At 51.6% G+C, this 116,544-nt stretch overlaps 2 protein-coding genes and 1 long non-coding RNA gene across 4 annotated transcripts; 1 reads left to right on the forward strand and 2 right to left on the reverse strand.

Annotated features, from left to right (window-relative positions):
* The first annotated feature begins 37,928 nt into the window (after positions 1-37,928).
* On the forward strand, positions 37,929-81,069 carry LRRC75A (leucine rich repeat containing 75A). Its single transcript, XM_082705779.1, has 4 exons — positions 37,929-38,327; positions 66,059-66,187; positions 76,155-76,270; positions 79,154-81,069. The coding sequence occupies exons 1-4, from the start codon at positions 38,076-38,078 to the stop codon at positions 79,692-79,694; spliced, it is 1,038 nt and encodes a 345-aa protein (XP_082561905.1). The 5' UTR covers positions 37,929-38,075; the 3' UTR covers positions 79,695-81,069.
* LOC309851046 lies at positions 81,057-83,665 on the reverse strand. 2 transcript variants are annotated; one of them, XR_014304594.1, is made up of 5 exons: positions 83,178-83,665; positions 82,894-82,945; positions 82,317-82,414; positions 81,743-81,836; positions 81,057-81,510 (listed from the first exon to the last, which is right to left on the reverse strand). It is a non-coding gene; the product is annotated as an uncharacterized lncRNA (long non-coding RNA). The 2 variants fall into 2 exon arrangements; XR_014304595.1 differs by having other exon boundaries at positions 83,155-83,466.
* Positions 83,666-84,998: 1,333 nt separating this feature from the next.
* Positions 84,999-103,179, reverse strand: TRPV2 (transient receptor potential cation channel subfamily V member 2). Its single transcript, XM_082705754.1, has 15 exons — positions 102,452-103,179; positions 100,635-100,937; positions 99,035-99,168; positions 97,400-97,693; positions 96,142-96,440; positions 93,368-93,541; positions 92,827-92,982; positions 92,106-92,198; positions 91,170-91,240; positions 90,646-90,811; positions 89,497-89,563; positions 89,049-89,389; positions 87,793-87,920; positions 86,843-86,922; positions 84,999-85,199 (listed from the first exon to the last, which is right to left on the reverse strand). Exons 2-15 carry the CDS (start codon positions 100,832-100,834, stop codon positions 85,105-85,107), a joined length of 2,298 nt encoding a protein of 765 aa, XP_082561880.1. The 5' UTR covers positions 100,835-100,937; positions 102,452-103,179; the 3' UTR covers positions 84,999-85,104.
* Between the last annotated feature and the right edge of the window lie 13,365 nt (positions 103,180-116,544).

Consider the following 116,544-nt stretch of genomic DNA (forward strand, 5'->3'; position numbering starts at 1 on the left):
CACCTGTAGTTACAGTCCAACTGGTTTTACTTTTCATGTATTCTAGAAATGTTCCATCTCTTCTAGATCCGCACCGCCCCGACCTCATTTCAGGCCTTTAATCCGCTCTTACTCAGATTATTTCATAACCAGGTAAGTGTTCACCCTGCCCCAATCTCACCCCTCTCAATGCATCTTCCACACTTCCTGACGTCACGTGAAAACATTTAAGGCCACCACACGGCACTACAGGTAAAGTAGAGCGTTTGATTGTCGCCACTTGCTTGAAACCCTACAGTATCCTCTCACTGTCAACCAGCAGTGGGTCTCTAAGCTGCAACTGGAATGAGCTGGGAGCTTTTAAAATTACCACCTCAAAGGATACCGATTTCTTTACGTGGGATGGAGACTGGCTGTCAGTGTTTCAGTGCCCCAGGTGACTCCAGCGTTCCCAAGTGCAGCAAGGGCAGAAGCGGGAAGCTATCACAGAGATTCAGAGGACAAACGGTGGTTGTGGCAGCAGAGGTGGTGAGAAGTGACCCAACATGATCTATTTTGAAGGTGAGTCTCTAGGACTCGCTAAGGATCTGGATTTGGACGAACAGGGGCACAAGGCTGGCTCAGCTGGTAGAGCAGGCAGCTCTCGATCGCAGAGTTGAGTTTGAACCCCACGTTGGGGAAAGAGGTTGCTTTAAAAAAATAAATAAACATTAAAGACTTTCAGAAGAGTGACCATCTTTCCTACTAAAGAACATGCTCCTAAGAAGGGAGACACTATATTGTACTCACTTGTGTATCTCCTCTACCAAACACAGCACCTGGCACACAGTTTGATTAGGGCAACCCTGCAGGAACTTTTGCACAATAATGAAGATTCTGTTCTCAGAAAGAAAAACATGTTTTGCTTGTCCAGAGCTGTCAAGGGTCTGGGGTTTTTACAAGATGATAAGCTACGCTCTCGTTATGTTATAGATGGGGAAGATAGGAGAGTCCTCGGTTACAGACAGCTTCGTTACTCATGGCAGAAGCAGCCAGACTTCACTGACTTGCACCGAATAACAACTAAGACCTCGCAGTCTCTGCGTACCCAGCAGGAATATGTAGGGATGCTCAGAGCCCCTGGCCTACCGCTTCTCCCAATATTGTCCTTTCCAGTGTAGCAGACTGGAAATCTCCCAAGAATATGGGGGCTTTTACGGCTTCTATGTAGAGAAGACAGAAAACCCAAATGAAGTTGCCTGTCCCAAGCTTACAGAGTAGATCTTTCCCTGAAAACAAAAAATCTTGGGTCATTCCAAATCAGGTCTATACCCAGAGTTGAAAACTAATCATCTCACTCACACGGATTAAAAAGTACACCTGGGGGACGCCTAGGTGGCTCAGTTGGTTAAGCGGCTGCCTTCGGCTCGGGTCATGATCCCAGCGGGTCATGATCCTTGCTCGGCAGGGAGCCTGCTTCTCCCTCTGCCTCTGCCTGCCTCTCTGTCTGCCTGTGCTCGCTCGCTCTCTCTCCATCTCTGACAAATAAAATCTAAAAAAACAAAAAAACTACACCTGGGACACTATTCTCACTCATTGAAGTACAATATATTCAAATGGCTGGGGAAAATAAGAGTATTTTCTAATACACGAAATTCAAATTTCAGCGTTAATGTTTTATTAGAACACAACCATATTCACTTAAGTACTCCCTTTGGCGGCTTGCTTTCTACAACCGCAGAGTTACAGACACCGCAAAGCCTAAAATATTTACCGCCCCTTTAGAGAACGAGCTAGCCAAAGATGTACCTACACAGTGGGGCAGGGGGTTCGGTCCACTGGCTAAGCCCAACACCAGGCAAAGTAATAAAAGGAGCAACGCTCACTGGGCGTGTGGGAGGGAAGTGAGTGTCGGGAAGCAACGGTCAGTTAGCGCTCCGAAGCGTGAAAGGAGAGGGCAACGGAGGCACAACGCCAGGTTAGGAACTAGGCTTCTATGTAGAGTCCGGGTTAGGAACTAGGGCAGCACCCTAGCTGGGAAGCAGCAAGCGGCCAGCGGGGAGAGCGCTGGGCGAGCAACGGTGCCCTCTGCCGGCCACGCCGCGCCGCTGCGCCTGTGCCCCGCCGTCCTAAATCCGTGCAGGCACCCGGCAGAGGGTTACCTGTGCGGGTCCAAGACGGGGGGGGGGGGGGGTCTTCCCTTTCCGGAGTCGCCAGTATTCGTGCACCCCTTCTCCAGTCTTGTTTACGGGAACGTGGGTTCTAGCTCGCGCTTGGTTCCCAACCACCGCGGAACTCGGGCATTCCTCTCCTCGAACCGCGCTCGAGCACTCAAACAAGACCGCGGGGAGCGTCGCTTCTCGGAAGTGAGTCCTCTTTGAAACTCCGTATTCCTCCCCGGCGTCCAGCTTCCTCAACGGGCCTCAAGGGGCTGCAAGTCCACCCGGTGCGGCTGGGTGGGTCCTCCTCGCCCGCCCCCGGGGACGGCCCGCCGTCCGAGGGAAAAGTGATAGTCAAAGGACCAAGCTCCCCTCTTCCGGGAGGGGGTCAGACCTAAAACTCGTTCCAAACGGCCTTCGGCGCAAGCGATGCTCTTCCCTGAGCTAAGCCTCGGGAGCCCAGAGAGGATCCAAGGACAAGCCCGCCGCCCGGCTTCAAAGGGACTCTGGGGCACTGGGCGGGGCTAGACACGCCAGCGTTCCTGGGAAGTGTGGTCCGCAGCCTCCGCGGCGCATGCGCACCTCCCCGTCATAGTGGCTCCGCTCCTGCCTATCTGAGCGCACCTGAGCGCCCTCTCCTGGAGAGGAGGAGAAGCGGCAGCGGGAGCCGAGGTCGGGAGCTGCGTGCTGGGAAGGTATCCGCCAGTCCGTTCAAGGGCACACCAGACCGCCTCCAAGTGAGCTGCTTTAGGAAGCTGAGCTTTCAGGGACAGAGGGACTTTTGGCGCGGTTTTTTCAAGTATCTCCGTTGGCTGCCGTTATAGCAGCTACCATCATCTCCCTCCAAGAATGCCGCTGCCCTCTCACTGGTCTCCCCGTGAACCCTCGTTCTTGTCCACCAGCTTCCACTGTCACCCTATCCCTTCCGATCTATAGGCTGCACAAGTCCACCGCCGACACAGTCACCCCCGTCACGCGGAAGCACATTTCAGCATCATATTATCGATCTATGAACACTTCACTTTGCATTTCTAAAGAGGGCTCTTTTTTAAACACAGCGACGGATCTGTATTGCCTTAAAAAAGAAATAAGTCCTGGGCGCCTGGGTGGCTCAGTGGGTTAAGCCTCTGCCTTCGGCTCAGGTCATGATCACAGGGTCCTGGGATCAAGTCCCACTAAAGGCTCTCCACTTGGTGGGGAGCCTGCTTCCTCCTCTCTCTCTCTCTCTGCCTACTTGTGATCTCTGTCAAATAAATAAATAAAATTGATGAGGGAGCAGGAGGCTGGCTGAGGACAAAGCAAAAGCTGGCGCCTTGCACCCCCTCTTCACCTGCTCCCCTTCATATGTGTAGCATTCCTCAGGCACCCCTGACTGCCATAAAACGATAAATAGTTAACTTGCAGGGATCGCAATCCTGCAGAACAGGAATCTCCCTTGCTCTACAGATGTCCTAGAGACCTAAACAGGGAGGTTACTTTATCAATAGCACAAATTTCCAGAGGCAAATAACTCTTGGTTCCTGAAGCCCTAATGTCTCCCTCCCACCATAAACTGGAGGAGACTGCGGTAGAAGGGAATGTAAATGGTAGCCAGATCATAATGCCCCACCAAGAATCTCCCAACTATCTTGATGTTAGTGCCTGACCTAAAGACGACATTGATCAAGCCATAAGGGCAAGGACTCCCCCACCCCAGCACCTTGTAGACCCTCCCTAACATGTGAGAACTCTGTTGAAATCTCCCATCCCTTCACCACCTCCCCCCAACCGTGGGGTATATAACATGCCTACCCTCACAACCCGGGGCAGCAGCTCTTCCTGCCCACGGGTCCTGTCCCCGTGCTTTAATAAACCACCATTTTGCCCCAACGACGCCTTAAGAATTCTTTCTTTAGTCGTCGGCTCCGAACCTCCTCACCCCACCGAACCTGACTTAGGTTCTGGGACTTCATCAAAATCTTTAAAGAAAAAAAAAAAAAAAAAAAAAGTAAGTCCTGGGGCTCACAGGTAGAGAATAGGACTCTTGATCTGGCCCTAAGTCCAAGCCCCACCTTGGTCCTAGAGCCTACTATGAATAAATAGGAAGTCCTAATATTATCAAGTGAATTGTTGAGATTTTCCCCTCTGATGTAAATTCCTTTGGTTTTTCACAGTTTGAGTCAGGACCCAAGTAAGTTCTACACTTTGAACTTAATTGGTATGTCGGTTAAGTCGCTTTTTCAATCTATAAATCCCCCTGACGTTTCTCTTCTATTTCTTTCAATATATTTCTCCGAGAAACCGGCTCTTTTGTCCTGTAAAGTTGCCTACAATCCTGATTTTGCTTGTTAACTGGGTAGATATTTTAATGTTCTGCTTTCATGTATTTCCAAAAAAAAAAAAAAAAAAATGCTAACAGGAGGCTTGATACCATTCAAGTTCAAATTTTTTTTTTTCCACAAAAATACTTCACAGAGGATTTGTGTTCTGTCAGAAAGCACAGATGTCTGGATTTTTCTTCTGATGTAAGCACCCATTGGTCATTGATGAGGGAGCAGGAGGCTGGCTGAGGACAAAGCAAAAGCTGGCGCCTTGCACCCCCCCTCCACCCGCTCCCCTCCATATGTGTAGCATTGCTCAGGCACCCCTGACTGCCATAAAATGATAAATGGTTAACTTGCTGAGATCACAGTCCTGCAAGGCAGGAGTCTCCCTTGGTTTGCAAATGTCCTTGAGATTTACAAACAAAGAAGTTACCTTCTCAATAGCCCAATTTCCAAAGACACAGAACTCAGTTCCTCAAGCCCTAATGTCACCCTCCCCTCCATAAAAAAAAAACGAAGGAGGCGGAGGTAGAAGGAAAAGTAAATAAAGTTAAATTTCTTCTAAACCTAAATCTCATTAACAAGGATGCTTGATAGCAGGAATGTAACATTCCACCAGGAGACTCCCAATTGTCTTTACTTGATAGTAACCAGACCTTCAATATCCTGATAGTATTCTTTGCCCTGATAGCCCTTCTGAACACCCCTTTGTCCTCACCTACCCAACTCCTGTGTATATAAACAGCCACTCCTCACAACCCGGGGCAGCAGCTCTTCCTGCCCATGGGTCCTGTCCCCGTGCTTTAATAAACCACCATTTTGCACCAAAGATGTCTTAAGAATTCTTTCTTTAGTCGTCAGCTCCGAACCTCACCCCACCGAACCTGACTTAGGTTCTGGGACTTCATCAGTCATCATTACCCAGATCCATTAATTCATTAGGAGTTGCACAACAGTAATATTCTATAATCTGTCATTTCTTCATGTATACATTGGATTATCCCTATAAAAGGAAACTTTCCATCAACTATTGGGCTGCTTTGGGGGATGGTTCATTCCCTAGGATACCGCCAAAGAGACCAATGAGGTTTTTGATTATTTAGTTGTTTGCTTGCTAAGTGTCACTGAGTTCATGCATTTAAACTATTTAATGTGTTTCAAATTTATTACAGTGAGTGTGGTCATTGATGTTCAAATTGTCCCACCTTGGACCTTTATAGGCTGTCCCCATAAAGTCTTTATAGCTGGATTCCTGAACACTTTAACATAACTGGTTACCTTTGATACTTGTTTGTTTTCTGAAATTATACCAGGTTCATCTTGCACACTTCCTGTTCCAAACCTGGATTTAACCATTTTTCAAGAAGCCCTGCTTCCTTTTAGTGGGAGCTGGTATTTAGAGAGCACAATCTGGGTACTAGGGAGTGTCAGCTCCTCCCAAAAAGCCAACCATTTAAAAAGTTTTTTATTTACTCTTCCATTTTTTAATATAAGGAAATGTGTGCATATATATTTATATTCCCCCCACCCTTTTCCCAACAAACTGTAACATACTATATATACATGTCTTACCACTTCTTCCACATAAAACTGGGTGCCTCATTCGGTTAAGTGTCCAACTGAGACAGATACACAGACAAATATCTCCTCCTGATCACAGAGGTAGTTCTTCCTTCTTTCTACATTTCCATATACTCCATCGTTTGGAGGTACTATAATGCATTTAACTAGTCATTTAATGATAGACATTTGGTTTGTTTCTAAAAGGGGGCAAGCAGGGAGAGAAAAAGAAACAAATCTGGTGAGATAAGTAGAAAACAAATAGCAAGAAGGTAGATTGAAACCCATACATATCTATAATTACATCAATATATAAATGGAATGGGGCGCCTGGGTGGCTCAGTGGGTTAAAGCCTCTGCCTTCGGCTCAGGTCGTGATCCCAGGATTCTGGGATGGAGCCCTTAATCGGGCTCTCTGCTCAGCGGGGAGCCTGCTTCCCTTCCTCTCTCTCTCTCTCTGCCTGCCTCTCTGCCTGCTTATGATCTCTGTCTGTCAAATAAATAAATAAATAAAATCTTTAAAATATATATATATATATATATATGTATAAACTCAGTTGGTAGAGCATGAAACTCTTGATCTTGCGGGGTGAGGGGGTCTTGAGTTCGAGCCCCACACTGGGCAGAGTTCACTTCATAAAAAATGAATTAAATAAAATTAAAAATACAGACACAAAAAAGTAGAAAATAAAAGTACAGAAAAAGATATACCATGCAAACACTAATCAAAAGAAAGTTGATGTCACTGTATTAATATCAGACAAAAAAGATTTTAAGGCAGGAAGTACTACTAGGAATGATGAGTGACACTTCTTACTGATATAAGGGTTAATTTGCCAGAAAGATACAAAAATTTGGAATTTGAAATGAGGTTAACATAACCTCAAGATACATAAAGCAAAAACTTAAAACTCAAAAGAGAAACAAATTCTCAATCATAATGTGTCATAACATATGCCTCTAAGGAGCTAGTAAAATAAGCAGATAAAAAAATCACTAATAAGGGGCGCCTGGGTGGCTCAGTGGATTAAGCCGCTGCCTTCGGCTCGGGTCATGATCTCAGGGTTCTGGGATCGAGCTCTCTGCTCGGCAGGGAGCTTGCTTCCCTCTCTCTCTCTCTCTGGCTGCCTCTCTGTCTACTTGTGATTTCTCTCTGTCAAATAAATAAATCTTAAAAAAAAAATCACTAATAATATAGGCAATTTAAGAATATGATTATATTACTCCTACAATTGCATAATTTGCAGTTTCATTTTGAAGGACCCCAGGTCAGAACTATAGTATAGCCTATAAGTTTTAACATTCTTTTTATAACCAGCTTATGCTAACTAAGAAACTGTGGCCAGCTGACCATAAGATAAGGGAGTCAGCAAGCAGCATAACAGGATAACGAATAGCAAAAAATCTGTTTAACCCAGCTGTTTCTGGCTTCTGTATAATAATGCTTCTAATGCTTTGCTAAGAAATGAAAAATTGCTTAAACCCTCGTTCTCTGTATAATCAAATAAAGTTATACCCTTCCCCTGTTAAGAATTTCCCCTACTACTAAGTAAAATTGATAAGGGTCGCCTCCCGTACCAAGGCCGGAGACGTAGGGTTCAGCACGTACGCTAGCTGGAGACGTACGCTAGCTGGAGACGTGCGGTTCAGCACGTATACAGATAAAGGTTAGAAACGTGCAATCCAACACGTACCCTCTACTGTACACTACCTGAACGGTGACTGGCCAGAATGTATGGTTGGTTTTAAAGGATTGGCTACCTGTGTTAAATTTTTTTACCAAGTATAGGACATTCTGGGAAAACGTCTCTGATAACTTTAAAAAGTCAAAGCCAGGGTACATGGGCGGCTCAGTGGGTTAAAGCCTCTGCCTTCAGCTCAGGTCATGATCCCAGGGTCCTGGGATCAAGCCCCATATCGGGCTCTCTGCTCAGTGGGGAGTCTGCTTCCTCCTCTCTCTCTCTGCCTGCCTCTCTGCCTACTTGTGATCTCTGTCAAATAAATAAATAAAATCTTAAAAAAAAAAAAAAAGTCAAAGCCATAAAAACCAGCAGCGTTGAAAAGGAGTGGCTATGTTCAAGTCTCTGACACCGAGGGGGTGAGAGTTGACGGCTCAAAGGACGGCTGCTGGCAAATTGTAAAAGAGAACAGGGAATACGGTTAATTTGATTGTTGATCTGGAAACTGGATTTAGCCTCATTTCCAAGGTTTGTGCCTACCACTTCCCCAGGACAGGTCCGGCCCTAGAGTGGAGCATCTGAACACTTCTTATGGTGGGCTTCCCTCTCCTGTCCTCAGCGCCCTGGTGACAGGTCTGTCCACAGTGTCATTGCTCTGGCTGGCCTCTTGGCCAGAGGCAACAATACAAAGTTGAATACAAATGGTGTCTGTGGTATATTGGGAGATAATTAGAAATATCTGGGCTTCATTCCCAGCTCCTGGCCAGAGCTCCTAAAATCCTTGTAATTTCCTAAGAGTTAAGAGCCATAGTCACATCCTTTGTTACAATATTTGCACTCTATGAGTTATAAAGGTGAAAAGAAGGTCTTTCGTTATTCATAATAACCCCAGGGTTTATGTTAATGAGGTGATTTTTGGAAAGCCCCTAAGGAGGCTGCTGGTGGCCTGAAGAACCAATCATGTGATGAGAGGGTTGGAATTTTCAGCTTTACCCCCAGACTTCTGGCCGACGAGAAGGGCACCGGGCACAGGGAGTTGACTTAATCACCAATGGCTGATGACTCAGTCAGTCCGTGAGGCCTCCGTAAAAACCCTGCACAACACAACAGGGGTTCAGAGATCTCCAACACTGAGTTGCTGGGAGGACGGCATGCCCAGAGAGGACACGGAAGCTCTGCGCCCTATCTCCATATGTTGCCCCATGCATCGATGTCTTCCATTTGGTTGCTCCTGAGTTGCGTTCGTCATAATAAACCAGTAAATGGGGGCACCTGGGTGGCTCATTGGGTTAAAGCCTCTGCCTTCGGCTCAGGTCATGACCTCAGGGTCCTGGGATCAAGCATGCATCGGGTTCTCTGCTTGGCGGGGAACCTGCTTTCCCCTCTCTCTCTGCCTGCCTCTCTACCTACTTGTGATCGCTGCCTGTCGAATAAATAAAATCTTAAAAAATAAAAAATAAAATAAAATAAACCAGTAAACATCAGGAAAGTTTTCCCTGAGTTTCCGTGAGCTGTTCTAGCAAATTACCAAATCCTACGATTGTAATGAATGTGGAAAATACTTGTCTTCGTATTTTATTCAACATCAGAAAATCTGCTCTGCAGAAAAATCTTTTCAGTGCAAAATATGCATAAATCTTTCAAGCAAAATACACACCTTATTCAACGTCACAAGATTCAAACAAGCAAGGATCCTTCTGAATATAAAGGATAAGAAAATGCTTTCAGGGGCGCCTGGGTGGCTCAGTGGGTTACGCCGCTGCCTTCGGCTCAGGTCATGATCTCAGGGTCCTGGGATCGAGTCCCGCATTGGGCTCTCTGCTCAGCAGGGAGCCTGCTTCCTCCTCTCTCTCTCTGCCTGCCTCTCTGCCTACTTGTGGTCTCTCTCTGTCAAATAAATAAATAAAATCTTAAAAAAAAAAAAAAAGAAAATGCTTTCAGCCAAAGTTCATTTCTCATGCGTTATCAGACAAAACTTACTGGGATGTATGATCCTAAAACAAGTGTAAGAATTGTGGGAATGGGGGTACCTGGCTGGCTCGGTCAGTTCAGTTGACTCTTGATGTCAGCTCAGGCTGTGATCTCTCGGTCAGGCTAGGTGCTCAGTGGGGAATCTGCTTGGGATTCTCTCTCTCCTTCTCCCTCTGGCCCTCCCCCTGCTCTCTCGCAAATGAATAAAATCTTAAAAAAATAAAAAAAAGAAAGAAATGAGGGAATGCCTCAGCCCTAGCCCTAAGTTGTCCCTTACACAGAGAATTTATATGGAGAGAGGCTATCTTTGTGCTAAATATGAGGGAGTTCTACAAGATCATCTCTTGAATGGACAAAGAAAGTGTGGTGTGTATATCTACAATGGAATATTATGCAGCCTTCAAAAAAATATTGGAACGACGTGGATGGAACTAGAGGGTATATTTGCTAAGCAAAATAAGTCAATCAGAGAAAGACAATTATCATATGACCTCACTCATATGAGGAATTCGAGAAACAACACAGAGGATCATAGGGGAAGGAAGGGATAAAAATGAAACAAGACAAAACCAGAGAGGGAGACAAACCGTAAGAGACTCTTAATCTCAGGAAACAAACTGAGGGTTGCTGGAGGGGTTGGGGGGAGGGAGGGATGAGGTCACCGAGTGATGGACATCAGGGAGGGTATGTGCTGTGGTGAGCACTATGAATTCTGTAAGACTGACAAATCACAGACCTGTACCCCTGAAACAAATAATGCCTTATATGTTAATTTAAAAGAACAAAAAGATAATCTCTTACTTTCCATCAGAGAATCCAAACTGAAATGCCAATCGAGTATTACCCCCACCTTAAAAGACCACCAGAGACGTGAGTCAAAGCCAATTAGCAAGGGTCGTTTATTGCAGGTTCGAACCTGGACCTCTGCGCCGCTCGTTGCCGATAACGCGGAGAGGTCCAGAGCTGGGTTGGTGCAGGGTTTTTTTGTTTGTTTGTTTTGTTTTTTTACAGACAGAGATCACAAGTAGGCAGAGAGGCAGGCCGAGAGAGAGAGGGGAGGAAGCAGGCTCCTGTTTCCGCCGAACAGAAAGCCCGATGTGGGGCTCGATCCCAGAACCCTGGGACCATGACCCGAGCCGAAGGCAGAGGCCCCAACCCACTGAGCCACCCAGGCGCCCCGGTGCAGGGTTTTTATAGACAGGTACAAACAAGTTTCGGGTGGGGCTGAGCTGATTGGTTGACAGTTTGAACAGGCATACTTGGCGTCAGTGAATTGGGTCAGGGGACCCCGCGCAAAAGCAAACAAAGCAATCTTACAGAAGCAGAACTGGCCGGTTAGCCCACGCATGCGAAAAAAGCACTATCGGGATATTGAAGGCCTGGTTACTATCAAGTAAAGACAATTGGGAGTCTCCTGGTGGAATATTACATTCCTGCTATCAAGTATCCTTGTTAATGAGATTTAGGTTTAGAAGAAATTTAACTTTATTTACTTTTCCTTCCGCCTCCTTCGGTTTTTCATGGAGGGGAGGGTGACATTAGGGCTATTGGTAAGGTAACTTCTTTGTTGTAAATCTCAAGGACATTTGCAAACCAAGGGAGACTCCTGCCTTGCAGGACTGTGATCTCTGCAAGTTAACTATTTATCATTTTATGGCAGTCAGGGGTGCCTGAGGAATGCTACACATATGGAGGGGAGCGGGTGAAGGGGGGGTGCAAGGCGCCAGCTTTTGCTTTGTCCTCAGCCAGCCTCCTGCTCCTTCACAAACCAGGGGAAAGCCCTGAATACCATGAATGTAGGACATCCCTCCATGTTTACAAAATCCCATTTGAACATTAGGGAATTTACCGGGGGGGGGGGGGACCTTCTGAAAGCATCACATGGGAAACCACTTCACGTAGAGCACTGAATTTATTCTATGTTCGCATGCTCACGCTGGAGAGACACCTTATAAATGTCGTAACTATGAAAAGCCCTAATCATAGCTCTTCCCTTACTGCCATCAGAGGAGTCCTGTTTCGGGAGGACAAGCCTGCAGACGTCCTGAATGTAGGACAGTTGTCAAGGCTGACATCTCAGTAAAGACCAGATGGGAGAGGGTCCAGCCAGTGCAGAAACAGTATGGAGACCACCAGAAATTAAAAATAGGAAGACCGTAGGACCCAGTAATTGCACTTCTGGGGGTTTATGAAAGAAAATGAAAATACTAAAGAGCTAAACACACCCCTACGTGTCTTGTGGCATTATTTACAACAGCCAAGATAGGGAAGCCTCTGAGTGTCCACCCATGGTGGAGTGGGTACAGCTCCGGGGTGGCTCAGCTGGCTCAGCGTCTGATTCCCCAGTTCAGCTCAGGTGGTGATCTCAGGGATCCAGCCCTTGGTCAGCAGGGAGCCTGCTTGCTCTTCTCTCTCCCTCCCTCTGCCCCTCCTCCACCCTGCCCCTACTTGCAAACATGTGGTCTCTCTCTCTCAAACAAAGAAAGGATAAAATCTTTCTAAAAAGCAGAGGAGTGGGGACATTTGGGTGGTTCAGGCTAAAGCGTTTGCCTTTGGTTCAGGTAATGATCTTAGCGCGCTGGAATCGAGCCCCACGTAGGGCTCCCTGCTCAGCGAGGAGCCTGCTTCTCCCTCTCTGTCTGCTGCTCCCCCTGCTTGTGCTTTCTCTGTCAAATAAATAAATAAAATCTTAAAAAAAAAAAAGTAAGAGTAAGTCTTGGGGATGAAAAGCACAGCATAGGGAGCGGACTTAGCAGTGTTGTAATAGGACCGGCGGCAACTGTCCAATCACTGCGTTGTACACCTGAAACTAACATAACATTCCATCAAAGAATCACACTAGAAAAAGATCTCACCAACGTCAAAACTGGCAGGAAATCTTTTTTTTTTTTTTTTAAGATTTTATTTATTTATTTGACAGAGGGTGAGAGATCACAAGTAGGCAGAGAAACAGGCAGAGAGAGAGGAGGAAGCAGGCTCCCCGCTGACCAGAGAGCCGGATGCGGGTCTCGATCCCAGGACCCTGAGATCATGACCTGAGCTCAAGGCAGAGGCTTTAACCCACTGAGCCACTCAGGCGCTCCCCGCAGGAAATCTTTTGACCAAAGCACACACCTTCCTAAACAATCAGAAATGCATAGTAAAGAAAAATCTTTCGGGTTTCCCCCACCCCCCAACTCCCAGCTGCCACCCTCTCCAGCACCTCCAGCAAACGACAGAGGAACCCACCGCCAGGACCGCACACCAGCCGTGAGCTCCACCCACCCACTCCACTCTGTTGATAGCTGCCTCCCTCGTCCTTCTCAGCTGCCCCTACGCTTACCATAGATTTTTGTCTCCAGAAATAATATTTGGAGAGCAGTGCCAAAAAGAGAGGCATTCCATCCATGTCTCCGATTTTTACTAATATTTGACCGTGTATCTGACACTGACGTGCTAGGACCAGATTGCTCTGACCCCTTGTGGGGTCCTTTCCCTGAACTGCATTTGGCATCATCCCCTCTGTAAGCATCCAGGCAGGCAAGAAGCCGCCCACGTTGGAAATGACTTTCGTTTTTTCCTGAAACGATGTTTTTCTGTGTGTTGTTTACGGGTGTCTTCTTTAGGACTCCCCAGAGAGACATTTCTGGTAAGCTCAAGCCAGGAAAAGCTTGTCCTCCTAAGCAGCTGGTCTGTTTCTAACTCAGAGACACCAGGCATCTTGTAACTGCCAACTCAACAAACACTCAAGTAAACACAATCTTTTGAAGAAAAGAACCGGAATATGTGATTTTCATGTTACTGCCAATTATTTCATCAAATAAATGGGCTACAACTTATCTTGGAATAAAATTGTGCTCTTGCTGATCGTGGAACCTTCCAGAGACTTGAAATGCTGTGGAGAAAATTGTTTGGTTTCAGCGTTTCCATTCACAAGAGGTATTTATGCTTCCAAGTCGATGAGGAGGATTTATTTTTAGGAAATTTCCCCTCCTACTTTTCCTTTTCTAACCTACTCATATGATTTCAAGGATTTTTGCTTTTAGTAGTTAATTGATAAGAAACTGAAGGTGAAGAGAGGTAAAATAATAATTTGGAAATTCTGCTTGTGGTAAGACAGAGCAATTTCTCAGGTAAAGAAAGAGAATAAATCTCTGGGGGCACCTGGGTGGCTCAGTCATTTAAGGGTCTGCTTTCAGCTCTATTCATGATCTCAGGATCCTCAGATGGAGTCCCCAGTCTGGCTGCTTCCTCAGCGTGAAGCTTGTTTCCTCCTCTCCCTCTGCCACTCCCCCTACTTGTGCTCTCTCTCTGTCAAATAAACAAATAAAAATCTTTAGGGAAAAAAAAAAAAGCCTCCAGCCAAGATTCATATATCACCGCATATCTGAAGACTGATATCCATTGTTTACCATCATATAATATATGGTGGAAGGAACTTTTACAATAGCATTGAGGGGACCTGGCTGGCTTACTCAGTGGACCATGCAACACTTGATCTCAGGACTGTGATTTTGAGCCCCACATTGAGTGTAGAGATTACTTTCATTTTTAGTTTTATTTTTTTAAAGATTTTATTTATTTATTTGACAGAGAGAGAGCATAAGCAGGGGGAGGTGCAGTCAGAGGGAGAAGCAGGCTTCCCGCTGAGCAGGGAGCCCTACTTGGGGCTCGATCCCAGGACCGTAAAATCACGACCTGAGCCAAAGACAGATGCTCAACTGGCTGAGTCACCCAGGTGTAGAGATTTCCTAAAAATAAAATCTTTAGGGGTGCCTGGGGGTTCAGTCGGTTAAATGGTTAAGCATCCAACTCCTGATTTCTGCTCAGGTCAATATCTCAGGGTTGAGGGATTGAGCCCAGAGTAGGATTTCACACTCAGTGGGGAGTCAGCTTGAGATTGTTTCTCTCCGCTCCTTCCCCAGCTCACACTCACTCAAATAAATAACTAAATCTTTTAAAAATAAATAAATAAATAAATAAATAAAATGGCATCAAATGTGAGAAACTCCAAGGTTTTCCTCCTCTGTTTTATAACACACTATCATGAAAATCCAAACTTTCTATAAAATCAGAAACATATTTGCGGGTGCCTGGGTGGCTCAGTGGATTAAAGCCTCTGCATTCGGCTCGGGTCATAATCCCAGGGTCCTGGGATCCAGGCCCGCATGGGGCTCTCTGCTCAGAGGGGAGCCTGCGTCCTCCTCTCTCTCTGCCTGCCTCTCTGCCTGCTTGTGATCTCTGTCAAATAAACAAATAAAAAATCTTAAAAAAAAAAAAAAAAGAGGGCGCCTGGGTGGCTCAGTGGGTTAAGCCGCTGCCTTCGGCTCAGGTCATGATCTCAGGGTCCTGGGATCGAGTCCCGCGTCGGGCTCTCTGCTCAGCGGAGAGCCTGCTTCCCTCTCTCTCTCTCTGCCTGCCTCTCCATCTACTTGTGATTTCTCTCTGACAAATAAATAAAATCTTTAAAAAAAAAAAAAAAAAAAAAAGAAATGGGGGCACCTGGGTGGCTCAGTGGGTTGAGCTGCTGCCTTCGGCTCAGGTCATGATCCCAGGGTCCTGGGATCGAGCCCGCATCGGGCTCTCTGCTCGGCAGGGAGCCTGCTTCCTCCTCTCTCTCTGCCTGCCTCTCTGCTGGCTTGTGATCTCTCTCTGTCAAATAAATAAATAAAATCTTAAAAAAAAAAAAAAAAGAAATGTATTTGCTAAAACTAAACTTATAATATTGCTTAATGACCTTAGACTTAACAATAACTTTTAGTGCAAAGAAGTGTATACACAGGGGAGCTTGGGTGGCTCAGGTCATGATATCAGGGTCCTGGGATTGAGCCCCATATCGGGCTCTCTTCTCTGCAGTGAGCCTGCTTCCTCCTCTCTCTTTCTGTCTGCCTCTCTGCCTACTTGTGATCTCCGTCTCTCAAATAAATAATTTTTAAATCTCTCAAATAAATAATTTTTAAATCTTTAAAAAAAAAGTCTATAATTACTTTTTTATTCTAGTGTCTGAAACTCCAAATTATATCATATACATTATTCATGAAACCATCTTTTAGGGTGTATTCAACGAAAACATTAAGCGAGAGATTAATTTACAATTAATCAATTACAACCAGTTACAGATTTCTTAGTTCCTGTCCACTCTTGCTGCTTCCCTTGACTAGCCTTTAAAAAGAAAAAAAAAAAAAAAAAAAACTTAAAAAGGAGGAGGAGGAGGGACGTCTGGGTGGCTCAGTCAGTTAAGCTGCTGCCTTCAACTCCCATCATGATCCCAAGGTCCTGGAATCGAGTCCCATGTCAGGCTCCTTGCTGGGGGGGGGGGGGGAGCCTGCTTCTCTCTCTGCCTCTGCCTGCCACTCTGCCTGCTTGTGTGCTCTCTCTCTCTCTCTGACAAATAAAGACGTAAATAAAATCTTAAAAGAAAAGCAGGATGTAGGACATCCTTGTAAGAAAAAAAAAAAAGAGAGAAGGAGGAAGAGGAAGGGGTGGGGAAATTAGTGGAAAATTCTGGAATTGGGTAACATTTCAATATTTTAAATACAGTCAGTTCTTCTATAATGTTTGTTTTGAAAGCACAGATTTGTTCCACCACGGTTGCTATAAAGAGAAACAATTTGAACAAAGGACAAACTTTGATTGTGTGTAATTTCATCCATAAAAAAAGGAATGAATGCAGAAAACCTCACCCCACACAACCAAGCCCTGTTGGGGAAACACCAAAGCACATGCACACGTCTGGAACACTGCCTGCTCATCCATGCGTGATGGGACAACTGTCCGTCCAAGTTCAGATCACCCTCTTTCCACTACTTCACCAAAAATCAAAAGCTGCGTGCACCTTGGATGCCCACTTCCACAAGCAAACTTCTTAAGGTAAAGAGCACCATTTATTGTAATATTTACGTGTTTCCTAATCATCAAACACATGTAACGCGGTGCCACTATTGTTATTGGATTCCGAGCCATCTTTCTATATGTCACCAACCAAGTTTCAGAGTGCAGTCTCCCAACCCACCCTAGCGCGTGCGATGTTTTGGGAACTCACGTCAATGTTACAGCAAAACTCTTGTTACAGATGGCGCTAATAAAGCGTGTGGAATTTTAAAGAAACTTAGTCCTCTGGATTCAACCTTTTGTGAGGTTGGAATGCAGACAAACACGTGAATAGAGGGGCGCCTGAGCGGCTCAGTTGGTTAAGCGGCTGCCTTCAGCTCGGGTCCTGATCCAACCCCGCATCAGACTCCCTGCTCAGCAGAGAGCCTGCTTCTCTCTCTCTCTCTCTCTCCCTCTGCCTGCTGCTCTGCTTGTGCTCTCTATCTCTCTGTCAAATAAATAAATAAAACCTTTTTTTTAAAAAAGTGAATAGAATTAAACTTCTATGACATCATAAAGCTAAAGGTTTTACTCTGTCTTAGAGACGTATTTTCACAATAGGATTCGCACATGCCCATCACAGGAGAACAAACGACCTGAAAGTGTAGCTCCTGACTGTCCCACGCCCCCTGCAGCTTCCACTTGTTCCCGGAAATAGAATTCATTGTCCGGAGTCTTGCACTGCACACTGCGCTAGAGGAAGAGAAACCAAAGAAGACCGGGATAAGAGGGCATCTTCCAACTGAATGCAATGTTCATACGCGGCCAGCAAATGCACTGCCAGCACGAGTCCAATGTTTAGAGAAGTGGTCTTATGACTTCTTTGAGCAGACATTTCTGTTAGTAAAAATAACTTCTGAGTTGTTTTCAATATGTATTATATTTAGGTTCTTTTACATGATACATTCATGCACTCACACCTGCTTCTAGCCTTTGCCTCTCAGGAGGAATCTAGAACATACACAATGCTCCTCCCTCCGGGTCTCCTGATACAGGAGGGAGAGCCCCCAAACAGGAAGGACCTGGAAGTTAAGCTTATTTTTCCACACATATATTTGGAGGGTTTTCTCTCACTGAGATGAATTTCAGAAATTTCGTAGGTTACTCTAGATATACTGTTGAAGAAACAAGTTTAGGGAAAGACCAACAAAGCTTGATAATGTGTAGATGTTTTAAAAAGGGGGTAAAAAAGTGGCGGTTAAGCCGTGTGTTCAGACCCACACAGATGAATCTGATGGGGGCGCCTGGGTGGCTTGTCGGTTAAGCGTCTGACTCTTGGTTTCGGCTCAGGTCATGATCTCGGGGTTGTGAGATCGAGCCTTGCAGTCTGGCTCCTCACTGGGCATGGAGTCTGCTTGAGATTCTCTCTTCCCGTCTCGCTCTGCCCCTCCCCCTGCTCACACTCTTAAAAAAAATAAATAAGTCTTAAAATAAAAAAAGAGATGGGGGCACCTGGGTGGCTCAGTGGGTTAAAGCCTCTGCCTTCGGTTTGGATCATGATCCCAGGGTCCTGGGATCGAGCCCCGCATCGGGCTCCTTGCTCAGCAGGGAGCCTGCTTCTCTCTCTGCCTCTGCCTGCCGTTCTGCCTACTTGTGATCTCTGTCTATCAAATAAATAAAATCTTTTTTTTTTTTAATATTTTATTTATTTATTTGTCAGAGAGAGAGAACACAAGTAGGCAGAGCGGCAGGCAGAGGCAGAGAGAGAAGCAGGCTCCCTGCTGAGCAAGGAGCCCGATGTGGGACTCGATCCCAGGACCCTGGTATCATGACCTGAGCCGAAGGCAGCGGCTTAACCAACTGAGCCACCCTGGCGTCCCTAAATAAATAAGATCTTTTAAAAAAGAGAGAGAGATGAATCTGATCAAAGATGTCAGAAATCTCCCAAGTGCATTTATCGTGTATCTGCGTTTTCGTGAGGTCTTCTGCAGGTCTTGGTTTGTCCAGGAAACTGGCACGAATCCGGGGGAAACTGTTCTGTAGAAAGGCTGGTGGTCCTAAGCTCTGAGAGAGTCTTAAGCCCTGAGAAACTCCCACGAAGAAATGAGCAAGGCTGCTCACCCTGAACTTGCAATGGCCCAACCAACGGATAAATAGTGATCGGAAGAGGGAGTCCTCGACAGGGATTGTAAACATCCAGATAATGGGAGCATTATCCCAAATTCACCACTCTTCTTTGTCTGCCAAGTGTCAAGTTTACCCCATACGTAAATTTCTAAAATTTCAATGACTATTTTTCTTTCCACGATTTGAAGACTCCCGCGTATTTCTTTTTACCATCACCTGCTCCTACTTCCTTTCTGATTACTTTTTTTTAAGTAATCTCTACTTACTTAGATTACTTCTAAGTAATCTCTACATCCAACCTGGGGGCTTGAATCCACAACTCCAAGATCAAGAGTCACATGCTCCACTGACTGAGCCAGCCAGGCAAACCCGATCACTTTTTAAATAATTTCCGGCTCTTTTTCAAAACAGAAGTTATTCCTCTTTGTATCTCTCTGAGCATGCCACATATATTTGTTTGGAAGTATTTATCAGTCTGTTCCAGAATGTGATTTGGAGTGGATTCACATTCCAATTTTTTATTTTCTTGGGAAGTTTTTGTTTTTATTTCTCTCTCTCATTCTCTCTCTCTCTCTCATTCTGCGCTCCCGTCTCCATGCACCCAGTGGTCTTGCAGAAGCTTCCATCTGCCCCCTGGCCAAGCCATCATCTTACCATGACATCACGGTCTTAAGAGTCGTGCAGAATCCGGGAACGTGCCAACGGGCGACTTGGCTGGGAAGCTTGTCTCCCGCGTCCTACATCCTCGGTCTCACAGCTTAGGAAATGCCACCTCCCCGGGTGGCCGTCAGCCATAGTTCTTTCTTCCCAACTTCCTATCATGACCTACTCTGTCCCTTACTTCCAACCGTGAGCCCAGTGTGGAACACTTTTAGTTCTCTTCATCCCACAGGATTCAAACCCCCAGTCATCCCCACTGACTTCCGACCGGAACACAGCAAACCAGGGCTGCTTTTTGCGCTCAGCTTTACATTTCTGCTCTTGGAGTAGTTCGTCTCTCTCCGGCTTGATCTTTTCCATCTTCAAGCATTCAGCGTGTCTTTGAGTTTATCTGGGTATTTGGGGTTTTCTGTTTCAACCGTTTATGTGACCCTGCTGTATGTTTGGAGCAGAGAAAGTGCCTCAAAGCACAGGTCTCTGTCTTCTCCCCAGCCTTTCTTCTCTGCTCTGGGTTTTCACATCTAGTGGTGACTGCGCAGGGAGGGGTGGTTTTGGCTCCTCCTCTGGGTCCTGTGGATGCAGTGATATGTCCAGGTGTGAGCTGATAACCCACCAATTACCAGGTGGTTTAATGAGCTGCCAGATCTTTGACGAGATAGACAGGTAAGGCTTCTCACAGGTAGATTATTTCTGAATGACTGATTAGATTATGAACCGACTCTCTCTTTCATGCCTGGAACCACCAAGAGATCTCAGATAACACAATCGGAACAATCTCAACCAGATTTTTATTTATTTATTTTTAAAGATTTTATTTTTTTATCTGACACAGAGAGATCACAAGTAGGCAGAAAGGCAGGCGGGGGGTTGGGGGGGTGGGGGGGCGCGGAGCAGACTCCCTGCTGAGCAGAAAGCCTGACACAGGGCTCAATCCCAGGGCCCTGAGATCATGGCAGAGGCTTAACCCACTGAGCCACTCAGGCACCCCATCTCAACTAGATATACATGATCTCCCATATTAAGTCCTTACTTCAGAGGAATGCATGGCAACCAAGTTGTTTTTGAGTGATCTTGTAATCACCAAACTCGATTATGAGTTTATTAGGTCATCCTGTCCTAGGGCACAGAACACCGAGACACATGACAGCCTCACTGCAGAAAATCCAGGCCTCTGAAGGACTGGGGTAAAGCCAGTCACACATCGCTAGCCTTGATGACTACCTACAAATGGGATGTCTCTTCTTTAGGAAGTTCCTTTTCCACCAACCCAAGTCAAGGCCTTCAACCACCAGAGCGAGGGAGCCGACTGCCCTCCTGGAGAAAAGCAGACAGGGGACAGGACTCAGAAGCATGGGTTTGGGGATCTAAGTGTCTGAGTCACAATCCCAACTCGGCCAGTGATTGGCTTTATGAAACAGGGCAATTGCTTTCATTTTTCTCATTTCCTGATAAAGGAATAGTAACTGTTCTCCCTCCTCGAATTACCATGAGCATCCAGTGAAAGCCTGCGGGCAATATATTAATAAACACAGATTTACCGTATGATCCAGCAACTCCACATCTAGGTCCACCCCCCAAAAAACCAAAAGCAGAGACTTGAATGGTATTTGTACACTTATGTTCGTAATAGCCAAAAGCTGGAAGCAATCCAGGTGTCCCTCAATGTCTGAATGGATAGACAAAATGTGGTATACACACACACTGCAGTATCATTTAGCCTTCATTCAAAAGGAAGGAAATTCTTACACATGCTACAACACAGATGAGCCTCGGCGACATTATGCTCAGTGAAAGAAGCCATGCACAAGGAGACAGTAGGACCACTTACATGAGGTACCTAGAACACGGATCTGTCAGATTCAGAGAGACAAGCAGCAGAAAGGTGATTGTCAGAAGCCGAGAGGGGAGAGGAATGGGGAGGGAGCTTGGGTTTTACAAGACAACAAGAGTCCTGGAGGTGGTTGGTGACGAAGATGGTGAATTTTACATTATGTGTATTTTACCACAATTTAAAAAAAAAGAAAAAAAGAAAAGCCACATGACAGAAATTTCTGTTAAGATTTTTTTTTTTTTAATTTGGCACAGAGAGAGAGAGAACACAAGTAAGCAGAGAGCTAGGCAGAGAGAGAGGAGGAAGCAGACTCCCTGCTGAGCAGAGAGCCCGATGCGGGTCTCGATCCCAGGACCCTGAGACCATGACCTGAGCTGAAGGCAGAGGCCCAACCCACTGAGCCACCCAGGTGCCCCAGAAATTTGTTTTTTTCTCTGTTGGCCCAACCCACTGAGCCACCCAGGTGCCCCAGAAATTTCTGTTTTTTTCTCTGTTCAATAAATTCGTATTGAACAAACAGTCTCCACATCCTTCGTTAGGCACTATGGCTCCCCCAAACAGCTAGTTAGACACTGGCCCTCGCCTCAGAGGAGGGGCGAGTCAGACATCTAAACAACGTGTGACATAAAGTGCAAACAGATTCTGAGTGACAAAGGCCTATCGGTGACGTGAGGGGCACAGGGGAGGGAGTGGCCAGTTCTTCTTGGGTGGCCACAGTAAAAGTCAGGAAGGCATTCTAGAAAGTGTAACATGAGACCTGAATCCTGAAACCCCGAAAAAACAGCCATCAAGCTTTGGGGGTTCGGGAGCAAGACATCTGAGCAATGCTAGGGGCCTGACATGTCCTGTTGCATTCATGGCCTTGCACTGGGCTCTGCTGGTTCTAGGTGGTGGACGAGGTCTGCACCAGCAGCCAGAGAGGGCTCAGAAAGGAGCCACAGAGGGCTTCTGGGCCTGGGGAGGTGTTTGGACACTCACTTGCAGGCCGTGGGAAGTGACTGAGAGGTGCTGAGCAGGGGACTGACTTCATCACGCTGGAATAAACACAATCACGGGGCAACAGGAGATCAGTGATGCTATTGGTTCACTGTCATTTCCAGACTACCTAGCAACTGGTAAATAGTCAAAAGTCTAGTGTTTTCAGACCTGCCCAGAAAGAAGGATACACATGGGTCTGTGAATCTTCAAATGCTAATTCAGACCCAAACTGCTCATAATCGGAAGGAGTACTTAGCTATTTGCACACAAATCTGTCTCACGAAACCTGTTACTCTGTGCCCCTCCAGCATCACAGAACATTTCTCTATTCCTTTTTCTCGCCGTGTTTCAAATTGAGGTTTATTGATTATGATTGATTTACTATTATTGATTATTATTGATTGATTTTTTTTTTAAGATTTTATTTATCAGAGAGAGAGGGAGAGAGAGTGAGCACAGGCAAACAGAGGGGCAGGCAGAGGCAGAGGGAGAAGCAGACTCCCTGCCGAGCAAGGAGCCTGATATGGGACTCGATCCCAGGACTCTGGGATCATGACCTGAGCCGAAGGCAGCCGCTTAACCAACTGAGCCACCCAGGCGTCCCTGATTGATTGATTGTTGATTATGACCTTGTATCCCATCTTTTTTTTTTTTTTAAGATTTTCTTTATTTATTTGACAGACAGAGATCACAAGTAGGCAGAGAGGCAGGCAGAGAGAGAGGAGGAAGCAGGCTCCCTGCAGAGCAGAGAGCCCGATGCAGGGCTCGATCCCATGACTCTGGGACCGTGACCCGAGCCAAAGGCAGAGACTTTAACCCACTGAGCCACCCAGGTGCCCCAGGTGCCCCACTTTAGTCTCATCTTAATTAAGTAGCTTTAAAATTAAAAAGATGTAACCATCTTCGCTTTGGGTTCAAGCAACTTGCACGCTGCCAGTGAACCAGGAAATGAATACTTCATATTCCCAGCTACACACAAACCTACAGTTCATTGTCCAGCACTACTGCCCAAACCCTGAAGCTCTTCCCAAAGATCCCTAGGGAATGAGAAAGAATACCCATCTGCTGTAGCCAGAAAAGCTGTTTCCCAAGAAGTCAGAACATCACTGTTGGGTTTCTAGAAGATAAAGCAAACTACTGGCATCCTTAATCCTTTGCTGGATGGTAGTACTTCCTGTTTTTACCAGGTTACAAGGAATTCTCACCAGTTTTTCCGGGACAATCCATTTCCTAAAAACAAATATCCTTCTTAGGCATCTCCTTCTTGTTTCCACGTCCGTGCAGAGGAAGAACTTGCCGGATGCTTACACACATTGTCTCATATTAGGCAAGATATCAAAACAAAAACAAAAACATAAACAATCCTTTTTGCTCACAGAAATTTCAGAAAATTTGCACCAAATAACCCAGAAAGCGTGTTCTTGCAAGCAAGCTGGTATGGTTTTGGAGATTTGTACTCAGTGAAAAGACTTAATGTATGTGCTGCTCTGCTGTGACAAGCACCTACTGGATTCACATCCGGGGCCTGGAGAGTCTGAGGGCTGGGATTTGTATCTCCCACTTTTCCTGCAACTTCAAGTCAGCACCTCAGTAAAGCTGTCTGTCAATTTTGTGAGCAAAAACTAGCAGCAATTCTATATGAGTTTTCCAAGTGACAAAGTGTGGGCAGGTTATTTCGTTGCATCGCGTCCCTGGACAGAAGATTCTGACACTTGTTCTCGTTGTCTAGAATGGTTCTCAACTGGGGGTGATTTTGTCCCCCAGAGGCATTTGGCAATGTCTGGAGACATTTCTGATATCATGACAGGGCTGGGAGGAGTGGGGGAAGAGGTGCTACGGCATCAGATGGGGAGAGGCCAGAGATGCTGCTAATCATCCTACAATGCACAGGGCAGCCTCCCTCCCACCCCCAAAGACCTATCCAGTCTAAAAGGTCAAAAGTAAAAAAAAATAAAAATAAAAAATAAAAATAAAAGGTCAAAAGTGTCAAAATTAGGAAATTTTGGTCCAGAATTAGAAATCGAACACTGGAGTACCTAGCATTTAGTCCTCCCAGAATGTCAAACTTTTCTGCCCACCAAAATCCTTCTCTCTTTTTGTAGTCATGGGGAGGGGGGGTATAACAAAGTGCAAGGTTAGACTACACTTCCCAGCCTCCTTTGTAGTTGTTTGACCATGTGACTAGTTCTCAACAATAGAATGTGACCTGCGGAGACAGCAAGCTAAAGTCTCCCAAGAATTGTCTTTCCCCTGCTGTTGGCAAAGCACAGACGAGCACTAGGCTATGTTAGAACCACATACTGGATCCTGGGTCCCTGAACCGCCACACGGGAGAGGCCCACCCATCAACTAGAGCACATGCTGCAGTTTGTTATATGAATGAGAAATAAACGATTCTTATGTTTGACCCAATACGTATCTTGGGGTCTTTTTGTCATGGTTGCTTAGCTCGGCCTCCCCTTAGCCAACCTGGAAAATTCCACCCATCTCTAAAGTTTTACTTTTTAAGTCATCTCTAACCCCAACATGGGGCTTGAACTCACAACCCGGAGATGAAGAGTTGCATGCTCCACTGACTGAGCCAGCCAGGTGCCTCTTATCCATCTTTAAAAAGCAGTTCAGGGGCACCTGGGTGGCTCAGTGGGTTAAACCTCTGCCTTCGGCCTAGGTCATGATCCCAGGGTCCTGGGATCAAGCCCCGAATTGGGCTCTCTGCTCAGTGGGGAGCCTGCTTCCCTCTCTCTCTGCCGGCCTCTCTGCCTACTTGTGATCTCTGTCTGTCAAATGAGTAAATAAAATCTTTTTTTTTTTTTAAGATTTTATTTATTTATTTGACAGACAGAAATCACAAGTAGGCAGAGAGGCAGACAGAGAGAGGGGGAAAGCAGACTCACTGCTGAGCAGAGAGCCCGACGCGGGGCTCGATCCCAGAACCTGGAGATCACGACCTGAGCCGAAGGCAGAGGCTTTAACCCACTGAGCCACCCAGGTGCCCCAAATCTTTTTTTTTTTTTAAGATTTTTAATTTATTTAACAGAGAGAGAGAGCTCACAAGCAGGCAGAGAGACAGGCGAGGGTGGGTGGCTCAGTTGGTTAAGTATCTGCCTTCAGTCCAGGTCATGATCTCTGGGTCCTGGGATCAAACCCCACTTTGGGCTCCCTGCTCAGCAAGGAGTTTGCTTCTCCCTTACCCTCCTTACCCTCCCCTGTGCTGCTTCTCTTCTCTCTCTCAAATAATATCTTCTAAAAAATTAAATTAAATTGGGGTGCCTGGGTGGCCTCTGCCTTCGGCTCAGGTCATGATCTCAGGGTCTTGGGATCGAGACCCGCATCCGGCTCTCTGCTCAGTGGGGAGCCGCTTCCCCCCACCCCCACTGCCTGCCGCTCTGCCTACTTGTGATCTCTGTCAAGTAAATAAAAACATCTTTAATAAATAAATAAACAAATAAATAAAAATAAATTATTAAATTTAATTAGAAATAAATAAAAACCAGTTCATTGGAACACACCTTCAGGCCCCTCTTCCTGATTTGTGACTCACTGCACCCCACCCTGTGTTTACCTCCATCAGAGGCCCTACAACAGTTTATTTCATGTATGTAATCACAAGTCTGTCCACCCTGCCAGACTATAAATTCCACGACACAGGGGTGCGTGGGTGGCTTAGTCAGTTAAATGGCTGCCTTCCGCTCTGGTCATGATCTTGGGGATTGAACCCCACCTCAGGCTCCCTGCTCAGTGGGGAATTTATTTCTCTCTCTGCCTCTCCCCTGTTCATGCTCGCTCTCTCAAATAAATAAAATAAAATCTTAAAAAAAATAAAATAAATTCCATGACACATAGTAGGCTCTCAATATATGTCCCAAGAATATTATACACACACGAGCTCTGTGAAAGGGGCACCTTGTTGTTTGGTACACTGCTGGATCTTCAGAGCCTAAAACAATGCCTGCTACATAAGTTATTCAACAGACATTTGTTGAATCTCTGAGTGAATACAAATAAAAATATACACAAAAATTGTATATCATACACACACATTCTAGAGATCGACTTTCCAGGAGGCTACGAACCCATGGAATTTTTCTGCAAAGCGAGCCCAAGCAGACATCACTTCTCCTTCCCTCAATGGCCAGACACCAACCCAGCAACGTCAACTGCCTCCTGGGCCTCCCGATGACTCACTGGAGAGCTTTCTTGGGGAGGAGTGGGAGGAGATGACGGTTGACAAAAATAACCACAAACACTTGAAGCATCATCAAGCCTCTGTCTGTGGGATGAACAACAGGGCCGATCTCAAGGTCTCTCTCAGGCAGGGCAAAGCAGTACCCATCCTTCCAGCGCAAGTGGTTATCAAACGCTCACGTGGTCAGAGTCAGACGGACCTGGGGTCAATGAAATTAAATCGCCCTGACTCCTAAGCAGTCAGCCACCAGCGTTATATTGATCTTCTTTGTAAATTGTGAAGGAAACACAATTTAATAATCTAGGCTGCGATTATTAAACATCATGAAGTCAAGAATTCCCTCTGTGGGGCACCTGGGTGGCTCAGTGGGTTAAGCCACTGCCTTCGGTTCAGGTCATGATCTCAGGTTCCTGGGATCAGGTCCCACATTGGGCTCTCTCTGCTCAGCAGGGAGCCTGCTTCCTCCTCTCTCTCTCTGCCTGCCTCTCTGCCTACTTGTAATCTCTCTCTGTCAAATAAATAAATAAAATCTTTTAAAAATTAAAAAAAAAAAGAATTCCCTCTGTGTCTTTTTAAATTTTTACAAAGGGCTTTCCCATACGCGATCTCATCTGAGGATCCCATCAACCAGGAGAGAAGGGCAATTTTACAGATGAAGAAAAAGACTCAGAGAGGACCCATGACTTACACGGAGCGTAATTCTCAAAGTGGTTCAAAGATCAACAGCATCAGCATCACCTGGGGACTTGTCAGGCAGGTACCAAAGCCCCGAGAGGTTAAACCACCTACTGGAGGTCACACAGCTGGTAAGTGGTTGAGCAGGAAGCTACAACCAGGTCAGCTTGATTCAAGCCCCGGCTCGTAACCCTGAAGCCCTCACCATCTGCACCACTCTGGCAGGCTGGGACAGGGCTCCATGACAAGTCACAGGGGTCTCTCCCCACAGCCCAAGCTGCTGGAAAGAATTCCAGGTTGGGGGTTAATAGCCTAGGATCTGCTAGTCTCCAACTGGCTGGGGAGTTTCCAGAGCAGTCGTGCCACTGCCCTTGGCCTCTGACATCACTGAGAGTCAAGGCACTTTATGGATGGGGAAGTGCTTTGGAAAATCATAACATATATCAGAAAGAAGTGAAGTGCTGTTTGGATTTTTAAGACTGGTGCACAGAGCATGCCTGTATCTCCCAGCACCTCAGAACTTGGGACTGGCTCCACGCTTGTGGCTCACAGAGGGTCTGGGGTGGTGGAGGTCTTGCTTCTGTTGTGTCTCCTCAAACACCCACAGGTGCCCCACAGAGAGGGCAAGGAAACATCTAAAAAACAAAGAGCGATCACAGGCAGAACCACGGTCTCCCAAAGACATCCACACCGTTTCCCAGAACGGCTGAATGTTACCTTTTAGGACAGGAGACCCTGCAGATAGGATTAAGATAAGGATCTTGAGGGGCGCCTGGGTGGCTCAATGGGTTAAAGCCTCTGCCTTTGGCCCAGGTCATGATCCCAGGGTCCTAGGATAGAGCCCCGCATCAGGCTCTCTGCTCAGCAGGGAGCCTGCTTCCTCCTCTCTCTCTGTTGCTCTGCCAACACCTTGATTTTTACCCAGGAAGATCCACATCTGACGTCTGACCTCCAGAAATGGAACTTAGTAAAATCATGTTCTTTTAGGCCACCAAGTTTGAGGTAATTTGTTATAGCAACAACAGGAAAAGAATACAACCCAACAGAAAATGGACAAAACACACGAACAGGCATTTAACAGAAAAGGAAAGGCATGGGCCGGCAAACCAAGGAAGAGATAGTCAACAACATGTCCTGCCTCGCGCTTCCATAACAAGTTGCCATGGGCTGGGTGGCTCAGAACAGACATTCCCATTCCAAAAAGGGGAAAGAGGAAAAAGGGATAGGGTGACAGGTCCTAAGCAAGTCCAAAACCTAGTCTATAGTATTTTGTGATGTCAGCCTAAGCAGACTAGGACACCAAGTTACTAAGGAGATGCAAATTAAGGCCCCAGAGAGATTCCGTTTTAATTGCCAAGGTAATTGCAAAAAAATGAATATGCCTATCAATAACCAGTGTGGGAGAGAAGATACCGATCAGGGAAGGGATCGCTCCTATGGTGCCTGGGGCAGGGCAGCACTTTGGTGGGAAACAATCCAGCATTAATCCTAAAGCTAAGCAGTTGCACTCACAGACTTACACAAGGTGTATGACAAGAGAAGGGTAGCACAGTGGAGAAATAATCAAGGGATGCTCACAAACCGACACCATCAAAACGGATGACAGACAGTGATGGGCCACAACAGGGGTGACACTTACCAATGTAATATTAAGTGAAAACAGTAGCTCTGAAAAAAATTACACAGGGCAACATCCCGTTTGAGAACATTAAAGAGAAATGAGAAACAGACAGCTCTCTAGGAACACCTGTGAATGCAGCAGGACTCCCCACAGGATGTGGGAATAGAAGGCATGCGAGAAACAAGGTTGGGTATGAGCTGAAAAAGTGGGAATCCGGACAATAGAGATATCTGAGTTCATGACACTAGTCTCCCTCGTTTTTCTATGTCTGACATGGCCCATTATACAAAGAAAGTTTAAACTAATATAAAGAGGAAAGCAGGGAATGATAAACGGGGTATCAGGAGTTGGGACCAAGGGCTGGAAGCGAACCCGAGGACGGAATGGTTGGCTTGGCTTCCCTCTGTTTTGGGTTCCCAGGCACTGATTACGTAACTAACTAAAAAGCTAAATTAAAGCAAACCGTGCATGCAGCAATGAAGAAATAATTAAAGAAGTAGAAGGGGAAACACATGAGGTCAGCTTTGCACACAGTGCCCAGCCGCACTTGGTGGATGCGTCCCTCTGGTGTCCTGTTGGCACAAACGCACCTGGAACTCACGGAGACCGGGCCCCTTGCCTCCTCCTCCTCGTCAGAGGCCATTTCTTTCACTTGCATTCCTGACCAGCCCAGAGCATCCTTTCTGTAAAAGGCCTGGGCAAGGTGTCCCAGGGCTTCGAGGCTCCTGAGAAGAGCTGGTGGGATGTCTGGGGTCTCACAGAAGCGCTTTGCTTGTACCGGCGGAATGTCAGACTAACACGTAGGGGTTCACATTCCTCCCCGGCCCGTGTCATCATCGGGGACCCTAACGCAGTTAGCTGATCACCGAAAAAAGGCACCAGGTGTCTGGAGAGCTGCTGAGAGAGAAGCACCCCACCACGAAGGAGGGGCTTCCTTGGAAAGAAAGTGAACGGAGAGACCGATCTCCTTCAGCGCATGCGTGTTCCCGCGCATGTGCGTGCATGCGTGCGTGAGTGTGCGCATGCGTCCTTGCACGCACGCTTCCGGGTTCACACAGCCCGGGTTCTTTCAGGGGATGCCCCGAATTCCTCAGAGTCCAGAAATGGTTAGGTCCCCTTTGCAACCTTAATGAGACCTCAGGAGAGAAAAATGGACTTCCTTCCTGCCCATGCTCCAGCTCTTGCAGCTCTTCTCAAAGTGTGGTCCCCAGACACACAACTGACGGGCAGCTTCCGTATCCCTGGGAATTCATTTAAAATGCCACTGGCTCCAATTTACTGAATCAGAGACTCTGGGGGCGGCGCTCGGGGATCTGTGTTTTAACAAGCCCCCCAGGACTCTCCCATGGAGCCTCAAGGTTGAGAATCAACGGTTGATTTATCCCATCCCTAGACTCCTGGCATCATCTGCTTGAATTCTGGATCTTCAGTTACTATCAAGGACGGGCTCGCCAAATTCTTAATTTTTCCTAAACTTCACCTTCTCTTTAAAAAGGGGTATCACGCCATCTAACGCCAGTCAGAATGGCTAAAATTAACAAGTCAGGAAACGACAGATGCTGGCGAGGATGCGGAGAAAGGGGAACCCTCCTACACTGTTGGTGGGAATGCAAGCTGGTGAAGCCGCTCTGGAAAACAGCATGGAGGTTCCTCAAAAAGTTGAAAATAGAGCTACCCTACGACCCAGCAATTGTACTACTGGGTATTTACCCTAAAGATACAAATGTAGTGGTCCGAAGGGGCACCTGCACCTGAATGTTGACAGCAGCAATGTCCACAATAGCCAGACTATGGAAAGAACCTAGGTGTCCATCAACAGATGAATGGATAGGGACACCTGGGTGGCTCAGTGGGACTAGGTGATAAAAATGAGTTATCTTGGAGGGGGACCTGGGTGGCTCAGTGGGTTATGGTCATGATCCCAGGTCAGGTCATGATTCCAGAGTCCTGGGATCGAGCCCCACATCGGGCTCTCTGCTCAGCAGGGATCCTGCTTCCCCCTCTCTCTCTGCCTGCCTCTCTGCCTACTTGTGATCTCTGTCAAATAAACAAAATCTTTAAGAAAAGAAAACAAACAGATGAATGGATAAAGAAGATGGGATATATATATATATATGTATATGTATATATACATATATACACACACACAATGGAATACTGTGCAGCCATCAAAAGAAATGAAACCTTGCCATTTGCAACGATGTGGATGGAACTGGAGGGTATTATGCTGACCAAATAAGTCAATCAGAGAAAGACAATTATCATATGATCTCCCTGATAGGAAGAATTTGAGAAGCAAAGTGGAGGGTTTGGGGGGGTAGGGAAGGAAAAAATGAAACACGATGGGATCAGGAGGGAGACAACTATAAGAGACTCTTAATCTCACAAAACAAACAGGGTTGCCAGGGGGAGGGGGTAAGGAGAGCATAGTTGGGTTATGGACATTGGGGAAGGTATGTGCTATGGTGAGTGCTGTGAAATGTGTAAGCCTGATGATTCACAGACCTGTACCCCTGGGGCTAATAATACATTATATGTTAATTTAAAAAAAATTTTTTTAAAAGCAAATCAGGGCGCCTGGATGGCTCAGTGGGTTAAGCCACTGCCTTCGGCTCAGGTCATGATCTCAGGGTCCTGGGATCGAGTCCCGCATCAGGTTCCCTGCTCAGCGGGGAGCCTGCTTCCCTCTCTCTCTCTCTGCCTGCCTCTCTGTCTACTGTGATCTTTCTCTGTCAAATAAATAAATATAATCTTTAAAAAAAAAAAAGTACTGGGGTGCCTGAGTGGCTCAGTGGGTTAAGCCTCTGCCTTCAGCTTGGGTCATGGTCTCAGGGTCCTGGGATCAAGCCCGCACCGGACTCTCTGCTCAGCAGGGAGCCTGCTTCCCCCCCCCCCCCCGCCTGCCTCTCTACCTACTTGTGAACTCTCTCTCTGTGTCAAATAAATAAATAAAATCTTTTTAAAAAAGTATTTACTGTTCGGTCGATGTGTTAGATATTTTGATTTCAACATTTATATAACCCAAGTGATTTTCAAATTCCACGGGCATCTTCTACTTCAAGTTCTTACAACATGAGCAGAAACTGAAATGAATGTTCAAAGGGAAATCATGATGTGAATTCCTTAATTCCAGGTCTGAAGATAAGAAAAGGCCAGTGCTTCCCTTGTTACAAAAATTACTTGCTCATTGGGCATCTGGGTGGCTCAGTGGGTTAAAGGTCTGACTCTTGATTTCCACTCAGGTCATGATTTCAGGGTCCTGACATCCAGCCCCGAATTAGGTTCCAGGCTGGACATGAAGCCTGGTTCAGATGCTCTCCCTGTGCCCCTCCCTACCACACACACACACCCATCCCCATATGCATGTGCTCACTCTCTCTCTCTAAAAATAAATATATACATACATAAAAATAAGAAACAAAAAGTACTGGCTTAAAAGAGAATGACCAAGGGGTGCCTAGGTGGCTCAGTTGGTTATGAGTCTGCCTTTGGCTCTGGTCATGATCCTGGGGTCCTGGGATCGAGTCCCACGTCGGACTCCTTGCTCAGTGGAGTCTGCTGCTTCTCCCTCTGCCTGCAGCTCCCTCTGCTTGTGCTCTGCCTAGCTCAAATAAATAAATAAATAAATACAATCTTTTAAAAATAAAATAAAAGTGAATGACCAAAAAGATAAATTCCATGATCTTCTCCTAATAAAGTGATCTATCTCCCTTCAAAGAAACAACAACAAATAACAGTGCCATTCACAAGTTTCTTGAAAGAACAAGCTCCTCAATTCCCTGCAAACTGATTTCCTGAGGCTCATCAGTAGCTTCCGTGTCAACAAATCCCACCTGCATTTTAGTGCACTTTGTGGTTCATTCAATCATTTTCTTGCTTATCTGCCATGTACAGACTTCCTGATGCCAGGCTAACACACTGGAGGCGGCCACGTGTGATTTTTTTTCATTTGACAAGTATTTTCTGAGCTCCTCTAATGTGCCAGGCACTGAGCTCTGTAGTCTGGTGAACAACCTCCCCTTAGGGTGCTTTTTTTTTTTTTTTTTAATTTTTTAGTTTTTTTTTTAAATTTATTTGACAGACAGAGATCACAGGTAGACAGAGGCGGCAGAGAAAGAGGAAGGAAAGCAGGCTCCCTGCTGAGCAGAGAGCCCGATGCGGGGCTCGATCCCAGAACCCTGGGATCATGACCCAAGCCGAAAGCAGAGGCTTTAACCCACTGAGCCACCCAGGCGCCCCCCTTAGGGTGCTTTTAGGTCATTACAGCAACATCGGGCTCAAGCAGTGGGACTTGAAGAACATGAAAGATGGACACCTAACTTTAGGTGGTGGGAGGCAAGAGAAACTCAGAAGCTATCCCTGAGGAAGTGACACCTAAGTTTAGTCTAAAGGAAAGACCAACAAGGGTATGAAGAAGGATGTTCCAGGCAGAACAACACAGACCAATGAACAGTAGAAACATGGTACAAGATAGGCTATGGTATTCTCAAGGAATTAGACCCATACAGAGGGGGACATGAGACACATTCAAACTGGATGACTAGGCATCTGTTAAGGAGGTGAAAACGTCCCAGGAAGACTGTGCTGTATGAGCAAGGTGCAAAACATATGCCATGCTGGGAGAGGGGTGAGTAATACGGAATGATGGCTTCATGAAGCGTAGAGCATGAGGACAGTGTAGCACCTGGCGGACATGAATGTCATGGTTAGCAGTTTGGACTGAAAGTGATAGGAACTACGGAGGAGGGGAGAGAGGGAGGATGAGCGAGAGACAGAGTTAGTTTCCTTTTATAGTGACGGCTCCAACTGCCGCATGGAAGACACGTTAGAAAGAGCAACACTGGAGGTGGGGAGACAAGTTAGAAAGAAGACTATTGCGATCCACCGACTGGGGTGACAAATGGCAGTTCCTCAACAAGTCAGTTAAACAGCTAGATCAAGAATATAAAGCAGGGCGCCTGGGTGGCTCAGTGGGTTAAGCCGCTGCCTTTCGGCTCAGGTCATGATCTCAGGGTCCTCGGATCGAGGCCCGCATCGGGCTTTCTGCTCAGCAGGGAGCCTGCTTCCTCCTCTCTCTCTGCCTGCTTGTGATCTCTCTCTCTTAAATAAATAAAATCTTAAAAAAAAAAAAAAAGAATATAAAGCAACAAATGGGGCACCTGGGTGGCACAGTGGGTTAAAGCCTCTGCTTTCGGCTCAGGTCATGATCCCGGGGTCCTGGGATCGAGTCCCACATCGGGCTCTCTGCTCAGCAGGGAGCCTGCTTCCCCTTCTCTCTCTCTGCCTGCCTCTCTGCCTACTTGTGATCTCTCTCTGTCAAATAAATAATTAAAATCTTAAAAAAAAAAAAAAAAGAATATAAAGCAACATTAACAACACAGGCTTCCAAGTCAGACAGACCTAAGTGTGGATCCCAGTCACTATCTGTGAGCAAGTCACAGCTTTCTGAGATTCTGTTGCCTCCCCTGGGAAATCAGGATGACAATAAAACAGACCTCGCCATTGTCGAAAGGGAGACATAATATGATAGACACAAGCACCCAGTGAATGTGCATAAATGAGAGCCACCGTCCTTGGCATCATTAACTGGACATGGTTGACCTGATGCAGATCCTGAGAGAGACCAGAGACCACAGTGACTCCAGTGTCTCTGGCTGGCCACACTAATAGACAGCAGAGAGTGGAGTAGGCAGGTGGGGAAGAAGGCCTGGGAGAGGATACCCTAGTTTGTTGAGTATGAAGTGCCCATAGTTGAAAGACCTAGTCCTCCAGCGGTCTTTCATACTCCACATCTTGCTGTGTGCGCCAAGGCAGCAGGATTCTGACCACTTTGGACCCCGGCCACTTCTCAGTGTTGTCTTTGTAGCAAGCACCCTTGAGAGATGAGATGGTGTCTCCCTCTAGGCTTGCTTACTCCTCCCTATGGGAGCGATGGGTTCCCAGGCTTGGTGTCCCCCTGTGATGCGAACCCAGTACTTGTAGAGCATCCATCTAAGCCCATCGTGCTGCCGCCATGGGACTCAGAGGCAAAGGGGATCATTGGAAATATGCCACAGCTCATGTCGTGTGCTGTGTGTGCCTGAGTAATAAGGTCCTGTGTCTCTGATCCCAGAGTTTCCTGTCTTCTGCCAGCATCAGAGAATCAGTGACAGGTGAGCTTACTAGCTTCTGAGCTGGAAAGAGAAACTTGGAGCCTTCAGTGTGTGCATGGCAGGTAAAGCCATGAGCAGAAACAACATCACCTGGGGAGGGGTCAGGGTCTCACACTAGGAGACACCAAAAGGGAAAGGATGAGGGTAAGAAAAGGAACTCCCAGAGGACCTTCAGAAAGAAACTTAGAGGGGAGTAATGCCTTATAAGCCAAGGGAGTGTAGTTTCAAAGTAGGCAACAGGAAGAGATGCTGCTTAAAAGTCAAATAAGAGGAAGACTGGGGGCTCCAGGGTGGCTCAGCTGGTTAAGTGTCTGACTCTTACTGTTGGCTCAGGTCATGATCTTGGGGTCATGGGATCAAGCCCTGCGATGGGCTCCAAACTAGGCAAGGAGTCTGTTTTAAGATTCTCTCCTCCGGCTGCCTGGGTGGCTCAGTTGGTTGGGCACCTGCCTTCAGCTTGGGTCATGATCCCCAGTAGGTCTCCCTGCTCAGTGGGGAGTCCGCTTCTACCACTTCCTCTGCCCCTCCCCCCAACCTGTTCTCCTTCTTGATCTCAAAGAAAGAAATAGAATCTTACCCCCCCCAAAAAAAAAGAAAGATTCTCTCCCTCCCTCTCCCCCTTCCCCCACTCATGCTCTCTCTCTCTCTCTCTCAAATAAAGAAACGTAATTAAAAAAAAGATTTTCTCGGGGCGCCTGGGTGGCTCAGTGGGTTAAGCCGCTGTCTTCTGCTCAGGGTCCTGGGATCGAGTCCCGCATCGGTCTCTCTGCTCAGCAGGGAGCCTGCTTCCCTCTCTCTGTCTCTCTCTCTGCCTGCCTCTCTGCCTACTGTCAAATAAATAAATAAAATCTTTAAAAAAAAAAAAAAAGATTTTCTCTCTCCCTTTGCCCTTCCCCCCGTGGCACATCTCTCTCTCTCAAAAAAAAGTGCCCACTGAACTTAGCAACAAGGTCACTGGCAGAAAGATTTCAGTGACATACTGTGGCTAGAGTGGGCGAAGAGTAAATTAGGTAAACATCTTAAATAAATATGTATCCGGAAAAACTTAGCTGAAAAGGAAAGAGAAAGGTGGGGCATTGGTGACTGGAGGGGATGGGGGAGGGGAAGAGCAAGGGGCACCTGGGTGGCTCAGCCCATTAAGCATCTGCCTTCAGCTCAGGTCATGATCCCAGGGTCCTGGGATAGAGCCCCACATTCAGATTCCCTGCTCAGCGGGGAGTCTGCTTCTCCCTCTCCCTCTACACCAACCCTGCTCGTGCTCTCTCTCTCAAATAAATAAAATCCTTTCAGTTTTTTTAAATTAATAGCAAGGAGAAGAAAGATGGAACCAGGTCTCGGAAGAAGAGGAAGAGGGTGACTTCCAGACCCCAGGTGAGGGACTGGCCAAGACCCTCCTCCGCTGACATGGCATTTGCCTCAACCACACACCCTCAAGCAGGCCAACCGGGCAGCTCAGGCGGTGGTCTGCCTCCAGATGAGTGGACTGTCCGTGGACTGTCCAGGGTCCCTAGGAAGGGGCCTGGTCATCAAGTGTCCCTGGTGTCCCCCTCGCCTGGCACTCCAGCATGCATGCACGTGTTTCCCAGCCTGGGCTCTTTGGAGATGCCCCCAGGAACTGCTGGAACCCCAGGAACATCTCCCCTGGAGATGTGTCTTCTACACACAAAGCATCCAGGCAAGTTGGGAAGGTGTTGCTCCCAGGCTTGTGATGCCGGCTTCCGGGAAAACTGATTGCTCTGGGCCAGCAGGATGGGCATTTGGGAGCGGGGCATCAGAAGGAAAGTGAAGCCTGCTCTTGGAGATCGGGTGACTCATCCTCCAGGTCCCAGGAAGCCCCAGGGATGCTCACAGAGGGAAAAAAACTGTCTTTTGCGGCACACCTGCACTCTCTTTGGAGTTTCTGCACCCCCTCACTGGACTCTCCCAATTCTTGATACAGCCTTCTCACCTCGACAGGGCAGAGGAAGGAGCTGAGGGCTTGTGCGATGCTCTGCTCTCAGTGTGTGTGGGCTCCAGCTACCTATGACTTCCGTCCCTGTGGCTCACACCGCCCTCTCCATGAAAGCAGCCACCAGTGCCTGGGTCAGGGCCAAGCGCGCACCAGTCTCCTGCACCCCCCAGATGACACCAGGGCAGTGACCACCGCCTCCCAGCATGCTCTGTGCCCTGTGCCAGGGAGCGTCCCCAAGTGCCTTAGCTTTCTCTCTGGCAGGGCGCTGGCTGGCTTCTCAAGCACCATCAGACCTCAGGGGGTCTGATCCCTTCTGGGTCAGGCCTGGCACAAGCAGGGGGCCAGCAGAACTCTGCAGTGGGGCCTCCCTCCGGGCACGCCTCTCCTTTTATGCAGAGGATGACCGCGAAGAACTTTCTGCAGAGGTGTGAGAGGAAGAACAAGAGGAGAGAGCAGTTCCTGACATCCTGATGGTCCAGACCCTTTAAGAGACTGCTGGAAGCACCAGACGGACTCTCTCCATGAAAGAGCACGCACGCAACACACAACCTTGCATGTAGTTTCTGGCTTTGAACACCTCCAACCACAGCCACCAGCACCCAGCCCTTCTCCTGACCTCCGGGGCAGGTGAGGTATCAAAGGAGCGAAAAGCAGAATCAGCCCAAAGGCTGGCTAAAAATGCAGATTCCCAGGCCCTGCCTCGGAGATTCTCATGTAGGGGGTCTGGGGCCAGACCCAGAAGCCTACGTTTTGAACCAGCACCTCAGATGACTTGCGCGCCAGTGCGCAGCGGAACCCACTTTGAAAAAACCGACTTTGGGGCTGAGACCCAACCCCCAAGCTGCAAAGTTTCCCCATCTCGTCGGGCGCACCGGCCGCCTCCTCTCCCTTCCCCTCCCGCCGGCCTCACCCTCGCGCGCGGTAGTGGAAGCATCGGGGAAACCTGGCGGGGACCCAGAGCGAGGGCCCCCGGGGCCTGCTCGCTCCAGTCGCCAGCCCACCACTGCCCCCGGGAGGCGCAGCGCGGCGGCCGGCAGGGGGCGCGGCGCCGCGGACGACGCCGGAGGGGCCCCGGAGGCCCCAGCCCGGAGCTGAGCGTTGGGAGGGAGAAGGGCGGGAGTGCAGGGACGGAGGAGGGCGGCGCGCGGCGGCGCGGAGCCGGGCGCGGGCGCCGGCGCAGGGGCGGGGGCGGGAGCTGGAGCCTGAGCCGGGGGCGGGGCGGGCCGGGGCGGGGCCGGCCGGCGGGCGAGCGGGCGGGCAGCGAGCGCCCGGGGAGCGCGCCCGGGGAGCGCGAAGGGAGGAGCGAGGGGAGCGCGGGCAGCCGCTCGCCCCCGCCCCCGCGCCGCCCGCGCGCAACAGTTCCCCCAAAGTTGCCGCGCGGGAGGCGGGCGCGCCCGGGCGGCCGAGGGGCGGGCAGCGGGTGGGGGACGCGGCGTCGCGGCCGGGCGCGGGCAGGGCCGGCGGGCCGCGGCGGCATGGGCACCCGGCAGACCAAGGGCAGCCTGGCCGAGAGAGCCAGCCCCGGCGCGGCGCCCGGACCCCGCCGCGAACGGCCCGACTTCTGGGCGTCGCTGCTGCTGCGCGCCGGGGACAAGGCGGGGCGCGCGGGCGCCGGCGCGGGGCTGCCCCCTTACCACCGGCGCGTCGGCATGGTCCAGGAGCTGCTGCGGATGGTGCGCCAGGGCCGGCGGGAGGAGGCGGGGACGCTGCTGCAGCACCTGCGCCAGGTGAGCGCGGGGAGGGGGGCGGGGGGCGCGCCGGCACCGGGAGCGCCCCGCCCCTTGCCGAGCAGGCCCGGAGCGCCGAGGGCACCGCCCAGGGCCCCCTCTCGCGGGGATGCCGCGCGTCTGGAGCAGGTGCCTCGGCGCTCCCGCTGAATTTGAGGCCTCGGGGCGGGGCAGAGAAAGGCTGGCCTGGTGAGGCCCGGTTGAAGGGGACCTGTTGGAATAATGTACCCCTTTCTCTCGTCCATGGGCAGAGAGGGAGGCAAGTCCCAGGGATGGTCGGAGGGAGCAGATGCGGGGAGGGATGCCTCGTCTGGGTGCCAGGGCGCTTTTCTTCCTCTCTATCCGCGCTGACTGTCACCAAGGGTCCTTAAGGAATGCGCAGTCGTCAGTTTCCCCAGGGAGAGTCCAAGGACACAGCCCTGGGACTGGTGAAGTGCCAGTCCCGAGGTCATTTGCCCAACCGGGGAGGCATACTGCGTAGCCGTCGAGATGGGAGACAGCTTTTATCTCCCCTGGCTTACTTCGACAGGTGCTCAGCCAGAAGCCTCTGTTGAACAGTGGAGAGAAGGGAGGGGGGAGCTGGCTTGGTTTCCTTTGTGAGTACCGGGCTGCAGGAACCTGAGGCACTCCGCCTTCAGCCTGTTCCTGTCCCTGTTCCGTTGGCTAGGGACTGACTGCCGATCTGGGCAGTCCCCTTTGCTACGGGGCTGCCCTGGGCAGATGCTGGCATCCCCATCCCTGGCTTGTTTTCCTCCTTCACTTTCCTTTGAGGGAGGGGGGCCCCTGGTCCATGGATTTTGTTGAGAGGCAGGAGGGTGCATCTCCTGCATCACCAAACAAGTGGCCCAGCTTTTGGGGGGGGGGTGACTGAATCCAGCCCCCATATTCCTCCTCGATTCACCCCAGCAATGGTGGAGTCCACTGCAGACCCGGGAGGGGGGACCTCAGGTGACCTTTCTGAAGTTTCTCTATCACTAATGAAAGAGGCTGTAGGAGCGCTGCCTTCCTTGTAGGCGCTTCCAAAATCTAATCAGACACACATCCCTCCCGGGTTTTGTAGCACCCTTCCCCCTTACCCCCTCCACAGACACACACCTTCTGTATCTGGTGCACTGTTACCGTGGAGTGTGTTCCCAAGGTGTGTGCTGTGTAGGGAGAAGGAAGCAGGGGCTTGGGGACTTGGGAAGACACGGGGCTACTCCTCTTGCCTTCGCTTTTCCAAACAACATCCAGCATGGTGCCTGAGATGCCTCTGGATCACTAGGTTTCTTCTCTGAATTGAATCATTAAAGAAAGATGACATTATGCAGGACATAACTTCAGCAGGCGTGTATTTCTCTGTCTTTTGAAAATGGGAAACCAGCGGATGGCTTCTCCGGAAACTCTGTTGCTTTCAGACAGAATGATGGATTTTCCAGACCATCCTGTCCCATGGAGTACAGACAGTCAGAAGGTTCTACTACTGATCATGTGCTTTTCCCCCAGCACTGGGGTGGGTGCTTCAGGGGGTACAGAGGAGCAGAGAGGGCTGACAGGTAGGGGTCAAGACAAACCCCACTTCAAGGGTAAAAGAACAAAGTCGAGCCAGCGTTCTACAGGGCCATTTGCATAGGGCCCACAGGCATTGGGCTCCTCTAGTCCCTCTGAAACTGAGAGTGATTCCACATCCAGAGGCTGAACCACTCCCTGGTTTTTGGAGAGTAGGTGAGTTCCTGTGGCCTTACGGGGTCCTTGAGACAGGGAACATTTCCTGGGAATTGTTGGTCTTGTCTGTGGCCTGACACCCTTCTTAGTGGCAGGACTGGGAGGGCTGATGGGGGGCAAGATGGGGTTAATCAGACTTGCCCCTTTTCTGAGAAAGGAGCAGGATAACTTGCCTTCCTGCTCCTATGTCAGGCTCCCTTAGCCTCTGGCTTGTGGCTGAGGTCTGGGGTCTGTCCGGAATCAGTGATGGGCCTCCCCCAGGGGCATGGAGAGCTACCCTATTGCCAAGAACATACAGATCAGAGCTCCTCCCAGAGATGGTCATGGCCCCTGAGCAGTGTGAGAGGGGAGCCCCCGGGGTCCAAATGGCTATGAGAGGCACACACAGGCCATGTTCTAGGACCCTGAGGCTCTTCAGAGGAATGTCACACTGGATCTGTGCAAGAAGTGGCTTTTTCTCCCAAATTGTGTTTCCTTTCCAGTTTGCTCTTCTAGTCTGGAGGTGGTGATGTTCAGAAAGGGAATGAGCAGCCACTGAGAGACAGGAAGACATCCCGGGCCTCACCAGGGGTTGGCTCAGCCCCTCATGGCAAGTGTAGATGAACGGGAACAGGTAGGGACCCAACAGCAGCCAGGTCGGTCATAGCCCTGCGTTGCTTTTCTGCACAGTGCTTTCTCTTGTGTTTGAAAGCGTGTGTTTGGCTGCTGGGCTTGGGAAGGCCATAGCTCTAGGGCTAGAGGAGACTTGGGATCTTAGATCCCTGTGCTTCTCAGCTTTAAGTCCTTTAAAGTCCTTTAAGTCCATTTGGAGCCCTAAATGAGCTATGGACATTCAGACCATGCACCAGCATGTGTGTACAATCTTGCAAGAATTGCAAAGGGCTCGCAGACCCCACGTTCAAGATGTGCTCTGGTCTGGTACCACGCTTCTCCCTCTATGTGACTTGCTACAGGCTTGGGAATGGAAGCAGGGACCTCGGGACCTTGTGTGGCAGTTTGTGGCGGCTGCTGTTGTCACTCGCTTCCGAGTGCCCCCCACCTTCGCCTCTGAGGTCTGGAGGGTGGTTTCCCTGATTGGAGACTCTCGGATTAGTCTGTGCTCATCACTTGCTGGAAAGGTATCAGGAGGCTTTACCTAGTGCTAACTGAGCTGCGGCCAGGGGTTCAGGCAGAATGCCAGGAAGCCATCCCTCCTTCTGCAGGAGCTGTGTAATTGTGAGAAGAGTTGGGGCCCAAGGCAGCTTGCCTTCCAGTCCTTAGTCAGCTATGACCTTGGACCCAGCAGATAACCTCCTGAGTTCTGTTTCCTGATTTCCCAAAGAATGCTGGGGGACTGAGCAGAGCAGATGGTACCAAGAATGTGCAGTGGAGTTAGCTCTACAAATACAGATACATTCTCATGGCCATGATAAGAAACAAGAGACCCCGCCCCTCTTCGGGGCCGGCCAGGCTACAGGCAGGGTCTTGGCATCCTCTCTCAGGCCAGGGCCAGGGAGTTTCTGGATCTAGTCGACCTGGCTGGGGCTCCATCTGGATCAAAAGTTCAGGGCACATTCAGAAATAGTCTGTCTCAGGGAACGCATGGGGGCCAAAGGAGCCAGCTGTGGGTAGAGGAAGCCATTTCTTTCCCTATCCCTGGGCTTCATTCCTGTGGGCCTGACCCTTCCCCCAGATGCTTCTCCCTAAGCCTTGGGCTCAGGCCTGCCAGCTTTAAGGAGCCCTGGGAAAGAAGTGCCTTCAGGCATGGAGACAGGGCAAATACCAGGCTATGTGGGGGATGGGCTGCCCCCTCTTCAGCCCAGCAGCCTTTCTGAGGCACACAGATAGCAGACTAGGTTGTTGGCTAGCTTCGTGGGATGCTAGAATAAGAGCTCAGTCTCCCCAGGATACACCAGGCTGAAATGGCCCACCACCTCTTGTGCACCTGCCTCCCTGCTTCCCAGAAGGAGGGTCTGATTATGTCAGTTTACTGCCATTCAGTATGGCACAGCCTTGCTGGGCAGAGCTCTTCCAGGGTTGGTCTGTCCAGTCCCACCCAGTGACATGGCTTGGGCCTGGAACCCTGGTTCAGTCTGCTGGTTTCACTCTCTACCTGGGGGAATGAGCCACATCAGCTACTGCAAAAAAAAAAAAAAAAAAGAACCCCCACCAGGGCCTAGGATGACTTGCTTCCCAGGGGTACTGAATAGTGGACAAGCACTTAGAAGCTCCGGAGGGACCTGGACATTGGATGGGTGTTTCTTTCTTAAAGTCAGAAAGATGAACAGAATGGCCTTGAAGGTCGCCTTTTTCCTCTGACACCCCACCTAAGAAAATCTCTTTCAGTGAGCCGCTTGGAAGGCCACCAGACACCAAACAGGGAGGGCCCTCGCACCCTTGGCCTTGACCTGATTCTTCCCTGACCTGCAACGCCTTTCCCCGTTTCCAGTGAATGCCCCTTGCCTCTCCGAGGCAGCTTCCGTGTCAGCCCTTGGCTCTGAGAGTCACTTGCCCTTTAGGTCCCACGGCACTGGGGAGCAGTTAATCTTCTGCATAGAGTTTTTCACCTGACATAGATTTTGTTGGTCAGACCAAGTTACATGCTTCCCGAGTGTGGAGACCCCACCATCACCGTTGTCCCTGGCATGGTATTGAGCAGGCCTGTGACATTCTTTCATCAGTCTGTGCAGCGTGAAGCTATGCATCGCCACCCCCTCCCCCCATCACCGTGTGTTCTGGAAAATCTCTCGAATCCCCAGCCACAGCTGGACATCTGCAGGCTTATCCACTAGGCGCATCCGTATGGTCACGAGATCCCACACGTTTGCCTTCCGTGTGGCTGGATGTCCGGGAGCGGTGCCGTGTCCTCGGGGCCTGGCTGTTCCTGACAGCCTGCCAGGTGGTGGTGTTCTTGGAGAGAGGAGCGGCCCGGTGCCCAGGCCTCCGTGGGCGCCGCAGGGATCCCATCCACAGGTGCAGTCCGGAGCCTCTGCTGAGGTTTTGTGGGAGGGGAGCCGAGCCGGCAGGGAGAGCCCGGCCTCCCTGTTCCTGATCAGCTGCTTGTGCTGAATCATGTTCCGTTTGTCCACAAAAGAGAAACCTTCCTTTTTAAAATCCACTGCTCTCCGACTGGGCCGGGCGCGGGCATTTCCAGTTTATAAAGATGCAGAAGGAATCCGGGACGGGCTCTGCTGGTTTACCAGCCCGGAGACGCGGCAGCCTCGGTCTGGCCAGCCACCACGGCACGGCGAGGAGCTGGGCAAGAAAGCTCCTCCTTTCTGGAACAAGTGCCTGTCTCCTCAGAGATAACCAGCCTCTGCTTTGCTCTTTGTCTTCAGGGCTCCCAAAATACCCTGGGGTCCGTCCACGGACTCCCCTCCTTGGGGCACGGTGCCCCACCCCCACCCTGCTTCCCCGATGCCGTTTCACCTCCCTGCGCTGTTTCCTGGGGCAGATCCCATAGATCCCTTACTGGGCATGGTGGGGTTTCAAGAAATCCTCATGGAATGGATTTTAAACTTCTTTTCAGGCACACTCCCCTGCAGGCCGCTGCCCCTGGAACTCTCTCAGGAGCCAGCGTGGTCTGGCTCAGACTTCTGGAGTGTTTCCACTCCAAGCATGGGGCCAGTTATCCTTCCAGCAGCCCACAGAGCTGACCGTGCCACTGCCCCCCCTCCTATTCCCAAGCTGCCAGCAGCTCCTCTGTCCCCACCACGCACTCCTCCTGTATCTGAGGGCCACCTTGCAAAAGAGTCACCAGGGTGATGAGGGTCTTTCTCTGGCTTCCCCACCAGGATACGCAAGAGGTGGGTTCATCGACTGAGGAGATCCCCTCCTTCACGTGGGGATCTCCGCCAGCCATCTGCCCCCTCTTTCCCTCCAAGAGCAGCGCTGTGGGGGGCCCCGTGAGAAAAATGACACACACTGCCATGTGCTGCGTGCCCCCGCCCTGGCTGGCTGTACCAGAGCCTCATTCATTAGGAGAAACTGAAGGGGTGGGAGAGGAGCCCAGCTGTCCAAAATAGACAGTCACGGTGTCTTGGGCTCACTGTCACTAGAAGAGCTGGCTGTCTTGATGAGAACGGTGACCTTGGCACAGGGCGCAGGGGCTGGGGGGGGGGCTCCTTACCATGCCTGTTCTACTCCCCACCCCGCCCACCAGCCCTGAGCAGTGCCCACGTGGCTCTCCGGGAGCATTTCCCAGCTCTTTTTTTTTTTTTTTTTTTTAACTTTTATTAGTTCCAACTCCTGGCTGCTGTCGCCATATGGAGTTCTGCTGACGGCTGCTGCTCAAAGCAATGTGGCATTTTGATGTTTCTAACTTTATCTTAAGCAGCATAGACGCCAGAGTCCCGCTGGGAGAGGGTGAGGAGGTGTGTCAGAGCACAGAGCCTGCAGAGGTGGCCTCACGTGGGGTCTGGGGTCAGTGCCCACCTCCAGGCTGTCCCCTGCCCCGGCTCAGACCTCTGCATCCATCCCTCACTTCGGTTTCTCTTTGTGCTCGTGCATTTCTCTCCGTGTCCTCAGGGCAGAGAAGCAGGCTCTTTGCCTCGTGTTCGCAAGCCCGCCCTGGTCAGCTTCCTTCTGCAGCACACCCCCAGCCTCCACGGCCGGAGGCCAGAAGGGGCTGGTGGGGGTCGGGATAGGGGACCTGCTCATTCCAGTCATCCACTGGGTGCTCCGGTCCCTTGAGCCAGAGGTCAGGCAGTTGGAGACGCCCCTCCTATGTGCATGTTGCTTTCTAGTCCATAAAGCATTTTCCCCATGTTTATTTTGCTCCTTGAATAGTCTTGGCAGGTTGGAAGGATATTGCTTACAGTAAAGAAAAAAAAAAAGCCTTTTTTTTTTTAATATTATGAAAGCACTGAATAATCATTGTAGCAAAAGATGAAAAGGCAGATGAGCAAAAAAGAAGACCGCGGGAATTAATTCATCTCTTCTACAATCGCATGCCTGTGCCTCCAGACCCTGCACAGGAGAGGCAGCAGACAACCAAACCGCAGGCATGATGTTTCCTCATAGCACTTGGAGGGGTAATGAGGACCAATGAAGACCCAAGAGGCAGAACCTAGGGCAGTCACTTTAGCGTGGCCCAGAGGAAGGGCTCTGTGGGGGATGGGGGGGGCACCTTCACTTGCAACCAGGAGCCCTCCTTTCTGGTCCCAGCTCAGATCTTACCTGCCCAGCTCCTTCCTTTCTTTGGACTGAACACCCCCACCCACAGAAGGAAGAGGTGTTTGGGGAGGTCTGTCTGCCACCACTCAGGTTCTGCCAGGTTCCTGCGGTTTCCGAAGGACCCACTCATTCCCGTCTGTGGTCACTTTATTTCTTCCAGGCCCAGAGCCAGGTGAACATTCACGCCCCGAGGTCACTCCCTTGTCCCCAACCCAGGACACAGGGAGGGGCTTCTAGAGGGAAACAAACCCCTGGGGCTTTGGGGTCAACCTGACACCCCCACCCCCCACCCCTGCCCTGCCACACTGGCCACCCCAGAGGCCAGCCTGTCATGCATGCAACAGTCCTAGCTGACCCAGCCCTCCTTTGACAGAGGAGAGTAGTCACACAGCATGGGGGGCAGAGGCCAGAAGGGGGGACCTGCAGACCTTCACGTAGCCGGGCAGCAGTCTGTGAGTGAAGACCAGTTTGACAGGGGCCTATGTTGTCCAGTGTTGTGCTGTAAGCCCAGGGTGTCACAAAGGAGAGCAAGGCCAGTCCCCAGGCCTGGCCACACCCTGCTGGGACCTGCTGCCTGTGGGACTCATTCAGGCTTCCCCTCCCCCGCCACCTCCTCTGCCCCAGGAGACTGCTTGGGCCCCCCTCACATTGGCCTCTCCTCCCTCCCTCCAGTAGGCCCCTTCCTTGGTGCCTCTCTGCCGCCCCCAGAGACCCAGACTCCCAGCCCAGGCAGAGCTGGGGGGCCTTGTCCTCGGGGCAGGACCCCTGCCCAGCACCTTCTGCAACCTGGGCGCACTAGTTGGTCTCACCCAGCAGACCCTCCCTTCTGAGCATTGACGGGGTGCATGGTCCCCGGACGAAGTGGGAAAAGTTGGGTCAGCCACGGTGCTCGTTTTTTAGAGGAATCAGAGGAGCCTTGGTCCGGGGATGGTGGCAAGTGAGAGTAGAGCTGGCTATAGCCAGTCAGAGGCTCACTCTGCCGTTGACTCTGGCCACAGATGGAGGGAGGCTGGGCTGGGCAGAGAGCCAAGGAGTGGCTGCAGGGAATGGCAGTGGGGATACCCAGAGGGGTAGGCACACAGCACGCAATGGCCGCTGTGCAAAGTCCTTGCTCCCACAGGGCTCCTAAGTAGACGCCAGCACCGAGCCTGGAAGCAGCAGAGAGTCCACCCTCCCCATCTACCCATTTCCCAGTTGGGGCTTTGCTTCACCTGCCCTGAGCGAACCCTCCCAGCAGCCCTGGTGCTTAGGTCTGTCCCCCCACACACACACCCCATGCCCTCAGCCTAGGTTCCCCAAGAGCACACCGGGGAGCTCCAGGTCTCCCGGGTCTCTGGGTCTCTCTGCACCCCTCCAGACACCCCACCTCCCCAGGAAGGGCCGTCCAGGGAGGCTTGCAGGACACCGCCGTCCCACTGAGGGCCACCAGGCAAGGGCTAGGACCCCCAGGGAAGCCCTCCCCACTCAGGCGTACCACCCAGCTGCAGGGAGCCCGGATGCAGAGCCTGGGAAAACAGCTGTCTGTGAGCAACCCCCTCCCCCTGCCTCCATCGCCCTGCTGCTCCTAGTTCCGTCCATGCTGTCACCGCTTCCTGGCGAGGCCGGCTCAGGCCCCGCAGAGAGGTAGGAGCCGGGCAGGATTCCCTCCCACGGCACTGGCGACTGACAGAGACCCAGAAAGTCTCTCAGACAGGGAGACCCCACCCTGGGCATCACTCTGGATGTCTGGCCCGGCACACCTGGCAGGGCCACTCCCTCCTCCGCCGTGCCCACCATGGGGAGGGTGGTCTGTGGTCAGCTAGGTGGCCCCAGAGAAAGAACGTGTCTTTGTGATTTTCGCTCCTGGTAAATGGTCAGCCTGGAACTGTCCACCCCACTGTCCTGGAGGCCTGTGCCCATAGCTCAGGTACAGGGCCAGGGCCCGCATCCCTCTGCTGAACACCAGACTGCCTTGCCCCGCCCAGCCCGGTCCTGTCCTTTCTGACAGTGTCACCAGCCACTAACCACCTAACTCTGCTCTCCTCCCCACCCTCAGACCCCGCTCAGGCCTGCCACCCTGAGAGCTGTCCTTCTTTGCACCTGCCAGGACCCAGGTGTTGAAGATTGAAACTCCAGGACCCTAGAGTAAACGCAGCATGACTCTGGTGTGTTTGCCGAGATTGTTTTATAATCTCTTACTTAGGGCTCCTGATGGGCTTCCTGTGGGACTGTCACTTTCTTCCCGGGTAGGTAAGAGAGTGAGAGAAAGCAGAAGCTCCAGAGAAAGAAGTGAGGGAGCGGCACCGGGAGCTTCACCCTGGCCTTCTGATGGGCCAAATTGACCATCTTGCCTATTGTGGTCCCATTGGCTCACTCCTGGCTGTGATCCTGGGTCCCAGCCACTAGAGAACAGGAAGGGCTGGGGTTTGAATGTCCTTAGAGAACCAAAGGACTTGGATCTGTCCCTTGGTTCCTCCGCAGAGGAATTGGACAGAGAGAAGGGGGTTCCTGTGGTTCCTCTGTTCCCTGGCAGCCTTGGGAAACCAAGGACTTGGTGTGGAGGCCATTCAGTGAATCCAGGTGACCCAAGGATGCCTCATCATCTTGGCTTCTTTCAGTGAGCTGTAGGGCGTCTCCTTGCCCATACAGTTCCTTTGTAAGAGATAGAGGACACCCCCTGGTCGACAGAGCCAGAGTCAGATTTTGGTGAGTTCAGTTCCACACAGACGCCTTTGTGCAGTACACTCCCTGCACAGTTGTACTTGGCAGCCTTGGCAAAAGGGAACAAAATTTCAGACTTTATCAGCTGAGGCCAGTCAGGAGCCTCCTCCCTTGCCCACTCATCTCCTCAAAACCGCCTTCCCAAATCACCTAAGGCAAGGAGTGGTAATGTGTCAGCCACCACGTGATTTCTGACTCTGAGCCAGATGCTCGGTCTCTTCTTCCTAAATTGGAGAGTTAGAGCAGTTGGGCATCTTCTGTAAGGTTCTGGCTCAGCACTCCTGCCTCTCAAAGGGGGTCAGACAAAATCAAAAGCATCCCGAGCGGGTCTGGAGCCAGACCCAGTCAGGAGCACCAACAGAGAAGCAGGAGAACTGTGGTGTCCTTCCTGGCTGGGCTCCCATGGGCTGCGGCCCCTCCTGTGTCCCCGGAATCCAGGAATTTCCCTCCAGTTTCCCAGACTATTTCCATTCCCGCCTCCACTAGTTCTAGGGGAAATAAGGTCTGGATGCTTCCTATCCCCTGTAAATACCCTCCACATCTCCCCATGAAATAATTCCATCCGATGTAGTTTTCCTAGATGTGCCGGTGTTTGGAACTTTTTATTATTCTCAGCTGCAGACTTGTATTTTCCACTTCCTTCTGGAGTTGTGGAGTTTTGTGGTGGAAACACTTTGAGGCAAGATCCTTGCCTTGGGGTTTTCCAGACTGCTGGTGGCCCAGAGACCCTCAGGAGTGTGGAGGGCTACAGTTCTTGGATATAGAAACTGGACACAAAAGAGGTTATGGGACACCTGAGTGGCTCAGTCAGTTAAGCGTCTGCCTTGGGCTCAGGTCACTGTCCTGAAATCCTCAGATCTTGGGATCACCCGCATCAGGGTCCCTGCTTCCCTCTGCCCCTCCCCCTGCTCATGCTCTCTCTGACAAATAAATAAATAAAATCTTAAAAGAAAAAAAGATTTTATTTATTTATTTGTCAGAAATCACAAGTAGGCAGAGAGTCAGGCAGGGGGCGGGGGGAAGCAGGCTTCCCGCTGAGCAGAGAGCCCGACGCGGGACTGGATTCCAGGACCCTGAGATCATGACCTGAGCCAAAGGCAGCAGCCCGACCCACTGAGCCACCCAGGCGCCCCATAAATAAAATCTTTTTTTAAAAAAAATGGTTCCAAGATTCCTATTCCAAGAATTCCCATCTCTCCAGAATTCACCTGCTGGTAGAGAATCCATCACGCTGAGCGAGAAGAACAGACATGTTTCTCGTATATGACGCATCTCAAAGAGAGGCTGGTGCATGAGCAAGGACCCAGAACAGAAGCAGGCACTCTGGAGGGGAGGAGGAGAGGGTTGCCTGGGTGGCTCAGTCAGTTAAGCGTCTGCCTTCAGCTCAGGTTGTGATCCCAGGGTCCTGGGATTGATTCCGCAGGAGCTCCCTGCTTAGCGGGGAGTCTGCTTCTCCCTCTCTTCCCTGCTCATGCTCTTTCTCTCTCTCAAATAAATAAAATCTTTTAAAAAGTGAAATAAAATAAAAAATAAGAGGCCAGCTAGGAAGCCGAGAGGAGCAAGGGCGGTGGGTTGGGCACAATCCTCCCAGGAGCCCTGCATGGGCCACGCTCTGGAGGGAGGAGGGCCACCAAGGGAATTCCTGTGGGCCGAATGCAGGGATGCCGGGATGGAAAGAGAGGCCCGGTCCCTCCTTGCTGGAGAGCTCCAAGCCTTCGCTGGGCCAGCGGCTCTGGCCCTCCCACCCCTACCCACACCCCTGCCTCTCATGGTCCCAGGAAGCTGTGGACAGACTCAATGGCCTCCCAGAAACCAGGCCAAGGCCCCCTTTCCTTTGCAGCCTCTGAGTCCCTCAGACGGATTCCTTCTTGCTGCGGCTGGTTGTGGCCCTGTTCCTTGCGTCCACAGGGAGAACGAGGTCCTGAGGTGCAGGGCCTGAGGATGGGGAAGATTCTAGCAGGCTGGGGGCCCTCAGAGAGCACAGCTGGACTCCCTCCCCAGGCCAGCATCTGCCCTCTCCTCTGCCAGGAGAATGACATGAGGCTCCTTAGTGACAGGTCATCGAAGTCACTGATTCTGCATGGAAGGTTCTCGGGGGACCTGGCTGATCGTGTAGGTGCAGATGAGGCCTCACACTGGACCCTGGGCCCTGGGGGATCTCCTCCTCCTCCCCTTTCTACACCACTTCCTGCTCAGAGCTGGGAATGAGCTGGATTCAGGCTGGATCCCTTCTCCAGCGTGACTCATCTCTGCTCCCCCTGATTCTTGGAGGCTTTGCCTGGGCCTTGGCTCTGACCTAGAGATTTAAAGTGGTAAAGACCATCAGTTGGTTGTGATGGTTCCTTTTCTGTCAGCGTGGCTGGGCCATGGTACCCAGCGTTGGTGAAACACCAGTCTAGATGTCACTGCTAATGGATTTTTAGATGAGATTAACATTGAGGTCAGTAGACTTTGAGTAAGGCAGGTGGTCCTCCGCAATGTGGGTGGGCCTTGTCCAATCAGTTGAAGACCTTGAAAGACAAGGTGGGAAGGAATTCTGCCTCCAGATTGCCTTCAGACTCAAGACAGCGACACCAGCTGTTTCCTGGGTCCTCAGTGGGCCAGCCTACCCTATAGACTTCAGATTTGCCAGATCCCACAATCACAGGAAGCAATTCCTTATCTCTTTCTCCTTATCTCTCTCTTACACATGTACACACACACACCCTACTGGTTCTGTTTCTCTGGAAAATCCTGACTAATACCCTTGTTTTCTATGGGTTGGTGGCTAAAGAGAAGGAGTTAGAAACCTCGGGGGACTCTAGGGCCCTCCCGTCCCTGCTACTCGCTCACTATATGAGAAAACCCTCCAGTCCTCAGCTTCTCACTCTGAGAAATGGGCTGTTTCTGTGAAGTATGTCCTACTTGGAAAGCAGGATGGTAGGAGCCAGAAAGAGGGTCTGAGTCGTTCCTCCATCCACCTCTTTGTCATTACCTACAGTTCCTTTGACAATGGACCAGAACCTTCATCTAAAACACAGACAAAATTTACCACAGAGAGGGACAAAAGCATTCACCAGAAAGCATAAACAACTCACACAGACTGTTTCCCAAGCAGAGAGATCAGGAGGCCGCTGGGACTGATGAGAAAGTGCTGAGAATTCTGGAATGTAGAAAAGCCAGGGGCCCTCGGGGACCCTCTGGCCCCAGGCTTCCTGCAGAATCCCAGCCCCACAAGATGTGGGGAAGTGGGGAGGGGCTCAGAAACGAAGTTTGGGAATTAGTGCAAATACCGCCCCCCTTTCAGAGAGTCATAAAGCACAGTAGCACACACGTCCTTGGACAGGAGAAAGGAAATGGTTATTTGTTGAATTCCTGGTGTTCCAAACCTCTGGGGGCCAAGGCCCCCTTCCGCTCTCTCCTATTTTCTGCTCACTTTTCAAGAAGAATGAGCTGGTGCAATCCTCATTTGTAGGTGAGCTTGGTACCTGGGCGAGGGGATGACTTGCCCGGAACCATAGTGACTTAGGGTCTAACCCAGGACAGGGATCTGGGGTGTCTCCTTTCCCACCCTGAGAAGAATCTAGATGGCGATTTGACCAGACGGGGGGGCAGACCAAACCCTCCCCAGGCCTGCTACACTTCCCATCTGACTATATTTTTCTAAAGAAAAATTACCTTTTCTTTGTGGCGGGGAGAGATCATATTTATTTAGAGAGAGTGTATGTGAGCTGGGGGACAGACAGAGGGACAGAGAGAGAGGGAAGCCGACTCCCCGCTGAGCACTGAGTTTGATCTCACGACCCCAAGATCATGACCTGAGCTGAAACCAAGAGTCAGATGCTTAACCCACTGAGCCCCCCAGGAGCCCCCAGAAAAAGTATCCTTTTGATATTTATGTGTTGCTACTGCTGTTGCTTGGATTTTAATTAAATTACACTTGGTCACAGCCGGGCATCTGTTTCCAGGGTCTGTTTCATGCTAAGAGTGTCATTTTGAAAGACTTCAAAGTTCAAACGCAAACAACACACATCCGCAAAGGCCCTTGCCAGGCAAAGGGACCGCCCAGCCCATGCACCCTGGTGGGGAGGGCATGGGTCAAGGTTGAGGAGGGCTAGCTGGCCAGGATTCAGGACTTCAAAACCCTGCAGGGGCCAAGTGGCCTGCCCAGGAGGAATAGGAAAGTCACCAGCCACCCCTGGAGAGACCAGAGAACCCCACTCCTGGCCCCTCATCCCTCAGCCAGGCAGGCACATTGGGCATGGAGGGTACATGCTCACACACACACACCACGTACATACCACACACATATAAGCACACACAGACACACATAAATCTGTAAATGTATACACACATTCTACATGCATGTACATCTACACTCATATGCATATATACAAACATACACACAGACTACTTGTGGGTGCTTGGGTTTCTCAATTACTATATATATATATATATGATTTTATTTGACAGATATCACAAGTAGGCAGAAAGGCAGGCAGAGAGAGAGGGGTGGGGGAAGCAGGCTCCCTGCCGAGCAGAGAGCCCGATGTGGGGCTCAATCCCAGGACTCTGGGATCATGACCAGGGCTGAAGGCAGAGGCTTTAACCCACTGAGCCACTTAGGCACCCCTACTACATAGTATTTTGACGTGGTAATCTTAAAGCCTACCACTTCACTATGATTTTATGTTAACTTACAAATACCATTATTCTGGGGCACCTGGGTGGCTCAGTGGGTTAAAGCTTCTGTCTTCGGCTCAGGTCATGGTCCCAGGGTCCTCGGATCGAGCCCCGCATCAGGCTCTCTGCTCGGCAGGGAGCCTGCTTTCCTCCCTCTCTCTCTGCCTGGCTCTCTGCCTACTTGTGATCTCTGTCAAATAAATAAAATCTTTTAGAAAATAAAAAACAAACACCCATTATTCTGCTGATAAATCTAGTAGATTTAAACCATTGCATTTAAGGGTGGGGGCTTAGAACTTCAATAACTAAATCTATGTAGATCTATCTTAATGATGTTACTGATTTAACACATCCAGCTTTCTTAAATTTATGAACAGCCCTCCTAAAAAGCAGGACCTTCCCCAAGTTCCTAAACAGTTCTTCAAATTTAACAGATTAAGCCTATGAAGAGAGCGAATATTAAATTCTCTTGAACATTCTGTTTTAAGTAGGCTCCTCGCCCAATGTGGGGCTCGAACTCACAACCCTGAGATCAAGAGTCACAAATTCCACCGACTGAGCAGCCAGGTGCCCCATAGATGGAGTTTTTTGTGTTTGGGTTGTTTTTGTTTTTGAGTAGGCTGTGTATCCAAAGTGGAGCTTGCACTCGGTACTCTTGGAACCCTGAGATCAAGAGTAACATGCTCTCCTGACTGAGGCAGCGAGGCATCCATAAACATTTTGAAACTGTCCCAGACTCCTCCAGGTCCTCTCTGAAATCGTAAGCCTAGAGTCCATGACTCAGTAACCCATCCTAAATGGGAATTGCCAGGCTCATCTGTTAGGGACTGTAATGTATCTAAGCCTTCTAAACATTACAAATGTATCCGATACCAGATGTGTATGTGCCTGAGTTTATCTGCACTTGCTTCCTTAGCTCCCGGATTCATTCAACCCTTCCTGGGTTAAGGACACTTTGTTGCTGCAGAACAGTTTTACTCTTGGGAGCCCAGGAGCCCAGGGTCTGGTTGCTGGGGCTGAGACACCTCAAGTGCCACCTGCAGGGGGTGGTCTGACCCTTCCCTCCTTCCCCTGTCCCTCCAGGGTCCTAGCCCTGCCTAGCCCCAAACTCCTCCTCCTCCTCTCTCTTGGATTTGACCTGTTGTTTCACGTATTCTGTCTTTGTAGATTCTATCTGTTGCTTCGGATTCCAAGTTTTTCCCCCATTCTTCCTGTCCTCAGGGCCCTACCTCTTGCAGCTCTTCTGGGTGTCTTCTGGAATGGGACACACTGTCACACCCTAGGCTCCCTGACTCCTGGATCTCACGTCCAGGGCGGGTCACGCTAATGATGGGAATCACAGGGGGCCAGAGGGAAGATTCTTTAGTGGCTACCTTCCCGACTAGCATGGAAATCCTGCTACAGCAGCGCTGAGTGATTATCTCTCTGCTGCTTACATACCTCCAGTGACTGTGAGCTCACATTTGTGTTTTTAAAAGATTATTATGGTAAAGTATACATAACATAAAATTCACCATTTTCAGGGTGCCTGGCTGGCTCAGTCGCTGGAACATACAACTCTTGGCCTTGTCGTGGTGGGTTTGAGCCCCATGTTGGATGTAGAAGTAACTTAGAATAAAGTCTTTTTTTAAAAATCACTATTTTGGGGCGCCTGGGTGGCTCAGTGGGTTAAAGCCTCTGCCTTCAGCTTGGGTCATGATCCCAGGGTGCTGGGATCGAGCCCCACATCGGGCTCTCTGCTCGACGGGGAGCCTGCTTTATCCTCTCTCTCTGCCTGCCTGTGATCTCCATCTGTCAAATAAATAAATAAAACCTTTCAAAAAAAATTAAAAATCACTATTTTTAAAAGATCTTTCTCACATGGAGCGAGGCATCATCCCACTCTAAGTGGTCCTACAGGGAGCATCTCTGACCAGCCAGGCCCACCTTGGGGAGCAGATGGCGAAGGAGAGTGTTTCGGGGATACATGCACCCAGAGAGGACCCAGGCCTGGTAAGAAACAGGAAGTAGATTTCTGAGGACAGTCAGTGGTCCTGGGTTGTGCACAGCTGCAGGGCTGGATGAGGGGAGGGGTCCCAGCCCACTTGCCCTCCTTGGTGCATCTACTGGGGAAAAAATGCCTCCTCTGTTTTCATTGGGCGTGTATTAGTTTCCCGGGGCTGCTATAACAAAGGATCACCAACTTGGTGGCTTAGAACAACAGAGACTGATTCTCTGACAGTTCTGAAGGGCAGAAGTCCAGCGTTGGTCAAGGCGTTGGCAGAGCCGGGCTCCTCCCAGAGGCTGTAGACGTGATTTCATGGTTTCCCTCTTCCAACCCCTAGCAGTTAGGAATGCTTCGCTCCAGTCTCTGCCTCTGCCTTCCTGTCACCTTCTTCTCTATGACTCTTAGAAGGACACCTGTCGTTGGATTTAGGGCCACCCTGGATAACCCAGGCTGATCCTATCTTGAGACCCGCGACTTAACCTGGTCGGCAAAAGCCCTTTTTACAACCAAGCTAGCATTCACAGGCAGCAGGGACCAGGAATGTGGATGCGTCTTCAGGGACCCACCGTTGGCCCTGTCCATCCGCTATCTCTTTCTCACACTCGGTGTGGACACCCACCCCAGGGGCCCCCTCCATCTCCTGGGGGCGCTTTTTTAAAATTTTTTAAAATTATTATTTATTTGACAGAGATCAAAAGGTGGCAGAGAGGCAGGCAGAGAGAAAGGAGGAAGCGGGCTCCCTGCTGAGCAGAGAGCCCGCCGCTGTGGGGCTCGATCCCAGGACCCCGAGATCATGACCCAAACTGAAGGCAGAGGCTTTAACCCACTGAGCCACCCAGGCAACCCCCCCCAGGGGGGGTTGCTTTTAAGACCCCTTCCTGCTTCCTCCTCAATTCTTGTCTTCCCTGAGCCAGCAGGTACCTGGAGTCGGCACCAGGGCCCCATCCCTCCCTCCAGCTCTGGCTCCGGAGACGTTCTGGCTCCTTTCCCTGGAGGCTTCCTGGGGCTGCATTTCTGGGAGGGCACCTGATAGTTCCCTTCCCTCCCCTGGGAATCCCCTGGAAGGCCAGCCAGAATGTCATGGGGTGGGGACACAAGTTCGGTTCAGCCCGTAAGGCCAGTATTCCCACGACCGTGCCCATCCCCCCCCTCAGGAGAACCTGCCTCTGATGTTCCAGGGAGCCCAGGTCGGGGGTGGCGGGAAGAGGAGCCAGTTCTGCTTCCTGCTTGCCCTCTGGACTCTTATTAATCTCCTTCTGGTGGACTGTGTTTGATTACAACCTCATTAAGCAGCTTTGCACATGCGGACTCTGGTGGTTTCCATATTGAAGCTGTCTACCTTGGCTGGTTAATATTCAGAGCTTGCAACCTTCCTGCTTTGCCGGCTCTGTTGCTGCAGACGCTGTGGAATCATGCCTGGAGGGAGAGACCGAGGCGAGCTAATTTCCCGTGGGGCCTTCCTTCTGGGAATGGGTTTAGAACCTCAATTTAAAAGGGAAGGGGGTGGCCGTGGTTTAAAATAGCGAGCGCCTGGCAGCCTCCTGTGCGGCTTCCCCCAGCCTCCCCCTAAAATACCTAAGAAGACCTGCCAAAGAAAAAGAGAGAGAGATGAAAAATGCTGAAAACAGAGACAGGTGGACAGGCTGGAAGGAACCTCCTTTCAGTCTCAGACAGACAGAGCGGGCCCCCGGCTTCTTGTGATGGATCTGAAGCCTCCTGAAGGAAGGAGGGAAACCCCTTTCTACCTCCATCTGAAGACTTCATTAATCAGGAAGTCAGGCAAAGTGTCCCTTTCCTACTCAAGTGGTGATTTGGGGGTAGAAAGAGTGGTGCTTACAGCCTTCCCTTGGCACAGCCCTCCCCTGCCTCCAGGAGCCACCAGGGAGCAGGGAGGAGGCGGGGGAGGGGAGGTGGAGGGGGGCGTGGGGAGTATCCCTAACCAAGGTCACAGTCACGTTGGCTCAGTGTCCAAGGCTGGGCTCTGAGCTGGCTTTCTCAGCAAGCCAGAGCCTGAAGAGGTGGAGTGGACTCTTACCCAGGAAGCAGCCCTGGGACAAGGTTCCCAATTCCTGTTCCCGATTCCAATGCATGGGCGTGGTTTACCACCAACAGGCACCACCACCCGGCCTTAGCCAGGTGCCCTGCCACTCAGCCCCATTCTGACACTGTCTGCCTGGAGAGAGAATCCCCAGATCCAACACGGTGAGGGCTCGGGTCCTACAAGACAGCCCCCCACCCCCACTTCAGATGCCAATTGAAAGTCCAGATTGTCGCCTTTGCTTCTGACCCACAAGCTGTAGGTTCTCCAAACCCCTCCTGGGGTTCGATTAACTTGCTAGCGCCGCTCATAAACTCGGGGAGACAGTGTACTTACTAGATGACCGTGTACTACAAAGGATATAACTCAGAACCGCTACATGGAAGGGACTCATAGGGCAGGGGATGAGGGGGGGCACTGGCAGTTCCAGCCCTCTAACAGCAGCAACCAGCCCCCTTCACTAGGTGATCCAGGGGGTTTCCAAAAGCCACCTCATTAACATGACAGGACACGTCTGTCCCTTTCATCACTTAAGAAATTTCAGAGGTTTTAAGAGCTCTGTGCCAGAAATGGGGACAAAGGACAAATATGTATTTCTTATTATAAGTCACAGTGTCTCCCACAAGGCAGATGATAGACGTGGATCTTGCTAGATTGTGCCTCCTTCAAGGGGGAGCAAGTGGTGTGTGTGTGGGGGGGACTCTGGGTGTAGGGGAGGCAGTGCGAGCCGAGCCTCGTGCTGTGGAACAGGAGCTCAAGGCCAGGGACAAGGAAGGAAAGCGTGTGACTCTCGATCTCAGGGTTGTGGGTTCAAGCCCCATGCTGGGTGTGGAGATTACTTAGAAACAGAATCCTTAAAATAGGGGGCACCTGGGTGGCTCAGTTGGTTGAACAGCTGCTTTCCTCAGGGTCCTGGGTTCAAGCCCCGCATCAGACTCCCTGTTCAGCAGAGAGCCTGCTTCTCCCTCTCCCTCTGCCTGCCGCTCTGACTAAATAAATAAAATCTTTTTAAAAATAAAATAAAAGAATAGGGGCACCTGGGTGGCTCAGTGGGTTTAAGCTTCTGCCCTCGGCTCAGGTCATGATCCTGGGGTCCTGGGATTGAGCCCCACATCGGGGTCTCTGCCAGCGAGGAGCCTGCTTCCTCCTCTCTGCCTGCCTCTCTGACTACTTGTGATCTGTGTCAAATAAATAAATAAAATCTAAAATAAATAAATAAAATAAAAGAATAAATGATAAAATCAGAAGACTCCGGGAGCCAATGTTGATTTTCCTGATAAAAGACAGACTGTGAAAAGGTTTCACGTTTGAAGACGGTGGCAAAAACTTTTAATAACCAAGTGTGATAGAAAAAAAAAAAATTAGCCAGATGCGCAGGCCCCCTTCTCCCGATGCTGCCTCTTACCTCCAGACGGTGTCTAGGTTTGCCTTCCTGGGTCTTTTCTTAAATTGTTACAAAATACGCAAACCATAAACTGTACCATCTTAACCATTTTTACAGGTCAATGTTGGGTGTGTTCACATTGTTCTATGATCCGCCTCCAGAGCTTTTGTCGTGTTGCAAAGCTGAAACTCCATACCCGGTCAACACAAACTCCCCATTCCTTATCCCCCCGAGCCCCTGGGAGCCACCGTCCTACTTTCCGCCTCTATGAATTTGATGGCTCTTGGAACTTCATATAAGTCCCACTTATTGCGAGGGACTTATTTTACTTAGCACAATGTCTCAAGGTTCATCCAGGGTGTGGCTTATGTGGGATTTCAATTCCCTTTTGCGACCCATTAAGATTCCATTGTATGTGTCAACCACACATTGTACGTGTCAACCCAGTCTGCGGCTGGGTTCTTTCCACCTTTCGGCTGCTGTGAATAGTGCAGCTATGAACAGGTGTGCAGATACTGGCTTGAGTCCCTGCTCTCGGTTCTCTGGGGGAGTATATGGTAATTCTGTTTTTAATTTTTTGAGGAAGTGCCAGACTGTTTTCCGCAGTGACTGCATCCTTTTACATTCTCATCAGCAAGCGGGAGCGGTCCAATTTCCTCCCGTCTTTACTAACACTTGATATTTTCCAGGTGGGGAGGGGGTTGATCTAAGATCCGGATCAGCCAGAGATGTGAAGTTGGTTTGTATCAGGAAGGGAAAGGCTGGGTGCTGAGAGGGTTGGCAGCATGGAGAGGTGACGTTGAAGGGCATTTGGGGGTTGGGGAGATATTCTGGGAAGGGACTTTTGGAGTTTTGAGGGATATCATGTAGGGATGCCCCTTTGGTGACTGTGAAAGATTGTTATAAAGACAGAAATGGGTTTTTAGGTCTCCCTATTTGCGGAACTGGTGTTTCCAGGAAAGGGACAGTGTGCTGGGGCTGTCCAGGAGAGGCAGCTAGAGGTTGGTGGCAAAACCATCCTGTGGACCTGGGGCAGAAAAAAGAAGCTAAGGACAAGCATCAGCTGGCCTCAGAGTCATCTGGGGCGGCCGTGCCAAGGGCAGCCAAGGGATGAGTAGCAACTGAGGCATTATCTAGCCAGATCATCTGCAGGTGTGATTTCATTCCAAAATAGTTTTGGGGACACCTGGGTGGCTCAGTTGGTTAAGCTTCTGCCTTCAGCTCAGGTCATGATCCCAGGATCCTGGGATCGAGCCCCGCATCGGGCTCTCTGCTCAGCAGGGAGCCTGCTTCCTCCTCTCTCTCCCTGCCTGCCTCTCTGACTAGTTGCAATCTCTATCAAATAAATAAATAAATAAAATCTTTAAAAAAAAAAAAAAGAGCAGAAATTGGCTCTTCAGTGGTAGCCCCAATGACCAAGCAGGGGATGGAGCTGATACACTGATAAAGCAAGGAAATTCCCAGTGACCCTCCCTCCCAGCCCCTGTCCAGGTCCTGTGGACTTAGTCCCCAGGGTGCCAGTTCTCCAGAGCCATTCATCACTAAGTTGGAAGTCTGGAGTCAGTCTCTTGGACGGATGTCGCTCCTTCTCCCAGACACCATCCATGGGTGTGTGGGGAACTTCCCTCTCCTGGACCCCTCAGATCAGCCCTCAAGGGGTCAGGGTAACTCAAGAAAGAAAGAAAGCTTGCTATGTATAGAGTAGGAGTTTTCTGCGGGACCCAAAGGGAAGGCTTGGGGCAGATAAACCCTTCTCAGAGGCTCCCAGCTCCTAACCCAGCTCCCCAAACCTCAGGTTAGCCCCTTTTTCCCAGAGCACCCCATTATCATAACCCTGAAGTTCTCAAATTTCTTTTGGTATCAGGATTTCTTCATACTCTCTGTTTAATCTCTCTCTCTCTTTTTTTTTTTTTAAAGATTTTATTTATTTATTTGACAGGCAGAGATTACAAGTAGGCAAAGAGGCAGGCAGAGAGAGGGAGGGAAGCAGGCCCCCTGCTGAGCAGAGAGCCCCATGTGAGACTCAATCCCAAGACCCTGAGATCATGACCTGAGCCGAAGGCAGTGGCTTAACCCACTGAGCCACCCAGGTGCCCTGTTTAATCTCTTTTTAAAACTGAGGGGTGCCCGGTTGTCTCAGTCAGAAAAACAAGCAACTCATGACCTCCAGGTCATGAGTCTGAGCCCCATGTTGGGTGCAGAGATTAAATAAACCCTAAAAAAAAAAAAGCTGAGATATAATTGATATTGTAATACTTAATATATATTTACTATGTTTATCATTGAAATACAGTATATGAAATTGAGATGTCATTTTAAAAATATTATGTAATAATTGAATGTTTCAGGTGTACAGCTTTGCTTTGATACACCGATGTTGCCGTATGCCATTGGGTTAGCGAACGCATCTGGGGATCACATAGTTGTCATTTCTTCTAGTGGTGGGAACAGTTAAGATCTAGTCTCTTTGGGAGGTTAATGTTTGTCATAGTTTTCTTGTCTACAGTCAGGGTACTGTGTATTAGATCCCCAAGAATTATTTAGCTACTAGTTGCTACTATGTACCCTTAAATCCACCCCCAGCCTCTGCTCACCACCATCCTACCCTGTGTTTCCAAGTTTGGTCCTTTCTAGATTCCACATATAAGTGAGGTCATTCGGGCACCTGGGTGGCTCAGTCAATTAAGCATCTGCTTTCAGCTCAGGTCATGATCTCCTTGAAGCCCCTTGTGGGGTTCCCTGCTCCGCGAGGAGTCTGCTTCTCCTTCTCCGTCTGCCCCCTCCTCCCTGTTTGTGTTCTTGCTCGTTCTCTCGCTCTCAAAATAAGTAAATAAAACCTTTTTTTAAAAAAGTAAGTGAGGGGGGTGCCTAGGTGGCTCAGTGGGTTAAAGCTTCTGCCTTCGGCTCAGGTCATGATCCCAGGGTCCTGGAATCGAGCCCCGCATCGGGCTCTCTGCTCAGCAGGGAGCCTGCTTCTCCCTCTCTCTCTCTGCCTGCCTCTCTGTCTACTTGTGACCTCTGTCTATCAAATAAATAACAAATAAAATCTTTAAAAAAAAAAAAAAAAGTAAGTGAGGTCATCCAGTATTTATCTTTCTCTGTCTGACTGATCTCACTTAGCATCTTGCCGTCAAGGTCCATCCATGTTGTCGCAAATGGCAGGACTTCCTTTTTTCTCACAACGGAATAGTATTCTGTCGTCTGTATATATTTATATACCACAGCTTCCTTGTCCCTTCCGCCATGGATAGACACTTAGGTTGCTTCCGTCTCTTGGATATTAGGAATAATGCTGCAGTGAACATGGCCGTGCATGTGGCTCTCCAGTGGACTGTTTTCATTTCCTTTAGATACATACCCAGAAGTGGGATTGCTGGATTGCATGGTAGTTCTATTTTTAGTGTTTTTATTTTATTTATTTATTTAATTTTTAGTGTTTGGAGGAAACTTTGTGCCCTTGAAAATCACGGAGGACCTCAAAGAGAGATTTTCTTTATATGGGTTAAATCTAGTGGAGGGATGCCAGGTACTATATTAGAAATTGAAACAAAGGTATTTTACAGGTGTCTGTATTCATTCTGGGGGTGCCTGGCTGGCTCAGTTGGTAGAGCATGCGAGTCTTGATCTCGGGGTCATGAGTTCAAGCCCCACATTGGGCATGGAGCTTACTTTAAAAAAAAAAAAGATTTATTTATTAATTTTTTTTAAATTAATAATCTCGCATGTGAAATAAACTTTTACAAAAATAACTATATTTTCCAAAAGAAAAATTTTTCTTTCCCCCATAAGAAAAGCCTTTTACTGAGGAGTGTGACACTGTTTCACACTTTTGTGGATCTCTTTAATGTGTGGCTTTAAAGAAAACAGCTGAACGCTCACACCCGCCTCTTCTGCACTGGGTCTCTGGCGGTGTGTTGTTTTGGTTGAAGTCTGCAAAGAAAATCTAGGTCGCGCTGATAGGTCATTGGAGAAGAGGACATCACAGGGCCCCTGAAAGGGACTAGAGACCACACTTCGAGAAATGCTGATCTAATGGTGATCTATATGGGTCTCACTCTACTCACTGGAAGGCCAGTATCCTTAACCTCACTCCCAGCATCTCTCTTTCCACTGGAACAAGTCCTTAAGCCTGATTCTTCTCACTCAAGTGACATGGGGACTCCACTTAGGCGAGGTGGCATGAGCTGCCGTTGGGCCCCTTGCTCCCCTGCAGGTGACACTCTCCAAGCAAAGTCGCCTCCTGCAGAGACCCAGACACTCCTCCCCACCCCCTTCCTGCCTGCTCCCTGCCTACCCCCAGCCCCCACGCAACAGCTGAATCAACCCCGACATCAGCAGCAGCCCAGGGAGCTGGGACCACTGTCAGCGGGCCAGGAGCCCGGAATGACCACGAGGGCAGGAGGACACGGAATGGGGGCTCTGGGACGAACATTCTGCCCAGACCTGCCCCAGCCTCCAGGCTTCACAAGGAGGCTTTTCTTGGTCCTCCCCAGATGGAAGGCCTCTACTGGCCTGGAGAGGAGGGGAAGGGGGAGACGGGGCAGGGCTGGTAGGAGGGCAAGAGCCCAAGCACTCAGCCAGGCCAACTGTGAAGTTTTCAAAACTTCTACCCCCCACCCCCCCTACTTTGGGGGGTTGTTTTGTTTTGTTGGGTTTTTTGTTTTGTTTTTTTAACCAAAAGGAGGCCAACAGAGCTGCTCTGTCGAGAAACGGGTCCCAAGCCTTGAGGACTCTTCTGGCCTCTCTTGTGTTTGCCATCAGTCAGCCCCAAGATCTTGATAATACGGTTTGGTAATGAAGAGTGTGGTTCATCAGCCCATTTCACAGATGGGCCAACAGAGCCTAAGAGGGAAGACGTCTCTGGCCGACCGTCAGTGGGTCAGGACTGGGTAGACCTGGATGTGGTGCTTTCTGCAGGGGCCCTCAGGGACAGGGAGTGGAGACCAGCATGAGATGGGGTGCGCGCTGAGCAGAGGGTTACACGGGGGCAAGATGGGGGAGGCAGAGGTTATGTTCAGGTAACAACTCACAGAGGGGCAGCCCAGCCTGCAGGACAGGCAGGAAAGGAAAGGTAAATCTATCTTCTGTCCTCCTGTGGCCACAAATCCAGCCTCTGACTGTGACAGTCACCACCCCTCTGTTTCCACCCATGGGTCCCTGCCCCAGGAGAGGGAAGCCTTGGCCCTATGACACAGGGGCCTTCCAAGACCCTAGAACAGAGGCCCTTTGACGACGCCCCCCACCCCCCAATTTCCTACATTCCCAGCCTCCTCCTGTCACAGGGAGGGTGGGCTGCACTTCTGCGCATTCCTAAGAAGGAGTTTGTGTTCCACAATCCCAAGGGTCCGGGCCCTGCTACCATGAGGCCTAATTCCCAGGTTTTCTGGAGAGAGAGGTCGTGACTTCTGTCACCTTCTCAGAAGGGTCTGTGGTCCAAAAAGAGGTCACGAATCACTGTGTGAGAAGAGGAAGGGTCTTGCAGGGGCGGGGGTGGAGGGAAGGATTGTCGGGTGGGGAGAGCTGTGTTGGTGATATTCTTCCCTGCTTTACGTGTTAACCTGGTTTTATTCCTCTCACCTACCTGTGACGGGGATGGTCACTGGCTCCATTTTACAGATAAGGAAACTGAGACTCAGTGACATGAGGTAGCTTGCCCAGGACACAGCCCTGGCCGAGGGATGGAACAAGCCAGGGTAGGGACAGAGGCCTAAGATGGTGTTTTATTTAGTTCCACGAAGGCCTTCGGCTCTGGGACTGGGCAAAGCCTCCCTTTGCCAGCTTCCGCACCAGCCCTTGAGCCCCGCATCTAGGTCCCCAGGAAATTATTTCGGCAGCCAGAGAACCTGACGGAGGGCTTCTAGCCTCCGAGAGTCAGTCCTGCCGAATGGAAGACAAGAGCCCCAAGACTGGCCCTTGGTGTCCATTCCTTTCTAACAAGGGGAAGGGATCAAAGTGTCCCTTCAGTGGCAGGTAAGACCCAGCCAGAGCGCGGGTTCAGCAAGTTTCCTCAGCAGGGCGGAGGGCACGGTGCCCAGGCCCCTCCAGATGCCCCCGCAAAGACCCTTTCTTTCTTTGCCCTTAGAAATGTCAGTCACCCCCACCATTCCTGAAATTATTGTTTAAAAAAATCTTTATTGGGGCACCTGCATCTGCCTTTGGCTCAGGTCGGGAGCCCGGGGTCCTGGGATCGAGCCCCACATCGGGCTCCCTGCTCAGTGAGGAGCCTGCTTCCCCCTCTCCCTCTGCCACTCGGTCCCCCCACTTTTGTGTTCTCTTTCTGTCAAATGAATACATAAAGTCTTAAAAAATATAAAAATAAAAAATAAAATAAAAACATATTTACTATATGTGATTTTTTCCCCTCTCATTGTTATTGGGATATAACTGCGTTAAAGCCTTTTGTAAGTTTAAAGTGCACAGAATGATGATTGACTTACATACGCTGAAACGAGGACCACAGTAAGTTCACATCCTCACCTCGTGTCATTTTGGGGAAGCGGGAGAAAAAAACGTGTTTTTTCTTTCCGACGAGAACTTTTAGGATGTGTACGCTGTTTGCATATTTCAAATCTGCACTTCAGAGCTAACTAGAACCGTAATGTCGTTCATCCCATTCCTGAAACCCTGGGCCTTAGTTTCTCCATCTGTAAATTGGGAATCATGATGCCCAACCTACTTGCCTTACTGGGATTTCTAAGAATCACACGGGAAAGGTGTTTGGAAAAGTTCAGGATCCCCCACTGACATGACAGGGAGCAAACCTCTGCTGGGACTCACCCATCAGGTGACATTTCATGTCCCCAGGGTGCAGGATCCTGGCCAACCAGCTCTGGAGCCTTCCTCCTCCGGGCTGTGCTGGGGCAGCCCCGTGAGTGGCTTGGTGGGGGGTGCCTAGGGGCCCAGAGGGTGAAGGCAGCACAAATGGCTCATCCTTGCTTTCCCTGCCCACCCTCGGTGGCCTCCTTGGTCCTCACGGTGGGCTGTGGGCAGGAATGTCATCATTCCTGTCATGGCCTGATCTGGGCAAGGCACCAAGCTGAGGACAGAAATCACAGTCCCACAATCCCGATGACAACAGAAACCAGGGACAGGTGTTGAGAAAGTCACGGTGTTTACCCATGTCCCTTCGCACGTACAGGGCATAAAGTTTATTCTAGCCCTCTAGGGTAGAAAACCATGTTTCTCTGCTTCTCTAAAGCAATTAAGGCTCTTTCAACTTGACTGGTGGGGAATTAAAGCATTAGTCGTGTTTGGGGAGCCTGCTTTTTCCCTGGGGTGGGGCAGGAATCTTGGGGGTCTTAGGCCAGAACACCTGGAGGGGGGCTCCTGGGTCCTACTCCACACTAGCGACTGTTTGTGGCCAAGTCCATGGGGGCAGGTGGGCAGGGGTATCTCCAGGGGCTCCCAGCTGGGGCTCTCAGAGTGTGGTGCCCCCCAAACCCTTGTCCCTCCTCAGGCTTGGAAAACCTCTGCCCCCAGCCCTCTCAGGGCCCCTTTTCCCCATGCTCCCTCTCCTCCCTCCCACTTGATATGGGGTTTTCTTCTGGGTCCCCGGCAGTTTTTCCTTGCAATCCCGTAATCCAGAAATTTGCCCCACCCCAACCCCAAGGCAAAGGAGCACTGAGGTTGGGTCATCTGCAGAAGGAGCAGTAAAGATGACCACAGAAAATGAAAAAAAAATCATTATCAGTACAAGGGACCCTATCACAGAGCAGGGGGATTTGCAACACATGCCGTTTCCAAGGTTTGCCCTATGTAGAAAAGCAGCCTCTCATACAACGGCCAGCCCGCCTTTGGCTTCCTCCTGGGTTGGGTGGGCTGGAGGAGTGCTCTTCGTCCGACGTTGGAGGGCTTGGGAGACGTGCATGCACTGGGAAGACCATCTCTCCACGAGTTTTCCTGGCCCTCTGGGGGAGGTTCTAAGATGCTTCCTTGCAACTAGGAAAGCTTCTTGAAGGTGGGGAGTGGGTCTCTTCCCTGGCCAGGGTGTGGTGGGGGGTAGGTGCTAAGCCACCTCCAGGGGGCTGTTTTGGGTGTGTTGGGTGGGACTCAAGGGTAAGACTGGGCCACCCCTGACCTCTGGGCATCCTTTCCTCTTGCAGGACCTGGGCATGGAGTCGACCTCTCTAGATGACGTTCTGTACCGCTATGCCAGCTTCAGGAACCTGGTGGACCCGATCACACACGACCTCATCATCAGCCTGGCCCGCTACATCCACTGCCCCAAGCCGGTAGGGCAGCCGTGGTCTGAGCCAGCCACCTCTGGGGGTGGGAGGCGGGCGCCTTTCTGGCCAGAGCGGCTAAGGATCCAGGGAGGGCTGGTCGCTACTGCCCGGGGCCCAAGGAGGACAAACCAGCGGGGCCTGGGGTGCCCACCCTGTCCTAAGGCCCAGCATCCATGAGCCCAGGTTGTGTTTGACCCGTGGGGATATTAAATCTGGACTCATCGCCAACATTTAGAACTCAGACTATTTCACACATTTCTCCCTGTTCAGCTGCCCTTGAATAATGGGACACTCCTGCAGCAGGGAGCCCTCATTTTATGGGACTGGAGCTGAGTAGCCACCCCTGTGATATGGGCGAGGACCGCCATGGACAGTTGTGTGCGTTGTACCTTGCACAAAGACAGGCACACGCCAAGGTGGCAGGAGACAGTTCAGTTCCAGCCCTCTCTCTGCCACCAACTCACAGGCACTGGCTCAAGCCTGTGTCCGTCTAGTGGTGGACCTCTTCCTATTTGCACAAAGGTGCCATGTAAATCTAGCAGTGACCCCACTTGGTGCTTTCCAGGGCCTCAGTCCTCAGCACTCCCAACGGCCTTCCTCTCGAAGGCTGAATGTCATTTTACACACATCCCCCCACTTTGCTCAAGCCCACGTCTGCCTGGCTTCCAGAGCTGAGAAGGGAGCGCTCCGAGGGCGGGTGATGCTTAGCCAAATTCCAGATGGGAGCGTCTGCCCCCCCTCCTCACGGGGTGCCGGGCCAGCTTACCCAGCATGACCCCAGCAGGGAAGGGGAGGGCCAGTGTGGGGGCAGCTCCACTCTGGAGCTCTTCTCTCCCATCCCTCATTTTCCAGCAGCTTCCAAAAGAAGGCTTTCCTCTGTGACAGGGCCAGGAAGCCTAGAGCAGGACCCAGGAGTGCCTGAGGGTGGCTTTTGCTTCCAGAGTAGGATTGAGGAGAAGAGGGAGGGCGTGCTGGTCAAACCCACCCTCCCTTGACCTAAGCAAGCGCAGACTTGAGCGCGGGCAATATTGTTCTGGAGCTGGGCCTCCATCCGGGCCTCTGTCTGCGGCCTTCTCTCTGGCTCCTGGGGCTGTCTGGGGCCAAGGTTCTGAGGGGAGGAGCTAGCTCTGAAGGGTGGGGGCAGCCATTGGGGGAGGAGGGGTGTTGGGGCTGGTGGTAGGATGCAGCAGAAGGCAAGGATACGGGGCTCAAATAGGGGACGTAAGAAAAAGCGGGTAAGGAGGCTTGGCAGGCTGGGAACCTCGGGGCCTGAGGGAGAGGGGCTGGCGCCAGGAGCCGCAGGGGAACCCGCTGGGCCTAGAATCACCTTCCCTTCTCATTCCCATTCTACCTGGCTCAGCCTGGGGAAGCTGTGAGCAGGGTCTGTCCGAGGCCTCGCAGGTGCCAGACCTCTCTCTGCCTTTTCTGGAACGTAAATTCAGATGCCCCCAGGTGACAGGGTGACCGATCACAGGGCACTTGGAACAGCTCAATAGGAGGGATGTTATTTTTATGCCCATTTTGGAGTTGAGGAAGACCAAAGTCAGGTAATGAAGCAGTCTGATAAAAGGGACGCAGGTGTGATTGGACCCAGTTCTGGGTTGGTTGCAGGCTGTGCTCAGGCACCCAACCCCTATGTTCCCAGTGCTGGGGGGGGGCGGGGGGTGGACTTGTGGGGCTGCATCTGGGCCGGAGGAGGAGGGTTTGCAGGTGGGTAACCGCCCATGCAAACCACAGGACACGGGAGGTGCCCCAAGGGGTTCTGGGCTGAGACCTGTCCCCTCCGTCTGGTGGGGAGTACAAGGGCTGTACCTGGGGGGCTCTGAGCTCAGGCCGCTACAACACATTGCCCCTGACTGGGTGGCTTAGAATCAACAGAATGGTATTGCTCACAGTTCTGGAAGCCAGAAGTCCAAGATCAGGGTGCCGGCAAGGCCCGGTTCTGGCGAGAGCCCTCTTCCCAGTTTGCGGACGGCCACCTTCAAATTGTGGCTTCAGGTTGGCAGAAAGCAAGCCAGCTGGCTGTTTTCTTCTTCCAACCCTCATGACCTCATCTAATCCTACTTCCCCTCCTAAAGATCCTACCTCCAGACACCATCATCCGGGTATGGGGTTCAACCTAGGAGTTGTGGGGTGGGGGACACAAACATTGCCGCCCCACCCCCCAACCCCCTCCACTCCCCATCTCCCACCCCCCCCCCCACCTTCCCCCATCATGAGGTAGCTTTCTCAGGCCACTTCTTTAGCTGACCTGTGTTTTCCTCAACTCCAAAGGCGCATAACAATACCGCCCCCTGTAGAGCTATAGCTGGGGGGCGGGGTTCAGTGAACTGATTCTCTCCAGAGTGTGCTTGGCAGGACTGAGCACCCTCTACCCAAAAGCTAAGCTGTCCCTAGTCAGTGAGCACCCATCACGAGCCAAGCAGGGTGCTCAGACCCAACAGGTCTGTGGTGGGACACCGAGGCAGGGATTGGGCTCAGAGTCTTGGAGAACAAGGGGACGGCCTGGGATTTCCTGATTTCCAGAGCAAGTCAGGGGTGTCAGCCCGGTCAGAGGCCCCGGGTCCTAGCTGTTCCCCTAGCCATACCCAAGACCATGTGGCCGGAGAGGCCCTTTGGAAGGGCTCTCCTGGTTGTGGTTGAGGCCAGAGCTGAAGGTCCTGGCTCTGGGGCCCCAAAGCTGGTGATAAGGGCAGACTCTGAGTGCACTGACCCCAAAACGTGAGCTGGCTCGGGGCTGGTCAGGACTTCTGTTCTTAGATCTTTCATCTGAGAACTTCAGATCAGAGATGTCAAAACCATCAACCTCAAGGGGCCGCCTCCCTCAACAGTGATGTGGGACAAAGGAAATAGCCCTTCCTTGTCCGGTCTCGGTGAGGAACCACCAGACCACTAACCCTACAACTAAGACGACCCCCCTTGAATGAGTCCCAGCCTACCCAAAGCCCCCTCTGGTGTCCCACCTGGACATGGGCCTAGGCCCTAGATGGGGGTGGGTCTGTGTGTGCCCCGAGAAGGAGGGGACAAGCAAAACCCCATCTCGCCCATGACTATGTGTTGATTCATCCACAGCCCAGCTTCCAGCTCAAAAGTCACCCACCTCTTGGACATTTCTGCCTGAGTGTCCATGAGTCACCACCCCTCCCGCACCCAAACCATCACACCACCAGCACAGATCATGTCGCAGGCAAGTTTAGACACTCCTTCCTCCCCTGGGCCCCAGTGCCAGCCCTCCACACCCCGTCATGCCTCCCAGCCCTCTGTGCTCTGGGAGCAGCCAGGGAGCAATGTGCAAGGTCAAAATCAATGTGGACCCCCCAAGAACCTTGCTGAGAAACCTCCCACGTGGGCTGGTGTCCTACTTTCACTAAAACCCAAACCCCATCCGTGGCCCCCCACCCAAATCTCCTGTATCATTCTCTCCACTCCGCTCACTCAGCGGCTTGGGCCACCTGGGCCTCCTCTCAGTTCCTGGAGCAACCAGATCTCTCCTGCCCCAAGGACCTTGCTGCCTCCACCTCTGCGTGGGCTCCCCAGCTCCTCCATTCAGACTCAGCCTCTCCAGAACCTTCTGTGACCAGCCTCGTCATTGACACGGCTCCCCCGGTCACCCCGTGTCCTGTTGAGGGCTTCATTTCTCTCACTGGTCTCCCAAGTTATCTGGCTTGTCTCTTTGTCGCCTGACACACGGTTGGCCAGCCCCCGTGAGAACAGTGGTATTGCCGAAGGGGGAGGAGATGGCATCTGTCTTGTTCGCAGTGACATCTTGCATCAGGCAGGGCTTAGTACAAGCTGTGACCAGAGCCATGAGAGCTCCCTTCCCAGGACGGTGCTGTGTCTTCTATTGCGGTGTGTCAGATGACCCCAGAACTCCACGCTTTAAACGGTCGGGCTTTATCCCTGGGCAGTCTCTACTGTGTGACTAGGTAATTCTAGCTTGGGGTCCCTCCAGACAGTGGCCAGGGCTCCAAGGATCCACAGGCAGGCCCCCTTCCGAGCTGGCCCACTCTTTGGCTGGTGGCAGGAGGCTTCAGTTTCTTGCCGCATGGGTCTTTCCATAGAACCACTTGAGTTTTCTCTCCACGGCAGCTGGCTTAGCCCAGAGCAGGTGATCCGAGAAAAGAACAAGGCAGACACCACAGTATCTCTTATGACCTTGCCACATTCTATGCATCACCCAGATCAACCCTGATGCAGAGCAGGAGAGGACAGGAGGGGGCGGTGACAGGAGGCCAGGGTCTGTGGGGCGCTCTTGGTGTCTGGCTGCCTCACATGCTGAAGCTGGGAGGGAATGAGAGTAGGAAGGATCCTTCCTCCTGCTCTCTGGTCTCACTCCAATCACTCTCATTAGCTGAACCCAACTGGAAGTTGGGGCAGGAGGCCCTGCGATGCTGTCTATAGTGCTCAAGTCTCCCCATATCCAGAGCAGGATCCAGCTTGTGGGAGGAAGGACGGTCAATAGCTGAAGAATGAGTTTATGAATGAGTGAGGGGGGTGCCTGGGTGGCTCAGTGGGTTAAGCCTCTGCCTTCGGCTCAGGTCATGATCCTGGGGTCCTGGGATCGAGCCCCGCATCCCGCTCTCTGCTCAGCGGGGAGCCTGCTTCCCCCCCCCCCTCTCTGCCTACTTGTGATCTGTCAAATAAATAAAATCTTAAAAAAAAAAAAAAAATGAATGAGTAAGGGAAGCCATTGGCCAGAGCTAGTGGAGGGCTGTGCTTGTTTGGGGGACTGGGGAAGCCAAGATGGCGGATGGGAGCCCCCATCGGACAGGCGACAGGTGGAGAAGCATCGGGTGCTGTGGCCCCTCCTGGAGGGGACTGCGGTCTGCCTTGAGCATTCTTCCTGACAGGTCAACCAGAGTCCCTCAGGGTCCTCTCCAGCCCCCTGGCCCCGGTCAGAGGCAATAGGAGGCCCCAGTGCTTCGGGACCCTCGCTCCACCCTGCAATGCCCAGCTACCTAAGACTTGCATCTTGCCCCTCTCCTTCCTTCCTTGGGTGGCAGGAAGAGCTGCAGAATTAATTCCACAAACTGCCTTTGAGCCCCAGGTGTGGGTGACGAGGGATTTTTGGCGCCTCAAGCTAGGAAAATAATTGGTCCTAATACCGAGGGCTTTCGTGGGGCCCAAAGACAGCCAAGCTTGGAAGGATGGGATAGAAGTACTGACGAAACGCTGTGCAGACATCTCTCCACCCCTCCTCTGGGCTCCCCCGGGCCTCACTCTCCATTCCCGGGGGCTGCGAGTCTACTGGTCGGTGTCCAGCCCTGGGAGCAGCGGGGGGTGTGTCTCGTCGCCAGAAAAGAGCTGATTGGCTGCGCTCCGCCAGTGCCCGCTTCTGGACCAATCAGCTGCAGCGTGGGATGGGGTCTGGTTGCACAAAGGGGCTGCGGGGCCTCACCACTTTGAGGAGCAGAGAGGGGCCTGCAGCCCGCGGAGCGCTGGGTGCGGGGTGCACGGACCGGGTAACTTGTGGGGCCGGTGGTCACACTCCTCGGCCAACGTTGCACAAGGGGCGCGTGGCTGCTGTTGCTGGAAACCACGCGGGAACGACACTTTCTCCTCCTCTGCCTCCTCCCTCCCCTTCCAGCCCCTGCCTTCCCCACCCTCTCCTTCTCCAGTTTTGAGTCAGTCCTGCTTTGTCCTCTTCTCCGCGGGAGGGAGACCTGGAGTTGGGGGTGGGGGGACTAGATGGGCTTGCTTAAGACTTTTGCCGGTACAAATGAAACACCTTGAACCCACCTAAGCAAATGATTTATCCCCAGGAGGGCAGCGCAGGGCGGGAGGGCAGGTTGGGAAGGATGCCAACCCCGGAGCCGGGCTTTGCGTCCTCATTCCATTTTACACGTTGTGGGGCTTGCCTGTCTAGTCAGCTTCTTTATGCCTCAATTCCCTCCTTTGTAAAGTGGGGTTGATAGTAGCCCCCGTTTCATAGGATCCTTGTGAGTTACAGGACCGTCGTGAGCTCGTGCGCGCAGTGCGCAGAGGCGACGCCTAACCTAGTAGACGCGCGGTTAATGTTAGCTGCTGTTTATGTAGCCCAGGCAGACGGAAGCGAGCTCTCCCTTCTATGAGGACACCAGCCCACGCTGAGTCTCAAATCGCCTGTGAGGTGACCGTATCTGTTGTCCTTGTTGGTGAGGAAACCGGCTTGCTCAGTCTCCCGGGCGGGGAACCGCGACGCGCGTTCAGCCCATTGCGGCGCCTTGCACACAGCTGCCCCCTTGTGGCAGCGCCGGCGCACTGCGGCGGCTGCTTTGCCGCCTTTTCCTCTTTGTTTCTTCTTTTCTCTGCCCAGTGGCTCAGGCCCAGAGGCTCAGGCCCAGAGGCTGACACCCACCCCCCCACCCCCCACGGAAGTGTTTGAAGGAGCAGCCGAAGCTTTGGAGCTCGGTGCTCATCTGTGGAGCAGGTGCCGCGGGAGAGTGGCAATGTTCTGGCTTTGGGGTGGTCCCAGGAGTGATGCCAGACCGACCACCCAATCCATCCCCAGCCCTGCCCCTCTGAAAGTTTGCCCCGGTCCTTTTCCACCTTGGCGACACAGGAATCATATATGGAGCTTTTAAAAAAAAAAAAAATCTCTGCATGCAAGCTGCCCACTCCTGCTGGGGGTGGCCCAGGCAGGGTTTTTTTTTTGTTGTTTGTTTTTTTTTTTTTAAGATTTTATTTTTTTATTTGACAGAGAGAGATCACAAGTAGGCAGAGAGGCAGGCAGAGAGAGGAGGAAGCAGGCTCCCTGTGGAGCAGAGAGCCCGATGCGGGACTCGATCCCAGGACCCTGAGATCATGACCTGAGCCGAAGGCAGTGGCTTAACCCACTGAGCCACCCAGGTGCCCCCAGGCAGGGTTTTTTAAAGCCCCTTGGTAATTCCAGGATGTAAGAACCCCAAGGGAAGAACCACAGCTCTCAAGGCGCCATCTCTGCTGTCGCCTCCCATCCTCCATTTGGCCTCCAGAGTTGGCCTTCACCAGGGCCCCCACCATGACCTCCCCTCTGTGCGCCTCTTCTGGACAAGGCCTCCTTATTGGAGGAGAAGCCATTGTGCCCATGGCTACACTGTGCCTTCTCCATCCCTTCCAGTCTGATGTGTCCTCCCCCTGCCCCTTGCTTTCCGCCTCACCTCATTCCACAGCTGGAGGGTAAATCAGAGGCTGATGAGTGTGTCTTGAGCCACAGCCACATAAATCCAGTTACATCTCCCAGGAGGGACTCACAGATACCCTCAGACTCCACGTGGTACCGAGTGAGCGCTCATTCCCCCCATCTTGCTTTCTCATCCCCTTCTCTCCTGGAGCCCCTTGCCTTCTACCCAGGACCTAAGCCCAAAACCTGGATCCTTCCTTATCCCCGCCCTGCCCACACCCTCTCCATCCTGGGCACTGTTCAGTTTCCATCACTCTCAGGGCTTTCCGCAGGCCCAGCACAGAGGCCCCAAACTGCACAAAGCAGATGGACCTGGCCCCAGACCCTGTCTGTCAGAGGGACAGTCCCAAAATGCAAACACGATCCTGCTGTTCTCCCCCGATCGAGCCGCTGCCTGTGGCTCCGTCTTCCCATCACATCACACACAACCGAATGAGGAGGCTTAGCAAGAAACAAAGTCTGGAATCAGAACACGGCAACCCAAACGTTGAGAGTGTAATCGCCTGAAGCGACAGGTGACGTTTGTCAGACAGGCAGGCTGGGGCAGAAGGAAGTGAGGTTCTTGGAGAACCAGAGACCGGAGGTGCTGTCTACACCGATTCTCTTCCATCTGGAGCCTCTGTCTCCTGGATCCCTGCTCAGATGCTTTACCTCTTTGGATAGTCAACATTCCCCTTTCCTGCCTCCTCTCTCGTCTCTTGCCTTCAGGGTCTTCTTTTCTTGCCTTTCCAACAGCTCCAGCGCTGCTCTCTGTGCCTCAGTTTCCTCCTCTGTAAAATGGGGCTAATGAGAGCAGTTCCACTCTGGGGTGTCGTGGGAATTCCATGAAGTCCTAGCGTAAGGTCCGTGTGCAACAAACCAGCTGACAGATGATAGTGGCTTGGACCAACGTGGTAACTGTGGAGGTGGTGAGATGTGACCCCAGACTGTCACCTGCTCCCCTGCCTATAACACCCCCAACCTCAAACCGTTGCACACAATTCCTCCTCACCCAGGGATGCCTCGTTTCCTCTCTCCATGCAAAAATCATGAATCCATCCGTCCTGAAAGCCCCGATGCACATCTGAGCCTAGGGAGGATTCATCTTCCTCTACCCTGCCAGAGTTTTGCCTGTCGACGTTACTCTTCTCGTTCCGGACATGATTGACACAGTGAGCATAACTGGAGAGCTAGCTGTGTCCTGAGCTATAGTCACAGCCCTGTACAAATGGGGGCTCATTTCATCCTCACAAAATGTCCCGTGCATTGGGACATTATTATCCCTTCACAGAGGAGGACTGAAGGCCAAGTGACTTGCCCAAGGTCACAGAGGAGGTGGCAAAGCAAGGGTTCACGCCCACACAGTTTGGCTCTGAGTCCGTGCTCTTACGAACTTAATATGCGTGCTCGCTTCGGCAGCACATATACGAACTTAATATGCTGCATGTCCACTAGCAGAATGTTGATGGTAACAACCATCCACTGGCCTTTATTGAGTGCCCGCTGTGTGCCAGGCACTGGACATGGGCTCAAGGTTGTACCTCACTCACTCTTGGCCCCCCTCCCCCAGGGCTTGGTGACTGTCTATTGAGCTGACTTCCCTTGGGACAGAGGTGGAGTCTCTCTAGCATCTCTCTAAACCCAATGTAAGTTTGTCAGGGCCGCCATAACAAAATACCATTTAAACAACAGAAATTCATTTCCTCATAGCTGTGAAGGCTGCAAGTCTAAGATCAAGATGTTCACAGGGTTGGTTTCTTCTGATTCCTCTTCTTGGCTTGAAGATGACCGGCTTCTCCAGAGCCCTCATGTGGTCTTTCCTCTGTGTGTGTCTGTGACCTAATCCCTTTTCATGAGGACACCAGTCACATTGGATTAGGGCCCACCCCAGATGACCTCATTTTAACTGAATTGCTCTGTGAGGCCCTATTTCTACATACAGCTGTAGTCTGAGATACCTGGGTTTAGGACTTAAATTTAAGAACTTTGGTGGGAGACAATTTAGGACATAATACCCAGGGTTTCTGGGGGCGCCTGGGTGGCTCAGTAGGTTAAAGCCTCTGCCTTTGGCTCAGGTCATGGTCTCAGGGTCCTGGGATTGAGCCCCACATCAGGCTCTCTGCTCAGTGGGGAGCCTGCTTCCCATTCTCTCTCTGCCTGCCTCTCTGCCTACTTGTGATCTCTGTCAAATAAATAAATCAAATCTTTTTAAAAAATTAATACCCAGGATTTCAAACTCAAATGCTGATGGGCCTGCTGCATCTCAATCAGTCAGTAGAGCATGGGACTCTTGTTTTTGGATTCAAGCCCCACATTGGGTGTAGAACTTAGTCTTTAAAAAAAAAGTGCTGAAGGGCCAGACTAGGATTACAGTAGACAAATGCATTGGGCTGGAAAGGACTTGGATACTCCTTTCTTGTTTCTTTTCCTACTTTTGACATTTTCCCACATGCACCATCATAAAAATATTTCCCTTTCTTCTTTTTGCCTAGAACAATTGTCTGGCACCTAGTAGGTGCTCAGTAAACCTTTGTTGAGCAAATGAGTGAGCAGAACGGCCCTGGCCACTGGGAAGAGGCAGGGACCATGATGAATACTGGCTAAGCACTCAGCTCTGGTCAACTATCAGATTGTGAATGTAGAGTTTTATGCAAATTTCCATTTTGCCATGATAGCAACTAATTCACAGCCATGGGCAGGTCAGTTTGCAACCAACTGCTTTCTGCTTGGAGGCCCAGAAGGAGGAAGCCTCCCCCAGTTCATCCCTTGGAGAGGGGAAGCCGGAGGGGAGGGCCTGGCCTTTTGGGCCTGTGCCTACGACTCAGGGCCTCCTGCCTGTGGTTGTCTCTGCAGGAAGGTGATGCGCTGGGCGCCATGGAGAAGCTATGCCGGCAGCTGACCTACCACCTGAGCCCCCACTCCCAGTGGAGGCGGCACCGGGGGCTGGTGAAGAGGAAGCCGCAGGCCTGGTGAGTCTCAGTCCCCTGGGGCAGACCTGCTCGCCTGCCCCCGCCCCCGCCCAGGCCTCCTTCCACAAGGGCAGCCCAGAGCGAACCCACGCCAGGCTGGGCTCCACAGTACTCCTTGGGCGGGATGGGGTGGGGGGCTGGAATCAGAGGGATTGCTCTGGAAGGCGCCTGAAGGAGAAGTCAGGCTTGGGTGGGGAGAGTGGCCAGAGGGCACTCCAGGTGGGCATGAGATATGAGGGGAGCTGCCGGTGGGGCCCTCCTTGCTCTGTGGGATGGGAGCTGGCACATCACCATTCAGAAGGGGTGGGTGGAAAGGAAGACATGAGGAGTTTCTAATTCCTGCTGTGCCGAACGTGGGCACTCCCACTGGATCCCCCACTTCTGGATGTCTCCTAGGGGGGACCCAGGCTCTAGCCATGCCCCTGGGCCATGCAGCAGTGAGAAGCCCTAAGAGTTTTATGGCCCCCTGAAGACTGGGGGCTGGGGGCACATGGGCACAGAACTCGTGGGCGAGATAGCTAGCACCACTGGAAGCGAGTAAAGGAGAGCCGGGAAGTTAGGTTTTCTGGAGGGAGCACCCCTGCCTTTCTTGCAAATGACCATGGGGTAGAGTGGCTTGTGTGCTTCCCCTAGACTGGGCAGGGCCAGGACTGCCCTCACTCACTGACAAGAGGTCTGGTTCCTCTTTCTCTTCTGGACTCTTCCACTCCAAAGCCGGATTCCTTCCCAGGTGGAGGAAGAGAGAGTCAAGGATGGGGTGCCAGCTGGGCTGTAGTCAGAGGCTGTGCATGGGGACAGAGCAGAGCAGGAGGACCCGTGGGACCTGGAAGCCATGAGGAGTCTGTGACCTAGTTCTTTAGAATTGAAAACCTCGAAATGTGACCTGGAATCCAGGAGCCTCCTCTTCTGTCTCCCCAACACAGCCGCTTGCTTTGTCCTTTCTTCATTTCAAAAGCCTCACTCCCCACATCACACTTGAATGAGATCCAAACGGGGTCCTCTGTGATCGGTGCTCGGCCCCTCTCTGGTCTCTCGCCTCCCATTTCCCCTCGCTGCAACCATGCTGGCCTTCCTGCTGGCTCAGATACCTCAGGGCCTCTGCCCATGCCTCCCTCTGCTGGAACTTTTACCAGACTCTTCTGAGGGCCCACTTTTTCTTCCAATGTCAGCTCGAATTACGTCCTCAGAGAAGCCTTCCCTGAGTGGCCATGTCCAACCAAGCTCCTCTCACTTCCATCTCATTTGTTGTCTGTTTGGTCTTCCCCATCCCTGGTAGAGTAAAAACAGGGATCATGTCTGTCTTGTCCACGACTAGGACCTCAGTGCCTAGGACAGTGCCTGGCACAAAATGGGAGTTTAAAAACACTTGCTGAAGGATTGAATGGGGTGGGGGATATTACTGTTGACATTTGGCCACCATCATCAAGCTGCTGAGTGGCAGGACTGGTTTCAAACCCCAGGCCCAGGTTGTTAACCACATGCTCCCTATCTCTTAGGTGTAACGGGTCTGTGCTTTATTTTACCCTGAACAAAGGGCAGGCAATGTTTCAAGCATTTAGAGGTCACACCCTGAGAAGCAAGATGAGACTGGAAGCCGCCTTCCAGCTTCAGATCTCAAGGATACATGTTTTGCTAAGAAGTCCAAGCCTTGATCCTCGGGCTGCTCATATTGACATATGCTTTTTTTTTTCTTTTTAAAGATTTTATTTGACATAGAGAGAGATCACAAGTAGGCAAAGGCAGGCAGAGGTGTGGGGGGAAGCAGGCTCCCCGCTGAGCGGAGAGCCTGATGTGGGGCTCCATCCCAGGACCCTGAAATCCTGACCTGAGCCGGAGGCAGCGGCTTAACCCACTGAGCCACCCAGGCGCCCCTGACATATGCTCTTGAAACAAGCTGTGAGTCCCCCCCCCCACCTTCCTCTCTTTCCCACTGTTGGGGTTCCAGGGCTTGCCTGGGGTACCTGGAAATGGGGGAGCTCTGGCCGCAGAGCAAGGTCCAGGAAGACAGAAGAGCAAGGAGTAGCAGACGGCAGGGAGTGAAAGCGTGTACAGATCCCTGAGCCTCCAGGAGTCAGCACCACCCCCACCCCCTGGCTCAGAGACCCTGTGCCCTCCCCTCCCTGCTGCCCTACAGGGCTCTCCCTAAGGATTCCCCATCAGGTGGGCGAGACGGGTCTTCAAAGCGCTGCTCTTGGGGAAGCAGGAAGCTCAGTCTAAGTGATTCATAATGGCCACAGCAAATATTCACTCCTCTCTCTGGTACACAAGCACTGTTCTAAATGCTCGGCATCCGTTACCTTATTTCACTTAATAATTCTGTGGTTCTTAGCTCCATTGTTCAGGTAAGTGACTGAGGCACAGAGAAGTTAAGGGACCAGAGCTCACACCAGCAGGAAGAAGAGTTAAGATGCAAACCCGGATGAGTTAAAGAGCTCTTTTAAAATGGTTTTCTTGGGGCGCCTGGGTGGCTCAGTGGGTTAATCCTCTGCCTTCAGCTCAGGTCATGATCTCAGGGTCCTCAGATCAAGCCCCGCACTGGGCTCTCTGCTCAACAGGGAGCCTGCTTCCCCCTCTCTCTGCCTACTTGTGATCTCTCACTCTGTCAAATAAATAAATAAAATCTTAAAAAAAAAAAAAGATGTAAACCCAGGCACTATGGCCCCAGAATGTACCCGTAGTCACTGCAGAAGCCTCTGGGCCTTTCCCCTGGGGTCCCTCAAGCTCTTGGCAGCTGGGCCCAGCCAGGCTGAGATGCGAGGTATCGCCAAAGCACCAGAGGTCTTTGGTATCTCCCATCCCTGGAGCCGCAGGGTGGCCACTGCTGCCTCCGGGAGAAGGCCGGCCCCACTTGGTTGAACCTGGCTTGTCCCTTCTCCCCTGCAGCCTCAAGGCTGTCCTGGCTGGGAGCCCTCCAGACAACACCGTGGACCTGTCCGGCATCCCGCTGACCTCCCGGGACCTGGAGCGGGTGACCAGCTACCTGCAGCGCTGTGGGGAGCAGGTGGACAGCGTGGAGCTGGGCTTCACGGGCCTCACTGACGACATGGTCTTGCAGCTGCTGCCCGCGCTCAGCGCGCTGCCCCGCCTCACCACGCTGGCGCTCAACGGCAACCGGCTAACCCGGGCCCTGCTGCGTGACCTCACCGACACCCTCAAGGACCCCAGCAAGTTTCCCAACGTCACGTGGATCGACCTGGGCAACAACGTGGACATCTTTTCATTGCCCCAGCCCTTCCTGCTCAGCCTGCGCAAGCGCTCCCCGAAGCAGGGCCACCTCCCCACCATCCTGGAGCTGGGCGAGGGCCCCTGCAGTGGGGAGGAGGCCCGGGATGGGACAGTAGACCAGGAGGACCCTGGGGGAGGCCCTCTGGATCCTGCCAAAGACGACGAGGGCAGGGAGACTGTAGGTACCATTCAGACATGACACAGAAGTGGGGGTCCTCACCAGGGAGTCCCGGTGGGGTAGGAGGACTGAGGCAGGCTAAGGGGCCCCCCACCAGCAGCTTCAGGTTATCACCCAAAACTGGCCTGGGCAACCCCACTCACCGGAGCCAGACTGTAGCATCTGGGAAGGGGGCTGTGCAATACTGCTCCAGTCCTCTCCCTTACCCCTCTTGTCCACCTCCTCTGCCTTTTTGGCTCCTGCAAAGTCCTGTATGGCTTGAGAGTGAGCAGCCCTCAAGTCCCCAGATTTGTGGGTGGTCTTGTTTGGAGATGAATGCTTGAGCTACTGTGGGTCAGAAGTTAACCCCAGGCAGGAAGTGTGATTTCGGCCCTACATCTAACCCAGTATTTCCTGACGGAAACTTTCTTCTCTGCCCTAACACCTGGCCAGCAGTCTGGAGTAGGGGCCCCAGAGACTCCAAGAACCTAGTCCCCATCTGAGGTGGTGGTCTATCTCCTCCCTGTGAAGCCCTGAGGAACCAGTTCTCAGCGTCCACTTAAGCCCACACCTCCCCCTGGGGTCCCAGGCCCTGCCCCTGGGACCAGCCCCTGTGTACCCTTCAACAGACCATCCCAGGATGCCTACATACATGGCATACACCCAAAAAATCCCCCAACCCAGACTACCAGACCTTCACTAAGGCCCCTGAAAAGGATTTTAAAAACCTTTTCCTGTTGCTTATGGAGTCCCCCAGAAAGTCATCAGGGATACTAGGCTCACTCCCAAAAACCTTGTAATAAAAAAACCCAAGACCATGAAAATGAGGTCAGACTTAACTCATGGCAGATCTAGCAAGACAGCAAGGAGATGGGGATGAACTGGGGATTCCTTGAATGGTTCTCCCAGCTCCCCCTTAATACTACCAGCTAAAAGTCCCTTCTAGGCACATTAAGCCCTAAAACCAAGGAAAAGTCTTGAAGTCCAGGGAGACTGGAGACCAACCTTTTTTAACCTGAGAAAATTTACAGATGTCCACAGTGGTGACCAGAACACAGGCAAACGGCAGACAGTTGAGAAGCATGGCCTGTCAGGCCTCTAGCCAGTGACAGGTAGGTGAGATCCCAACTCAGGAAGGCACCAAGACAGGTTATGTATAAAGCCACACTATGGGGACCCTGCCTGCCACTGCCTGGGTGTTTGGGTGAAGCACAGTGCAGAGCTTCAGAAGGTAGGCAGCTATGCAAAAGGACACAGCCCAAAGTGCTTTGCAACTGTTACCCTCAAGTCTGAAGTTGTTTGAGGGTAAACAGCTTAGGCTGACCTTGGAGAAGGTGACAAGTGCTAATACCTTGACTGCTAATGTGACAGCAGTGACCACAATTTTTTTTCTTCAAATACACGTTTTTAAAAACCAGTACTAAAGACCATCCTTTATTGCAGTTTGTGGTAATTGCACAGAAGTATCAGTTTCAGGAAGAAATATGTTTGCATCTTAAAGAACTCAGACCCTCACCCAACAGAACAAATTCACACAATATTTAAAAGTATAGAAGCTTTCTGGGTAGGAGAGATAAAAATACAGTATTTATATTACATTATTAGAAAACTCAAGAATTCAATGACACCAACAGTGCCTACCCTACAGTTTGCCAAACACACTTGTTGGCTCTTTTTTTTAAGATTAAGAGCCAACAAGAGTTGGTTCACTTTTAAGAGAACAGACTCCACATCTCAGCACAAGGTAAGCACCGTTTCCACACCAACTGTTGAAGCCTGGGTTTTCAGTCCGAACTGATGGTGACCACAGGACTCTGAACCTGCTGCAGCATGGCTGACCATTCTCTGCAAAGACAGCCTGCAAAGAAACTAAGTATCAGTCTCACTTCCTGCTCCAACTAACAGTTATTCACAGTGTAAAAAAGGTATCTTCAGAAACCATACATTCACCACTACACAATCTGCCGGTAATTCCAGCTATTTTGGGTGATTTCATCATTTGATAGCCTTTTTCTGAGAATCTATTTTAACAACACTAGCCGTTTATTCATTCTACCACGGGGGAGGCGTCCTTGTCCATGGAAGCTTACCTCTCCTTGGGCTAAGCTGCAGCTTTCAAACTCCACACCGCGGGTCACCATTCTTCAGCACACAAAGCCCAGAGGGGAATGAACCGAGGCATCCCTAGACAGGCAGCAGGTAACAAAGGCAGAGAAAAGAGTTTTGCTAATGAGAGCCTCAACTACAAATTCCAGCCCATCCTAACAGAGCCCTTAAGAACCTACTGGAGGTGTTTTTTGGTACATGAAGCCAGGTGAAGTCTGTAAGTCCTAACTGGCTTTTCTGGGTGTTGCAACCTCATTTCATCCCATCATTTTAACCCCGCACACCTAAGCGGTCATCTCCAAGGACGAGGAAAGCTACATCTCAGCAGACAGGCAACTGGGACAGATTTTAGAGCAGTGAGCTAACAGAACTCCCAGGTTTCCGCTGCCCCACTGCCACCATGAACCGTATCTCCAGAATATGCTCAATTAAGGTCAAGGGCTACAGTAATACAAGGTTATTAGGTGAGCCAGAAAGAAGTGCCACTACCTGACCTAATTGGAAGGTCACATCATCTAACGGCTGGCCATGCAAACTGTTCCACAGACCGAAGCTTACCTTAACCTTAAGGGCAGGCCGGTGCTCCTCCCTCCACTACTCAGCAGCTGGTCTCGATCTGATCACACACAGGTGACCCCGCAGCACTCATGTGCAACCTGGGTGACCAGACGAGAAAAGGTCACTGTCCAAACCAGACCAACCTACTCCAGGGCAGCAGTAGCCGGGTAGGACTTGTTGACCGCAGTCAGCCAGGAACGTTATCGTCAGTTATCGCTTCTGACGGCACTTCCTATAGATGATTTCATCAGAGCAGTCAACACCTCCCTGCTCCCCAGCACCGCTCGGGAAACCCGAATGGGACCTGGAACTTAGCCCTGATTGCTTGAGGAACCACTGGGGCACTGGCCGCTTTAAACCAAGCATTTTAACAGAGTTCACCTCTGGTGACAGCCGCGGTAGAACAGGTCTGGGTCAGCAGCCGCCCCCTGCCATTGCCACTCGAAGCACCAGGTTACGTGTGCAGTGCAACGGGGCACAATTACTGCTCAATGCATCAACCGTGAAGGGGCAGCCAATGCCGCTGCACTTAAGACTAACGAACACGGAAAAGCGAAGGGGTTGGCTGTAGTCCTACCTCCGGATGGGAGACCGCTCCTGGCCTGAAGGCGCTGCAAGGGATGTACCACCTGGAACACGGGAGGGCGACAGGCGTTAAGGGCACGTAGTGGCAGTGATGTTCAACCCGACCGTTGAGGCTTCCGCGACCGCGGTCAGACAGGCATCAGAGTCGTCAGTTATCGCTTCTGACGGCACTTCCTAACCCCATGATCATCAGAACCGTCGGGCAAGCCCTCCTCGACGTCCCATGCCCCACGCTCCCCCGGGCCGCGCTTACCCAGTCCTCCCGGGTTGGCGCACCTCCCACGCCGCGTCCGGGGAGCAGGGAAGCGGCCTTCGGGGAGCTCGGGCTCCGGAGTCGACGGCAGCAGCGGCCCTGCTGGAGACACGCGCGCGGGCCTTGAGCCTCAGTCCCCGGCAGCCCTGCCTCACTCTCCCCAACCGCCGCGCCCGCCCCGAAACCCGGAGACGCGCCATAGGGAGCCTCCCTGCGCCCCCCACAAAGCTTCCCGAAAACAACTTCTCAGAAATTTAGAAACCTTTCGCTCCTTCGCCCTCGCCGCCAGCTACTAAGCCCAGTCACACACCCCACTCACCTCCATTTTCACCGTACGGAAAAGATCATCTCTTTCGCGGCCTGGGCCTTTAAGGAGTCGGAATATTCCATTCCTCACAGAAGGGAGGGTAATACTGGCAGAGACTCACGGGAACCTCCAGCCCTTTTCACGACGCAGACTCCGCCTCACCACCCGGGGACACCCCCCTCCGTCAGAGCCTATGGTCTCTTCCACGTCCCCAGGAATTCTGGGTCCCGCGGCGCCCGGGGTGTTCAGGGCGCATGCGCGGGGGCTGGAGCGTACCACTTTAGCTCCGTGGTTTGGAGGAGGTGTCTCAGCCTTTGTGAGCTTCCGATGACTCGTGTTGTAAATGAAGCTGTCGGCACCGCAGAGGCTGTTTTGAGGATCACATGACACACCATGCTTGAAACCCTGCGGAGCCTTGGCAGGCAGCAAGCATTCATAAAATAGTAGCTGCTTTTCATTCTTCGGGCTGCCTGTCTCTCTTTCCCCACGGCCATTGCCGAATATCCGCGGAGCCTTGCAGAACGCCTGCGCGCCGGCAGCTCGCATCACTCCCCTTGAGAATGACCTCTAAGGAGCTAGCAGACGTGTCTTAGCTGAAACCGCTTCCATCCCCTCCGCTCCTTCTCTCCTGATTCCTTAGGACTCCTGCATCCGTTCCCCAATCCACCAGCGATGGAAACCTCTCCCACTCCATGAATGCTCTCCTTTCAGCCTTTGCACATGCTCCGGCCTCTGCCACTTAAAAGCCATTCAGTGCAATCGCATTTTATAAACGCTCATTACTCTGAGGGAGAGCAGTTCGTCTGGACGAGAAAACTGGAAAAGCTATCGCGAGACAACTTTCTGGTCTTAGAATTTTAAGGATTTTAATGGTGGGGCGGGGGCTTCCAGCAAAAGCCAAGTCAGGGGGTTCAATAAACGGGTTCCTCGGTCTGCCCGAAGAATTTGATAAAAGTCCTAAGGAGAGCATGGGCGGGGGGTGGCCAGCAAGGGTATCAGGGAAGAGGTGTCTGGAAATTCGGGGTCAAAACCGTGGAGGACTTGGGGAGGCCAGATAGGGCGTCCTGTGGGCATTGAAGGAGCCTCTTAAGCCTTCAGGGCACAGAAACACCCTAAGATGTTTCTTTTCCTCTTCCATCTTAGGAAGACCCCTCTGCCTGCCCTGCAGAACAGCTTGGAGGGGTAGGAACTGAGCAGGCAGCCCAGAAGAGAAAGAAGCTAGTACTCCAGGGCCTGAAGGAAGCCATGGAGCTCCAAAGCTTTGAAAGAGATCTTGGAGGTGGCTTTAAGGGATGTCCGGAAGCTATGGGAGAGGAAGGAGCGGTGGCTGTGTTTCCTTTGTCTATCACCACTTATCTGTCATGACAGCGGCACAGCACCCAGGAAAAGGACCACCCTGGGGCTGGGAGTCCCCTGTGCCTGAGTGAGGCTGAGAGTAGCTCAGCCCCAGACAGAGAAATGCTCACCAAGAAGTGCAGATTGTCAACCAGCCCAGGAGCCCATGAACTTCACTTAAATAATGTTTCCAGGAGAGTTGGTGATAAGAAAATATTTATTTACATTTGCCACCGAAGTTCCCTGGAGGTCCAGAGCCACCAGGTAGGGCTGGGAAGGTCCCCTGACTCTGTCCTGAATCTGGGCCATTACTGGGACTTTAAAAGCTGGAGGGGTAGCTGATCTTCCTCTGAGGCAGTGTCCTCCTCTACTTGGGAGGCTGGGGCCGGATTCTTCAAGGTGCCTGTAAAAAGGATGGAGAGCACTGTGGCTTGGCCCTTGGGCTGTGTCCCCAGGAGGACAAACAGGAGGCGGCCACAGCCATGAAAGCACATACTCTGTGTAGAGCGGGTAATCCCAAAGTCCCCAACAATCCCTCTCTCTACCTCCCCCTTCCATAAGCATTTCCTGAACTCCTTCCAGAAGTTCAACGTTCCTTGTGGTAGAAATCAGGACACCTGAGACTTGCTGAAGAGCTGGAGGGAGGTGGGAAGTAGGTGTTCAGGGAGCTCTGAGGGAACCCAAGCTGTAAGGAAGGCAGCAGCTTTGGACACCCAGAGGAGTGGGAATGACACTTCCACAGAGAGCCAGGGAAAGCAAAAAACAGGGAGCACCGTGGAGGGACCGGCTGTTGCATGGAGGGTGGTGTTGGAAATGGGCGGGATTATAGCATTGGATCTTCACCTCCGCACTGAGGAGTGAGTCCTTCCTAGCAGTGGGAGGCGAGGAGTGTGGGCCTCGTGTAGTTTCTGTCTGCCTCAGAGAGAGAAGCCCAGACCAGAAAGACTTGTCTAAAGGAGAGGGTGCAGCCCTGAGCCCAGCAGTGGTGCAGAAGGGAGAGAAATGAGGGGTCGGGGCAGAGGGGTGATTGGCTGCCTGGGAGGGGGACATTGAACAGAGACCTTCAAGGCCTCCTGCCTGAGTGAGGAGGTATGGGATTGTACACACACTACCTGGCAGGATAACCCCATGGCCGTTCCTATCAGGAATTTCCAGTTGGAAGCCCCAGCTGGCGATGGTATGGGATTGGGGTGTGGAATTCTTGGGGCAAGATGAGGGGCAAGGTGACTTTCAGAGTCTCAGCATTAAAGTGACAGAGTGGCAGGACTCAGGGGAAGGGAGACAAAAAGAGGGCAGGCAGAAAGCCTGTGGGTTTGTGAGGGCCATCCTGGTCACCAGGGACCCAGGAGCCTGGGAGACCAGCAGGCTTTGGAGCCAGAGTCTGGAGGAGTCCCCCCTACACAGGGGTCAGAGGTGATGCAGGTGCTGTCGTGGGGAGGGTTTGAAGTGGGAGCTACTGATGATTCCAGAAAGGACATACTGTGGAGAAAGTTAAGCCCTGGAACAGGCCTCAGGGTAGAGACAGGAGGGGCTGTCCCCACACTGGAATGGACAGGACGCAGTCCACGACAGTGAGGAAGAGCATCAGAAGTGATTTCTCAGGGCTGTAGGGACTGGGGGCTCCTGTAGCCGGGGAAAGCTGGGGATCAACAGGACTGGCCTATCAGTGGGGGCTCAGGGAGATGACCCTGAAGCTGCGGGATAGGGAGGGGGCCCTCTCTAACCTGCTCTCCAGCTGGGTCCCCAGGCTCAGCCCAGGGCTGGTGCTGGAGGGCCCGCTGAATAGGCCCAGAGGCCGGTGGTGCGGGCAGGATAAGGGCTGGAGGGGGGAAGCACCAACAGCTTCAGAGTGTCTCCCAGGTGACTGCCTGAAACAGGCCAGTAAGGAGGTAGGAGTAGAGAAGAAAGGTGGGAAGTGCTTCTTAGTGCGGCAAGCCTTGGACACGGGGGAGGTCCTGGCCTAGGCTCTCCATGGCTGTGTGGCCAAGCAGACTCTCTCTGTCTCTCTCTCTCCAGGGCAGGACTCCGGCCACCGCCGCTACTCACCAGGGACGGCTGGCCCTGACGGCTCCTCACAAAGGGATGGCAGTGTCTGTTCCCACGAGGCCCAGTTCACCTCCTCCACCCTGAGGGCCACAGAGCAGCTTTGAGGCTCCGGGAAGCCACCTGTGCCACATGCTCCGCCCCAGGAGAGGGGCACATGGAGACACAGGGTAGACACAGGGACTGGGAGAAAGATGGGCTGTGGCCACCCCTTCTCCCCAGACACTGAGCCACCCACCATCCCACTGTGCATTTGCCACCAGGCTCTCTCTCCCGTGGAAGACTTTGTTTTCCGTGGGAGGGTTGTTGCCTCTGTGACAGAGCAGACCAGCCGGGCCAAGGCTAGTGTGCTGTAACCTGAGGGTCCCTCTGGCTTCCTGGCCTCCTAACTGTTCCCCATTTCAGGCCACGGAGTAGGTCAGGAACAGCCAGAGAGGGGACAGGCGGTAAGTGGCAGGCCTGGGCCTATGAGATCCAGCATCCCTGACCTCGCCTGCCTGGGGCAGAGTGTCTGGTGCTCCTAGGCCCTGCCTTTCCCACCAGGCCTGACTCCTGGCAGCTGTCCCCTGGCTTTTAAGAGGGTACGGCTGAAGAAAAATAAAAGAGTAAGGCTGGGGGTGCCAGTCAGGAGAGCATGTGACTCTTGATCTCCCAGTCATGAGTTCGAGCCCCACATTGGGGACAGAGATTACTAAATAAAAAATTTTTAAGAAGAGTAAGGCTGGGGGCACCTGGGTGACTCAGTGGGTTAAGCCTCTGCCTTTGGCTCATGTCCTGATCTCAGGGTCTTGTGATCGAGCCCCACATTAGGCTCTCTGCTCGGCAGGGGGCCTGCTTCCCTCTCTCTCTCTGCCTGCCTCTCTGCCTACTTGTGACCTCTGTCTGTCAAATTAAAATAAATAAATAAATAAAGAGTAAGGCTGGCCTGCCCCACAGCAGCCTCCCTCCCTCACCTGAAGCACCAGCGCTCATCGGGGCTGCCATCCGGCCTGGTGCCAACAGTCAGCTTCACACCGGCCCGCTGCTTCTTCCTCCTGCACCACCAGTAGCCATTCTCCATCTCCAGGACAGAGATGGCTTTCTGTGGACAAAGGACACATGAGACAGTAGCCAGGAGGATACCTCACAGCACTTGACAGTATAACCCAGGGTCTGCTACACAGGTGGATATGAGTCTAGCTCCAACATTTGATTACCTAAGGGATGGAAGCTCCCTCAGGACTCCCCTCCCCCAATCTCAGTTTCCCCACTTGCAGGTGGACGGGTGTCGATAAGTCAGCCCATAATGTGTGCTCAACAATGACTTGGAGAGTTACAGATTCCAGAATTCCACACCACGAGGTGCAGGGACCTGTCTGCTCTGCCCACACGGAGTCTGCCCCCTGGCATGGGAGGGAATTAGGTGGGGCATGGAACTTGTGCATGAGGTCACTGGCTCAGAGAAGTAAGGGGCTTGCCCAAGGTTGACGGTGAATCGGTGAGAGTCCAGCTTCCCAGCAAGGCTCTCGGAGCACCAACTGCCCGCCCCCACCCCTACCCTTCTCTGAAGAAGAAGCAGCTACTGCTTTCAAGGTAGGTGGGTGTCACACCAGCCCCAGCTACAGGGACCTCTGCGCCCCGACTCCCGCAGACTGGCCGGTCCCAGGACTGCACGTCCTGCCTCACCCACCAAGGCGACCCCACCAACCGTATGAGAAACACAGAAGGTGAGCTACATGAGGACAAGGATTCGATCTTGTTCTCTGCCGTGTGGTTCGCACCTAGAACCAAGCCGAGCCTCATGGTAAGCTCTCGGGAAGTTCTTGATCATGATCAAGATCACGATTCTGATTAACATACGGAGCCCCGGGGCACCTGGGTGGCTCAGTTGGTTAAGCAGCTGCCTTCGGCTCAGGTCATGATCCCAGCATCCTAGGATCGAGTCCCACATCGGGCTTCTTGCTAGGCAGGGTGCCTGCTTCTCCCTCTGTCTCTGCCTACCACTCTGTCTGCCTATGCTCGCTCTCCGTCTCTCTCTCTGACAAATAAAAATAAAATCTTTAAAAAAAAAAAACAAAAAACATACGGAGCCCCCACTAGGTGCCAGACACCATCCCAAGGGCTCTAGATCTGTGAGCTTTCTCGATCCTCACAACAGCCCCTGGAAGGAAAGCGTAGGTGAGGGGGGCCCAGACTGCAGATCGTGGGGGAGGGGAGCCGCCCTCAGCACCTGCAGCTTCCAGATGCTCCAGCTGTCGGAGGCAACACTGTTGACGGTCTCGCTCATGAGGGCGATGAGCATGTTGAGCAGCAGGATGTAGGTCAGCAGCACGTAGGCCAGCAGCAGCAGGAGCACGACCCCACGGAAGCGCAGCTGGTCCTGGAAGGCCAGCTCACCCATGCCGATCGTGAACTTGAACAGCTCCAAGGAAGCGTCCAGGATGCCGCCGTATGGGGTGGAGCTGCCCTCCTCCTCTGTCCCTCCTGCCCCAGGCTGTGCTGCTGCCTCCGTGACATTGGGGCCCCTGGGGCCCCTGGGGTCCTGGGCTTCCCGGCTCAGGCTCACCAGGGCTGCAGGAGGGAGGAAGGAGGGATCCTCAGCCTGGGGAGGCCGGGGGCAGCCTCCAGGGCATACGGACCGGGCAAGGGCTGGGCAGGGGCTAGAGGGGCGCCTTTACCTACAGCGAAGCCAAAAAGGAAGACTAAATAGACGAGCAGGAAGCGGAGCAGATCCCGCAGGATGACCTAGAACACACAAGTGCATCCAGGAGCCGGGGGAGGGGTGTGTGGGCCGTCGGGCCCGACCCCTGACCCCTGCCTCAGCCCACACCACCCACACACACAAAGGTGTGCATACACGAGGCCTCGAGGAGCCACATGGAGTAGACCAGTCTTTAAAGAAACCTAATCGGGGGGCGCCTGGGTGGCTCAGTGAGTTAAGCCTCTGCCTTTGGCTCTGGTCCATGATCTCAGGGTCCTGGGATGGAGCCCCAAATCGGGCTTTCTGCTCAGCAGGGAGCCTGCTTCTCCCTGTCTCTAAGCCTGCCTCTCTGCCTACTTGTGCTCTCTCTCTCTCTGTGTCAAATAAATCAATACATAATCTTTAAAAAAGAAAGAAAGAAAGAAAGAAAGAAAGAAAGAAAGAAAGAAAGAAAGAAAGAAAGAAAGAAAGAAATCTAATCAGGGGTGCCTGGACAGCTCAGTCAGTTAGGTGTCCAACTCTGGATTTCATCTCTGGGTCATGAGATCGAGCCCCCAGTCTGCTTAAGATTCTCTCTCTCCCTCTGCCCCCTCCCACTCAGTGTCCCTCTCAAAAAACCTCCCAAAACCATAGAGCAATGTGTAATCTCATCTGTCTCTCTGAGTGTTTTCACTTCCCCTACCACAATGTGCCCTGCAGCAGGACTGATGAGTTGCCCATTTTGTTAGCGACCAAAGGAGCATATTCCAATGCTTTAGAACAGGGCCTGGCCCACAGGACACACTTCCCAAACTTTTGCTGATTACGTAAATGGACGCAGAAAAGTCCACGGGCCCAGATGTTCCAGGACACAGGCATGCAGACGAGCTCCTGTGCACCGCGTCTGCCCCTGGGCTGTGCAAAGATGCACGTCCTCCCTGGGGGTCACATGTCTACTTACCCGTGCAGAGCTCTGACCCCTGAGGGCAGGTGTGCAGACACTCATGCTCCGGCTTGCACTCCGAGAGCGCCTGGCCAGGTGAGCCGTGGAGGAGGGCACCTGTCCACTGAAGCCCAGAGGAGCCCTGCTGGAGGGGTGCCCAGCTTTGTCTGCTCAGGCTACTCCAGGGCCACCCCTGTCTCTCACCTTCTGGATCATGACACTGTAGATGCCCGTGTGTTGCAAGCCACGTGTATAGTAAAGCAGGTTGAGCCAGCCCAGCACCAGCGAGGACACAAGCAGGGGCAGGTACCACTCCACGGCCAGGAAGCACAGCACCTGGGACAGCACCGTGAGCAGGGCCTGGACCAGGCTGTGCAGGGACAGAATCTGGGTCAGTTTGCAGGCTGACCCCTGGCTAGGCTCCCCCTGACCTCCACTGGCCAGCGCTGACCACCGCTGCTTCTCCCGCCACCTCCTGATGGATGGGAAGGCCTCCGTCTGTCTGGGACCGGACCCCATCAGGTGCAGAGCAAGCGCTCAGTATGGGGAACTCTCAGGGATGGTAGCGGGAGGGCACTGGAGCCCCAGGCCAGACAGCCTGCGCTTTGGTCCTGGGCCCCTGGCACGCCCTGATGCCGGGTCTCCTCCTCTCAAGCCAGCCTGGAGCCCTTCTGCCACACCAGCCTCTCCGGGCCTGAGACAGGGGAGGAGAGGGAGGGCCCACGTACAACAGCAGCTCAAAGTAGCTGTCCACGAAGGAGATCCAGATGAAGAGACGGCGCCTCCAGAAATACCACAGCTGTGGGAAAAGGGGCACAGGGGGTGTGAAGTTTGCTCCCCAGGCCACTGAGCACCGAGCAGCCCTGCTGCCTCACTGGGGGGCCTTAGCCCAGGCTCCCCACTGTGCCCCCAGCCTGCGAGCCTGGTTCTGCCACCTCAGGGGCTCAAGCAGCCTCTTGGACTCTGGGGGTTGTGGAACTCATGAGTCCTGCTGATAGCTGAGAGAGCTTTGAAGCCTGTTTCCAGAACGTGTCCCCTCCCCGCCCCCGCCCAGACTCCCAGACAATGCCAGGGGCCTCTGAGCTCCTCATGGATCCTGATGAAGAACTTGCTCACTACTCCTGGTGAGGCGAACGGCTCCCCCTCTTCCCCTCCCCGGTCTCTCAGGGACCCTCCTGGATGCCAGCCCACCTGGATCTGGTCCCCAAGTTCTGCCCACTCTGAGGCTCAGTTTCTCCTCAAAAGGCCTTGCTGGGGGAGTCGACCTGAGCCTGCCTGCCCCATCCTGTCTGTGGTTCCCACGTGAGGAAGGAACGGCCCAGCTAAGGGACCTAGGGGCGGGGGCTTCCAGCTCCGTTCTTTGGGGAGCAGAGTTGGCAGGGCCTGAGGAATCACAGAGGCCATGTGCAGAAAGCGCAGCAGGGAGCTGCCAGCCCCAGAACCTGAGGCCCTCAGCTGCCCTGAGGCTGGTGGGGGCCGGACTGGGTAGAGGATTCGGTTTCTGTGGTTTTCAGGGAATGAAGGGATTGTGGTTAACTCCCTGGAAGGCCCCTCCTAGTGGGATTCTACATTTGCTTCTGGGTGGTCCGGGAGCCCATAGAGTTGCAGAGTCATGGGGTGGGGGCTCGGTTTGGGGGGGGGCGGTGAATGGGAAGAGCCCTCACCTGGCCTGCGAGGATGTAGATGCCCCCAAGCAGAATCAGGATGTGGCCAAGCAGCAACAGGGAGTCTCCAGCAGTCACTTCCCCGGGGAAGGCCTGCCGAGGAGACAGTCTGGTAGGACCCGGGGCCTGGAGCCCCCTGCCAACAGGGAGACTCTCAGCTGAGGGCCGGATCTGAGCACAAGCTGTGGAGAGACCACGCAGAGCAGCACAAGGAGCACAGGTTCAGCGGCAGGACCCCCTCCCCCACCCCGGATTCTAGCCTGTCACAGAGACACACTGACATGGTTGGTTTTGAGGGTGGGGTCTGGCGCCAGACTGCCCAGGTTCAAATCCCACGCCCCGCACTTAACAGCCTGTGTGACCCTGGGTAAGTTACTTCACCTCTCTGTGCGTCCCTTCCCTCAACTATCAACTGGAGATGGTAACAGCTGCCACCTCTGAGGGTTGTTGTGAGCAATGATTAAGTCAGTTAACGCAAGTCACTTCCTTAGAATACCCACTCCCATATGGCGAGCCCTGGGCCAGTATCCTTGTTTTCCCCACGGTGGGTGCGGGCTTCCGTACCGTTACCCGCTGAGGCCGAGCTCAGGCTTATCACTCAAGCCGTCACAGCCTCGGTGGGAGGATCTGCAGACGGATCTAGCCACCCCACCCTCCACCATCATCCTCCAGGGTCGCTCCCAGGAGGCCTCCCCCAGAATGTGCCCCTCCTGGGCCTTGCCTTCTCCAGGGCCGGCTGGTGGTAGGCAACTAAGGTGAAGAGGACCGTGTAGATCAAGTAACACAGGAAGTTGAAGAAGAATTTGGGGATTAGCAGATCCCACTTCGCCTGCAACAGCTTGTTCAGTGGCTCTAAAATCACCATTCGGTGCCGGTCCTGGGAATGGGAATGCAAGAGCAAGGGTCAGGCTCAGGTCAGGCTCAATGTAAGGGCTGAGGGAAATGGAGGAGAGGTTGGGGGGCAAATGAGCCCTCCCCACCGACCTCCACCCCACCCACATGGCTGTGGGTTGACCGAGTGACTCATCCTCCAGCCCCAAGCAGGGGCCAGTAAACAGGCCGCCTGTGGTTGCCCCCAGGCCCCCAGCCTGCTCCGCAGTTCAGGTGGGACTAGGGTGTGGAAGGAGCATTTGCCGGGGGGGCCACATCCCCAGTGGCACAGTCCCAGGGCAGCTTTGGTCCCCCAGGCAGCGCTGACGTGTGGACCTTGCAGAGATCTGGGCCAGGTCCCCTTAGGCACACCTCTGCCCCCCTGGGCTCACCGGGCTTCTGCAATGAAAGGCGATGATCTCCAGCACTGAGTTCTCCTCCCAGCTGTCCACAGAGGCCAGGTCATACAATGACACCCGGACTGGCCCGTAGCACCACTCCGTAAACTTGCGGGAAAGTGACTGGCACGGCTCTGGGAACTCCCGCTGCAAGATGTGCCTGAAAATCTGCAGTGGGGGTGGGGGCACATGAGCTTGGCCTGCATGGCTACCTCCTAGCACTGACCTTGGGTAGGGAGAAGGGGTGGCTGGGAAACACTCAGCACCCCGCAGAGCTGCCCCCCACCTGCAGAGCTGCACGCAGGCACACGCACACACCCGGACACACGGGTCCTTGTGCGTATGATTGCTCGCACATCCCACATGCTCAGCCATGATATAAACACTCCCGTCCACTCACATATGTCCAGGTCTCAGGGAACCTGGCTCTTCCTTCCCCACTCCTGTCCCGAGGCCTCTTTCCTGGACTCCCTACTGGCAGAGGGACCCCCAGCCCAGGGCTCCTGGAGGCCCCCTGAGATCTGAGCTACACAGATGTGTACACTTCTGTGGTCAGAGCTCAGAGCTTCCAACATACTAGAAAGCATCCCTAAGTCGAACAGGTTAAGAAGCAATTTGGTTTTGGCGTGCCTGGCTGAGTCAGTTGGTGAAGCATGTGGCCTTTGATCTCAGGGTCATGAGTTCGAGCCCCATGCTGGGTGTAGCGATCACTTAAAAAAGAAGAAGCCAGGCACCTTGATGGCTCAGTCGGCTGGACGTCTGAGTTTGGCTCAAGTGATGATCTCAGGGTCCTGGGATTGAGTCCCGCATCAGGCTCCCTGTTCAACGAGGAGTCTGCTTCTCCCTTTCCCTCTGCCCCTCCCCCTTGCTCATTTTCTCTTTCTCAAATAAATAAAAAATATTTTTTAAAAAGAGAGATAGAAAAGCAACTTGGCTTTACAAATGAGGAATGGGGAAAGGAAAGGCCACCCAGCCATGCCTCTGCACAACAAAGGGAGGTTCCCTTTGGAACCCAGGTTCCCCAGGAATCTTGGGGAATAAAATAGTAAAACTTCCATTTATGCTTTTTTTAATCTTAACCCTTAAAAAGGCCTGTGTTCGAAGCATGGGGCCCTGTGTAAAAGGAACAGGTTGCCCACCGTGAAGCCCCGCTGATAATTAGGCTCAGACAACCTACTGGTTGTCATTTGAAAAAAAAGTAGAGCTGAGTCATGCTTCCTTTTTGTACCAAAATAACTTCCAGACAAATCAGTTTTAGGCATTAAAAATAAAACTGCAAAGTCTGGAGGAAAATATGGATACAGAATATATATGTATACGGACACACACAAGCTTTGATATATATACATGTATATATGTGTGTATACACACACACACACACACAGCCTTATAGAAGGTATTAAACAGTACCAAAACCAAGGAATTTTAAAGGAGAAGATAATTAGAATTGTGTATATATAGGAAAATGTAAAAATTCTGCAGGGCAAAAATCTCAAAAGAAATGCTTTTATGGGGGTGCCTGGGTGGCTCAGTGGGTTAAAGCCTCTGCCTTCGGTTCAGGTCATGATCTCAGGGTCCTGGGATCGAGCCAGGCTCTCTGCTTAATGGGGAGCCTGCTTCCTCCTCTCTCTCTGTCTGCTTCTCTGCCTACTTGTGATCTGTCTGTCAAATAAATAAATAAAATCTTTAAAAAAAAAAAGAAATGCTTTTATGGGGCACCTGGGTGGCTCAGTCAGTTGAGCAGCTGCCATCGGTTCAGGTCATGATCCCAGCGTCCCAGAGTCCCACATCGGGCTTCTTGCTCCATGGGGAGCCTGCTTCTCCCTCTGCCTGCCTCTCTGCCTCCCTGGACTCTCTCTATCTCTCTGACAAATAAATAAATAAAATCTTAAAAAAAAAAAAAAAAAGAAAGAAAGAAAGAAAGAAAAGAAATGCTTTTATGGGGTGCTTGGGTGTCTCCGTTGGTTAAGTGGCCAGCTTTTGGTTTCGGCTCTGGTCATGATCTCAGGGTCCTGGGATCAAGCCCTGCTTCTGGCTCTGTGTTCAGCAGCAGCAAGGAATCTGCTTGAGATTCTCTCTCTCCCTCTCCCTCTGCCCCTCCCCACTGCTCTCTTTTTTTTAAGTAAATAAATCTTTAAAAAAGAAAAAAAGAAATGTTTTTACTAACAAACCAGGAGAAACATTTACAGCTGTTATAGAAAACAAAATACTAATGCATTCATTATAAAGGACACTTACCAATCAATATGAAGAAAACCTAATAGCAAATCTAATCACACAAGAGGCAAAGAATATCAAGACTGTCTCCTCATCGAGAAACCCAAATGACTTAAAAATCCCAGTGTTTTATAATGTAATTTATCAGTTCAGTAGTTCATATATAATTCATCAATAAACACACATATATTAGAGGTGTGTCTTGAACATGTTCTTAATACCAGGAGAGTTAAATCAAAAAGTGGGGACCCTGGGGTGCCTGGATGGTTCAGTCGGTTAAATGTCTGCCTTCGGTTCAGGTCATGATCTCAGGGTCCCAGGATCGAGCCCCGTGTGGGGTTCCCTGCTTAGCAGGGAGTCGGCTTCTCCCTCTTCCTCTTGTGTGCATTGTCTCCCTCTCTCAAATAAATCAATCAAATTAAAAAAAAAAAGTGGGGAGACCCGTGATCTATGTAGAAGACCACTCCTGGCTCTTTCTGCAGAAAATTCAGAATAAGTCCTGTTGCTTCCTGGAAAGGTGTGGAAGGAATGGGGACTAGCTAGGTACTCACCTCGATTTTGCCCTCCTTGGCAGCCAGTTTTAGGGGCGTGAGTCCCTGCAGATTGGGGATGTCCTCGAGCTGCACTGTGGGGCAGAGGTGGGCCCCCTCACGGAGAAGCCTGTCATACATGTCGATCACCAGGGCGCTGTTCTCGGTTGAGTTGTCTGCGATCATCACCAAGGCGTGCAGCACCGTGTTGCCGAGGGAGTCGGCCGCCTGCAGGCTGGCGGGCTGATGCTCGTTTTTTAGCAGGTAGGTCACCACCTCCCACTGGTTGGTGCACGCGGCCAGGGAGAGTGGCAGCTCGCCTGGGGGCCAAGGGGGGGCAGCTTGAGCCTCAGGCCTCCCAGCTTCCACCTGTCTACTCCTCATGCTCCTAGGACAGAAGGCCAGACCTCCTTCAGGAGAGACAGCCACCCACAGGAGAGGAGGGAACGCTGCCTTAGGATCCCAGGCCCTCCCAGGTCTGTACTATGAGGGAAGACGGTCCCAGGCACCGTGGAGGGCAGCTGTGCCTTTTCCACTGGTGAAGGTGGCCCTGTCCAGCTCTTGACCCAAGGGAGTGGTGACCATAACTCTTTACCATCTAAAGGAGCAGAACATGGAGCGCCTAGGTGGTGCAGTCGGCTGAGCTTTTGGCTCAGGTGGTGATCTCAGGGTCATGAGATCGAGCCTGGGGCTGGGCTCCACATTCACTGCAGAGTGTGCTAAAGACTCTCTCTCTCTCTCTCTTTTTGCCGCTCCCCCGCCATGCTCACTTGCTCACTCTCTCTAAAATGAATAAATCTTTAAAAAATTAAAATACAGGACACCTGGGTGGCTTAGCTGTTGGGTGGCTGCCTTCCGCTCAGGTCATGATCCTGGAGTCCTGGGATCGAGTCCTGCATTAGGCTCCCAGCTCCATGGGGAGTCTGCTTCTCCCTCTGACCTTCTACCCTCTCATGCTCTCTCTCACTGTCTCTCTCAAATAAAAATAAATAAAATCTTTAAAAATAAAATAACCCTGTCTGGTCAGGTTTCCCACACACCAGTTCTGCCAGCCCCTTCCCCTCCCCCTGGTCTGGGTGTGGATGTGTGGGGAGCTTCCTTGCTAAAACATCTCCTAAGACAAACTGCTTTTGCAGGCAGTCCAGTGATTAGAAGCATGAGTCCTTGGGGTCAGACGGATCTGGGTTGGAGGGCCAGCTCTGACACACATTACCCAGGTGACCTTGGACATAGCCTTAATCACCTCTGCCCCTCAATTTATCCAAGAAAGTCTCCTCACCAAAGTAGAAGCAAGTCCCCTGGCTCTTTTTCTGGAAGAAGTGGCCACAGGCCCGGGCATGTACATTGGCCCCATTCTTCACCAAGAGCTGCACACACTGCAGGCTCCTCTTCTCGATGGCAATGTGCAGGGCACTGTGGCCTCGGTAGTACTCATCTGTGCATTGGGCGTTGACCAGGGGCTGGGGATTGCCAGAGTCCCGGTCGATCTGGAGCAAGGGCAGGATGCAGGCGTTGGCTCCATCCCGAAGGTTCAACACGGCCTTCATCAGGCACGTCTTGCCCGTGGAGCCCTCTGTGGGAGAAGGAGAGGGGAAGGGGCACCAGAGTGCTCAGGTGGAGAGTCACTGGGCTGCCCACGAGCCTGCACAGCGAGCCCACGCAGGGGGATAAAAAAAGATTGCCACACAGGGCTGGTGGAACCAGAGTCATGCTGCAGGGTTAGTAAGTCTTGAGCCAACAGGTATCCAACAGGGGGCGCCTGGGTGGCTCAGTCGTTAAGCGGCTGCCGAATCCCAGCCAGGGTGGTGGGATCAAGCCCTGCATCAGGCTCCCTGCTCAGCAGGAAACCTGCTTCTCCCTCTCTCACTCCCCCTGCTTGTGCTCCCTCTCTAACTGTCTTTCTCTGTCTGTCAAATAAATAAAGAAAATCTTTTAAAATAAATAAATAAATAAATAAAATACCGACAGATATGACTTAATTTCTGTCTCAAAGATAAGTTTCTAAGACATAATTTGTTGTACGTGCAACACAGTCTACACAAGACCATCCAGAGCAACGTTAGGTGGCTCTACCCCTTAATGGCTCTGTCTCCTTGGGCAGGTCACACGGCCTTTCTTAACCTCAGTTTTCCTGGCTGTAAAATGGGACTATTCCAGGGTTGTTCTAAGGGCCCAACCTTATATATAGAATTTTTAGCACCCAGAGGGCCTGGCACAGAGTATGTGGAGGCCAAAAACGACACACAACCTTAAATGGCCATCATTAAGGAATTCATTAACTAAACTGTGGTAAATGTACACAATGGAAACCTCTGTGGTTGAAAAAGTGACTGACTTAGAGGTCTGTGTACTGAAGTGGAAATTAGGAGATGTAGCATATGGCACGATCCATCACGTAAGTATGTACCTAATATAGTTAAACACTTTGAAAAGATAGACGTCAAATCATTAACGTGGACGCGGGATATCCTTCTCTTTTACCCTCAGCCTTATACATGCCATTACTACCTGAATCTTCTAGAATACACAAATCTTGTTTTTCTAACCAGACCAAATGATCAAGATACTTTGATCTGGGGCAAAAAATGTTCTGAGATGGGTCAAGTGTATGGTATGTGTATTACACCTCAACAACGCTGTTATACAAAAAGAAAAGAAAAAGAAAACAATGTACCGCGGAAGCCTGTGAGTATCCATTTGGCCAATGAAATGGGCTGAGGACGGCAGAGGTAGACCAGGAGCCCGTGGGGTGGGTGGACATGGGAGGCACAGCCATGACCAAAACGAGGCTTTCAGGCTGGAGGGTTGCTGAGAACTGCCCCTTGGCTCTTGATCAAGGCCAAGGCCAACCCATCTGCCAAGTCTCAGCATAGCGGTCAGGGCACAGGGGTTCTGGCCTGCAGGGCAGACCTACCTGTGTACTCTGGGTCGGTGAGGTACTTGCTGGTCCGGGACAGGTACTCTGGTAACCCAGCCAGATCCTTGGGGACACCCCGGGCAACCGCGCTGAAGAGCCGATCACGGTCAAAGCGGTTTGGGTCCGGCTGGCTGTGGGGATATGACTTGTGTCTGGTGCTATGGAAGAACCATGGCCCCCTCGGGAAGCCCCCATTCCAGGGAGCCCTTTCATGGAGTCCTGTGTGCACCTGGCAGGCTCATGAGCCCGGGGGAGCCTTTCTGAGGAGCTCTTCCTCCCAGGGCAGACAGAGGACTCACTGAGAGGCCCGAGAAAGGGAGACGGGCCTGTCCGTCTGTCCGGGGCACTAACCCCCAGCACCCCCATGACTCCAGGCAGAGCAAATGGAGTCGGTCTCAGTATCAGGTGCTTATCATTTGCTGGTTGACTTGATGGTTTCACAACAGGCTCCTGATCCTAGAGGGAGGATTTCAGCACAGGAACATGTCATTCCCTTGACCTGGAATCCGGGTCGGGATGGGACCACATGTGCAGAACTGGGGCTCACATGGAGGGGGAGGGGTGTCTAACTAACTCCAGACCCTGACTGCTAACCTCCAGGCAGAGTCTAGGCTAGGCAGACAGAGGTTTCTCAGAGACATGGGGGCCCAGCGCTGAAACCTATCAGATGCTCGCCAGAGTTTGACTGAGAAGCCACATTTTGGGGAAATGCTATAACTCTTTAGCATTTAGAAGTTTCTGGTGACAGGGAAGGGGAAGGAGCAGGGGACCCCTCCTGGGGATGCCCCCCATACTGGGGGCTCCTGGAACCATGGTCAGCAGATATGAAGGGACAAACAAAGGTGGGGGACTCTCTGATTCCCTGGAGAGTCTCAGGTTCTGGCTTCACCAAGGAAGGTTTTGGTGACTCTGATGAATGGGGGATTGTTGGGCTCAGTCATGTGTTAAAGCTATAGCTGTGCGACTGAGAGAGCCAGGCCCTGTCTCCTCCACGGCAGGAAGTTGGGTGTCCGCCTGGCCTGGCCAGACACACCCTCATCTCCCCAGCAGGCCACGTGGCTACACCATGACTGAGAGGGCCGTGCGGGTGACTAGGGAGCCCTATGGGCAGTCCGGCTGGGGGAATTGGCCATTTGGACAAAACACTTCCTGTCACAGGGTGGCATCACCGTCTTGGAGTAGGGCAGCCCAGCGAGAGCACAGACTGGGCAGTGCGGGGCCTATTCTGCCTGTCAGGGAGGCTCCCCAGCTCCCAGAAGCCTCATGCACATCCTCTCCTGGACTGGTCTGAATCTGACCATGGCCTTCCAACACCAGTGATACGGGGGGGGGGAAGGGCAGCGGTGGTCTCCGGGCTGGGCAGCCAAGGGCTGGTGCCCCATTTCAGGCACAAGGATGGAGGAAGGGGCTTTCCTAACGGGGTCCTGCCTTGTCAGCCTCATGCATCGGACTTCACACCGAGGGGGAGACTGGGCAAACCACACACATACCCGAAGGGCACTGGGGCTGGGCCAGGCCACCAAATCTGACTCAGGGTCTTCCACTGGAGGTGAGCACCCCCCCCCTCTCTGAGTCCCACCCCCGTTTGATGCCTCACCTGACACCTGCTGGTTTGCGGTACTTGAGGTTCACTTTGATCTGAGGGGAGGACTTCCGGTCCTCCCCCTGGAATGGCGACTCCATGGGGGGTGGCCCATCCCCATGGCCAGGCTTTTCTCTGTCCGCCTCACCACCATCTTCTTGGTCTCCATCCCATGTCTGGAGCCTGAAAGCCGGAGGGCTGGAGGGCGAGGCCATCCTAGGGCGAGGAGGTTGCTCTGTCTGGCTCAAACCTTGGCGACAGAGCTGTCAGAAGCTCCTTCTTCTTCCCAGCCTGGGTAGGGGTAGGTCCAGCTGAGGCCTGCAAAAAGAGAAGTTTAGAAGCTGAGTCCAAGTAGACCCACCCACCGAGTCAGCCCAATGGGACAGGGAATGAGCCGTGAGGGAGGCAGGCAGAGGGTGAGGAGAGAGAAGGAGGTCCCTGGTGTGAGCTTGGAACATGGGAAGTACAGGGACCCAACAGGTCTGCCTGTTGACACAGTCCCACAGGAAGGGTTGAGATTGTCCCTGACTGTCCCTCCGGGACTTCCTGGGATCTGAGAGACCACAGCTGCTGATCCAGGAAAACAAACTCTCAAGTTCACAGCATGAACCTTTCTCTACATCACATCTTGTCTAGTGGCCGATACTCACAGCAGATAAGAGTGCCGTTGTAGGCTAGAGGCGGGTCATTTAACCTCTTGCTACAGAAACGGTTGGAAAACCAGTCTACTAAACCTCTTATTTTGTTACCAGGACGACTAAGGCCCAGAAAGGGGAAGTGACTTCCTCAAGGTGGTCGGCTGTTGGCAGACCCTGGTCCAAAACCACAGACAGCTCGCTACCATGACTTCTTCAGTTCTCAGTATCTCTCGGGGCCCATCCCTGTTTTCAGTCTGATTCATCTCTGAAGGCGTCAGATGCCACCTCTCTCTGTGCTTTTGGGTCTGTGGGGGCTTCAGAGTGGGGAGGGAGACCCCTCACTGGAGACCCAAGCTCCCCCTGACAGACAAGCCCACCTCAGGTCCTAGATGGGGCTCGGGGCTTTGGCATCTCTTCACAGGAGAATGGAAACCATAGTCCCCCCCACATGGCAAGGCGTGGGGCCCCAGTGGGGGGTGCGGTTAGGGGGAAAACTATGTGCCCACCCGTGGGTAGGAACAGGAAGAAGGAATAAGAGCAAGCGGTGAGTGGGGGGACAGCTGGGTGGCAGAAGGGGGCAGGGAGCAGAGAAGAGCATGGGAAAGGAAAAGAAAGGCCAGAAGTAGAGAGGGTGGATGGTGGCAGGGCTTGGGCTGTGTCCCGTCCAGCTTCAGGCTCCCACAGCCCTCAGGGACCTGGAGGTGGGGGTGGGGGAGGCATTTTCCCACAGAAGCTGGGGAGGCTGGGATATGGCTGACTGCCTCCACATGCAGGGTTTTTTTTTGTTGTTGTTAATTAGCTTGGTTTTGGTTTTTTACTTCCGCGTGAGCCACCATCTTTCTGTCCAATCTGGGGCATCCTCCCCAAGCCACACACCTGTTTAGCCGGGGTGTGTCCCTAACCATCTCCCCCGCCCCCCAGTCTGCCTCCCCGGAGGCCCCCCAGCTCACCATTGCCAAGCGTCAGCAGCAACAACTACCTGTTCAGCCCCCGCCCCCATCCTGGGGGCCTGACCCTCACCGGTCGGGAGGAAGGGGTCCGGCAGTCCAGGTGGAAGCTGGTGCCCCTCGAAGACCCTGGCTTGGGGCTGAAGAAGCAGGGAGCCCCAGCCCTCGGGCTTCGCTGCCCTGATCAGTCACTGTCGGGTCAAGGCCGCCCCTTCCCCAGATGTGCCGGGATCGCCCACCGACTTACCCGGCAGGGCGGCCGAGGCTAGGGCGCGGCGTCCGGGGCCACGGACCGCTGGGATCCCGGGCCTCCGGGGCTGCAGGGGCTGCTGGAGGAAGTGAAGCCGGGAGGGCGGCGGGCGCTGACAGCCCGGAGCCGCAGCACCTCCCCAAGTCTGCTCTGAGCTCCGCCAGCGGGCTGCGGTCTCAGGGTCTCGGGGTCTCCGCAACCTCAGCGCACCCGGCCCGCCGGCATGGTGTGGGGTAGGGGGATCTCTCCCGGGTCGGGATAGGAGGGCCATCAGTGAGTGACCATTTGGACCACTGGCCACACCCTGCTCTCGGGAGACACGCCCCGCCTCCCCACCCCCACTGTCTAGCCAAGGAGGGCCCCGGTGGGGGTGGGGCAACCAGAGGCAACCCTTGGGTGCTGGGGCCTTGCCTCCGGTGGGATCCGGCATGGAGTGGGGGGTTCTTGCCCCACGGTGCTGACATCTACCTCCTTCCGCGACCTACCACAGGGCTTCCAGAGGCCATGTGGCTCAGACTGGGAACTGGTGGAACCCATCACTGGGCGGATAGAACGAATGCGGACGGGCCCCGGGGACAGGAGAGACGCAGCCCAGCACACGACCCTGGGAATGCACGCCACCCAACCAACTTGCAGTTTGCGGGGATTTTCCCACCTGCCGGGGCTTTCCCCCAGCCCCTCAGCCGGGGTGGGGGGTGGGGGCCTGTCAGTGGCACACTTCCTTTTGTGACAGGCGCTTCCAGCACCAACCAGCAGGGGGCGACAGGGAAGCCCCCAGGTAACGCCGAAATCCTAACTCCGGGCCACGCCCTGGTAGGGAGGAATTCCACACTAGGGTTTAGGAACTCAGTCACCCTCCAAGGAGACCTAGGACACCTTCCTCTTCCCAGCTCCCTAAAATCCAGTCCCCTCCCCAAACCTACCAAATTGTCTCTTTCTCCGTCTGCCCGAAACAACTATTATCTCTCCCCGGGGAGACTGCAGCCATCTCCCAACCGGTCTCTCTGCTTCACACCAACCCTACCCTCCTACTCCATTCTCCCTACAGGAAGGATCTTTGGATCTTTGGAAAACCTGATCACCCCCACTCCCCTGCTTAATCCCACCTCCCACCCCCAACCCATCGCTTCCCTTGGGCTTCAAATAAAATGCAAACTCTACACCATAACCCTGTGCTGTCTAGATGTTTTTCTCCACTTTCATCTCTCATCGCAACCCTGTCTTGCAGGTTACACGCTAGACCTGCGCTGTCCAATTGGGTAGTCACTAACCATAGGGGCTATTTAAATGTAAATCAATTATAATGAAACAAAATTAAACATTTAGTTCTCCAGTCATGGCAGGCACATTTTGATTGCTCAATAGTCACATGTGGTTACTGGCTACCATATTGGACCGCACAGATATAGAACTTCTCCATCATTGCAGAGAATTCCAGTGGACACGTGGCTCTAGACATTGGAACGCATTTCAGTCTCTCCAGTATGCCATGCCCCTTTCTGTTGCCTCCAACCCTTGCACAAGTTGGTGCACCTGCCAGGAACAACCCTCGCTGCCCATCCCCCCCCCAAACACTGCCCTTGTTCTAGCCAACTCCTACTCATCTGTTGTCTCTCCATTTAAACATCGGTTCCTCTGGGTAGCCTTTCCTAGACCCTGGACCAGGTTGGGGGGCCCCATTATGTGCTCTCATGACACTTAGTACTTCTCTGATCATAATTCACTATCCATTATTGTTAACATCTGTCTGGCTTCACCTTTAACAATAACAGATGCCTACTAAGCGCTCAGCACGGGCCAGACACTGTGCCTAGTGCTTTACATGCAACTCCCAGAGCAACCTTATTTCACAGACTGGCAAACTGAGGCTGGGCAGGGTTAGGAACCTTGTCCAACCAAAGCCAGAGGGCTGGGATGAGACAAAGCAAGGTTTGAAATCCAGGGCCACATGCTTATACACCAAGCTCTACAACGGACAAAGTTTTGCTTTTTTTTTTTTCTCTCTCTTTTCTCCATATCCTCAGGACCCAGCAGCCTGCTTGTGCTCAAGAAGCCCCCCGCCCCAAGAAGGCTTTGAATGTTTGGGTGGCTAATCACAATGCAGAGGAAATTACTGTGTTGGGGAAAAACTGAGGAGTGAGTGGATACACTCACATCCTTCGGAGGCATCACCACATCAGGTGACCCTGACAACTGGGCTGAAAACCCCAGTTGCAAATACGGTTTATAAAAAGTTCTCAGATAAAAAAAAAAAAAAAGTTCTCAGATCATCAGCCATCAGGGAAAGACAAATAAAAACCACAATGAGGGGTGCCTGGGTGGTTCCATGGGTTAAAGCCTCTGCCTTCAGCTCAGGTCATGATCCCAGGGTCCTGGGATCCAGCCCCGTATCAGGCTCTCTGCTCAGCGGGGAGCCTGCTTCCTTCTCTCTCTCTCTGCCTGCCTCTCCGCCTACTTGTGATCTCTGTCTCTGTCAAATAAATAAATAAAATCTTAAAAAAAAAACAAAACACCACAATGAGATAGATACCACTTCACACCCACTGGGATGGCTATCACCAAAAAACAGATAATAACAAGTGTTGGTAAGCATGTGGAGAAATTGGAATGCTCACACACTGTTGATGAACCATAAAATGGTGCAGCCATTTTGGAGAAGAGCCTAGCTGTAACGTGAAAAATTAAACACATGGAGCACCTGGATGGCTCGGTTAGAAGAGCATGTGACTCTTGATCTCTGGGTCCTGAGTTCGAGCCCCATGTTAGGTGTAGAGATTATGAATAAAGAAATAAACTTCTAGTTACCAAACGACCCAGCTATTCCACTCATTTCCAGAGGAATGTAAATATATGTCCACACAGATACTTGTACACAAATGTTTACAGCAGTGTTATTCATAATGGCCAAGTGGAAACAACCCAAACATCCACCAACTGATGAATAGGTAAATAACATGTGGTCTGTGCATACAATAGAATATTATTCAGCCATGAAAAGGAATGAAGAAGTTTCACATGCTACAACATGGATACACCTTGAAAAAATTAGGCTAAGTGAAAGATGCCAGTCACAAAAAAATCTCATATTGCTTGATTCCGTTTATGTGAAACGTCTAGAACAGGGAAATCTATGGAGACAGGAGATAGATTAGTGGTTGATGAGGGCAACAGGGCTTGGGGAATATGGGGAGCTGAAATGTACAGGGCCGGGGCTCCTGGGTGGTTCAGTGATTAAGCATCCGCCTTGGGCTCAGGCCACGAGCCCCAAGTTAGGATCCCTGCTCAGTGGGAAGCCTGCTTCTCCCTCTTGCACTCCCCCTGCTTGTGTTCCCTCTCTGGCTGTGTCTCTCTCTGTCAAACAAATAAATAAAATCTTTAAAAAATAGAAATAAAATGTACAGGGCTTCTTTTGGAGGAAATAAAAATGTCCTCAACTTGACTGTGATGACAGTGGCACACCTGTAAATATACCAAAGACCATTGAATTGTACACTTTAAATTGGTGAACTGTACACACATTCTACCTTACAAAAAAAACCAAAAAGTCCTCTGAGCAGGAAAGAATGCCTGTGTTTTTAGCAGAAAATGAATCTGGCAGAGAAGCAAGTCTTCCTCAATTCCAAGGTTACTGGACTTCTATTTCAAGAAACTTGCCCATTCTAGTCTCCATGTAAGGAAAATCTCCTCTAAGTAAGTAAAAAATCTCCTTCACACCTCTGTGTTTCATTTCACACTTAGCTACTTTTTATAAAGGCATGTTTCTTTCATTTGAATTTATTTTCATAATCAATTTTAACAAAAACAAGAAAAGGGTCACAAAAATGTGTAACAAAGGTATCTTTGGGAGGAGGGAGTTAAGAATCAAGGATGGGGGACACCTGGCTGGCTCAGTCAGTAAACTCAGGATCCTAAGTTCAAGCCCCAGTTTGGGTGTAAAGCTTACCAAAAAAAAAAAAAAAAAAAGGGATCAAGAATGGGAAAGCAACTTCCTTTTCAATGTGTATCCTTTATACTATTTTATTTTTTTCCATTGACTTTTAAAAAAATATGGAATCTCTTGTTGAGTTAAAGCAATCCAACTCACATATGCAAGATATGGCCAAACTCTGTGCATAATTAATGTAAATTCTAAAGAGAAGTGGGTGAGAGGGGTTCAGAGTCTGGAAGGTGGGAATTGTTCTGGCCTTAGAGGGAAGGAAGGGTAGGACTTGGGAAGAGCCAGATGGACAAGCCAGGAGCCATGACTAAAGCTTTTGCTTCTCCTTGTGCCAACCCCAAAATTTAGTCCAGAGCCTGGGCTGGGCGATGTTTACTGGCCAGATAAATTCAGCTTCCCTGAACATCTCTGTATCTGGAACTGACAGAAAAGGCATAGACATAAGCCTGTTCAGGAACCTGGACGATCTTCCTGGTACAACACAGACAGAGACTGGAGTTTAGCAAGTTCACAGTGGGAGAAAAAAAATGCTAGGTGAGGTGACCCTGGTCATCAGGGAGACAGGGACCCTTAAAGGGCCACCAAGGCCAAGAGCTCCTCCAGGAGAAGGGGACTAAAGTCCTGCCAGTGTGGTACAGCCTGCTGGCCTGGGAGAATTCTCCCTCTCATGGAAAGTGAGCTGCCTCTTCCCACACTGCCTCTGAACCCCAGAGGCCACTGCTTGGCCAGACCCCTATGTGGGATCTTTCCCCCCAGGATCCAGAACAGCCACATCCAGGCCCCGGGCTAAATCTGGGAGCCCAGTCCCAGGTCCGGTCAGCTCTAGGGAATTTCCCCAACCTTGGGCTGGAGCTGGGCCCCGTTCTCAAAAGGCCCTGCTACTGGCTAATGGAGTTTTGATTTTATTAATGAAAAGATTAGGAGAAAGGGAAGTCATCTGACAGGCCAGAACTGAGAAAGGGGGGGGGGGGGGATAAGGGTGTGGAGCCCGAGTCAAGATAAAGATGCGGCAGAGAGAGGAAGCGCGGGTCTTAGAGACAGGACAGAGAAGAGAGCCACAGCCTGAGGCAGGACAGGCCAGAACCCGCGACAAGGACGAGGCGAAAGGGCAGACGCATGCAGGGTCGGTCCGGGCCGAGAACCGAGAATGCATCAGAGAGGCTGACTGAGATCAAGGACGACCCGCGCTGCGTGGGAGGCAGAGTCTAGAACTCGGCTGCGGGTGGCGGAAGGGTGGATGCGGGTCAGAACACCGAGCCTGGAACCAGAGGGGAGACTCCACCCCCGCCCCGCCCCGCCACCACCCCGGGCCTCCTCCCCCACCCGGCCTCAGCCTCGTCCCCGCGACAGTTCCGGGGACAGCCCCAGGTGCAGCCCCGCCCCCTTTCCCTAAGCGAGCACGCGCCCCCGCCCCGGCCACGCCCCCCCCCCCGCGGAGCCGCGGTCCAGCAGTCGGAGCTAAGTCTCCCATGACCACGTGGGGGCGCTGCGGAGCTTCCCTTTGTTTGCCGGCGGCGCGCGCCTTCTGCCCCACTCCTTTCCGCAAGGGACAGAGTAGGACAGTGAGGGGTCAGGGCCTGAGGCGTCAGCCTCCTTGAGGAAGCGGGCTGGTCCTAAAGGGATGCACCCTAGAGATGGGAATGCGAGTAAGCTTGGAGGGCGCTGCCTCAAAGCTGGAAGGCTGCGCTTGCGCCGTGAACCAGGCGCTTTAAGGGTTTTTTGTTTTTGTTTTTTCCTTTCCCAAGATTTTATTTTTAAGTAATCTACACCCAGTATGGGGCTGGAACTCACCAGCCCGAGGTCAAGAGTCCCAAAGTCCACAGACTGAGCCAGCCAGGCGCCCCTGGGCATCTTCTTTCATAATCCTTATCGCTCCCCCCTGGAAGACAGATCTGTTGATAGTTCCATTTGAGAGACGGGGAAACAGAGTCAGAGATGAAGTAACTCGTTTGCTCAAGACCGGCACAGTTTGCAAGTGACGGGTGGGATTTGAACCCACACCGTCTGATCGCTCTTTGCCTTCCCATCTCTCTCTCTCTCTCTCTCTCTCTTTTTTTTTTTTTTCTTTTAAAAAGTCATCTTGGAACGCCTGGGTGGCTAACTGGGTTAAGCCTCTGCCTTCGGCTCAGGTCATGATCCGGGCGTTTTGGGGATCGAGACCCACGTCAGGCTCCTTGCTCCGCTGGAAACTTGCTTCTCCCTCTCCCACTCCCCCTGCTCGTGCTCCCTGTCTCGGTGTTTCTCTCTCTGACAAGTAAATAAATTAAATCTTTTTTTTAAATCAGATTTATTGTGGTATTATTTACACGCTTTAAAATTTTAATTTACTTTGGGGCGCCTGGGGGGCTCAGTGGGTTAAGCCGCTGCCTTCAGCTCAGGTCATGATCTCAGGGTCCTGGGATGAGCCCCACATTGGGTTCTCTGCTTAGCAGGGAGCCTGCTTCCTCCTCTCTCTCTCTCTCTGCCTACTTGTGATCTCTCTCTGTCAAATAAATAAATAAAATCTTAAATTTTTTTTTTAATTTACTTCATAATTTAAAAAAATTTACATTCTTTTTAAGCGGACAGCTTAAAGAATGTTGACAGAAGTGTGTAATCTTATGATAACCACGGGTATCAAGACATCAAGAGCATTTTGATCACTGCAAAATGAGTTCTGGTCCCCCTTTTCTCCTTCCTTCCCCCACCGCCATGCTCTGATTTGATTTTTTTTATTCCTGTAGCTCTGGCATTTCCAGAATGTAAGGTGAATGTAATTGTACCATACATCTCCTGGCTTCCTGTTCCTGCTTTGGTGCCCCTTGGCAGTGACCGGCCCCCTCTCAGAGGCCTAGACTTTGAGGGAAGTTTGGTGCTGCTTCCGGGGCTGGTGCAGGCTTAGAAAAGGCAGAACGGGCTTTCGAAGGTGTATTAGTGCCTTCCGGCTGTAGTAACAAAATATCACAGACCGGCTGACTTATTAACAACAGGAATTTATTTATCCTAGTTGTAGGATCTGGAAAGTCCAGGTCAAGGCCCTGGCATGGTTGCCTCCTACTCAGGGCCCTTGTCCTGCTTCATATCCAGCACCTTCTCCTTGTGTCCTCACCTGATTGAAGAGGCAGGGGATCGCTCTGAGTCTCTTTTATAAAAAAGGGCACCAATGTCACTCATGAGGACTCCACCCTCGTGATCTAAGCACCTTCTGAAGACCCAGCCTCCTGATCCCATCACATTGGGCATTAGGAATTTTGCGGGGTTGGGGGGGACACAAACACTCTGATCATAGCAAAGGGAATAAGAGGTTGACTAAAGAATCAGGGGCAAGAGTTCAGAACGAGAGGTTATGATTTGAGTGTTAGACCCTCCCTCAGAGCCCTAGAGACCTCAAGGGCTGCCCCTAGCTGCAAAAGCCAATCTCCTTTTTTTTTTTTTTTTCTTTTAGAGTGGGGAGAAGGGCAGAAAGAGAATCCCAAGCAGCCTCCATGCCCAGCATAGAGCCCAACGAGGGGCTCAAGCTCACAATGCCGAGATCATGACCAGAGCCAAAATCAAGAGTCTGATGCTTAACCTCCTGAGCCATGCAGGTGCCCCTATGAAAGCCTAGGTGAGGAGAAAAGTTGTCCAGATCTGGGTGTCCAGGACACACATTGCCAGATACTAGCACTTGGGGTCCAGAGAGTTAGCGAATGGGTAAACACTCTTCAGAGTTTTCTTTGTATTGTCTCCTTTTGTCCCTGTTTTTTTTTTTTTTAATATTTTATTTCTTTATTTGACAGAAAGAGATCACAAGTAGGCAGAGAGGCAGGCAGAGAGAGAAGGAAGGGAAGCAGGCTCCCTGCTGAGCAGAGAGCCCGATGAGGGGCTTGATCCCAGGACCCTGGGATCATGACCTGACCCAAAGGCAGAGGCTTTAACCCACTAGAGCCACCCAGGCGCCCCTGTCTCTGTTTTTGTAGGTTTCTGCCTTTCACAGTAGAAGCTCTCCTCAAATGTGAGCTACCAAAAAGCCGGATGCATGGCTTGGGATTCACCAAGGGTGAGGTTGTGGTTCCCCCAGTGTCCTATGCCGATGTCCTCTTCATTCCTCCTGGGAGGCAGGCTCTCATCTGTGCATGGGTCCCCAGGGCACCAAGGTCTTGGCTTCTCTGCAGAGTTCTGAGTCAGTATCAGTGGTTCATGGTGTCTCTGCCCGGTCTCCTTTCACCCTCTTTGTCCTTGTGGGCTCACACCGTTTTGATTTCTTTGTGATCCTTTTATTTTATTTTTTAAAAGAGATTTTATTTATTTATTTGTCAGAGAACGAGAGAGCACAAGCAGGCAGAGAGGCAGGCAGAGAGAGGAAGGCAAGCAGGCTCCCTGCTAAGCGAGGAGCCCGATGCAGGACTCTATTCCAGGACCCTGGGATCATGACCTGAGCTGAAGGCAGCCGCCCAACTGACTGAGCCACCCAGGCGTCCCCTTTGTGACCCTTTTAGAGGGGTTTGTGGAGGAAAGCATTTTTAAACTGGAAGCCCAACCATAGCTGGGACATTTTATTTCTTTTTTTAAGACGTTCTGGAATCTTCCTCTCCTACCGCCGAAGAGTGAAAAAGTTGAAGTTGAGCCAAAGTGCAGACCACCCTTTGGAGGCGGTTCATTATTTAGGGAAGCAGAAAGGTGGGACACTAATAGGGAGATGTGGGGTCAAGGTGGGGGCAGGCTTTGTGTAAAGAAAAAAGAGTCAATCACCTCTCAGAGAAATGGAATAGAACTGTAGGGCAGTGCTTTATGTTTTTGGGTTTCATGATTATGAATTTAAAATGAAACTGGTCAGCTTTGTTGTGTGTGTGTGTGTGTGTGTGTGTGTTTTTTTACACTCTCAGTTGAGTCCAGGCAGGGAGAAGGCAGTGTGGGACTCACCCATGCTGGGGTTTGCGCTAGGTGACCAGGAAAGAGGAAGAAGTTTATTTCCCAGGGAGGGATTGTACTGAGGATTCAGACCGTCTCTTCCCTGCCCACACAGAGGTACCATTTCAGATGCGAGGGATGATCAGCAGCTCCCAGGGTCCTGTTATACCCCAAGGTTAGTGCGGTTCCCAACCTCTACTTTAACCCCCAATCCGTCCCATGTACCACTTGACAGCTGGTGCACAGAACTCCCTAAGCCTGAGAAATGCAGAAAAATCTCAGAGAAGGGAAAAGATAAAAGGTGATTTCCAAAGGCTGGAGTGGAGGTCATTTACCTTGAACTGAAAGAGTTGATCTTGCCAGAGCGTTATTATTTTTTGAAGATTTTATTTATTTATTTGTGTGAGAGAAAGAGAGATCACAAGCAGGGGGAGCTACAGGCAAAGGCAGAGGGAGAAGCAGCTCCCAGCTGAACAAGGAGCCTGGTGCAGGGCTTGATCCCAGGACCCGACATCATGATCTGAGCCAAAGGCAGATGCTTAACTGACTGAGCCACCCAGGTGTCCTGAACTTGTCAGATTAGAGATGGTCTTCTACCAGGGAAGGCGCGAGTAGGGGTGTGCTGGGGCTCAGAATTCATTTTTTTTTAAAGATTTTATGTATTTACTTGACAGAGAGAAATCACAAGTAGATGGAGAGGCAGGCAGAGAGAGAGAGGGAAGCAGGCTCCCTGCTGAGCAGAGAGCCCGATGTGGGACTCGATCCCAGGACCCTGAGATCATGACCTGAGCGGAAGACAGCGGCTTAACCCCCTGAGCCACCCCGGCGCCCCTAGAATTCATTTTTTTTAGATGGATATTTATTTTATTTTTATTTTTATTTTTTTAACTCATTTCTGTACCACTAACCTATAGATGTGCAAAGGCCCTTCCTTGGTATCTACTCAGCTCTGAACCCACATGGAAGTTACTTTAATTCTGACTTCAATTACTGGTTTTATGATATATTTCCTCTTTTTCTTTGATCTTAGCTATTTTCTTTTTAAAGATTTTATTTATTTGAGCGAGAGAGCAAGAGAGCACAAGCAGGGGGAGGGGCAGAGGCAGAGGGAGAAGCAGGATCCCCCCGAGCAGAGAGCCTGATAGGAGTTTGATCCCAGGATCCCAAGATCATGACCTGAGCTGAAGGCAGACACTTAACCAAGTGAGCCACTCAGGCGCCCCACCTGTCCTCATTCTGCTGTTTATTCAACAGAATATTTGAATACTGTTCTTTAGTCAACGACTATATGTTCAATCTAGTATTTCTGATTGGTTCTTTTTGATGTTTTTGTGTTCTTGTGTTACAGCTTCAATATTTTCCTTATACCTTTGCAACGTTTATTGGTCCAAGATTCTTTTTTTTTTTTTAAGATTTTATTTATTTATTTATTTATTTATTTATTTATTTATTTATTTGAGAGAGACAGAGAGAATGTACACAAGCAGGGGCAAGGGCAGAGGGAGAGGCAGGCTCCCCGCTGAGCAGGGAGCCCGATGCAGAACTCGATCCCTGGACCCTGAGATCATGACCTGAGCTGAAGGCAGACGCCTAACGACTGAGCCACCCAGGCGTGCCTGGTCTAAGATTCTTATTCTGAAGAGAATACAGTTTCTAGTTTTTCCTCCTCAAAGTGGTGATGCCCTTCCCCTGTGAGACCTGATGCTAACTCCAGTCAGATAGCATCAGAGTTGACTTAAATTGTAGGACACCAGACTGGTGTTTCTGAATTGGGGGGTGCGAATAGAAAAACCTGCATATTAGAAGCAACAGGAGTGAAAGACTGAGAGTAGAGGAGGTCCCCACCCCCACTTCTATAGTCCCTGGGAATACTCTGTATTAGTAGATAATCCCTAGAAGAAGTCACCAGAAAAGTACAGTCCGCTGCTTCTCGACCCACGAAACAACTTTCAGGACACGTTTCCACACTTTGCTCTCCGGGGAGAAGCAGAATTAGGACTCACCCCTAAGGGGGACAAGATGGCGGGGGAGTAGGAGGAGGCGCCTTTTCAGCCGGTACCCCAAAGTGAGCTGATTACCTACCAAAGAACTCCAATCACCCATGAAATCAGCCTGAGATCAGAATTATACACATCTGGATCTCTACAGGGGCAGAAGACACCAGTGGGCAGGTAAAGCGGAGTGGGAACGGAGGACTGATATCAGAAGATAAACAAAAGGGGGAGGGAGCCACCAGAGGCAACGGGTTGGAAAGGACTCACCCCTAAAATGTCATTCCCTGAATGGTTAAAGTGGGGGGATGAGTACGCAACCACCGGAAGTCAGTCAGCCAGCACCTGTTTTCTTGGAGTCTCCAAAACACTGAGGCCTGGGCTGCCCTGATTTGACTCCGGGCACACTTGGAGCAGAGATCTGAGTCACAGAAGAGGTGGAGGCAAGGACTGTGGGTCCCAAGGCCATGGTGGGGAAGGAACAAGAGTGAAACTCCACCCTTTCTTGTGGGTTACCCATCCCAGAACACCTCATCCCTCCCCAGGACCCCAAGAGATTTTTCATACTTTTCCCTCCCCTCTCCTGGGGAGGAGCCAACAGCTGAGTGTGACCCGGACCCACACCATATGCGGCATCCCCAGTTATAAGTTTCTGTTTACTTGCCTGTTTCCACTCACTGACTGACAGCGGGTTTGTCTGGGGAGCCTTAGCACTTTGCACATGGTAAGGAAGACCAATTTTCTTTCTTTCTGTCTTTCTTTTTTAAGACTGTATTTATTTATTTGAAACACAGAGAGAAAGAGGGAGAAGGAAAGGAAGAAGCCGACTCCCCACCTAGCAAGGAGCCTGATGTGGGACTCGAACCCAGGACCCCGAGATCATGACCTGAGCTGAAGGCCGTGGCTTAACCGACTGAGCCACCCAGGGGGTCCCCATTTCTATAAATATGAGGCTATAGAGTAAGTCTTAGAACAACAGTCTCATTTCCTCAGATGTTTTTGGGCCCAGATTCACACAGGGCTTTGGCCCCACCTTTTTAGAACGCAAGGCATGATATTTATCTGCTTCCGGGCATACCCAAACCATGCCCCACAGAAAGTTTGTGTCTCTACCTCCTCTTCTTACATTCTGTGGTTTGGGTCACCTAAGAGAGCCCGGCCAGATGTCCAATTTACTTTGTGGTATGTTTTTTAGGCACAAGCCCTTAATTTCATTAAAATTTTCTATGTTAAAAAAAGAAATTTCTGTGTTAGAGGCCATGCTCATCTGAACCAGGATGGAACTTGGAGTCTCGCTGGGCTGCTTAGGCCTGAAATGCAAGTTTGGGAGGACAGAGTTGGAAGCAAAGCGAGTGAGTCATTTTCGGCAGCCGCAGTCAGTCTGCAGGCCGGTGGCCACTTAGAGGAAATCACCAGCACATTACCGGAAGCCAGAGCAGCCTCAAGTTCATGTTCTTGCAGAAAAGAGTAGACAGTAGATGTGTCAGCAGCTCCAGGAAAACCCGGGCCCAGCACACCATGTGCAGTGCAGTGTCTCTTATCTCTCTGTCTTCTTATCTCTGGAGGTCTCTGTTTTTCCCAAGCTCCTCTAGTCATGCCCTGGGATGGCTCCGTGCCCCCTCCCTTCTCAAGGTCATGATTGGTGCGGGGACTGGAGCCATATTGTTCCAGTAAACCTTGTCAAGCTGCTTCCAGGAAAAGCTCAGGGGAGGAGGGAGAGGGGGTAAGTTTACCTAAAAGGCCAGGAGAGAGCTTCTGAATCAAAGCTTTGGCTGCTAAAGAGAACAGGCTGTCTCAGCTTTTAGAAGAAATTATGTTCAGGTCTGATGCTGGGAAGAACCACTTTCACAGGCGTGGGAAGGGCTGAGGGGCTGCTTCCCAGGAGGTCAAGGGGAACCAGGGGGTGTTGGAGGCTGCCAGCCGATCTGCGAATTGAGAGGTGGTGACCTTGGTCTGCTAGGTATGATGGGAAGACGGTGTTCTCCCGTGGCCATAAAGACTTCCTCAGATAAGACTGAAAGGCCCTTCTCTTCCCCAGGGATTTGCACATTCTCTTTGCTGAATGCTCCAGTTTCTTCCACTCGGATTCCGGGGAAAGAGCAAGAAGGTCTGGGCCACGTATTGGAGGGGTCTAAAGGGTGGGTCTCTTGTGCTCTGCCTGCCGTTCCCAGCACAGCCGCTTAGTCCCAGTGCTAGCCTGCACTCACCATCTTCCAGCAGGAAGTTCACATCCATCCCTACAGTGCTGAAGGATGCCTGGCTCTGCCAAGCTTGCCTTTTTTCAGGATCCTTTGGATGCCACCTGTTGACATGAAGCCTAGACCCTTGCTCCAGTGCCAGGAGCAGTGAGGGAAGACTGCAGCTCTGGGACCACTCAAGAAGCTGGTAAATAACACCTAATAATACAAATACCCATTGGTGTGGATGGAAAATCACGGGAAAAGGTGACATTGTGTCTTTAGGATCCTGGCAAACGGCCTTAAATGCCTCATAATTGGGATGCCTGGGTGGCTCAGAGGGTTAAACCTCTGCCTTCAGCTCAGGTTACGATCTCAGGGTCCTGGAATCCAGCCCCGCATCGGGCTCTCTGCTCGGCAGGGACCCTGCTTCCCTTTCTCTCTGCCTGCCTCTCTGCCTACTTGTGATCTCTCTGTCAAATAAATAAATAAAATCTTTTAAAAAAATGCCTCATAATTATGGGGAAACTCCTGAAAGTCTAAAATGCAACCAGTAAACAAAATTGCAATACTTGCAGCAAAGAGTAAATATATATATTTCAAGATTTTATTTATTTATTTGAGAGAGAGAATGAGACGGATTGTGGGAGAGGGGGGAGAGTCAGATGTTGAAGCAGACTCCCCACTGAGCTGGGAGCCCGATGAGGGACTCCATCCTGGACTCCAGGATAGTGACCCGAGCGGAAGGCAGTCACTCAACCAACTGAGCCACCCAGGCCCCCAAGAGTAAATATCCTTAACCTACAATGAGCTCTTACAAACCAATAAGACAGCAGAACAAAATTTTAAAAAATTGAGTCTATGAGGGGCACCTGGGTGGGCTCAGTGAGTTGAACATCCGACTCTTGATTTCAGCTCAGGTCGCAATCTTGGGGTCGTGGGATCAATCCCTGCATCAGGCTCCTCAATTATCTGGAAGTCTGCCAGAGATTCTCTCTCTCCCTCTCCCATTGACCCTTCCCCACCCCACCTATCCCCTACCAGCTCTCTCTTTCTCTAGAATAAATAAATATATATTTTTTAAAAATTGAGGATATGAACAGAGGGTTCACGGAA

The sequence above is a fragment of the Mustela nivalis genome, assembly GCF_964662115.1.
Source record: "Mustela nivalis genome assembly, chromosome: 17".
NCBI classification, from domain to species: Eukaryota; Metazoa; Chordata; class Mammalia; order Carnivora; family Mustelidae; genus Mustela; species Mustela nivalis.

Excerpts from the sequence above, each read along its gene's own strand:
- TRPV2 (XM_082705754.1), bottom strand. The coding sequence starts at position 100,834 with ATGGCCTCGCCCTCCAGCCCTCCGGCTTTCAGGCTCCAGACATGGGAT. Across the intron at positions 92,199-92,826 it reads ACCAGCCGGCCCTGGAGAAG|GCCTTCCCCGGGGAAGTGAC; the intron begins GCAAGGCCCAGG and ends TCTCCTCGGCAG. Across the intron at positions 87,921-89,048 it reads GGAGCATCTGGAAGCTGCAG|AAAGCCATCTCTGTCCTGGA; the intron begins GTGCTGAGGGCG and ends CTTTGTCCACAG.
- LRRC75A (XM_082705779.1), top strand. The coding sequence starts at position 38,076 with ATGGGCACCCGGCAGACCAAGGGCAGCCTGGCCGAGAGAGCCAGCCCC. Across the intron at positions 38,328-66,058 it reads TGCTGCAGCACCTGCGCCAG|GACCTGGGCATGGAGTCGAC; the intron begins GTGAGCGCGGGG and ends TTCCTCTTGCAG. Across the intron at positions 76,271-79,153 it reads AAGAGGAAGCCGCAGGCCTG|CCTCAAGGCTGTCCTGGCTG; the intron begins GTGAGTCTCAGT and ends TCTCCCCTGCAG.